This window comes from Macrobrachium nipponense, chromosome 8 (genome assembly GCF_015104395.2).
Source record: "Macrobrachium nipponense isolate FS-2020 chromosome 8, ASM1510439v2, whole genome shotgun sequence".
Taxonomy (NCBI): domain Eukaryota; kingdom Metazoa; phylum Arthropoda; class Malacostraca; order Decapoda; family Palaemonidae; genus Macrobrachium; species Macrobrachium nipponense.
Window position 1 is genome coordinate 12,724,128 of NC_087203.1, and position 124,358 is coordinate 12,848,485.

A 124,358-nucleotide genomic window follows, 5' to 3' on the forward strand; every position below is an offset into this window, starting at 1 on the left:
TATCAGTAGAAGGGCAAAAATAACAAGTAAACTGTGCAACTTGTGGGTTATCGATTTCCAAGGGTAAATGCGAAAAAAGGTGTCCTGACGGTCATTCTAAGGTCGCCTGATAGGAAGGGGAAATTCCCGCTTGAGATAAATGAACAGTGCATTCAGAAAATGCATGGGAACTGCCCTGCAGCATTGGAGAAGTAAAATATGAATTGAGGTACCAATGAATATGGACTCAAGCTTTGGCTCTTCACTTCTACCTAATTTAAAAACCTATGAACTGACTTAGATTCAGTGTTACCGAGCCAGGACACAAAAGACGAAATCACCCGAAATATGACAGTTATAATATACGGGAGAATTAGTTTAATTCAATTTCTACAAAAATACTGGCTGAATTGTGCTTCGAAGGCTTACTCTTATTCGGATAAAAGAAATAGATGAAAAATGATAGAGAAGGCTAATGTAATTAGTTTCTGATACAATCAGTAAAAGATGGAAAAAACATAGGAGGGCTGAATCGTCGCTAAAAGCCTGAATTGAAGAAAAAGAAGACTAAAGGAGGTCATGATATCGCAGGACTAAAGTATGAGAGAATCGAAGACTACGGAACACCACTTGAGATGGGAATGGAGGGAGTTATGTAGCAGTACGCTAGCAGGGTCAGGTGGCAGACTCTGCGAAATGCTATAATAATATCCTATTAATACAGAACGATTCTCCGAAGTACTACAATGAAAAGCAATACAGGGAAGATCATCATAAATCTTGCTTTACGTAAATCTCACTGGCGATCCAGAGGACGAAATTTGGACGCAGTTTTTAAGAAAATGGCGGGTAAATCAGGATGATGGCAGTTAAAAGGATTCAAATGATCACTCGGGGAAGGGTTTGCAATTGGGTGAAAACGGCGGTTGAGCACAGCCGCCGCTCCAATGCAAAATACGTACGTACTAAGAAATGTTGTGCCAATACGAGGGCAAGATGGACTGGATACAGAGTAAGAAGTCTGATTACGAAGGTGTCAAGATATAGGAGCATATGAGTGTTTTCTTTAAATATATTAGGAAAAGTCTAATAAGAAAACTATAAAATCGTTTACGGCGAGTTTATCAGGATTTGGCTCGATGATGGCCAGGCTTAGGATACGTAGAATAAATTCTGATAGAAGTTAGCACGGTACCCAAAAACTAGTATGACTGAGCAGAATCAACTGTAGCAGAATAGGAAATATATTACAAAACCAAGGTTAAGTAATAGGTACCTCTGAGGCGTGCTTTGGTAAACTGAAGAGACTGGAGAAGCAGCATACAAAGACTCAAACAAGAAAGATGAGAATCCCCGGCTCTGAACATTGATATTGGTGGGAACTGATGGACGAACCCTCTTAATGATACTACACAGATTGCAAGCGACATCTCATAACGACTATGAATGAAATAGTTTGTTACCTAGGATTTGAACAAACAGAAACCACAAGAAAAACACTACTTTCATCTTCAAAGTTGCTAACATACATAAACAGTAAGTTCCAACATCAAGGTGAAGGTTTCAGTAAAAAAATTCAGAATAACCCCTAAGAAGGCCTTTATGTAAAATTGTTTGGCCGCAAACCAAATGGTTCAACGGATTTTACAGGTCTCATAACAAGTGCTGTTAGCTGTAACTTTTTATTTGTGTTAAGTCCATGAAATATCTACGTAAACTATCAAAACAAATGAAAGCTTTGTTTAGCAAAGGGACCAGCTTCCTGTCAACACTAATTTCGCTAATGCACCTTCAACACCAATAGTAATCAAGTTCTCTGAAGAAAGGCATTGCCTCCGAACTCGTCTAAATCTGCACCTGCTGATCACATCCCAACTCATTCATAACCGAATCATGACGCAGCAAACAAGGATCTGATATTTTATACTCCTCCGACATTCAGGGAGGTACTGAGCTATCGCAACTTAAAATGCCACTCCATGCAAATCAATTTTTTGCGCTGCTAACTTGCCAGACTTCAGTTTCCTACTCCATCTTCACCACCTACTTCAAGGACACTCTTATATACGTGAGAACCTGCAGTTTCGCGATACGTCTCTGGAGCAACATGATGAAATCATATAATACCCACAGGAAAGGCTGAGCCTTCAAAAGTTAAACTACTGAAGAACTTTTGTACAGGTAAACCATTTCAAATTCATTAAAAACTGTCAAAAGTACATTTTTTCTACAACATAACAGATATTTCTTAGCCACGTGTACTTGTGATATAACCGATATGGTGATGTTAATAAAATTACGGGCTGTATTTGCGTGTATTCATATTTATATAAGTAAAAAAAAAAATCTACGACATCTACCTCTGCACTTCTCTCTCCGAAAGACAGATAGGTCTGTCTTGAATAACTGAAATAATCAAAACAACATTATTTTCGTATTCGTAACGGGTTCATCACTGTAATTATTAACTGGACCAGGTGCCACTCCAGTAAAAAATCTCTTCCAAACAATTATTTTTCTCTACAGGCAAAAATCTTTAGCATATAATTTTGGTTTATTGGTAAAAAGTTCATTCACATAAAATATCCTCCTGACGACACTAGCGAGAAGTTGAAAACTAAGGCTTTCCATAGCAGAACTACTTCATAAAGGAATTTAGTACTAAAAATATAACCGAAATTCAAATGAAGAAGCTAATCAAAATCATTAAGTAATGTTTGTCTGTGAACACAAGCATCATGCTTGCAAAGTGAATGAAGCAGCCGCTGAAAACTGGAATTTTAAATTCTTGATGATTCTCTTGAGGCTCAAGCTCGTGGCCAAATATTCAACATATTCAAAACACCTCACTTTGACCTTCGACCCTCAGCAAATCAATAACATGGGGAAGGGTCTTAACGGCAATTCAATCAATGAATTTGGGTAAAGCAGGTACTACTCATAAAAACTATCACAAATATCAAAACAGCCACATGTGACCTAAATCACAGAACACATTGATAGTGACAGACGCAATTTGGCATGGCGTAGGTCAACCAGACTGTGACAGTAATAAAAGTAGGCAGCGACCTTAACTTTGAAACAGCGTAGATTAGAACCGCACAGAGGAAGATTTTGTCATTCATTAACACTACCTCTAAGGCAAGGTAAACTTAAAATATGTAGAAATGTTCAAGTGACTTATTGCAGACACTCATATTCAAGTGGCAAAGGATTAAAACTAAAATGTTGGAGACAATACGATTAGGGTCTTGAAAAGGTAGATCATTTCCTCCTGCCACCATTTCACCTTGCCCACACACGCATCCTTCTGAAAATAAACAAGGTAAATGTGGCTGTCACACTGACGGACATGCAATACAGATGGACAGACAGACAGACAAACAAACGATCCCCCTTCAGACACAACTTTGCATGAAGGTCTAGCTTTGTACAAGACCGACTGAAATCCACTCTCCCGTCTAGGAGTTTCGAAGCCACGTCATGACGACTTCACTTCACTCACAACATACGATGACCTACTCATCGAAATCCTTTAAAACCTATAGAAAGATATACAGTAACATATTAAGATGATGGACATACTGTCTGAAGAACAAACTGAAGAAGGGATGGTCTCCCTTCCCGCACTTCTGCGCTCGATGGTGTCTCCTTAGTGGTCCTGCTTGTACCGAGATCGACTGAGATCCCTTCAACTATGCGGACAATTTTCCCTCCTAAAAAGGTCTGACTGTAAGCGTGACAGGCAGACAGAGTATCGTCTTATTGGAAATTAATTTCTTAAAGTCTACCTTTGTGCCAAGTTTGAGTGCAATCACTTCAACGTATGAGAGGAGTCGCTGATGGAAGGGACAAGTGAACAAACACATTGACGATCTTCTTTCATGAGCATCTACGCATGAAGTCTACTTTTGTACTATAAAGTGACCGAAGAGCTGACAAGGCAAACGCGACAAGACACTGACGGACGCACAGACAAGCGGAAAAACTAGTCAAACAGATTCCTTGTTTTAAGGGACAGGTCTTACTGACAAGCATCAAAGATACGTGACTTTTTGGAAAACCAAATCCGATACAGCTGTGGAGAAACACGGCTCCGGGGATGCGTTCATTGGCATCAGTACCAATCTATCTCACAAAATACAATTATTTCTATACCTCTTATTTTGTTTTAATAGCAGAATCTGACGTGGTTACCGAAGCCGGCTTATTTTTCAGGGAAACTCCAAGCACTTAGGCAATCCGCCTCACTTCGTTTCTTTTGCTTGGCGTCTCCCGACTAAAAAGAAGCGCCCACGAAGAGACAGCAACCCGGGGATTTACCAACTGGGGTATCTAACCCCATGATTGAACATCGAGCAAGAAATGCTTACGACAACAACCGGTTCGTTTTTGGCCCTCCCCGAAAATTCTCTATTGCTTCTTGTCACAGGGTGGTAAATGGGCAGGAAAAATCTCCCTCAGGCTAATTTCCCGAGATTAAAAATATCCTTTGACCTTTATATGAGACTGGAGATGACTTTTGGTATTTGACATCAACGCCACTGCTGCTCTCCTACGCCCTTGTGTGCTTGTGTGTTTTCAGCGCTTATATCCCAAATCACTGGCATCATTGCCAACTTAAATTTGCTCCTTGATTTATGACAGACTGAATTTTTATATTTCATAAATACATTATTACGGCCTAATCAAAATATGTGAAACTGCAGCCAGCAAGATAGCGGTCCTGATAAACATCTCACAAACACCCTGTGTTGATAACAAACTTTCTACTTTCAGAAACTGGCTTCCTCACAACTTACTCCTATGTCTCCACTAATCATCTTGGAAGTAAATCATTTATAAACACTTACAATCGATAAACTACGATCACCTGGTGTTTCTCATCTGCACTACAATGACAGTTTCATTAGCAATTAAACAAAGAGACGTAATAAGATTAAAATTAGTTAAGAATGGTGACTGGGTAGTATTCCGAGATTTTCAGAAGAAATAAATTTCCTTTTTGGGAAAAAAAATTACATCCTAATTTATCTTCGGGCTCCAATTATACATATAATGTGTATGTATGTATATATTTGTACATGTGCTTCATACATGTAGGTATGTATGTATGTATGTGTGTATATATATAGATATGAATAACTTGACCACGAAATATATAAAACGTGATACTATGTATAGATTGATTAATTGATTAGTTCTTACTGGCGTCGCATGACTATGTGTAAACAAAGGCAATGCCACGGAGGAAAAGGAAAAGCTTTTCATTTTCCTCCATGGCATTACCTGTATATATAATATATATATATATATATATATATATATTATATATATATATATATATATATATATATATATATATATAGATTATATATATATGACATAAATGTTAAGGTTTCTTTACAAATCAAGCAGTCGATTATCAATATGCAAACACTTATCATTAAAGAGACCATTACCTTATGAGACAAATGAATTTTCATTTATCATCAATTACATTATCAAAATATTGAGCTGAAAAGTCTCTGTCAGTAAAATTAGTAGCATGTGACACTCGTCACAAATTAGGACAGCATTCATCATACGAATATGCTCCAATATTTGACATCCACAAAGACGACTTTAATGCTGTGACCTGCAAGACGATACTCTTGGACCCTTACAAATGAGTTAAGAAGGGACGCTGTTTTATGCATGGATGGAAGAAAAAAATAAGGAGAAAGTGAATGAAACTCACTAAAAAAAACTCCCGGCAAAACAAAGACTAACGCACAATACTGCATTCGCGACTACGTACCAGAATACTTTAGAATAATACTCGTATTTACAGTGATGTTCATGGTGGGCGCACTATAGCTACTATGTGCAAAGACGCTTCTCTCTGCACTGTAAAAAAAAAAAAAAAAAAAAATCCATAACTGTAGAGTCGGAGTAATATTTGCGGTATTTAAATATGTACCGTATTTATCATCGCTAGCTTTAACATACATACCAGTTTGACCGAGTTCTGTATAAACAAGCTCTTATTATGGTCGATGAAAATTCAATGTCTCTTCGCAGTAACTGACGAATTCGAGAGTCCATTCCAGACAATCTTTAAGGGAACGGTTCAAGGGAGATTTGTAACCCTGACAAGTCAAGAATGTCCTCCGCCTTTTGGGGATTTCGTCACTGAGTAAAGTTGTTCTGGTGAGAACTAGATTCCAATCTTTCATATCACAAAGTAGATAACAAAAAATACTTTACTTTGTTTCCATACCACTCAATGACGAATTGAAAATTCAGTCCAAAGTCCTCATTTTCATGAAGTTCCATTTCTTTCATTTTTGGTTCGTAAACTAGTATCGATTCTGGTAGTTAAGTTCAAACAGGGTTCAGACTTTCTATTTAATCATTGGACAATTCTCATTTCTTTCAATCTGCGCCGCAGAGCCTTTCATTCTTCAATTGCCGACTTTTCACTTTAACCGCTTCAACCAAATACCAAGACTAGGGTCGTGACACTTTAAATATGAAGAACAGTTTTCTTTCAACATCTTAAAATGTTAAATGAGAGAGAGAGAGAGAGAGAGAGAGAGAGAGAGAGAGAGAGAGAGAGAGAGAGAGAGACTGTGCAGTGGATGGTTTCGAATTGAATTAAATAAGGAAATTAGGCTTGGATTAGCAAAGGCCTACTGGCAGTTTGGGGAAACCTTGTTGAGAGAGAGAGAGAGAGGTTCTCTAAAAATGTATTTAACTAAATGTGAAAAACAATTGCTATAACCAACAAATGTATGCAATTGTCTTACTGATTTTTGAGTGGCTATATTTCATTTCCCGTCTTTGTGTTGTATTAAATGGCCTCGTGCTAAGGCTGATTCTTGCCTTCCTTTAGAAGCATGACAAACTCATTAAGAAATACCAGGGTTCCAAATGTTAATCCGTAACGCCAGGTAATCTTAATCAGTTAATCTTCTGAAAGCTGAAGTGTGGATTAGTTACCGATTCCACCACTGAATCCATCAGATTTCTACTTCCCTTTATCAAACAAGGTTATCGCTTAGTCCTTGATGAAGGGATTTAAATGAGATTTACCTTTTAAGTGGATAATCTATGCTAACAATATACTCTTCATGGACACACAACATAATGCTGCTTAAGCAACCTGACGGGCTGATGAGCCAACAAAACTCCAAAAATAATAATAATAATAATAATAATAATAATAATAATAATAATAATAATAATAATAATAATAATAATAATAATAATAATTTGATGAGTGAACCATAATGAAAATTTTCGTGTCCACTACGATAATCAACAGCGAGTCAGACATTAAAAAAATATGCATTTGCGGACGCAAATTATGTAACAAAACATAATTAAAATAAATTCCATCTGATTAGTAAACTAGACATAAGTTTTACGAGGCCATCGCGGGAATGCAAGCACAAACGGGAAAATGAAGAGCTAGTTTTTTTGCAATTCAGGATGAAACTCCATTTGCGATGGTGCAACGTCTTACTGGTCGTGCGAGTTAGTCCGGTTTCCATAGAAGACATCATCCCTGTCATAGTATATTCCACCTCAAAATATATATAGTAAGATCTAAGCAACAACTATCACCCGAGTTGCATCATCCACTTGCTTGGTACTTGCTTCCGATTACATGTGGAAACGAGAGAGAGAGAGAGAGAGAGAGAGAGAGAGAATTCTTTAGGAAAAAGTTCATAATACTGAGGTCAATAAGAAAAACTACAAGGGACTAGATTTGAAATGCAGCTGTCGAAAGCAAGATTTCGTTCTAGTTACCACCTTGGATAATAATGTCAAAGATAATATCACTTACGGTCATACGAAGAATTTTAGGATGAAAAATTATCTATAATTAAATGTTGTAAATTTTACCCTCTCATCATCAGAAAAATGAAAGGCCCAGTTATGAGCGTAGACCTTACAGTGTGACTACGAACTACTAGTAAAGGGAGGTCAGTTTAAACCTCAGATCAGAATGACGTCCAATGTATGACCTACTATCCAGTATAAAAGCATACTACCAGAAAGGCCGTGGAGCGGTCTTATCACCTTTATATAACTGCACATATTAATGATAATAAACCTGTTCCATCGAAAAAATAAAATTCATCTCACTCACACCGAAATTATCACAATCATCGGTGTTTCGATGAAATTCCACTATGCCCGTTTCTCCTGTGCTTTTACTTCCACAAATATCCACTCATCTCCAGCCTCCTGTCTCATTGGTCTCATACAACAGGTCTGGGTCTTTCAACTTTCGCTGCCCAAGTACTAAACCCCCGTGTGTGAGCCATGTTCAACCATCTCCATCTACTGACAGTATTCTCTCAACATCTAGGACATACCCATCTTCTCTTATGGCATCATTTCTCAATCTATCCTACTACGTATCTGAATCCTTATGTTCTTCTTACACCTATATTCTTAATGTTGTCACTGGAACGCGCGAGTCTTCTGTTTGCATAAATGTTCAGTCACAAATATCACATAAATTGATATGTGTATGTATATATATATATATATATATATGTATATATATATATATATATATATATATATATATATATATATATATATGGAACACGCGAGACTTCGCCTCTATATATATATATATATATATTATATATATATATATATATATATATATATATATATATAATATATATATAGATAGAGAGAGAGAGCGAGAGAGAGAGAGAGAGAGAGAGAGAGAGATAAACAGTACATATACTTGTCACTCTTTGACTTCTAATCTTGATTTCCTCACACGTTTTGCATGCACTGGTCACTACAAAGCTTTGAACCATATTGGGGAAAACAAATGAAGAAAACTTGACGACCCAGGTGGACTTCGAAGCCATACACGCTACATAACGACTGAGTTTCCTTTAACCAATCAACCTCGACATGTTAAGATGAAGAGGATGTGACTATTCAGGAGCCATTAAAAAGAAAAGAAAAAAACGACAAAGTTAAGAAGATACTCTACTCAAGGCGTCGATTTCAGTCAGTGCGCTGATGCCATCCGCATCATTATCCAATATCAGGTATTCATCATTATCTATGTTGCATCACTATGTCGTAAACAGAGATGATGAGTTAAAAGCCACAATGATGTACATGATTTTTCCAGAATGCAAAAAGGTTAAAAAATAGGAATCTTTCGACCGTTTGCTGAGCAGAACCATCGTGCAAACGGTCGAAAGCTACCTGTCTTTTAACCTTTTTGTATTTTGGAAAAATATACAGTATCATATACATCATTGTGGAGGTTTTAACTTATCATTCATCATTACTGCAAGACCATTCAAGAAATGGGTAGTGGCGGCCATATACATTCTTAGTTGAAATTGCTTTCGTTTTTAAATCACCACGATTAGCATTCCCCATTTACATTCAAATGGTCAACCTAAAAACATGGCATTTGTTTTTACAAACGCCGCCATTTTTTTCTATCAACATGCGGCAGGTCATTAGATATATAGATATATAGATATATATATATATATATATATATATATATATATATATATATATATATATATATATATATATATATATATATATAGTGTCTGAGCTTCTATAATTCTTATAGCTTTTTTTATGGATATGCTTGTTGCCACAAAGCCTAAAGATTCAAGTGCAAGAAATATGAAGAAATTATGATGGCTGGTAACGGGAACGTGTGATACTATAATCTCGCCTGACCAAGTATCATGAAACTGAAAGCCACAGACCTAGGTCTTGGACTAAGAGGGATCGCCCTAATGAGCCTAAAGGAATGTTTTTCATTATGAAGTCTGGCGGCATCATTGTATTAATCTGTTTTAGTAATTAAGAAAAGGAAGTGAGACTTCCCAACTTGGCTCCGGAATTTTGCAGGTGTTTAAGGTCATATATATATATATATATATATATATATATAGTCATATATATATATATATATATATATATATATATATATATATATATATAGTTATAATATATTATATATCTATATATATATATATATATATATATATATGATATATATATATAATATATATTATATATATATATATATATATTAAGATTCTATATAATATATATATAACTATTTATACAATTACGTATATATATATTATATTATATATATATATGGCTATATATATATTAATATATGGATGTATATATATACTATATATATATATAGATAATAGATATATATAGATATCTATATATATATATATGATATATATATAGATATTTATATTTAGATATATATATATATATATATATATATATTATATATATATATATATATATATATATATAGATATATATAAGCTTTTTTGCCACGAAGGAAAAAATGAAAAAGCGAGATAGCCGAGTACTTTCAGTCCTGTACTCGGCTATCTCGCTTTTTCATTTTTTCCTTCGTGGCAAAAAACCTTTATTTATACATAGCATCACGTTTTATATACTTCGTGATCAAGTTCTTCATTATATATATATATATATATATATATAATATATATATATATATATATATGTATGTATGTATGTATGTATGTATGTATGTATGTATGTATGTCACTCACTCCTGTTGCAGCAGCAGTTACATTGACCATCAATCTTGATATATCAAAGGTCCACCATTTCTTTATACCTGCTAAAAATATTTGAAAACATGATAGACGACAGCTGTCCAAAGCTTGAAAGTGCCAAACTGCTGGGGTGGGCCAAAGAAAGGATTCTCCTCTGTCTTGTGGGTTGGGCCAAACTTGCTTGAAAGGGATTCTCCTCTGTCTTGTGGGGTTGGGCCAAACTTGCTTGAAAGGGATTCTCCTCTGTCTTGTGGGGTTGGGCCAAACTTGCTTGCAAAGGGATTCCCTGTCTTGTGGGGTTGGGCAAACTTGCTTGAAAGGGATTTCTCCTCTGTCTTGTGGGTTGCCACTTGCTTAAAGGGTTCTCCTCTGTCTTGTGGGGTTGGGCCAAACTTGCTTGAGGGATTCTCCTCTGTCTTTGGGGGGGTGGCAAATTGCTTGAAAGAGGGATTCTTCCTCCTCTTGTGTGGGTTGGGCCAAACTTGCTTGAAAGGGATTCTCCTCTGTCTTGTGGGGTTGGGCCAAACTTGCTTGAAAGGGATTCTCCTCTGTTATTGTGGGGTTTGGGCCAAAACTTGCGTGAGAGGGATTCTCTCTTGTCTTGTGGGGGTTGGGCAAACTGCTTGAAGCGGATTTCCTCTGTCTTGTGGGGTTGGGCCAAACTTGCTTTGAAAGGATTTCCTCTGTCTTGTGGGGTTGGACCAAAACTTGCTTGAGAGGGATCTCCTCCTGTCTTGTGGGGTTGGGCCAAACTTGCTTGAAAGGGATTCTCCTCTGTTTGTGGGGTTGGACCAACTGCTTGAAAAGGGGATTCTCCTCTGCTTGTGGGGTTGGGAAACTTGTTGAAAGGGACTCCTCTGCTTGAAAAGGGATTCCTCTCTTGTCCTCTCTTGTGGGGTTGGGCCAAACTTGCTTGAAAGGGATTCTCCTCTGTCTTGTGGGGTTGGACCAAACTTGCTTGAGAGGGATTCTCCTCTGTCTTGTGGGGTTGGGCCAAACTTGCTTGAAAGGGATTCTCCTCTGTCTTATGGGGTTGGGCCAAACTTGCTTGAAAAGAATCTCCTTTCTTGTGGGGTTGGGTTAAAGTTAAACATACTTCTTTATTATACAGAAAATTTTGCAACGCTCTTAAAAACTATACCACATGCACTATGGGTACAAATCTGTCTGTTTTCTTCTGGTACTGAAAATGGAATAGACAACTTTTTAGTTGAAAATAACAAATTCTGGGTCAAATCTATATTGGAATTCTTTCCAAAACCTAATTCAGTACAATTCATATACCACGAACTTTCCAGATTTGACCTAGTCTTGCCATTCGAGTATGGTTTTACGATAGTAGTTTTCAACCATTCGTGATTAGGCTACAGCAGAAAAGACGAAACAAAATCCCTATTACCCTTCTTGATTTCAAAAGAAATGGGGCCTTTAAACACCTGAAGGTTCTAGGGTAAGCATAGGCTAGTAGCATAACAACACCAGACTTTGTAGATTCTTCACAATAATTTTTATCAAAACAAAAAAACCTTTGTTGTGTAGTAAAGGCGTCCATGTCCTCAACGAAGCTAAAGTTCTAAGCCTCTCTTTCAGAAATTTAAATACAGTATTTACAACACAGCTGAAATTCACTAGTCATATTCAATCAGCCTTGTTGGAAGCCTTGTATACCTTTATATAAGTAAGAACTCTTTCCGTTTCGCGTCAGAAATACGTCTTCAGGAAATGGCAAAAATATGTAAATGTTCTAACATTTTAATATATAAAACTTTTTATGAATATAAAACATCCACAAACACATCGTTAAAATATCCACCATAGAACGTGGACAACATGCACTTAAGAACCAGACAATAATTGCTCCGAGAGACTGAGTAAATGGAAGAAAACTTTTTGAAATATTAACAAAAGAAACAAGAATATTTTAATAACTGCAATCATGAGATTCGCATCAGACACTAATAACTGGCAATAAGATGTGGATATGCACGACAAGCTCTTTAAAAATCTATATAAATGAGTGACGGTGAGGATAGAAAATAAACACACCTTTTTTAGATACATCGATTAACCGCACTTAAAAACGAAATATAAACTATTTGAAGAGGAGGTTAAATGAAAGTCAGCTGGGAAAAGCATGAAAGACAGTCCTGAATCTAGCATAAATGAAGTAAGCATTCAGAAAAAAATTTTTGCTTTACTATGGAATTCAACAGCCATCACATTCACATTTTACAGACCAATATTTTCTTTTAAACCAAAGATCTACAAAAGTTTTCTTATGGGAGTGGTTTTCTTCCTCAAAGACACAGCTGCCTATTATCCTTCCCATGCCTGTCAGTTACGAACTTACTAAGCAACTCCACGTGCTTAAATAACAACAATAAGAATAACAATGAAATAAAAACAATCACGCAAATCGCTATACTTAACTATTTGGCATTGAACCATAGTAAATTACAAATTCATCATTTAATTTCTACCTGCTTTTAGAGTTTTTTTTTAATATTTTTCAATATTAATTATAAATGCTTTCAACATTTGAGAAGTATTTCCAAGGGATGTAACAACTGTACTACAGGCAACTAAATCATCAAACGAATTTCATTTTATAAAGCACAATCATAAACTTATTTCAAATTATATAAATAATAAGTTCATAAAAAACTCAAAAGAGGCATAAAACTGACAACCCAAATGTTAAAAATATTCAAAAGAAAGAGAATCACCGCACTTTAACTGAACTGAAAGTTCAGTTACATTACCAGTCTGCTCAATAATAGTATAACCATAAATGGCTTCAGGCAATAAATATCAGAGGATTGTAAAGGTCACCAGATGTCAATGAAAGATAAGGCATTAACCCTAACTCCTTCCTTGAGAATCTGCGGCCTCCTTCCCAAAAACACAACAACACTTCAAACTCTTCGCGATTTCAAGGCCATCCAAATATCATCAACTTGTTTCTAGGCTTTTGGCATTTGGGATCGGTGATGCAATGCTCACTGAGCCAACCATGTACATATACTCTTCATCCAGCTGTAACTGCTTTTATATAGTGGCATAGTTTTACAGTTTATTTTTAGCCTTTAACAAAAAACCACAAGCAAAAATCGTATTCTTATATCTTTCCCATGAAAATCTGAAAGTAGAGGAGCAAAAATCGTATTCTTATATCTTTCCCATGAAAATCTGAAAGTAGAGTAACAAAAATCGTATTCTTATATCTTTCCCATGAAAATATGAAAGTAGCAAAAAAGCAATTTTTTTACTGCCATATTGACCTGATTTTTATTACCTAATAACTCTAGTATTTTGTAATTTTTGAAAGGGAAAATTCTTTTTATAACATATCGTTTGGACTGTAAATTAGTGATTTTTAAAAAATACAGCTTTTAACAGGAAAATTTAGAACAATCGCGGGATTAATATGACTTGAATAAGCCACTACGTATAAAACATTTCAATACCATATCGTGAAAAATCGCACTCACAATTGAGGAATTGGAGCAGCGAAGTCACTACACAAAACAGTCCTAGTATAATGGCACAATATACACGGGAAAAGGCTCATGCTATAGATTATACGGACGCAAAGACAATATAAAGATCATTATATATTGCCATTAAACATTAGTTTTTATGTGACCAGTTGGTACTCAAAAAAATGAATAGTAAGAAACCCCTATTCATGAATCAGTACTGCACACTACCTTTTGAAACAACCAGGTGAATTTAATCAGGACACGCCATTGGATCCTCTAAAATCCCCGAAGGTGCGCGTGTAAAGTCGCCACGGAAGCTCCAATGGCCCGTGTACAAAAATATCCAAGTAACGATTAATAGACTAGAGAGGACCAAAGCTACCCAGAGTTTTCGTTTCCACTTCGCACTCTACACAAGTAATCCTTTCAACATCATTCCAAAGTAATATTTTTTCTACTTTAGAGGAATGCCTTATACACCAGATCATGGATGTAACAACTTAGCCACTTTTCTATCAGTACTACTACAGCCAGGCTAAGTATCTTTGACATCTAGCTACAAACTAATGATTAAAAACTAAAAATGAGAACAACATATAAGCCCAGTGAGGAAATAAATGAACCGTAACGAACAATTTTTAAAAGAATGAATTATTCCAAGGATAATATGCATATGGAAAGTAATATACATATGAAAAATAAAGCGCTGCTATAATTTTTTCGAACGTGGTAGGTTAAGCTTCTTGTTCCTATTTCCATATATTTTCTTGTCGTTATTTCCTGCGTTCTTTTTACTTAACAACTGCTCGATCGTTCAAAACTCAACGGACTTTTCTGAAAATGTGGATATTACATGGCGCTTCCAACACCATTTAGACCACCATTTCATCATCTTCTGCAGTACATGGCCATTACCTCCGGCGTATTCCGATTGAACTGCATAATATAACAGAAAGAGTTATGTGAATTGTTGCTGGCGATATGAATGCAAAAGCTGATATGAACCATGAAGTCATGGAGAATGTTATGGGCAATGAAGGTTTAAAGACCCGTCCACATGGTCGAGCTTTGCCCGACGAACTTTGTTCGATGTGACGTCAGAATCGAGAAAGTTAGAAACTAATCCACTTCTCTTCGGCTTCTGAAGTCACATCGAACAGAGTTCGTCGAGCTTTGTGGACGGGCCTTTCGAGTGTATGAAAACGGAAGTGTGATGTAATTCATTTTTGGGCTGAAAGAAATCTCATAACAAGGATATCCATAAATACACATGGACTCTTGTTCATCACAAGGATATCCATAAATACCCGTTGACATCTCCAGAAGGCAGTCATAGAAACCGAACAGACAACACAGCCATTATAGCAGAGAAAGAAAGAATGGACTCAGGAATGTCACGAACTAGAGGAGCAGATGTCAGCAGCTTTTCTCTACCACACGAAAGAGGGAATTAAAATCACTGAACAAAAAAAAGCTGACAGAACATCTAGATTAACCACAGCACATCAAAGGGTTTTTGTAAAAGAATGTCCAAAACGGTTTGCAGCTCAAGAAACCATATCTGAGGAGATGCAGAAAACAAGAGTGCTAGAGTAACATCAGGGATGCAAGTCAATCTGATAGAAAAGCAGCACTGGGATATGGGGCTCACAAACTAACCTTGCATAGCGGAAGAGGTCTGGGATACAATAACGATTAGACAAACGCTAAAGGATACTTTTAACGGGAATTCATAAAGGAGATGAAGGACGCAAAGTAATATGTGCTAAGTACTCTTGTCTAAAGAATTAAATTAAAGGAAAAGTAAGAAGTGATGAGAAAAAATCTGAAAAATACAGGCTGACGATGCTGACTAAGTCATGTATTGTAGTTAGTGAGTGGCAATGATGGTAAGCTGGCCCATACTATTATTAATGATACATATCCATGGCAGAAAATCAAGAGAAAAATGAATTTAAATGGAGGGATGGGTCGATAACACCAGAGGAGAGGAAACACACAACATGATCGTGTGGTCATAAATTAGAGTTAAAATGGTGGAATATTTGACCCATACACCAGAAGCTGAAGAAGACCCGACTGAATTCACACATGCCCTTTGCGTTGTTACAAAGCATTGGCCTGCAAGCATGTGTTGCGGAACCGAGGAATCTTAGAGGCCTTGCCGGTATCAATCTGAGCCCGGTACTACAACTACTAAAACTCATAGTGGGAGTATTGGAACGAATTGGAATATAAGATTTGGCCACAGGTCAAGCGCTGGGAACCTAAGGTCATTCAACGCTCAAAGGAAATTTGAGAGTAAAGGTTTTAAAAGTGTAACAGGAGGAAAACTTCAAAGCAGTTGCGCAATGAAACTATTGCTAGGAGAGGGGGAAAAGTCAGATGGAAGAAAGAGCATACGAAAGGAGGTATAGTAAAAGGAACGAAAGGGGTTACAGCTAGATGCCAAGGGACGCTGCAAAGAACTTGAAGTAGTGCCGACAGTGCACCGCGTAAGATGCAATGATGGCCACCCCCTTCGGGATTATTCAAGTAAGTTTCTCTCTAAATCTTGACTTTGCTTCCAATACTTTGAAGACAGATAAACAGAGGGATTTTTATCTGCGACAGAGACTGACAGTTTCTGACGCTTTTATTTTATTTTTTTTTTCTCGGACAAAGAATCATACAGTATCCTGTCACGTGGTACGAAGCTTGATTTTCAATAAAAACGAAATCAAATGAAATCCTTACCTCTGACTATGAAGTTTAGTGAGTGAACGTGTTTATGTTAGTATGAGATAAAGTATGAACAAATTTTGAAGAATCTGGGTGGCACGTATATTTAATGAAGAACATGACAAAAAAAATCGCTTTTTCACTACACTCAATTATGCTGACAGTTAATAAAAAAAAAATAAGTATTTATTCCAAGGAGTGCCTAGACTATCAATCCTTCCACCTAGTAGAATATTAAACATCAATACCTCGCAGAAAAGGAAACAGACATTCCTGACTCCTTTGGCTGACAATTTTTGAGTGGTAACAGATACGGCATTATCGCTTATCTAATTTGAATATCCCTTGGAAGGTCGTCTTTTTAATTATGACAATGCCTATATGCGCAATCGAACTTTAAATACAGCGTATAATGATGTATGAAACTCTCGGCCGCTGCCCATGAAACTTTCAGCCACGGCCAGGTGGTGGCATGTGTTGTTGTGTTGGCATCTACAGTGGTGCCAGACGCACGATCATGGCTACATTTAACCTTATGTAAATATAAAGATTACTGAGGCTAGAGGGCTGTAATTTGTTATGTTTGATGATTGGAGGGTGGATGATCAACATACCAATTTTGAGCTCTCTAGCCTCAGTAGTTTTTAAGAAGTGAGGGCGGACAGAAAAAGTGCCGACGGACCTGTTACAATGAGGGTTGTTTTCATAACATAATAACTGGATAAACATTTATAAATTTCTGGACGAATTTTTTCGAAACGAAATGGCTCCGGATAATCATGATCCTCGCCTCTCAAAAAACTTGACCATGTGTTTGAAGAGTTCTCAGCTTTCAATTATGATTGATTTAATTTAGTCATTTTGGTGGTGATTGCTTCAGGTTTAAATGGGATAGAAAAAAGGAATCGTTGAAATGAATTCAATACCAAACCTGAATGTTTAACAGGATACATTAAGTATAAAGGTTATATAACATGCCGACGAGCTTCCGAAGTTACAATGATCTGACAGCAAAAAGTCAACAGGTTGGCAGATAAATATAGAAATCTGGTTCCTGACATAAAAAACACAAGGCGCACAGGGAGATCAGAGTTTTTAACGCAGGGAGAGCTAACACATACATATATACATACATACATACATACACATGCACACAAAGTTACCCCGACACCTAAAGTTCATCAGATTCTCCAGTAAAATAGGCGGACCAAACCCCCCCCCCCCTCTCCTCTCCTCTCTCTCTCTCTCTCTCTCTCTCTCTCTCTCTCTCTCTCAGAGTTGTTATACTCTATGCTCCCTGGTACTTTCAAAACTTGTGCGTTCATCATGCCGAGTATTGGTCGGAGAAACGACTACTAAATACAAAAATGAAGATTGCTGACAGATTAAAAAGTACTAAGAATTTAAGACCAGGGTGCAGTTGAGATCAGAAGTTTTGCCTTTAAAACGGCACCTCCCAAGTATTCGTTTCTTAGTCTTTCATTTTCTTTTTCATTTTTCTCGGTATTTCTTAGACTTTCTTTTCTTGTAATTTGTCTCTCTACTAAAATTATATTTCCTAATTACTGATAAGGTTTCGGTAGCTCTACAAAAGTATGTTCTTCCTACATTCCTTCTATTCGCTGCAGGTACGCAGTTTCGAATCTTCCATTTCTCGTCCGCATATTTCGCACGCTTTCTCCGTTAAGCGTCGTCTCCAATCAGATATGAATAAGCTTGTTGCCCTCACTCTAGCCATCTAGCACTATCGAGGCTGTCACTCTATTCTCTATTCTTACCACGGTAGATATTTCCTTCCAGTAATTGTTACCCAGTTACAATAGAGAGCATATCTGATCTTCTTTTTCTGGGTCTTGAATAAGTTTCCCGTGTTAACTATTATTTACCTGATACTTCATATTACTTAATATTTCTATCGCCTCTGTTTCTTTTCTATAACAGCGCTTGAACTTGTTATACTGATCTTGCGTTTTGCCGTTTCCACTTTTCTGTAAGCTATTAATCGGAAAGGTACCTACCTATTGCTGGTCCCGCAAGTCCCTCCCGCCCTTCTTCCCCTCGTTCCCTCAACCTCCTTTGCTGTTTCAAGCTGTACGTGAAGCTGGCCGTTCTTATGAGCTCTGGATGCATTCAGCAATTTTTTTTTTATTCTTATTAGTTTTCCTTTTTTTACTGAATGAAGGTAACACATGCGACATGAAATTGAGGCTATAAACCCAAGCGCTGGGGCACTTTCGGCCATTCGGCGCTCAAAGCAGCGATAAGAGCTCCAGAAAATAAATGAGAAGACGTACAAGGATCTGAAGGTGAAACTGGAATAGAACCACACAGTTGCACTAAGAAGTAATAGTTAGAGAGGTTGGACAGCATTATAGAAGACAGGAAGAGGGAATGGAGGTATGTGCTTTCTCAAAATCGACTTCAATGACAGTATTCCTTTCTTTTCTTGAGGGATGTTGAAATATGGTTGAGTAAATATATGAAATAAATATATCATTCGTCACCCTTCCTCCTTCACTGAATCCGGCCAGTGTTTCTCTCTCTCTCTCTCGTATCTTCCTTCACTAAGGACATGAATCTTTCTTTTTACGTTTTTAATCCCGTCTCGCCTCGCCAGCATTTAAAATTTGACTTTAGCTAAAAGCAGCAGCCATTTATAAACCGCCCCCCCCCCCCCCCCCCCCCCCCACATCGTAAGACCTGGGCATTTCCGTTCTTCCCCAAAGGTAGGGTGGGGGGGGGGGGCATAAGCCATTAAACACTAAAGACCTATCCCAGGGTAAAAAGGGCAGGTCACAGGGGTTACAAGGGCTGCTGGTTGGGTTTTAGGTAGTCTTAGCTTAAGATCTATTCTCCCACAACCCTGTGCTGGCTGTTTTGCACCTTTTCAGACGATGCCATGCCCTATGCTAGAATTGACATGACCCATTCCGGCCCTAAGTCGGCCTCAGACCCCTCCTAGTCCTTATAGCGGCCAGACGTGACTGCTGCTGGCTCGTTCAGCCCTTTGTCCCTCGTCGCTGGTTGGAGTCCGCATCATATATCAAGCTACATATCACACACAATCTAAGGTACGTCTAGAAGTTGCAAATTCAACCAGCCCCTATCTCTCCAAGACAAAAAAAAAAAAAAAAAAAAAAACTATTTTCATTATTCAAATTTCCCTTTTCTCTCTACGAACGCTATTTGTCTCATTCCTAGCATTACGTGTTTTCCTTGTGACTTGCTCAAAGCTATTAATTGAGCTATTCAACATAACATTAGATTTTTTCCCATATTACCAGCAATGTGTTTAAGGATAAATTCCCTCCATAGTACAATAGTCATAAAAGTTTTGTGAGAGAAGTCTTTGTTTTATGTTTGATGGTAACCTGGAATGCCTTTCCAGATTCCGACTGCCTTGAATTCCGTGCACCTGCCTCCTTGCCAGCGCCCACTTACCATAGAAGATATAATCAATAATCGGCAACCAACCTTGCATAGATCGTAAATTCGGCCCATCTCTCATGTTATTGTGAATAATAGAATAATTTAACACAGTATTTTGTGCCCTCTCCACGAGCTTATCTGCCGTTCAGTTTGCCTTAAGGCTGTATACTTTTGTGTAAATAAACTTAATTTAAATCTAAATGGCTGGTTTCCTGGCGACCTTACCTAATTAACCAGTTTTCTAACGCAAGGTAAGTCAAAAATGCTCCATTCTTACCCCATAACCTTACGTGTGTGAGTCGTGGTGGACCTTTACAGCAAATTATAAGATTTTATTAATATACCTTCATCCAAAACTAACCCGCACACACACACACACACACACATATATATATATATATATATATATATATATATATATATATATATATATATATATATATATATATATATATATATATATATATATATATATATATATATATATATATATATATATATATATGTATAACTGAATCACGAAAGTTAGGAACGTGATAAATCCATAAATAAAGATAAATGCCACGAAGGAAAAATAAACGAAGGAGTCTGCAAGATCTTTCGATTTTAAAAGTCCTTTACTGCTCAGTAAAGGACTTTTAAAGTCGAAAGATCTTGCAGACTCCTTCGTTTATTTTTCCTTCGTGGCATTTATCTTTATATATATATATATATATATATATATATATATATATATATATATATATATATATATATATGATAAAAGGAGCCCATCAAAACAACAACATATACAGAGAAAAATACTATATTTCAGAGACTGTCACCCTCTTCAGGTAGATCAATGAGAAAAGTTACAGAAAAGGTGGTATTTATACCAACAGGTCCATCCACAGGTAAAGCAATTTAGGTCACTCCCGCTGATAATATTCTTTTTAATCCTCTTAAGCGTTGGTTGAATGAAAACTTTGTCGATGACATCTGAATCCCATGCGCCCTTTGAGAAGTTCATTACCTGCCTCTGTTTAATCAAGACCGATTCCATCATTTGACTCTTGTACTGGCAGTTGCTGCTATAGGATTCAGATGTCTACGACAAAGTTTTCTTTCAACCAACGCTTAAGAGGATTAAAGGAAGATTATCAGCGGGAGAGGACTAAGGGAAAACCACTGATAGGGAGAGAATGAAGGGGGAAACCACTGAAAGGGAGAGAATGAAGGGGGAAACCACTGAAAGAAAGAAGACTAAGGGGAAACCATTGAAAGGGATAGGACTAAGGGGAAACCACTGAAAGGAAGAAGACTAAGGGGAAACCACTGAAAGGGAGAGGACTAAGGGGAAACCACTGAAGAAGGGACTAAGGGGAAAACACTGAAAGGGAGAAGGACTAAGGGAAACCACTGGAAGAGAAAAGTAAAGGGACTACTGAAAGGAAGAGGACTAAGGGGAAACCACTGAAAGAAAGAAGGGGACTAGGTGGGACTACTGAGAAAGAGGACTAAGGGGAAACCACTGAAAGAAAGAGGACTAAGGGGAAACCACTGAAAGGAGAGGACTAAGGGGAAACCACTGAAAGAAAGAAGACTAAGAAACCACTGAAGGGAGAAGGACTAAGAGGGAAACCACTGAAAAGGAAGAGGACTAAGAAGAAACCACTGAAAGAAGAGACTAGGGGACTGAAAGAAAGAAGGGCAACTGGGAAACTACTGAAAGGAAAGAGGACCTAAGGGAAACCACTGAAAGAAAGAGGACTAAGGGGAAACTACTGAAAGGGAGAGGACTAAGGGGAAACCACTGAAAGAAAGAGGACTAAGGGGAAACCACTGAAAGGGAGAGGACTAAGGGGAAACCACTGAAAGGAAGAAGACTAAGGGGAAACCACTGAAAGGGAGAGGACTAAGGGGAAACCACTGAAAGGAAGAGGACTAAGGGGAAACCACTGAAAGGAAGAGGGACTAAGTGGAAAATACTGAAAGAAAGAGGATTAAGGGGAAATACTGAAAGGAAAGAGGATAAGGGGGAAACCACTGAAAGAAAGAGGACTAAGGGGAAACTACTGAAAGAAAGAGGACTAAGGGGAAACTACTGAAAGAAAGAGGACTAAGGGGAAACCACTGAAAGAAAGAGGACTAAGGGGAAACTACTGAAAGGAAGAGGACTAAGGGGAAACCACTGAAAGAAAGAGGACTAAGGGGAGGAGAAACCACTCTGAAAGGGAGGAGGACAAGGGGAAACCACTGAAAGGTAATGAAGCTAAGGGAACCACTGAAAGGGAGAGGGACTAAGGGAGGAAAAACCACTGAAAGGAAGAGGACTAGGGGGAAACCACTGAAAGAAAAGAAAACTAAGGGGAAAACCACTGAAGAAAGAGGTACTAAGGGGAAAAACTACTGAAAGGAAAGAGGGATAAGGGGGAAACCACTGAAAGAAAGAGGACTAAGGGGAAACTACTGAAAGGAAGAGGACTAAGGGGAAACCACTGAAAGGAGAGGACTAAGGGGAAACCACTGAAAGGAAGAGGACTAAGGGGAAACCACTGAAAGAAAGAGGACTAAGGGGAAACTACTGAAAGGGAGAGGACTAAGGGGAAACCACTGAAAGGAAGAGGACTAAGGGGAAAACCATCTGAAAGAAAGAGGACTAAGGGGAAGGAAACCATGAAAGGAAGAGGATGCTAAGGGAAACCACTGAAAGGAAGAAGACTAAGGGGAAACCACTGAAAGGAAGAAGACTAAGGGGAAACCACTGAAAGAAAGAGGACTAAGGGGAAACCACTGAAAGGAAGAAGACTAAGGGGAAACCACTGAAAGAAAGAGGACTAAGGGGAAACCACTGAAAGAAAGAAGACTAAGGGGAACCACTGAAAGAAAGAGGACTAAGGGGAAAAACCACTGAAAGGAAGAAGACTAAGGGGAAACCACTGAAAGAAAGAGGACTAAGGAGAAACCACTGAAAGGAAGAGACTAAGGGGAAACCACGAAAGGAAAAAGGACTAAGGGGAAACACTGAAAGGGAAGAAGTAAGGGGAACACTGAAAAGAACGAACACTAAAGGAGAAACCACTGAAAGGGAAGAAGGACTAAGGGGAAAACCAAACTGAAAGGAGAGGACTAAGGGGAAACCAAACCGAAAAGAAAGGAGGCTAAGGGGAAACTAAACCTGAAAGGGAAGAGGACTAAGGGGGAAACCACGAAAGGGAAAAGGGAGGCCTAAGGGGAAACCACTGAAAGAAAGAACCCAAGGTGGGGACAACAAAACCTGAAAGGAAGAAGAACTAAGGGGAAACCAACGAAAGGAAGAAGGACTAACGGGGAAACCAACTGAAAGGGAGAGGGGACTAGGAAGGGGAAAACCACTGAAAGAAAAGGACACACTAAGGAGAAACCACTGAAAGGAAGAAGAATAAGGGGGAAACCAAACCTGAAATGAAAGAAGACTAAGGGGAAAACACTGAAAAGGGAAGCAGGGACATAAGGGGAAACCACTGAAAAAGAAAGAGGAACCTAAGGGCGGGAAAACTACTCGAAAGAAGAGGAACTAAAGGTGGAAACCAAACCTGAAAGGAAGCGGATTAAGGGAAAAAAACCACTGAAAGGAAGAGGACTAAGGGGAAACCACTGAAAGGAAGAGGACTAAGGGGAAACCACTGAAAGGAAGAAGACTAAGGGGAAACCACTGAAAGGAAGAAGACTAAGGGGAAACCACTGAAAGGAAGAAGACTAAGGGGAAACCAATGAAAAGGAAAGAAAACAACTGGAGAAACCATGGAAAGGAAAGGACTAAGGGGAAACCACTTGCAAGGAAGGAAACTAAAGGGGTCAAACCAACCCCTGAAAGGAAAGGAGGACCAAGGGGAAACCACTGAAAAGGAAAAGGAATAAGGGGACCACCTGGAAAAGGGGAGGACTAAGGGGAAACCACTGAAAGAAAGAACACTAAGGGGAAACCACTGAAAGAAAGAAGACTAAGGGGAAACCACTGAAAGGAAGAGGACTAAGGGGAAACCACTGGAAAGGGAAAGAGGACTAAGGGGAAACCACTGAAAGAAAAGAACTAAGGGAGGAACCACTGAAAGGAAGAAGACTAAGGGGAAACCACTGAAAGGAAGAAGACTAAGGGGAAACCACTGAAAGGGAAAGAGGACTAAGGGGAAACCACTGAAAGAAAGAGGACTAAGGGGAAACCCACTGAAGAGGGACTAGGGGAAACCACTGAAAGAAGAAGGGACTAAGGAATGGGAAACCACTGAAAAGGAAGAAAGACTAAGGGGAAACCACTGAAAGAAAGAAGACTAAGGGGAAACCACTGAAAGAAAGAAGACTAAGGGGAAACCACTGAAAGAAAGAGGACTAAGGAGAAACCACTGAAAGGAAGAAGACTAAGGGGAAACCACTGAAAGGAAAAGGACTAAGGGGAAACCACTGAAAGGAAGAAGACTAAGGGGAAACCACTGAAAGAAAGAGGACTAAGGGGAAACCACTGAAAGGAAGAAGGACTAAGGGGAAACCACTGAAAGAAAGAAGACTAAGGAGAAACCACGAAATGAAGAAGACTAAACGACTGAAGGAAGGGAATAGAGCGTGAAGAGGGAAGACAACACACTGAAAGGAAGAGAAATGACCCAAGAAGTGGAAACCATCTGGACACAGGAGAGGGTGCCTAATAACCGTTAGAAAAGCCACTTGAAAGAAAAGAGGGACTAAGGGAACCACTGAAAGAAAGAGGCGACTAAGGGCGTAAGACAAACATGAAAGAAAGCGTAGGGGACTTTAAGGAGGAGAGAACAACATTGAAAAATGGGACTAGGACTAGATCGGCTAAACCACTGAAAGGAAAGAAACTAAGGTAACAGCCCACTGTACATATGGAAGTAAGGACTAGAGAGGGTAGAATCCATCTGAAAGAAAGAGGGGACTAAGGGTGGAAACCAACTGAAAGAAAGAGGACTAAAGGGGTAAACCACTGAAAGAAAGAGGACTTAAGGGAAAACCACTGAAAGAAGAGGACTAAGGTGGAAGACCACTTGAAAAGAAAGAGACTAAGGGGAAACCCTTAAGAAAGTAAGAGGACATAGGGGAAAACCACTGAAAGGAGAGGACTAAGGGAAACCACTGAAAGGGAAGACTAAGGGAAAACCACTGAAAGGGAAGAGTGATCTAAGGGGAACCCTAACTTGAAAGAAAGAGGACTAAGGGTGAATACTCACTGAAACCACGAGAAAGTTGATTCCTCCAAGGGGAACAACTTAAGTAAAACGTAAGGAAAATCTGAGAGCGGTGGCGACCTTCACTCCATGCCAAATGCTCTTTAACCGAAGGAGTGAGAGAGTTCCTAGTCACCCTCCACATGCTTGCCCTGGCGAGAGAGCGCGAACATTGATAAGGGAGCTGAAGCCGAAGCTAAGAGGACGGAGAACGACCGAGCTGAAACGTAAATACACGGAATCAATACATGAGGAAAACACGCTGCCATATATATATATAGCGTATTACCGTGGAAAACCGACTGTGAAAAGTGGAGAGAGGAACTGATATCAGGGAGAAACCGACTGACTAGACTGCGCAGATATGTCTAAGAGGAGAAGGAGCCACTGACCAGTCGACAAGAAGACTATAAACCGAAGTGAGGAGAACCACGTGAAAGCGGTAATGACAGCAAAGTGAGGAATACCTCTCGATGGAAGTCAATATGATGTAGGAAAGACTAAAAGTGGGAAGAAACCAATCTTTTATAAGGAAGAGGACTAAGGGGAAACCACTGAAAAGAAGAAGACTAAGGGGAAAACCACTGAAAGGAAGAAGACTAAGGGAAAAACCACTGAAAGAAAGAAGACTATAGGGGAAACCACTGAAAGGAAGAAGACTAAGGCGGAAACCACTGAAAGGAAGAAGGACTAAGGGGAAACCACTGAAAGAAAAAGGGGAACTAAGGGGAAACCACTGAAAAAAAGAAGACTAAGGGGGGAAACCCACTGAAAGGAAAGAGGATAAGGGGAAAAAAAACCAAAGGAAAGGAAAGAAGACTAAGGGGAAAACGGAAAACCACTGGGGAAAACAAAGGAAGAGGACTAAGGGGAAACCACTGAAAGGAAGAAGACTTAAGGGGAAACCACTTGAAAGAAGAGGACTAAGGGAAAACCACTTGAAAAAGAAAGGAAACTAAGGGGCCCACTGGAAAGAAAGAGGAAAGGGGGGGGGAAACCACTGAAAGGAAAAGGAACTAAGGGGAAAACCACTGAAAGGAAGAAGGGACTAAAGGGGAAGAAACCCACGGAAAGGAAAGAAGACCCCTTGGGGAAAACCACTGGAAAGGAAAAGGACTAAGGGGAAACCACTGAAAGGAAGAAGGACTAAGGGGAAAAACCACTGAAAGGAAAGAAACTAAGGGAAACCACTGAACGAAAGAAAAGATAAAGGGGAAAACCACTGAAAGGAAAGAAGGGACTAAGGGAAAACCACCGAAAGAAAAGAAGGACTAAAAGGGGAAACCAAACTAAAAGGAAGAGGGGACTAAGGGGAAACCACTGAAAGGGAAAGAAGACTAAGAAACCACTGAAAGGAAAGAAATAAGGGAGAAACGGAAAACCACTGAAAGGAAAGAAGAACCTAAGGGGGAAAACCCACTGAAAGGAAAGAGGGATAAGGGGAAAAAAACCACTAAGGGGAAACCACTGAAAGGGAAGAGATAAGGGGAAAAACCACTGAAAAGAAAGACGACTAAGGGGGGAAACCACTGAAAAGGAAGAAGACTAAGGGGAAAACACTGAAATGAAGAAGACGAATAGGGGAAACCACTGAAAGGGAAGAGACTAAGGGGAAAAACCACTGAAAGAAGAGGACCTAAGGGGCAGGGGAAAACCACTGAAAGGAAGAGACTAGGGGAAACCACTGAAAGAAGAGGACTAAGGGGAAAAACACTGAAAGACAGAAGACTAAGGGGAACCACTGAAAAGGAAGAGGACTAAGGGGAAACCATCTGAAAAGAAGAAAGACTAAGGTGAAACCACTGAAAGTAAGAAGACAGGGGAAACCACTGAAAGGAAGAGACTAGGGAAACCACTGGAAGAAGAGACTACGTGGAAACCACTGAAAGGAAGAGGACTAAGGGGAAACCACTGAAAGAAAGAAGACTAAGGGGAAACCACTGAAAGAAAGAGGACTAAGGGGAAACCACTGAAAGGAAGAGGACTAAGGGGAAACCACTGAAAGGAAGAAGACTAAGGGGAAACCACTGAAAGAAAGAGGACTAAGGGGAAAACCACTGACGGAAGAAGACTAAGGGAAACCACTGAAGAAGAGGACTAAGGGGAAAACCCTGAAAGGAAGAAGACTACGGGAAACCACTGAAAGAAAGAAGCCTAAGGGAAACCACTGAATGAAGAAACTAAGTGGAAACCACTGAACGGAAGAAAACTAAGGGAAACCACTGAAAGGAAGAAGACTAAGGGGAAACCATCCAGCCTACACTTATTCAGGTCCCTTCAAACATCACTTTTATTTTAAGTTTGGCATCATTTTCATCGTTTTAACCAATACTGAAACGCAAACTTATACTTTAATTCAGAGTCCAAGCAATGAAGGACCGCAATAGTAAAACGTTAAAACTGTGGTCAGACTTTTACTGCAACGATTTTTCTCATTTTCAGATCGCTATGACTGATTAAGATATATATATATATATATATATAATATATATATATATATATATATATATATATATAGAGAGAGAGAGAGAGAGAGAGAGAGAGAGAGACGAGAGAGAGAGAGAGAGAGAGAGAGAGAGAGAGAGAGAGAGAAATTGATTTTCCTCTTTTACAATCATTTATTATTTTTATCACCAGTATTATTATTACTAATTATAATCATTCAGGGAAAGAAACCTATCCATATGAAATAATCCCACAGGGGCCACTAAATGGAAATTTAAGCTTCCAACATCCAAAGTATATGGTGATCATTTGAAAGAAGTAACAAAAGTTAATAGGAAATATAGAAGAACAGATCAGTTATTAGAAAAGTAAAAATAAATTAACAAATAATAAAATACGCAAAAATGTAGGTCAATTACAAAATAGGAGAACTGATTTAGGCTAGCAATGCATTGTTTTCGCTTTTACTTTTGAAGTTCTAGCTCATTAAATGAAACTGATTAACCTTAACCTCTTTTTTGAGAAAAGTTACAGTATACTATTCTCCTGCGAGAATATACTCTGCTGAAAGATGAAGCGGTTATCACGTTGTTCAAGCCCTCCCGCTTTTAATTATATGACAGTACACACTTTAAAGAAGCACTGATCTCTCTCTCTCTCTCTCTCTCTCTCTCTCTCTCTCTCTCTCTCTCTCTCCATTTATATATCTTATATATATATATATATATATATATAATATATATATATATATATAATATATATATCTATATATATATAGATATATATATATTTATCATCATACACAAAGGACTGTTTTCGGTTAATGCCTTTTTAAATTTTCTTCGTTATTTTCTCTCACCTTCTGCCTTGTTTCCTTTTCTGCAAGTTCGACAGACCTAGAAAATTACAACAACAAAAATCTCCCTCTACTGCAAATCTTCTCTGAGTAAGCATCTTCAGAATCGGAGCAGAGTAGCTTGATAAGATTATCCAATTAGAAAATAGAGGCCAAAGAAACGACACGAAATTCTCGAGAACCAGTTTTGCATAGCGTTCATTGCCTCCCATGACTAAATATGGAGATGATGACGTCAGCAGTTGGGACGCTTAACAAGAGGTAAATCTGAATCAGTCATTTACATAAAACCTTTGTCAAAGTTTTGGCACACCTCAGGTCTCACTGAACGACATGGAGGGTTAACGCCACTTTCTAAACTAAACTAATGTACTTATTACAAACTTGAATAATAGTACCACATACCAGCGATACTTAAATCTTCTGCATCAGTAGTTGGATAAAAGGAGAGGGGAGGGGAGGGGAGGGGCACGACAAAAATCTAGAGTAAGCCAGAATGAAACAGGGAAAAGTTGACAGCCAACTAAATGACGATAGGGTCTTGGCACCCAAAAGTAAATTATACCCTAACTTAAAAATCAACCATTCCAGCATAGGAAATATTGATGACTGTAATATGGAATATGAATATCATCTGAGAGCAGCAGCTGACATGTGATTTTACTAGCATACAGATTTTTGACATCGAAGTCAAAGGAAACATGCCTAAATATTCTAGTATTTTGAGGAAGCTCGCAAAGCAAGTTTAATTCTGCCGGCTCGTTCCACGAAAATAATAATAATAATAATTTTGCCAGAAATTTCTCCTGTCGATGTACATGGCACTTTTCGTTATGGCGAACCTCTCTAAGGACACAAAAACACAATACCCAGATTCCATATATGAAAGCATTTGTCATTCTGGACAAAAAGAAAAGGCTCCCAACTTTCTCTCTCTAGAAGTAGCTTCGGACACAGAAAGCGACAGAATTCGAATGTGGGCGGGGGGGGGGGGGGGGGGGGGGGGGGGGGGGGGGGGGGGGGCGCAACCTGACAAAAACGCCAACCTTGAAGTATAATTACTGAGCAGACATGACCGGTCCATGTTTATCCATAACTATCTGTCACCTGACAGGCATGTCACTCATATCACTCAACACCAAAGTTCACTTTACAACAGGAAGGGAGGTCTAGGTACAAGCCCGAAAGCATCCAAAAATAAGAAGGCAACAACAATGGCACCCCCCTATAGAGAGAGAGAGAGAGAGAGAGAGAGAGAGAGAGAGAGCTAGGAATAAAAACTACTGTTCTGGAAATGCTGCAACGAAAACATCAGTCCGTCAGGGCCTGACCACGTGGTGGTTCTCTGCATACCCGCTGCTGTGCACCATTCAGGCCACGTGATACGCCCATCTCACGTACGCTACACCAGACTCTGAGCTACACAACTCCACCGCAGAGCTGCTGAGCTGGTCGCGTCGAGGCATGTCTCCTCGAAGATCATCTTCGATTTGCTTCGACTTTGGTGTTGATGAATGTGGAAATCAAGGTATCTTATCGAAGTCTAGCTCTTGACAATTTAGTTGTGGCTTATTGCTCTTTTTTTTTTTTTTTTTTTTTTTTTTTTTTTTACTATAGCTGACGGAACAAAGCATGATCGAGATAAGAAAAAAATTTCCACAGCAAATGATTTCTCAATTAAAAACGGTCACAAACAGTGAGGAGCAAGAAACTAAACCCACTTGCAATTCTGCATAGAACGAATAAATGTATGGTATTTTAAGAGGGCAGACACTCAGGTTCTGATACCATGAAGCAATTTAGATCAGTAATGACGTAAGGAAACTCAAACAAGAAAAAATGATCGCACATTTTTCGTTAAGAGAAATTTAATTTAGACATCAAATATCAAACAGATGGCTCAAAAGTATTGCTGCGTTCAAATTCATGCGTAATTCCTCTACTACATTTATGCATATTAACCAGCATATATAACCAATACTGACTACTCAGTCTATACGGAATAAGACACGAGCATATTAAACTGACGTAGGCTCCCCAAGGTATAAGGAGTAATTTCATAAAACAGTAGTCATACAGATGGCTGGGACCCCCAAAAAAGGTAAACAAAATCCACTGAAATAGAAATAGTCTCATTTACTATCATAATATGTACTCAAGTCGCGCATCCTGGTAAAAACCACAGTGACAATGCACAGCAGTACTTATTACTAAAAACAATGGAAATGAATTAGAAATATAGGTATGACTTGTCGAATGTGAAAAGAAGTTCTGTACCCTGACAAATCACAATACTTTCTATTCAAACGAATCCACAACACGGGTAGAGCAACTACCTGATGGGCAAATTCAAACATTCTAAGTGTTAACCACGCCCTCAGTCAAGGTCATATCATTGCTGGCTCAAGTCGAAGTTACGCCATCACAGCTTCCTAACACTCGGTAAAACTGATAACCATTTTTCCCCCTCTGGGTTTGCGTCCTGACATAACTAGAATATTGCGGTTTCTTTATCTCGTTGATAGTTTACTGCTGATGTAAGAAACAAGGTTCAAAATCTAAAAGGCCTCATTCGGCCTGTAATATGTAACGTTATTATTAATACTCCCGAAGGAAATTCCCAACCCCTTGGACGTTTTCCATGCCGTCCGAAGCTTGGGCCTAGGTACAACCATTGTCAGCATATGTACTTTTTACAATAAAAAATCGTTGCTTACACAAATTATATTTAAATCCTACTGTTATTATTTTATTATTTCTTATTAAGTGTAGACATTGCACGGAATATGAATAAAAGTCCAATGACTTGCAAATGAACCTCCAAGGAACGTAACGTAGATAGTACATGAAAGAGAAATAGGGAGAATAAATCATGAAACGTTAACAATCAAACCAAGAAAAACAAGAGGTCAAAGGTGCTTTCAAAGTAGTACGACCGCATCTTTCTGCCGGTATATAATTATGCAGCATTGAATGGTTAATGAAATGCAGGTAGCATTTCCTACATTTTCCTTTCACTAGTATAACCTTTATAAAGCTGCATTCTCTTGGCAAGATTAATAGTCATCCAGGCCCGACTGGGATGGTAAAGTACCCGTACATATTATTATCTTTAAATGGCACCTACCCCCAGCCATACAACAAGCAAAAAATCTTCATTTATCGAATCACCTCTCGCCATATAACCTATCGTCGTGAAAATAAGACTGTCTTATAAACTAGAATTTAGGTTTCTATAGGAAATCAAGTGACGCGCCAACAAAATCAGAAAAATTCTGAAATCCTGTCACTGGATCCAAAAAAGAATCATGTTCAAATAGATTATGGCCAAACCATTTAAGAAGAAGCAAAGAGAACTTCTAACTATTGAGAGACTGTCATTTTCAATCCCAATCCTATTCACATTTAACACACTGACCAGCATCTCATAAGGAAAGCCAATAGATTTATTATTTTTGTGTTACAGCCTAGAAAAAAGGATGAACATAATTTGGTTAAGTTTCTACTGCGAAAGCATTAATGAACCACCAAACTTATTCGACCCATTTGGCTAGCACAACTTGAGGGATGAGTTCCGCTGACAGTTTCAACCAGGTTTTCTTATTATTTGCCTTTGTTTTTTATCATCACCAGAATTAAACCGGTCTAATGACAAGAAACAACTGTTTGCTCATCTCGAATCAACACTGAGGCTGTCCCGCAACAAGAGGGACCCAATTCCTCTTCGTCATAAAGCCGTCTTCACGTGACTCCGTATATACCTCAACAAAGAACCCCGGTAAGAGATCCTAATTACAGATAGTAGAGGAGGAAAATATATGGTCTGTGTAATTAAACCATAAACAAAGGATGATAAACGGGGTTTTTATGTCGAACCCGTCTGTATCTTAATCTTTTTAACAGCAAGCTGTTTGTTATACCAATACACACATACACGAGCGCGCGCACAGACAGACCCACCACGGGTCGCATTACTACAACTTTAAAATAATGGATGTTTGTATAACTGTAATATAAAAAATCTCTCGTCCCCTACAATCCAGCTAGACCATCACCTGCTGATAAATACGTACAAAAGAAGTTTATGTTAAAGCCGAAAAATTAGAATGTTGGACGTTAGAGTAACTAGAATAACGGTGCGAATGCACTAAAACGGGAAAAAGGAAATGTGCAGTTCCGTGAACATGGAAAATACTGCAATACTGTTACAGTTTTTCCCCCCAAGTTTTTTGCCTTCAACCCGAACTGCCTTGAACAATTACCAACTTTTTTCCTTCAAAGCCGACTGGCCTTGACCATTACCAAGTTTTTCCTTCAACTCGATCGGGCCTGGACATACCAAGTTTTTCCTTCAAACCGACTGCCTGACATACACCAAGTTTTTCCTTCAAACCTGACGGCCTGACATTAACCAAGTTTTTCCTTTCAACCCGACTGCTGACATGCCAAGTTTTTTCCTTCAAACCGACTGCCTGACATACCAAGTTTTTCCTTCAAAACCGACTGCCTGACATTACCCAAGTTTTTTTCCTCCAAAACCGACCGGCCTGACATACCAAGTTTTTTTCCGTTCAAACCCGACGGCCTGGACAGAACCAAAGTTTTTCCTTCAACCCGACGCCTGACAGACCAAGTTTTCCTTCAAACCGACGGCCTTGACATTAACCAAGTTTTTTCCTTTCAACCCCAACGCGGCCCTGACATACAAGTTTTTAGCCTTTCAACCCGACGGACCTGACATACCAAGTTTTTCCTTCAACCCGACTGGCCTGACAATACCAAGGTTTTTCCTTCAACCCGAAAGGCCCTGAACAAACCAAAGTTTTTCCTTCAAACACGACCTGCCTGACCATTACCCCCCAAGGGGGTTTTTTTCCTTCAAACCGACTTTCGCCTGACAATTACCAAGTTTTTCCTTCAAACGACTTGCCTGGAACAATACCAAGTTTTTATTCATTAAAACCGACTGCCTGGAACATACCAAGTTTTTTCCTCCAAACCGACGGGCGCCTGACATACCAAGTTTTTTCCTTCAAACCCTGACTGGCCTGACATACCAAGTTTTTCCTTCAAACCCGACTGCACCTGGACAATTTACCAAGTTTTTCCTTCAAAAACCGACGGCACCTGACATACCAAAGTTTTTTCCGTTCAAACCCGACTGCCATTGACATACCAAGTTTTATTTTTCCTTTCAAACCGACTGCCTGGACCAATTACCAAGTTTTTCCTTCAACTCCCGACTGCCTGACATACAAGTTTTTCCCTCAAACCGGACTACCTGGAACACACCCCAAAAAAAAAGTTTTTTTCCGGTTCAACCGACTGCCATGACAATACCAAGTTTTTTCCTTCAAAACCGACTGCCTGACATACCAAGTTTTTCCTTCAACCGACTGCCTGACAATACCAAGTTTTTTCCATTCAAACTGACATGCCTGGACATCCAAGTTTTTCCTCCAAACCGACTGCCACCTGAACATACCGAAGTTTTTCCTTTTCAAACCGAATATGCCTGACATTACCAAGCTTTTTCCTTTTTCAAACCGACTGCCTGACAATACCAAGGTTTTTCCTTCCAAAGCCGACTACCTGGACATACCAAGTTTTTCCTCCAAAACCGACTGCCTTGACATACCAAGTTTTTCCTTCAAGCCGGACTACCTTTGACATAACCAAGTTTTTCCTTCAAAAAACCGGACTGCATTGACATTACCAAGCTTTTTTCCTCCAAACCGACGGCCTGACATACACCAAGTTTTTTCCACCCAAACCCGAACTTGCCATGAACATATCAAGTTTTTTCCTTCAAAACCGACTTGCCTTTGACATTACCAACTTTTTTCCTTGTTCAGAAACCGACATGCCTTGACATACCAAGTTTTTCCTATTTCAACCCGACGGCCTGACTTCACCAAGTTTTACCAAGTTTTTCCTTCAACCTGACGGACCCTGGGACATTACCAAGGTTTTTTCCTTCCGAACCCGACCTTGCCACGACATACCAAGTTTTTTCCTTCAACCGACTGCCTGAGCATACCAAGTTTTTCCATTCAAACCGACTGCCCTGACATATCAAGTTTTTCCTTTCAAACCGACTTGCCTGGACATACCAAGTTTTTCCCTTTTCAAACCGACTGCTTTGAAACCAATACCAAGTTTTTTCCATTCCAAAACCGACTGCCTGACAATACCAAGTTTTTCCTTCCCAAACCGACAGCCATGACATACCAAGTTTTTGCCTTCAACCGAACCCTGCTTTACCTGACCAATACCAAGTTTTTTCCTCCAAACCGACTTGCCTGACATACCAAGTTTTTCCTTTCAACCGACTGCCTGACATAACCAAGTTTTTACCCTCAAACCGAGCTACCCTGACACAACCAAGTTTTTCCTTCAACCCGACTGCTCGGACAATACCAAGTTTTTCCTTCAAACCGACTGACCTGACATTACCAAGGTTTTTTCCTTCAAAACCGACTGCCTGAACATTATCAAGGTTTTTCCTTTTTTTGAAACCAAACTTGCCTGACATTACCAAGTTTTTCCTTTTTCCCCAAAACCGACTTTGCCTGACATACCAAGTTTTTTCCTTCAAACCGACTGCCTTGACATTACCAAGTTTTTCCTTTCAAAACAGACTCTGGCCTGACAATACAAGTTTTTCCTCCAATCCGACTGCCTTGACATACCAAGTTTTTCCTTCAAACGACTGCCTGGCATACCAAGTTTTTCCTTCAAACCAACTACCTGGACAATACCAAGTTTTTCCTGTTCAAAAACCGAAGCTTGCCTGGACATACCAAGTTTTCCTCCAAACCGACTGTCTGACATTTTACCAAGTTTTTTCCCTTCAAACGACTACCTGATTTTACCAAGTTTTTCCTTCAAAACCGCCGACTGCCTGACATACCAAGTTTTTCCTTCAACCCACAGGCCTTGACATACCAAGTTTTTTCCTTCCAAAACCCGGACTGCCGTTGACGATTACCAAGGTTTATTTCCTCCAAACTGACTGCCTGACAATACCAAGTTTTTCCATTTCAAACCGACGGCCTGACAATTACCAAGTTTTTCCTTCAAACCGGGACTGCCTGATCATAACCAAGTTTTTCCATCCAAACCGGAACTGCCTGAGATACCCAAAGTTTTTCCTTCAAACCGACTTGCCTGACCTGAATACCAAGTTTTTCCTTCAAACCAGAATACACCTGACATTTACCAAGTTTTTTCCTTCAAACCGGGACTGGGCCTGACATACCAAGTTTTTCCTTCAACGCCCGACTGCCCTGACATACCAAGTTTTTTCCTTCAAACCGAACTACCTTGACATTACAAGTTTTTCCTTCAAACGGACTGCCTGAGCATACAAGTTTTTTTCCGTTCCAACCCGACTGCCTCCTGATCAATTATACAAGTTTTTCCTTTCAAACCGAACTACCTGACAATACCAAGTGTTTCCTTCAACCCGAACTGCCTGACAATTACCAAGGTTTTTCCTTCAAAACCGGACTGCCTGACATACCCAAGTTTTTTCCTTCAAACCGACTGCCTGACAATTACCAAGTTTTTCCTCCAAACCGACTGCCTTGACAATACCAAGTTTTTTCCTTCAAACCGACTGCCCTGACATGTACCAAGTTTTTCCTCCAAAACCGACTGCCTTCATCGATACCAAAGTTTTTCTTCAAACTGGAACTTGCCTGGACAATACCAAGTTTTTCCTTCACAAACCGACTTGCCGCGAAACATTACCCAAGTTTTTTCCTCCAAACAGGACTGCCTGACATTACCAAGTTTTTCCTCCAAACCGGACCTGCCTCCAACATACCAAGTTTTTTCCTTCCAAACTGACTTGCCTGGACATACCAAGTTTTTCCTTTCAAAACCGACTGCCTGACAATACCACGTTTTCCTTTTTTCAAAACCGACTACCTTGACATTACCAAGTTTTTCCTTCAAACCGACTTGAGCCTCCACCTAACCAAGTTTTTTCCGTTTCAAACCGACTGCCTGACATACCAAGTTTTTCCTTAAAACTGACTGCCTGACATACCACGTTTTTTCCTTCAAAAACGAACCCTACCTGAACATACCAAGTTTTTCCTTTCCAAACCGACCTTGCCTCACTTACCAAGTTTTTCCTTCAAACCGAACTGCCTCCTGAAGCATACCACGGTTTTTTTCCTTTCACCACCCGACTACCTGACAATACCAAGTTTTTCTTTCCTTTCAAACCGAACTGCCTCACATACCAAGTTTTCCTTTCAAACTGACTGGCCGCAACATACCAAAGTTTTTCCTTCAAACCGACTGCCCTTACAATACCAAGGTTTTTCCTTTCAACCGATCGCCTGACTAATACCAAGTTTTTCAATCCAAACGACTGCCTTGGACATATCAAGTTTTACCCTTCAAAACCGACTGCCTGACATTACCCAAGTTTTTCCTCTTTTTCCAAACCGACTGCCTGACATATCAAGTTTTCCTTCAAAACCGACTGCCTGACAGACCAAGTTTTTCCTCCAAACCGACTTGCTCCTGACATACACCAAGTTTTTCCCTCCAAACCGGACTGCCTTGACATTACAAGTTTTTTCCTCCAAAACCGACTGACCTGACAATTTACCAAGTTTTTCCTTCAAACTGACTACCTGACATACCAAGTTTTTTTCCTTCAAACCGACTGCCTGACATACCAAGTTTTTTCCTCCAAAACCGACTGCCTGACATACCAAGTTTTTCCTTCAAACCGACTACGTTGATATACCAGTTTTTCCTTCAAACCGACTGGCCTGACATACCAAAAGTTTTTTCCTTTCAAACCGACTGTCCTGACATACCAAGTTTTTTCCGCCTTCAAAACCGACTGCCTGACATACCAATTTTTTTCCTCCAAACTTGACTGCCCTGACATAACCAAGTTTTTTTCTTCAAACCGAAACTGCTGACCATAACCAAGTTTTTCTCAAACCGAACTGCCTTTTTTGACCAATTTACCGCAAGTTTTTTCCCTTCCCAAACCCGACTGCCTTGATCATACACAGTTTTTCCTTCAAACACCGACCTGCCTGCCACATACCAAGTTTTTCCTTCCAACCGACTACCTGACCTACCAAGTTTTCCTTCAAACCGACTACCTGACATACCCAAGTTTTTCCTTCAAAAAACCGACCTACCTGACATACCAAGTTTTTCCTTCAAACCGACTGCCTGACATACCAAGTTTTTCCTTCAACCCGACTGCCTGACATACCAAGTTTTTCCTTCAAACCGACTACCTGACATACCAAGTTTTTCCTTTCAAAACCGACTGCCCTGACATACCAAGTTTTTTCCTTCAAAACCGACTCCTGACATTACCATTTTTCTCCAAACCGATGCCTCACATACCCAAGTTTTTCCTTCAAACGACTGCCTGACATACCCAAGTCCAAAACCAAAAACGATGCCTCACATACCAAGTTTTTCCTTCAAACCGACTGTCCCTGACATACCAAGTTTTTTCACCTCCAAACCGACTGCCTGACATAACCAAGTTTTTTCCTTCAAATCGACTGCCTGACATACCAATTTTCCTCCAAACCGACTGCCTGACATACCAAGTTTTTCCTCCAAACCGACTGCCTGACATACCAAGTTTTTCCTTCAAACCGACTGCCTGACATACCAAGTTTTTCCTTCAAACCGACTGCCTGACATACCAAGTTTTTTTCCTTCAAACCGACTGCCTGACATACCAACTTTTTCCTTCAAACCGACTGCCTGACATACCAGGTTTTTCCTTCAAACCGACTGCCTGACATACCAGGTTTTTCCTTCAAACCGACTGCCTGACATACCAAGTTTTTCCTTCAAACCGACTGCCTCACATACTAAGTTTTTCCTTCAAACCGACTGCCTGACATACCAAGTTTTTCCTTCAACCCGACTACCTTACATACCAAGTTTTTCCTTCAAACCCACTGCCTGACATACCAAGTTTTTCCTTCAAACCGACTGCCTGAACATACCAAGTTTTTTCCTTCAACCCGACTGCCTGACATACAAGTTTTTCTTCAAACCGACTACCTGACATACCAAGTTTTTTCCTTCAAACCGACTGCCTGACATACCAAGTTTTTCCTTCAAACCGACTGCCTGACATACCAAGTTTTTCCTTCAAACCGACTGCCTGACATACCAAGTTTTTCCTTCAAACCGACTGCCTGACATACCAAGTTTTTCCTTCAAACCGACTGCCTGACATACCAAGTTTTTCAGTCTTATTGGTTAATGAAATTAAAGAGATATTTTAGGCTAATATGTTAAAAAGCTTCCTACCATTCACTTCATTTCTACTTCTGGAAGATTTGTCTGTCTGCTTGCTAAGGAAAGATCTAGAAGTGATCTTAGGAAATATCCGAGTCTTTAGATTAGTCGTGACATTTGACAGCTCGAGTGACAGAACCATTAATTGCAAAAGGCACCGCAAAAACATTCCATGTGTTTATACTTGAACATCATCTCAATGTCACTAACAAAATATTCTTTCTGATTTGACTAAGTCACAATATTTGCTAACTGAAGACCAGAAAGGCCAGACATTTATTTGTTTCGATATTTATTTCCATTTGCATTTTAGTACGATTCCCTCATTTATCTATTTCCATGATTCGATTATTTTTACGTATATCTTATTTTATACTCGGCTGGGTTTTTCTGCTCTTTCGCCTATTGGCATTCAAATCTTGGACTACTTCTGTATGAAAATACGGAAAATGAACAAGGTTTACTTACCACTAAATTCCGGTAAAATATTTGTCTAGCACAGATTGTGACAGAGTATCGTGGAAAGTTTTACTTTACAAGGATACTCAAAAATACAAGTAAGCGAATTACGAGGTATCTCAGCTTTTGCAAATCCAAATCCTTTCCGTTCGTGTAGGTTGCTGAACACTAAATAATTATGAGGCATAAAAAAGCCTTTCGTTAATACAGATCCCTTACGGGATGACGCTGCAAAGAAATAAGATCCTAGCTGACCAAACTATTAGCCACTTAAGTCAAAGCAAGAGCATTCATACATAAACTTTTTTCTTTTTTTTTTTCATCTGTCCACTCGCCTGTGGTGTTTGCGTATGGTAACACTGCGTCCCGGCCTTTAGATAGTTACGCTGTGTAAGTTTTAGGTAAATAAAAGGATATCTGGGTGTACATTTGCAACTGAAAAGTATTTTAATAATTTACTGTATGCGAATTACACCATTAATATTCGAAATAGGATTTTGTTATTATGGTTAATGTAAGCTAAATGTAACTATCTAAAGCCCGGGACGCAGTGTTACCATATGCGAACACCACAGGCGGGTGGACAGATGAAAAAAAAAAAAAAAAAAAAGTATAGTTGACTGTGTTGCTGCGGCAATTCTGATTGTTGAACGATTTCTTCTCCGAATTCAGCTTAGCAATTGAAGGCGCAAGATCAAAATTGTCTCAGCGGTTTTCCCCACCCCAAAGGGTCACTTGACTTTCCCCGAGCAAACACTATTTTTGCTGTCATTTTCCCAAATGTGAAAACCTATGCTCATTCTAGGATCGCAGTAGTATAAAGGAGAATTCCGCTCACATCCGAACTTATCCAAAACTTACAAGGAAATACGAAGAGCACACGGGTCACGTAGAAAATGACAGCAGCCAAAGGGTATCGGTGAATTTTCAGTCAATATCGGTGGGAAGACATTAAATGCATTGCAGAGGAAATGCCCAAGACACCGAGATCCCTGAAGACCAATTTTTTTACAGCCACTGTCTTCACATAAGACAATAGGTTGGACTTTCTCATCTCCCCGGTCTCGTAATGATTTAAATATCTATTTTTCCAGTGACAAACTATGGACTGTTTGTTATGACTATCGGAGCTAAAACCTATGCCCAACGGTATTTATAATTAAACCGAGGTCGCTTCCGCAAAGGAAAGACTAATTTTGTTTTGTTTAATAATAACAATTGCAGAACACCTCCAATCAAAAGAAAAGACTAATTTTGTTTTGCTTAATAATACAATTGCAGAACAGCTCCAATCAAAAGAAAAGATACTAATTTTGTTTTGCTTAATAATACCAATAACAGAACACCTCCCTATACAAGAAAAACACTAGTTTTGTTTTGTTTAATAAAAACAACTAGAAAACAGTTACCAACAAAAGAGAAAACACAAATTTTGTTTTACTTCATAACAACAGTTATAAAATAGCTTCCTACACAAGAGAAACACTATTTTTGTTTTGCTTAATATCAACTGCAAAATAACTCCAACACAAGAGAAAAAAAAATGTAAAAAATGTAAAGTGAGGCATTCCATGACTCAATACAAATTAAAGCACTAAGAAAGAGGCTTCGAGATCTATGTTGATTAAAGAGACGTACTAAAAGAGAACAAGTGAATCAACCCATATATTTAATGCATCAAACCTTATAACCCTGTCCTTGACAGAGAGAGAGAGAGAGAGAGAGAAGGGGTTGGGGGTACAACCCGAGAGCGATCACCTCTCCCTATCTCAACATGGAAAGTCATTTCGAGTTCCAAGGTCTTAGGTGGGTACAGAGTACGCCAACACCGGCACGTGGCCAACTGTGAATGACTTCGAAGACACCAGTTCGTCATGCAAACTGCTATTAGTTTTATTCGTTACCTGGCTATCTACTTTACTCCTAGTATGAGGAATATGAGGTTAATCATAAGAATAATGGCGCATAAACTAATTCATGCATATACTAGTACACTTAAAAATGAGCGAAACTCCACCTTCAGCAGCCACTATACTGCGTATCAAGCAATCAGGTGTTGACTGCAAGACATCAACTCAATAACAATCAACAGCAACACTGGGTGGTAGGTTTTAAAAATTAGCATCATAACTGAAGTGTTGTTTTCATGTACAACTTCCGCTATTGCGGACTGTTCGTACAAGCTAGATAATTTAATGATGAAAACATCCTTCTGTAGTTTTTATCATCAGATCCCACCACAAATACTGCTGAAATAGTAAAACTAATAATAATAATAATAATAATAATGCCACTTAACGCTCCTTCCTCCACTCCATTCAGCCTTCCTCATTTCTCCACTTTTAATTCAAAACATGAATCCTCTTTCAATCTACCTTTTACTCCTCACTCCAGTGATGATCTACTAACGACACCATTCCACAATTTGTTTTTCTGCTGAGAGACAACTAGGCAACCTGACTCTTCCCTTGGGCAAATTTTCATCTAAAATTAGAACCCGCCACCTGGTGGCTAACAACAGCTTAAACCCGAAACGTCATCATACGGAATTTGGGAACCTCCATCGGTTTTACCTCTGGTTTTAAAACAATTTTCCGAGCTTCCCCGACTCTCTTATCATATATATATATATATATATATATATATATATATATATATATATATATATATATATATATATATAAAGAAATGGACACCTCCAAAGATTCCGAAGAAAAGCCCCTTCAAACATCTCATCGTGATTTGACTCTTAATTATAAGCATTTTGAGGAATTACATTGATATGTGAAACGCTTGATTAAAACGGGAATGCTTACTTGAGTGGTTCTTCCCAACACACACACAAAAACATTATATATATATATATATATATATATATATATATATATATATATATATATATATATATATATATATATATATATATATATATATATATATATATATATATATATACATATAATATAAAAAAACAAATATATAAAACAAACATTATATATATATATATATATATATATATATATATATATATATATATATATATATTTGTTTTTGTGTGTGTGTTAGAAAGCACTCAAGTAAGCATTCCCGTTTTAATCAAGCGTTCTCATATCAATGTATTCCTCAAAATGCTTATAATGAAGAGTCAAATCACGATGAGATGTTTGAAGGGGCTTTTCTTCGGAATCTTTGGTAGTGTCCATTTCTTGACTACTGCAGTACGTCAAGCAAGTCTTCTTGATGACTCAGACTGCGATCGCACTCAACAGTTTTTTTTTCTTTTTCTTTTTAAGTCCTTCAACAAAACTTCAACCGAGATATCTAACGATATAAAACCCACATTCGCCACACACGTCATTTTCTTCATTTTCTTCACGAAGAACATAGCGTTCCGAAAATATTAGCTGCAATTTACGCAGCTCGCAAAGACCTCTTAACACTGCAGCAGAGGGATCAAACGTTAGGAATTTCTCCATTGCCTCGTCAAGAGAGCTGTTGGGAGCAAATGAAGGGCGTCGTAGGTGTCTATGCACGAATGAAATTGCTTCCAGTTCAGTGCGCATCTTATTGGGGGAATTCAAATGAGGTGGTATACCGGTTCTGACCAAATGACAATACACGAAAGATGGGAAGCTCAAGCCACAGCCGCATCGGCCGCATACAATTTAGTTCCTGGCATGAAATGAAGATGGCGGTAGCATTTCACCTGCCTACATCGTCTGTTTGTTTACTTTTTCACAAAGCGGGCATTCAATTTCAATCATGAGTGGGCGTAGCCATCATCACCCGTGTGTGGTTTGCAATAGGACGAAAATGATTTTCCCCATCTGATTTTTCATGCTTTTCCTCAGAATAAAGAAAGGTAATAAAATCATTACATCTGTTACAAAGTACATGATGACTTTTAGAGAAAATGAAGAAATAAAATAGACCAAAGCAAAATTGAATGTCGGTGCAGTGTTATTCCGAAATAAATATTGGAAAATATTTATAATACGGTGGACGCCTCTAAGCGGAAAGAAAATATATTTACATGTGATTTTCGACTAGAAAAAAAAATATTTGCCATTTGAAACCCCAACAACCAACCTAACCTTCCTGGTAATGTACATCAGTAGCCTAATCATGTCAACAGTAAACCTAACCATATCAGCGGTACCATAACCATGCCAACAGTTACCTAACCATGTCAACAGTAATTTGCAATGGAAATGAAGCTATCTTGCAAAACATATCAAAATCAACTAGAAAAACATATTTTCTTGTCATTCTTGTCAATTGTATTTCAAATAAATACCTTAAAGTTATATTTGCATATCTTGAAAATCTCTAGAAATATGAAATAAACATACCAATTCCTATCACTGTCATACAATTCGTGAATATTGGGTCTCCATGCCTTTTCCAGATAGGCTTCTCACAGCAACTTGATATACTGTATATATACTGTAGTTATGTTATATTCTCAGCAGCTTACCATTGGGTTGTAGTTATAAATGTTTACCTTAATTTTTTCATTAATAAGCAACTATTTAGCGAACCAAAGTTGTTCCATCAGGAAGGATGTATCTTGTGGGAGCATTCATATGGGAGAGCATAAGTAGGTTAGTTAAGTTAGAGTGACTTACTTTAATTTCAAGTTCACTAACCTTTAAATCTATGATTGAATTTTTTCTATATGTATGGATAAAAGCATTCAAAATAAAAGAAAATTACATGCAAACCAGCATATCTGCTCCCACAAGATCCATTCTTACCGTTTCATCTAAGTTTCTGCATTATATGCTCATAATTGTTCAATTTTTTTAATGAAATCTTGTAATTGGTACCAACACCCCACATAGTATTCCAAAGTAAATTTACCATTTGGCAGCAAATGTACGCAGTAATACAGTAGTAATAAATTGGCAAAACAAGTTGTGAAAACCTATGATATTTGCTTGTACTGTACATGATGCAAAAAGAAACATGGTTCAAGTCAATTAGAATAATTGTTTCAAATTTTTTTTAGGAATGTGCATGCTTCTTGCAGAAATGGCATTTTACTAGAAAATACCAGGCAGAAGTGTTGTTTACATTACCTTCATAAAAGGGTGCCAATTGAATATGCATTTTTGAGAACTCCCACAATTGGGCTATGAGATTTTAATAAATTGTTATAAATAGGTTTGTTTCCTATTTGATTTGTGATTTCAATTTTTATTTGCTTTTTATGGAAATTAAGTTAAACCTAGATTTTTGCTTATACAGTATTCTGAAAATACAGCATTGCATTTGTTATAAAAGGGTACCTTACTTTTACTACTTTGTTGTTGTACTTTTTTAGTTTTATTAACAAATATTGCTTAACTTTTGCTAATCAGCATGCAAGTTAAGTCTGCTTTTTCATTTTGATTTCATATTATTGGTTTTGATCATCCCCATGCTTTGTTTGCTATTTAAATTCTGATATATGCATGTTTTGTTTGCATGACTTGTATGACTATTGCATGCAAATGAAGCATGTGCCATTTCTTTTACTTTGTTTATGTTCTTTGCAAGAACATTTGTGTACAGTTTTGCTTAGGTATGTACAGTATACAATCATAAGCACAAGCCCAAAAAAAGGAAAGTAATTACTGTATACTATATTGGTGAAATAATAAGATATGAGAATAAGTTTGTTTCATTCTAACTGCCCTCTCAATTTTAGATAAAGATACTTAGCAATTAATGTTACATTAACTGAAGGATTTTATTTAATGATTCAGAAATGCCTAATATATAAGTCATAAGCTATGATAGAGCCCTATAATCATGTTAACAAGCAATATTAATCGATTTAGTATTCAATAATTTATAAAGAAAAGTTTATTGGAGCATAAGAATAAATTTTAACATTTAAAAAAGCCGCGCTACGCCACAGCCGAGTTTTAGTTGAGGGCATAATCAATAGATGGCGCGCATCCTGACGGGTTGGATGACGTTTTTTTTAATGGTATAAATAGTCAGTTTCCCATCTTTCGTTTATTGTCTTTGGGTTCTGACCAACAGAGGCAAACTAAGGGAGCAGCTGTGTTAAAAATAACCAGTCGTTGAAAACTTGAATGGAACTTCATTAAACAGAAAGGTTAACTTCATAAAAAAAGCAGCAAAATAATTGAATGATGAAACCAGTCATTCTGTGAAATGTACAATGCACTATCTCCAAAATCATCAACTCCCTTGCAATGATTTTTAAATATTTTTATGCAATAACCGCCACCTTGTAGGATATATCAAGAAACATTCAATATACCTAATGTCTCTTGTATAAGACATGAGTCTTTTACAATTACCATACTCGTTTAATTTCAACTAAGAGTGTTTGTTTTGTTTGTATGGTGTTTTTACGTTGCATGGAACCATTGGTTAGTCAGCAACGGGACCAACGGCTTTACATGACTTCCGAACCACGTCGAGAGTGAACTTCTATCACCAGAAATACACATCTCTCACGCCTCAATGGAATATCCGAGAATCGAACTTAGCTGCTTTATATTATTTTTAAAGAAGACTCCAAGTTCTCTCTGACAAATAACACAACAGGTCACATCGAATATCAAAAGAGTCCACCAAGTTCAAGTAATACTTGTTTTTCATACCGAAAGCTGGAATGACTCGTACTTCGCCGTTCTCTAAAATCCCACAAATTCCTAAGAAAGGATTAGTCAAAGTCATCTCGTCTAGATCATACATTATGGAGATGATATGGGTATAAAAATGCTCTCTGACATCCCTCGAAGATCAGGCAAATACAACATAATGTAGACTCTGTTGAGCATTTTGAAATCCTCATAACTGTTAAACTCCCAAGTCTATCTCAAGTATTTTGCACAGAGCTCATGGAGACGGAAATTGACGGCAGTCTTCGTAGGTAAATTGCTCCACTACTTTACTCAAGCACTTTAACTTCACTTACAGTCTGCAAATAAAACTCAGAGTGAGAGAGAGAGAGAGAGAGAGAGAGAGAGAGATTATTTCACCAGCATCCATCTACCTTTTAGACCTTTGACAAAACTGCTCGAAGTGCCGATTCTGAGGCTCTTTTTCACAACGGTAATTGCAATGTCGACCGAAACCACCACCGGATACCATCACGTCGGTCGCCTTCCATAAACTTATGTCAGCGTAGAACTTCTGCCACGTAAGCACTACTTTAACTTTGCTTTCGCTTCTGTCGGAAGCCACACCCACTTGCCACACAGCAATTCAATCAAAGTCCTACAATTTTTTTAGGAATAATTTGAGTGACTCTAACCTGTTCTCTCAATCATTCCAGTTACGGGCTTCTCTGTGAGCTAAGAGCCCATGCAAGCGTAACACTAACTTAATCTAAAACAACAATTTCATCAACATTTTACATTAAAACTGCAGTCACCGGTCATATAATTGGTTTAATTATTATTGTTCCTTTCAAAACCAAATTGTTCAGCGTCGTTCTGACCATAACGATATCCTACACAGAGAAACGTGAAAAGCGTAAACACAATTAAGATCGGTGCAAAATATTTTGTCCTACTCCAAGAGGGAGTCAGCACACAATTCAGGATCCCAAAAACTATACTTTACCATAAAGAGGGATTCCATCGTGACCGCAGTCATTATCGCTCTTAATAACCATCAAGTCTTATCGAACAATCCTCAAGGCCCTGACCCAAAACAGGAACGCGTTCACTCACTAAAATGCTTAAAAGAATAAACCTATAATACTATAAGTATGCTGAAGTAGCAATGAAATATAGTCTCATCACTATATAGAAGTGTTCTGGAGTATATACTACGTAGATGCGTGCATCTAATATCAAAGTGTTACCACTGAGAATCTTAACACCGATGTGCGTCGGTAATAAGGTTTAATGTCGTCGAGACCATCCGGCGACCGATAAGGGAAATTCGGCAATAAATTCCCATATTCTAGCTACCCACAAGTGTATGATAACATTAAAGACTGTGTGGATGAAATGAGGCCTTCTGACACACCAGTTGCTGAAGTTTACAAAACAATGAACAAATGTGACACGCAGCATTAAGATTGAAAGTTTAACGGTTTTGAATTAGCTTTGTTACCGCGTCATCACGTCATTATTACCACCATGGCTGTGTTTAAATACTTTGGTGTCAATTAAGAAATAAGCCTAAACACTCAATGACATTGCACTCTGACAGCTTAATATTTCTCCTGATATCAGGAAGGTGACGTCAACACACATGTTGAGCAGACACTTGTGCGTAGCCTGTTCCAGCTATAAAAAATGCTCGTTTGCTTGTTTGCTTGTTTGTTTGTTTCTGAGGAAATTGGTATTTGTTGTGCACTCAACTAACAGGGGATAGAAAAACATCTACGATGTCAACATCTGAATAGTGTCCGGATGTCAATGACTAAAGGGTAGAGTTCGAGTCACCTTGACAAGACCTCCGGTAATTGATTGATCGATAGATGCAAGCAGGACCCATTAAGTAGGTGCTGGGTACAAGGAGATTGGCGCTGCAATAGCTAAGGTCCTCGATGCCGTACCTCTTGGCGCAAAACTCCCCTCGGAACAGTTAACACCAAATTCGAATAAATAATATTTCCTCTTACCTGTAGAGTCGATTCAAGGTACATAGCTCTCTCTCTCTCTCTCTCTCTCTCTCTCTCTCTCTCTCTCTCTCTCTCGTTCTGGTATATTTGAAGAAGCACGTCAAGAAGTCTAGTTTAAATATCAAGTTTAAAATTACTCGTATTACGAGTCTCAGAAAATGTCATAATACTAGAAAGAGAAGAATGGGGTCTCTGTTCCTGCGCTCCACAAGGGCCCACACCAGGAAACCAAGACAATACTGGGTTGACGGTGTTGCAAAAGTGCCAGGAAAAAAAGGCATTGATATTCAAAGCAAAAGAACGTGCAAGATAAAGGTGAATGATGAAATGTAAGGCGGACCGATGTGCGGGTATGAACCCGCTGTAACTGGATATATATATATATATATATATATATATATATATATATATATATATATATGTGTGTGTGTGTATGTGTGTGTGTGTGTGTGTGTGTGTGTGTATGTATGTATATATGTATATATAAATTAAATAAAGTCTTATCCTTGATGCAAAGGGAGAGGATAAATGAGGCAACGGAGGCTTCCTGGTTCTCGCTCTGACGAGCAAGCACTAGAAAAACTATCAGCGTTACTATGCTCTCACCGTCTCACCATTTCCCAAAATGACAACAGGTACCGAAAGTCAAGGAATAAAAGCCACAAGTGACACGTGTTAATGAGTGTGAGCCACGCTTTTGAAAGCAGGTGTAACTGGGTCACAACAATATTTGCAAATAGGAGGTATTTCATCCACCTTTTAAATAAAGGAAAAGTATACAACACTCAATACCCAGAGGTCTAACTATTAACCTACTTCCATGAAACACAGAAATGAACCAACTCAAGGGTTTTCGTGTTAAAACTAAGCCAATAAGTAATGTAAACACTGGAGAAAAAAAAAATGATTCCATTTGCCATATGACTCGATACCAACATTTGAATGCTAAAAAATGAACGATGATAATCTATAAAAAAAAATAATCTTCTGAAGAAACGGGATTCATTTGCAAGAGTGAGACCGGATTTCGGACGAGGCCAGATCAGACATTCAATCACCTCCAATAAGGAAATTCAAAACAACTTAGAGAAGAGTACCCTATGTTCCAGCTGCAACTGAGAGAGAGAGAGAGAGAGAGAGAGAGAGAGAGAGAGAGAGAGAATTTTATAAGCCTGTTATCAATTTCAAGTAATAACAATTATATTATATTAAGGGATTAAATTAGCAATAAACAGAAATTAAAAAAGCAAACTGCCAACAATATCAGTAACAAGACTTCAAAAAACATTAGCATACATTAGTAATAAGCAAAACAAGTCTAAGCAACAACCACACATCCAATCATCAGAAGAGTATCAAAGGCTATTAATATCATCGCATGAAATGATGGAAATGATGGGAGTTCATCAGTGAACACCCTCACAATTTAAAAATTACTAGTTCCGAGAACGTGTACTTGCCCACCACCGAACACACACACACACACACACACACACACACACCTGCTAGTGGAAGTGAGCAAAGGTGTGGAAGCGGTACGACGGCGAGGCAAGGTCTTCAGGGGGAGGACGGAGGGCCTTGGTGGGGGAGGGCGGGGGGGGAGGGAAAGGTGCCAGTGCGTGGTGAGTAATACCAGAGATTTCATCACGGAAGAGTGCCACGCAACATTCTTCATTAGGTCATGCATCCCTGGCATAACTGAAGCAATCAGACCTTCCTATTAACTGTTCTTGAGACATTTTAGATAGGTCTCTCTGATGCTTTTCATGGTGTTCTTGTCATAGAGTTGGTTTGCTTAATTTTATATATATATATATATATATACATATATATATATATATATATATATATATATATAGATATAGAGAGAGAGAGAGAGAGAGAGAGAGAGAGAGAGAGAGACGAGAGAGAGAGAGAGAGAGAATCTTCCACGAGATGGCTATCAGTGACTCTCCCATCTGGGGCAAGGTTGGGAGGCTTGGAGAGTCTAGCATTAATTGGTCGCAGTTAAATCAGTGGTTATGATTCATTTCTTGTGGCTGTTAAGGATTCAGGAATTTCGTTGACGATTTCCCATGAAAATGACCTGTATTTTACTGCTACCTCATTCTCATTACGAATAAAATATGAAAAGTTCAACTGCTGTTAAATATAATACACCTTGTTATTATTCTATTCCTTCGCAACGGCGTTTTCACTTGAAAAATGAATCATTTCCCAGCACCTATACCGGCTTCCCCAAACGCTTCTTCATTGTCAGTGGGAGAGACTCCTATGTAAGTCTTAGAGTCACTGTTTGTCAAATACTTTGCTGACTTTCAGACTGCAATTCAACTCATCGCTGGTGGCACCAGACTGACCGGGGCTGTTGAAGGTTATATTAAATACTAATGTTAGCTTTAATAAGACAGGTGCTACACCTGCTGTCATCTACCCTATTTCCACAAGCCCTGATAACACGGTCAACAACAAACAAGGACCTACACAATCATCTTCTTGTAAACAACAATGCCAAAACCTCATTACTATCTAAGAAACACATGACAAGATGAGGACAGGGAGCAGAGAACCTGTTGAACTCATAAAAACGAAATCAAGGTCGCGTTTCAATTTCATAAAACTTTCTCCTAAAGCATTTATGACGGCAACATTCAGTCGAGAAAGGATTTTGTACTTTCTATGGCAAATATTTTGGGGTAAATACATATATATACATTAACACATATATATATCTATTATGTATATATATAATATGTATGTATATATACATATATAATGTATATATATATGCATTATGTATGTATGTAAGAATATATATATATATATATATATATATATATATATATATATATATATATATATATACTTTCTTTTCTCCCTGGAGCGTGTGTAGAATAGTAGCAAACCATTTGACAGAAGCATTCGGAAACCAACGTCGACCTACAAACGATAACAAAGTCAGTATCCGTCAGAAGACTGATAACTCCCCTGAGCCGCGTGAAGGAATTCCCGCCATTTTAACAAATTTCCAAATAAGACGCTAGTTAACCTCTGGGACCATAAAATACATCTCTTGAAACATCCTCTAGCGATGAGACCGTGCTACGACCACGTCCGTTTGTACGTGGTCTCATGTGGATATATCTGGTTTTGTTTACGGTTTAATCAAGACGTTGAACGTAATGAGAATTTTTTCGTCACTGAAAATTATGATTTTGATAGTGTTTGTTCATCATTTTGATTTAACAGTAAACAAACCAGACATATCCACATGAGCCCACATACAAACTAACGTATATATATATATATATATATATATATATATATATATATATATATATATATATATATATATATATAGGTAATGCCACGACCCCTATAAGATGTCCAGCAGTTCTCGGTTTTTTTATTTTCCTCCGTGGCATTACCTTTATTTACACATAGCATCACGTCTTATATATTTCGTGATCAAGTTATTCATATATATATATATATGATATATATATAATATATATATATATCTGGGGAAGTATATTTATGACTATGTGTATGTATATATATATATATATATAATATATATATATATATATATATATATATATATCTGAAGTATATCTATGACTATGTGGTATGCATGGATAGATGGATGGGTAGATCGACAGACAATATGCGGGAATACGTCTGCAACACTGGTGTCCAAGGACGCACTGAACCATAATCTTCTTAGTTTGTAATGAAAAAAGAATTGCATAACTACCATCCGTATAGTTATATTCTCAAAAGAAACAATGCGGCACGTTTGCAAAACCTGTAGTATGCTTTCCGGTACGTCGAAATCTCGATGCTGAATTCAGGGTCGTTCATAGCGCATGCTGCCCTGAACTTCCTTTCTCAGGGCCAAGGAAGCTGTCTGCCTCCCTCACTCTGTCTCCTCCCTTCTCTCTTTCCTCTCGCTTGCACCAGTCCTGGGGCGCAGCACATGATCAAGGTGTCCCCCAGTGAACAAGAAATGCTATGCTAAGAGAACAGTATTTCCTCAGTAATCAAATCGATATCTTTTAGTTGTGAAGAAAATGAAAAATGGAGTCGACGTGCATTTCCGTTTAAATCGATCGCTGTCATTCACTTCGCCTGTACTATTCAAGAAGTCTTTTGTTTTTCTCTATACACAGCGAGAGGCTCCGTCGACATGTCTTATTCCAGCCGATGACTGTCGTAAAGTGAGGGCCACTTACAAAAGGCCGGTCAGCTGAGTTACCAGGTGAGATATCCCAAGAGAGGGATCATAGGATGTTAAGCCACCAACCACAGTGCTTTGGTGGTCTCCCATTGGTTGACATTCTGTGACGATTGCAGTGACGTCAAACTGATATATCCGATATCTATCAAACGCACTACAGCTTATTTACTTTTTTTCAAATTCTATCAGTCTCTGGGTCATCGACTATCATTATAAAATCAACTTGTGACAATTCCTTTCTTGCATGGATTAGGCCGATGTAAAACCGGAGGCGGAGCCACGTCTGGAGGGGAGGAGCGCCAAGAGGTCGTCCGGATAAAAATCGTCTGAAGGTGAGCCAGCGCTGCAGTTCTCGCAGAACTTTGGATAAGTGTGTAACTGTGTAACGTGATTCTTGGCAGAGGAGAGGGTCCACATAGGAACTCTTGTTCCAGGCACAACAGAAGTAACTTAGGTGCTAAGTTGAATGGGAGATATCAACGACATGGTGGCCCATGATAAGAGTCCTCCACCCTACACCATTGCTCAGGTAGTTAATGCAGAATTATTTTAGTGCAAGTGCGTGTGAGGAGTCTTTTTCATTCAAGTGTGTGTATTAGTGTACGCCTTTGTTATAATGCTGATTGAGGAAATGGATTTACTATTGTTTACAGAAAAATGTGAGCGCGTACAAAGCTTACAAATGCATTCTATGAAAACACCTTACCAGGCCTACTAAGAAAAGCCAAAAAACCACATAATCAAAACGAGTGTGTAAAAGAAAGCCGATTTCATGCGTTAAGTTCTCTGCAAAGCATAGGTTCTTAACACTGCGTGTGTCGAATATAGGTCCATTCTCCGTCTATACAATATCAACGTCACAATAAATCTAATGAGTGCGATCAAATGAACGGATTCCATTGTTTATTGATAGAGGAAATAACCTAGATTAAGCTGAGAACGTTCAGTCAATGGGAAAAGTAAAATCGTGTTTGATGGCCATATAAAAGTGACTTTTTTTTTATCATTAAATAGCGTGCTGTACGGAATGATAGAGACATCAGGGAATAATAGGTACAGGAGACTTAAGCACACGTTGCTCTGTTATGCACGATGTCGCGTTGGGGTGACTTGAATTTACCTTTTTCAGTACGAGTGAAGGAGCGACACCACTAAAATAATAGATATTAGGTTCTGAGGGGAAAATCAGGCAGCGTGAATAGATGAATATGACCATTGTTTGTAGCTAATCTCAACAAGCAACAAATTATTATGAATTACAATCTTAATAAATAAATTAAACTATTCTCAAATAATTTATATACATATGTACGCAGACCAATGTAATCACAGCACACCTGTTCCTAACGTGCCTGGTAAACAAACATATACGTTGAGCACCTGGCAGAACACGCGTTTGAATGATTCAGTCGTCTAATCAAGTTTAAGACGACACATAGATCCGGCACTACAATCAAATCCGGCGGCGTTCAGAAAATCATTTTGCTTAATTTACCGAAATAGATCTCTCTCTCTCTCTCTCTCTCTCTCTCTCTCTCTCTCTCTCTCTCTCTCTCTCTCTTAAAATAAGTATCTCTTAATTGCATTTTATTGTCATGCTTCCCAAATATGCCATTTCTGAACTAGTCTGATGTAACACTTGATATCAGGTAATTTAATTAAGTAAATCTTTCGAGGTCATCACTTGTCAACGATTTCACTAGTTTATTTATAAATAAAAGGTCACCAGTTGTGGCTAGTCACCGAATTCAAGCCGAGGAAAGAAGCTGATGCCGTGTGTCGTATTTAGTCTAGTGTCCCTTTGGTTGAATCAAAGAATTCAAAAGTAAATCATTTAAAATTACATCCGCTGGTGATCATTCAATAAAACACGAAATTAAATAAGTACTTATACATTCTGTAGAATATCATGATGTATAGCAACACAACTGCATCCTTTCCAGCTTTGGAAGCAATGCACGAATCATCTTCTTTTGGTGTAACGAGTGATGCCCGTCAAAAGAGACGAGCATCGTCATGGCTTAATGACGTATTGTTCAGACAAAATCGAAACTAATATGCTTCCTGGTCCACGTCGATCGACAAAATTTCCAAGTCCTGCGCTCTAGTTTCCGGAAGTGGAAAGAAAGAAAAGAATGGGTGTAGGTGTTGTCAAGGATAAAGAGGAGGGCGGGAGGAAAGATAGCTCGCGGAAGGAGGGGGGAAAGTAATGGGATTTTTACGAGGCAAGTAGACGCATAAGAGGCTCTTCAGTAACGCATACCTGGAAGGATTACCTGGATCCAGTTCATGTTATGCCTAGTGATAATGGCAAGGACTAAATGAGAGGCGAACATGTGCTCAAATCTGTTCGGAAGTGAGTGAGGGGGAGTGGCTACTATATTTCCGACCTTCCGCTTATTCACTTCCGGCGACCTCAATTTTATTGTCCATGGTGTCATGTTTCGTATAGTTTGTATTATTTACGTGTATAAGAACTTACGATCTTGAATACTTGATGTTATGGGGGTACACATTACAAAGTTTACGTGTGCGCACTCAATTATAAGTAAATAACATTGATAAAAATCAAATAAAAAAAAAGCCCAAAATACAAATAAATACGTTTTGCTTTGTTTCTCCTTCCGTTACAAAACACACGCAAGCAAGCAAGCAAACGCGCACACGCGCCACACACACACACACACACACAACTACTACAATGCACGTGAACCAAAGTGTCGGTATCAGCCTAACGTTTGAAGAAAGAATTGACGTGAGAAGCCCATCAACCATGTTGTACATCAACTCGTATCACGTCAGCACAGGCTCTTCCTACTAATACAGTCCTTAACGTCATTCGTTACCCAAGGAGACAACTTGATGTGGGATTTGGGAAGCTGCAGTTGGTTTTAAATTTCTACTCCTTTCCCCACACCTTGAACTCCAATCCTTCCTTCCTCCCTCTTTATAACAGTCATTTTATATTTGCTTCAATTTTCTTGCCGTGTGAGTAAATTAAATCAGTCTGGATTCCAAAATTTGAAGGATTTAACTCGTACTTTCGTGAAGCAAAGAACCTGTCCCTTCCAATCTGCTATATTACATTGCATTCCTTATCACGCATAGCTACAACAGCAACTTCCAATAAATTGTTCTTATGCCAAGGCAGTGACTCCTTTGTTCTCCCTCCATGTGTACACAGGGCCATTCACTGGTGTTTCATAAATAGATCGTGTCGTAACAAACGTTTAGGGAATCTGAGTAATCGTAAGCGAGCGATATACGTACCTCTCTTCCAGAGCGTTCACTCGGCGCAACAATAGGCCTAGCATTTTCATTACACTCATAACCCCAAAATTAATTATACTCTGTTTTTTTCTATCTGTCCATCCGCCTGTGGTGTTTGCGTATGGTAACACTGAGTCCCAGGCTTTAGATAGTTACATTCAGCTTACATTCAACAATGATAATAATATCCTATTTCGAATATTAACGGTGTAATTAGCATACAGTAATTTATTAAAACACTTTTCAGTTGCAAATGTACACCCAGATATCCTTTTATTTACCTAAAACTTACACATAGCGTATTAAAGCCCGGGACGCAGTGTTACCATGCGAAAACACAACAGGCGGATGGACAGATGGAAAAAACAAGAGTATAGTAATGAAGATTGCGTCTTAAACACGAACGACCCCAATTTATCTATCTATCTAAAGTTAAATTTACCAATATTAAATTTACCAATAATTTAAGAACAGGAAAATGGGAAACGAAAATGTACTTCACAGCCGAATACCCATTAGATAAAGTTTTTTTATAACAGGCATGAAAAGCAAGAGAGGTGTTTCTTCAAGTATATCATAATGATTTTGACAATAGTGCCCAGTTTACCAAGGTTCTCTTGCGTATTATTATTCATTGATTACCGAGGCACACGAGTTCTGTTCTATGACAGTGACACCGCGCGTTTGGATCTACCTAGACCGGGGCCTACACGATATGTTATAAAGTTTCTGTCTCGACAGCGTCGAGCGCACCTGTGCTCAACCGGAATGATCCGGTTTGCCCTCCTGTCCCCATTCCTTTGATATTAATGGCAACAAGCACTTTATTTTAAATATCTGCATGAACTGATCGTATTTTGCTGAGCAACCTCCATGTTTCTTCATTTTCTGCCTTAAAATTCTTGCTTCATTTCGTAACCTTCCATTCTTTTCCTCAATTTCTACTAGAAATTAATTTTTCTAGTAGAAATTGAGGAAAAGAATGGGAAGGTTACGAAATGAAGCAAGAACATTAAGGCAGAAAATGAAGAAACATGAAGGTTGCGCAGCAAAATACGATCAGTTCATGCAGATATTTAAAATAAAGTGCTTGTTGCCATTAATATAGTATATATACATATAAAATATGTATAAGTATATATACATAATGTAGAGAGAGAGAGAGAGAGAGAGAGAGAGAGAGAGAGAGAGAGAGAATCCTTGATTACGAGGTAGGCCTATAAGCATCCAGCTGGCCTTAAATAAGCAGTTTTCTCCGATACTCCCACACTCCCCTCCCCCTCCCCCACACCGCTGCCTCATTTTACTGAATGTCAGGGTCAGAGAATCCAGATGTCAAGGCCAAGACAGCCCACCACCTAACCACATAGAGCAGCCTGAGCGTTCCTGTTCCATTCCTCCCCTCCTTCCTCGGCATTTCATGCCTAAACTTAGCATTTCATGATCTATTTGATAATCTCTGGGTGGGACGGGGGGCGACATAGAGAAAAGTGTTCTTGGAAAGACCCCTTCCTTTAAATGAGGTGAGTTGCGCAAGTGGTCAGTCGTGAAGATGGTGTTCAAATTCAACGTCTCTGCGCCAAAAGCGAAAATTTAAATATTCCAGATTTTTTTTAAACGCACAAGATTGTCTTATTTTCTCCTTACTGTCTTTCACTAGCCTCCTATAGAAGGTACGCCTATCAAATTAGCTCCCAATTAATTCTTCTTTAAGTAGTTCATGAACCATTATTCTGTGATAATGACAATATGCTACCCTGGACCAAACACTAGAGAGAGAGAGAGAGAGAGAGAGAAGAGAGAGAGAGAGAGAGAGAGGCCATGATGGCCATACAGAATCTCCATGAAGTCTTTCCCAGGAGCTAGTTTTTGCGAACAGCTCAGAACCGGGTTGTTGGGAGTTAAGTGGTGGAAGAATACATTCCACTAGCATGAAGAAGGGAGGAACCGGGTAAGAGTATAAATATGCAGTTATCGTGGCAACTGTCTCGAATAAGGGAAGAGTGATGAGAAAAATTCAAGTAAAAACAAAAAATCCTACTAACAAAAGAAATGAGCAAGGGCTCTTCCAAAAGAACACACACAAATAACGGATAAATGAATGAAAGTCAAGAGTAAAATTATGAAATTTTCTGAGAGAAGCTGCCCTGCTGACGTGAACTGCTGCAAATGATTTGGATTTCAAAAAAGTTCGCACATCCGTTTTAAGCCGAGTACCTCCGGATAATGTCGGCAACAGATGTTCTTATCCTTTGGGTACATTCAGGAAAAACCAGACGGAAAATAAGTGGGTTCTGTGGTCTATAGAAAAGGGCGCAATGCATAATTTTATTAACCAGTAAGTCTGATTAGCTTTCTGTGTTGGTATTCAAGCTGCTGATGCTGCGTTAGCCACTTACAAAGAAATTTACCTCTGCTTGCGCAGTTAAGAGGTTAAACGTGATTGTTGTCATGCTTTTCTCGCACACCGTCTATTTGGGGAAACTGCTTTATGGTGAAAACTGTCAGCAATAAAGTATACTATAACAGCTCTTGCACAATGCATCTACGGAAGGAGCGAACACTGGGCGACCGATGAATTCTGTTGCTAAGGAGAGGAATCAATTTACGCATCCGCATTTCTTGGGCGTTAAAACACACGCACACGAATGATATATATATATATATATATATATATATATATATATATATATATATATATATATATATATATATGTGTGTGTGTGTGTATGTGTATATATATATATATAATATATATAATAATATATATATATATGTGTGTGTGTGTGTGTGTGTGTGTGTGTGTGTGTGAGGTGAAGTTAACTAAAGGTTTTATGCAGTTTCCAACCTGGCCGTGACCAACCACATCAAACCAACTACAAACTGTAATTTGCTCCTTAGGTTAATAGGAAAAAATGGAATTATGAAAAAAGCCTCACCTGAATCGTTTCCCTTATGGAAACTCCTGTATCAGAGATAAAGATGCGACATACTTATCTCAATCACCCATTGAGAGAGAGAGAGAGAGAGATGAGACGAGAGAGAGAGAGAGAGAGAGAGAAGAGAGAGAGAGAGAGAAATATATCCTTCGGTAGAATCAAATGAGAGAACACTAACCGCATGACGAACTTTTCAACTAGCTGATAAGGTTTTTATTCCTGAAAGATATTGTCTATATATATATATATATATATATATATATATATATATATATATATATATATATATATATATGCATGCAAGGAATGCATGCAAGGAATGAAGGATGGAACGCGAAAGAATTTATCTTCCATCGGCGATTTATCACGTACTTATACCGATTAGTGAGTTCAAATGATATTCGACAAATATATATGAAGCGCGAGATGAGTTAAACGTGACACGAACATAGTCGTAATGTACAATAGCTTATGCATACAAGACACGAGGACATATTTACCATAATTTGACACGAAGTGAAGATACTAATTATAACTTGAACTGAGGAATGTTTATTCTCTGAGAAATGTTTATCACTAACAATCACAATAATCTTTACAACCCTGAAACCGGAGACCGTAGCATAACAATACATTCTTTGCTCTCCGTCACGGGCGCAAGGCTTCCAGGAAATGGCGCAAGAGCCGATAACAATGGCTCCACTTGGCATGAATCAGAGCGACCCCATGCAATGACCGACTCCCTGTCACAAACCTCATTTACACTAGCTTTCATATCGTATGACGAGGTTTTCAAAGGGAATTTTGCGAGCCTATATTTATTAAGGGAAATCTCGTATGAATAAAACTATGAAATTGGGGCCCAACTACAATACCTCACACTTGAGAGCCATGTTTCATTGTGTACTCTCTCTCTCTCTCTCTCTCTCTCTCTCTCTCTCTCTCTCTCTCTGGCGAGTGTGTATGTATGCGTGTAAGCAAGTGGTCATCAAGAGAAAAAAAAATGTAATGATGCCGCGTTTGAAAGCTGCATGCCTAAGAAAAATGAAAAAAATTGCATTCAAAAACAGACCGGAAAAAATCGATTGCCTTCTTTGGGAGAACCGTTTATCTACAGCACTACGGCCGAACTTTAGTGACGATAAATTCCTTGACAAATTACACGCTCAGTATATATACGCAAAGTAAATTCCGTTCTTTTTCGAGGATCAGATTTGACAGGATTTTTTTTCTATTGTTGAATTTTACCCTTAGATGGGTGGCTACATGGAGAACTTGGACCGGAACCCCCATCCCCCCCACCCCCACCCCTAAATCGAGGCGCGGAATAAAACCATCACGGTAAAAGAACACTCGGTTAAACAGCAAATTACGATACATGTGCTAAATAACCCTTTGCCCCCCTGTACCATAATTTAGGATACTTCTTTGTTAATACTTCTGCTACATTCTCATGCATATATATTTTTTCTTGGAGATGTTACACAAGAACCGCACACTGCTTTTTCAGTTACTTCTCTTGCGTTGAAAACTTATTACATTTGTGCAATGTTTTACAACTTAAAAGGCGCTCTCAACCACAGATAATAAGAAGATTTAAGAAATTTTGTAAGTATGATTTGGTCTATATGGTTTTGTCTTACACTACCAGTGGAGATACCCTTTAGAAGGAAATTAAGTATATATATATATATATATATAATATATATATATATATATATATATATATATATATAATAATATATATCACATTAGAACCCACATGTAATACACCTACAATTATGATCCTCGCCATTAAAAAGAGGAACCCATTCGTCTCCAACTATCCTCTCTTTGAGATGAGGTACTTGAACACTCCTGACTTCATGATCATTTCCCCTGTGAACAATCGCTGACATAACTCGAAGGGAAACCCATCCTGAGGCGCGAGAGGCAAATGGAATGGCACGCCCCTCTTATATAAACCTCCCTTCCCTTCCATTTGGCCTTGGTAGCCCTCGTAAAGGGAGATGGTCCTCACAAAACCCTTCCATTCCAACCTCGGACCCCCTCCCCCCAAAAAAAATAAAGAGCCCATTCCAATCTTAGGACTCCATCCTTCTGAGCCTCGCCCACCTCCAGATAAACCCATCTTCCGTTCCCTTTCCTTCATTGGGGCGTGCCCCTCACACCGTCCTTCCCAGGCAACTAAGCCATCTCGGGCACACTGGGGCTTTCCTTTGTCTCCTCAGCAACTGGTAAGAACGCCAAGCAATTGGGTGCTCGTTCATGAAACAATGACGGCTGTGCATGTAAGCAGTGTTCATTTATCACCACGAAAAATAACAACTCGCCTACCTCAACAGAATCTATTTAGTTGAAGCACTAAAATCTTCATTTCTATCCCTCTCTAAACACACACGTGTGTGTGTATGTATGTATATATATATATATATATATCATATATATATATATAATATATATTAAATATATATATATATATATATAATATATATATATATATATATATATATATATATATATATATATTTATACACACACGCATACACACGTGTGTGTTTAGAGAGAGACAGAAATGAAGATTTTTGCGCTTCAACTAAATAGATTCTGTTGATGTAGGCGAGTTGTTATTTATCGTGCTGATAAAAAATGAACACTGCTTACACGCACAGCCGTCATTCACAGATGCACTGACTAAAGTATATAAGCGCATAACCTGTGGTATTCGCTCATGTACACACACACACACACACACACACGCACACAAAATATATATATATATAATAATATAATATATATATATATATATATATATATATATATATATATATTATATATTATTAGATATATATATATATAATATAGATACTATATATATATTAATATATATATATATATATATATATATATATATATATATATATATATATATATATATATATATATATATATATATATATATATATATATATTTATATATACCTCACATCAGCATCTTTCTTTGGAGACCACTAATGTGAGCTAGAATTTTATTTCTGTTCCACACGAGATTGTGTGTTATATATATCTATAAATATATAATATATATACATATATATATAGTATATTATATATATATATATATATATATATATATATATATATATATATATATATATATATATATATATATATATATATATATATATAATGTGCAGCGATGTACTGCACGCATGCGCGTTCTTAGAAAATAAGGATAGTATGAAATTGAATGGTAATTAACGCACAAAAAAACTTCTAACATAATACCACACAAAATGACGTATGCGAAAAAAAATTTAAGGATCCATAACGCCATTAAATAAGTGACCATGACCCTTGGAGTCCGGATCAACAGCTGTCTTGGCCTATGACCTCAAGGCGCCGATTGAAGTGTAAAGTCATTCCACTATTCACGCTAAAACTAAAGACTGAATTTAACGTGAATTCAATTTGGAAGCTTCACATGGATTTTTTTTTTTCCAGCTGCCCTTGATGGTTCTACCTTGTCATTTTAAAGCTTTGTGACGATGAAATCACGGTTAATACTAGAAAAAACATGCGATCACTTGCAGCCATATTATTAGATGTGAACACCTGAAGATACATTTCCACTTGAAGTTATCTCTACACATTCTTCCTCCCAAGAGAAGATATTCAAAATATGAACAATCTGAAATAACACGAAGAGCTTTGCTTTTTTCCTCCATACCTTTCCGGCAGATCATTGGCGCTTCGGATCCGTGTTTTACTTCCGGCGAGTCACGATATGGCCACAAAAAATATGAATGAATATGACTCACAGTCCTGCGAGACAAAAACCAAATTGAAAGAAAGAAAGAAACGCAAGACTTGGTAACAATGCAAAATGATTTTTTAATAATTTGATTCATCAAGGCAACATTCGTATCACTAATTTCACATAGGAGGAGAAACTAATGGAACAGATACGCAATTGTAAGTGTCATGTAACTTAGGCAATCTAGGTATTGCTATTAAAATCAGAAAAAGTTAAGGTGTACTTTCAAGGCAATAGTGTAATAATCGAAAAACTCTAAAACAGAATGAAAATGAGATAACTCAAAGCGTTAATGCTGATAAAAAAATGTAACACACTCATTCTTAGTTCTCTGCATTTTCCTTGCTTGCTTATTTTCATTTGATGTTTTCTGACTGTACGTCAGCCTCTCCAAGAAAGGAGTAAAAACCAGACTTGACCGGCACCAGCCTATGGGATGATCTCGCACCGTCACTCTGGCGAGAAGCAATCATTTCTCAGCGCATAGCTACCCAAACAGAACAGCATTCCTGCGTCACAAGACTAACATCGAATCGAATGCTAAAGACAGTTACATCAGCATAACTCCACGGACGGTCAGAAAATTGACCAATGCGGTCGTCGAATGCGTAGGATATGTTATGTCACTAATACGTAATTATAAATATCAACTAAAACGTGTTCCTAAAGATGAAAAAAATGGAGCTTTGGAAGAAACGAAATGGTAAAATAATAAAAAATAGCACATTTGAATTACTAGTCAGTTTTAAACCTTCTACGTAGGAACATAAAGCATACTTTGTCAGGAAAAATAAGAGCGACATCAAAACGTCGCGTCGAAGAGGAAGGTGATTCATCACCCGAGCGATGGTTCCGAATCCATCTGGAGGAGAAGATTGAGGAAAGATGCCTCGCGGAGCAGAGCAAGAGCATCGAACCAATCTGTTCGAGTCAACTCAAATCTACGGAACTGAGATCCGAGCATATTGTCAATGCTGTTATCGTGTGGAGAAAGAGAAGAGGGGGGAGGGGGTGGGGAAGCTGGTTCGGTGCGAGAGAACGGTCCTCAGGTGAGTGCGTGGCGTGCACATACATACATGCCCACGACCATAATATACTCAGCCCATAACAGGATGCACAAGTTAATAAACCACAAATCCTGACCATCAGTTTCAGGTAAACTGAGGCAGCTACACATTTTTACACATCACCCGGTTCCGTCGTGCAATGACTTTTCTTAATATTTTGAAATTAAAAGGCAGATTAAAACTTCCATAGCGAATTGTAACAACCGGGGAAACATAACTATGAATTACATTAATTTAAGGTTCCACAGTAACTCGGTGGACAAGTAGCGCGATAAATCCGGGAAGCAAATATGACACAAATCATTAGGAAGCCTGTAAAACATGTCGCCAGAGGTTTTCCATCACCATGTCTCAACAGCCTGCGGACGTTCCTCATTACGCTAACCTTGAAGAGCAAGCGCATAAAATAACAATTCATTGTCAGACTCTCAAGCGCGTTTAGAAACAAATGTCATTGCCAGCGCAACTGACTATGTAATGTTATGTAATGTAATGCATTACCTAAATGCTTCGCCTTGCCTGCGGAAAAGGTTATCCGACCCATGGCTTCAATATGCACTGGAGTGCCCTTCCAATATGCACTGCCCTTCCTAACTTGAAAGTTCTTCAATCTCGTAATTAACTAATCATATCGTCATCAATAGAGTGCTACTACGTGTATATGATTTTGGGAACGAATTTTTTTTACCCTAAAACTTATTGATTCTTTTCAATAGTCTTATGCTGAACAAGGTCGTATCACGCAGAGGAACACTAGACTGTCTTATCAATTGTAACTTCGTCTTATTTCTCGCAACTCCGTTGGTTAGGTAATAACCTTAACGTACGCTGCCCAGTGATATGAATTTACGAGGCCGTATCGATGACGTCAGAATAGGGCAGGATGAAGAAAGGGGGATGGGCGTTTGAAGCCTTTGAATTACAGTGGTCACTGGGTGGGTGTTACAACCATCCGATTTGCTTTTAACAACCTTCCAAAGCATTTCTATAATATGATTGTGGCACTCCTAACGTGCTGGAGTTGAATGGCCATTAACCGTTAACAAGCACCGTTGGTTGAAATACTCAACTACGTATCCGTAAACGATGTTCGTTGGAAATTTTGTGGTTAGTAAGTTGTAGGGTATAGCTAACAAGTGTCTATCGGATTTCATCACAAGTCTCCGTAAGCCTAAACAGAACATTGGTAACATATTTTGTACAGAAAATTTTAAAAACATGGTAGGTGGATTGTATGTTCTAAATTAACATTATCCTGCTATCAAAAGATGCTATACTGTATACAGACAAAAAAAAATTCTTATTTCACTCTAGCAGTATCAAAGCAATGAGTTAACCATTGAAAAACATCGCTCAACAATGGTATCTCATTCCTGTGTGTGTGTGTGTATGTATATATATATATATATATACCTTATATAGATATAGATATATATATATAATATATATATATATATATATATATATATATATACATATTTTTGTACTTCATTTATTCATCAAACAGGGCCCGTTTACCTGGCGGCTAAGTTTGTAGTTTTTCTTGACTTCGTTCATACTTTTCAAACAGATATCTTAAATATTTTGAAATGTCATAGGATTTCACATTTTTGGGGGAGGGGGTCAGCGAAAAATCTGGATACATTGTACTCAAAAGCCCGTTTTCTAATACTCTGCATCTGGGTTCTATCATTATATCCTTATTCTTGGGAACCGTCGGTGGAACGTTACTTTAGATCAGGATCCAACCTTTTAATTTAATGCCACATTGCAAACTTAAATATTTAACTGGGCCGCAAAAAAAACCCCAGAATATCTGAATACATTTTAATGAAATTACAATATAAAACAAAACCATGTGAATACACTTTATTACAACATTGTAAATATTGTAATTTTTATATGTAGCTATACATAGAAATTAACCCATTAAATTTAATTATCAATATTAATTCAATGAGACTTTTTGACTTTGTCTTCCAGAATTTAATGAAAAATTACAATATAAACAAAACCATGTGAACACTTTATTACAACATTGTAAATGTTGTAATTTTTATATGTAGCTATACAATATAAAATAACCCATTAAATTTAATTAAACCAATATTAATTCAATAAGACTTTTGAATTTGTACTTCCAGCCATAATATTTTCAATATTTGCATCGAAGGATGAATTCTTAATTCTAAGAATGTTTGCTAAATGTCTGTCAGTCAACCTATTTCTTTCTTGCAGCTTTTAATGTTTTTCATGCTGGAAAAAAACTGCTCGCAAGAGTATGTACTTCCCCACATACATAATAATTTTCTAGATAATTTTATAATTTGATTGATTCATTGAGAGAATGCAATTTCTTATAAAATAAAGGAAGTGTGTGCTCTCTATGGAAAGTTTTTTTAAACCTTCCCGACTTTGCACTCGATCAGTTCAAGTTGGTACTCACTACATGATAAATTTGCTAAAAACTTTTTTTTTTTAATGAGTCGATAGTGGGCCGCATTCAAACAACTGAGTGGGGCCGCAGGTTGGACATCCCTGCTTTAGATCCTCTCTTTTATGTATTTTGTTTTCTTATGATGATTAGCCGTCCTTGTATACACGCTAGACTTCACAGATTAACTTCGCACAAAGAAGTAAACTCATTTTCCAGTGTCTTGACAATTTTATTCTCATTCGCAGGAATCCAATGGACAGATTAACCCGGCCTACCTAGCGGATGGTCCCACCAAGGAACAAGTGGCTGCCAAAGAAAAGGAAAGTCAGGCGAGACAGGCACCTGAAGATGATCCCTGGGCTGTGGCGGAGATCGGCGCAGATCCCAATGAGAAGAAATGGGCCGGTAAGGATAGATACCATTTCATGTATTTGTTTATCTAAGAAAGGAAATAACTGATTTAGGGAGGTACTTATTCTGAAGGTATCCATGCTTAACAGTATTGTACATGATCAGTAAGAAATGTCTTACAAACAATACCAACGTATATATGATTAGCCTTACCTTGAAGGGACTGTCAACATGTTTTCCCGGAAGTATGTGTAAGGTGGCTGTTGGCAACTCAGGCTTCCACTCAGGTTATCTTGATATTTATTTTCTGGCAAGTAATCTTGCAAACGCAGATACACCGTGTACGTCTAGCCGATGATGTGTCTAGCCGATGATGTAAAAAAAAAGTTTTAATTAATATCACTAGTATCCTTATTTGTCCATATATTATGAGCAATGTTTCCGTCGAAACGGGGGCCAAAATCGCTTTCTATTTGCCAACCTGCGTTTCTTGCTATTCTTTTTGTTGTTCGCTCGCACGAAATTTCTACAGACTATTACCTAAGAACTCTTTCTACTTGAGGCACATCCATCCCCGTGGCTCTTAAAAATACCCAAGTGCCAGAACAATCGGGGATGCTTAGCAGATTGTCCGACTGATTTCAGATATCTACATATACCCTTCTGCAGGAGCGCATAACCGTAATCACCTGCAACCTCACTTTTCAACAAAAACAAAAGCGCAAGGGAAACGCGTTCATGTTTAAAAGACTAAATTGTTTTGATGATTCAATACAAACCTTATTGGAAAGTGAGTTAACGTTTATTCACATCAGAATACTAAGAGTTCATTGTGTTGTCTTCTATATTCATCTATGCCATGGTGTTAACTCGATAATGCTACAAAAATCTTGCAGAATTAGGCCGGGAATAAAATGACAGACTTACAAACCCTTGAGTATACGCCGATATCAACGCCCTTATTAGTATCTCCCTACATTTGTTAGAATTCCCGTTATCAGTAATTTCATCACATCCTCCACCTCTTCACTTCCCTAACTTACAATCCCCCCCCCCCCCCCCCCCCCCCCCACCCTCTCCCCCAAGTTTGTTACCTCAACGTGCCTTCACAGGGAACAAATGAATGTGCGGAATACCACGCTAATTTTTTCTGTTACTTGTACTTGTTTTCCCTCCCTACATTTACTCATCTTTTCGGCGATAGCACTGCTATTACCTTCCCTTTTATTAATTTGTTCTTCACCAAATAACATTTTTGGGCGTCTTACGTTGATCGAAGCAAAACAATTTAGCCATGACCTAGCATAAGGGAGGGGCTCGATGAAGGGCAGGCAGCCCAATCTTTTTTACGATGAATTGGTTAAATGCTTCAGTATTCGAGTGCTGTCAAGTACATATGGCCATATAAGAGATAATTGCTGTTTGTGTGCTATAAATGCTTATTTAGAGATCTACATGCATGGAGTTACAGAGTAAAAGTGAATATATATAATATAAAATGAGTGAATCTTATAAATGAAGTTAGAATTGTTTGGAGTTTCCTAACTTCAGTACACGCAATGACGTCTTGCCAACATCATTCTCTAACTCTGGAAGGACGCCACCTTTCTCTCAACGAAGTTCCATATAACTCCTGTAAATTCAATCACAATATAACCACTGAAAACTTGTTGTTATTCACTATTAAGAAATTAAGAAAATGACAATAGACATGTGATTATAAAAAGCCAGCAACAGCACGTCTAACCCATTTATGAAGAGGCAAACCTGGATGGCAATCTCACTCCAGCCACAGGCAGTTGGCGTCCCGTGGCTGAGCCTCTTGACCCAAGTCAGAAATAACCTGACAAAGCTTTCGTCCAGTGACATGGAACTCTGAGACATCTGAGTCAAGATTCATGAATAAGTTACCTTAGATGGGCATCACGTTCACAAAGTCAATGAAACGGAGGGTGTGGTCGGTATCTGGTGCGCTTGCGTCCGTAATGCACGCGCTTCAGTTTCTCTGCGCTTGGCCAATACAATTTTACCCAATCGAGGCCGCATTGTTACCTCCATTTTTTCTTCATACGGAAGCATACTTGACCAGCTCCAGTTTCCCTCTTGCACAATTTCAGGTCTTGATATTTAACACATCGGCCATGGCCCTTGTGATTAAGATTTTCCTAAATAGCAGATGGTATTTAAAAGTAAGATAAGAGCATGAACCCATGTCAGTATATGGCCACATTAATCACACCACAACGAAAAACAACAGCAATAATTTGCTTAAGGTCATGCAGCCACTGGAAGGGTAGTTTTAATTAATAATAAGCATCTTCTGCAATCACTGCCATAAAATTACTCCAAGATTGCAAGTCAATGAATGAGTGAATATTGCTATTTCCCTTTAAATGTGTCACGATTTGAGGCGTATTGCTTCTCTCTCTCTCTCTCTCTCTCTCTCTCTCTCTCTCTCTCTCTCTCTCTCTCTCTCTCTCTCTCTCTCTCTCTCTCTCTCTCTCTCTCTCTCTCTCTGGTTCTTTGGTTCTTTTTATTCTCCAGAGCTCCTTCATTGTGACTGCCGCCTTTGTCTGTTCCATATTTATCTATCTATCTATCCAGTAATCTACGTATTTGCGTTCCGACTTTTCGCATCTTTACTGGACAGGGCTATTAAAATAACTCAAACTGGTTTCTGATGCCTAACATTACTGAGAATAATGATGGAAGAATTGGGAAAAGTGTTTGCATCCCTTGTGACGCTTTTTGTTTGTTGCCCTGGAATTCTCCGGTTTCTGTCGTTTGCTGCCTAATATTTATTTACATTTATAAATATTTATATTTACATAAATGTAGGGTAACACGGCAACTCGATAAGTTGCCCATGAACCTAAAACATGAGAAAACTTTGAGATATTCAAGAGGGAGCTATCCAAATGGACAGCTAACAGCACCTATTGCACTGGGGAAACTTATTCAAGAAAACTATAAATTTTAATTTACAAAGATGCCCATCCGATGAACCGTATAGTGGGCCTAAAAACGCTACCGTTGTCCACTTATAGGATAGCAAATACTGAAAGTTTTGAACGCCGCTACCTTCAGTTCAGGAGCTAAGCACGGTATTAAGTAGATAGGTTTCGTGACACAGGTTCATATTTAATTGGTTTGTTTCAATACCGTATACCAGTTGCCTCTTCAAAAGATATTTATGTCCCCACCGCCCGAATTATAAAAACAATATCGAAAGTGACTGAGTCCGAATACGGCGAACCAAACATTAATTGTGATTTTTAATGCAATTATTAATGGAATGGGGAACCAAATCTCGCAAAGTAAACCACAGCCCAAGGAAAAATAAATGAGAGGAAGAAAAGAAAGAATAAAAGCTGAGAACCGGCCTTAGAAAATGAAGGTCGGCAAAGACCAAGGTTTACCCTAGGTTACAAACTTACTGCAACACATCGAGTCGTGACCGGGTGGCAAACATATACTATATCGGCCAACTGGAGTAGAAGGCAAATATTCTTTTTGAGGGCGTTTTAAGGATACCTAAGCCTACGGCAATGTCGCTTTATATGCAGTTGATGCGACAGAGTCGGTTCAACTCAGCACTTCTTGCGTAACGTAGGTAGCAGCGTCCAGTCTCTAAGGGACCAGCCCCTTTTTCCCACTAGTTTTCTTCCGTTGTCTTTTTTTTCTTTTTTTTATACTCTGACCGACTTGCTTATACTACAAGATTCGGACTGGCCGTAGGTGCTAACCGTACTCTACCCTCCTCTCTTTCACTCTCCTCCCTATCCCTTGGACGGTCCCCTTCCTCTCTCTCTCTCTCTCTCTCTCTCTCTCTCTCTCTCTCTCTCTCTCTCTCTCTCTGACAGTGCAGTGTACTAGCTACTTTTAGACCAGACGTATAATTTCGATATCAACAGAAACATGAAAATATGTAGTGCAAGTTTCCATGAATTAGTAAAAATACTGACGCGCACACGTAGGCATTTTAAAGTGCAAGTGTGTGAGTGTTTTTTTTACACCTAATGTTAGCAACCTACTAGAGCTGTCGGGTAACTTTCATTTCTACGCCCTCTCAGTCACTCCCTTTGAGGACATGGCAGCTGACAGTAGCCAATAAGAATAATGAGGCATGATGAACGGGCGATCTTTTGGCGTTTTCATTGGCGATACCACCACCAGTGTTTTATCAGACTTGCCTCATCATTCCTTGAAACTATCCAAGTACGAGGCATGAAAAAATAGACAGATCTAACTATGTAAATTTTCATGTAAAGAAAAAAAATAATTTTCTGGTGAATTTGCCACGAAAGGGTTTCTTAAAATTGCAGATTTATTGCGAAAGCTTGGTTGTGCCTTCTCTCCTCTCGTCTCTCTCTCTCCTTCTCTTCTCTCTCTCTCTCTCTCTCTTCTGAAGGGACTTTCGTAGCTACTTAGAGTTACAGTCAGGTTCTTTATATCTAGCAAATCGACCCCAAAAGATGGAAGCCTTCATTTCCAAAGGAGATCTTCCTAGTGCCTGCCTCCGTCCGAGAGCATGCAAGGAACGGGTATATGTCCAAACGCTACGAGTGTTTCATCACAGGGTTTTTGTTTGGCAATGAGGTAAACCAGACTTGCCTCGCCCTCCGCCCTTGACACTCAATTGTCTGGTCTTACTGGAACAGTTCAGTTCGCTACTTTTAGACCTCGAAATTTGTTACGTTCATCCCGATGCCTTGAAGAGAACGCGTGATAAAATCTCCGACACAGGCTTTCAGTGTGAAAAATCACTCTTCAAAAATAGAGTTATGCCTTAAGAGTAGATGGCCATAGAGATAAAGAATAAGCAACTAAGAAAAATGTACGAAGTATACATATTTCATAATTCTCTTCCATACGCTTATCTATATTATTATTATGTACGGTATGGATGCTCCCTACTGCAAACTGAAATATGATTTTAAGAGACCCTCAAAGAAGTCAGATCTGAGCTTATAAAGTTCCATAAATAAATATAGATAATAAAATGTTTTTAATATGGTCACGATAAAATACCCAAATCACCTCCCAATCTAACATTTCTTGGCAGAAGACATGTATCTTTATTTCCTTTTGATATATTGCAAACCTCGCTCTCAATATGAACATCCACGCTGCTTTCATATGTCTTATTCAACTCGCACTTACGAGTTTGTGTGTGCTTTTAAAAATTTGTGGAACATGAAATTGGGCAACTACACATTGGCCGAACTAAAATTTAATGAAAACATATTTTCTCTCAACATCAAAACTCTTGCTTTCGGTGTACAATTAAAGTCTTGATTTACAGATTTCACTATATATCACAGATAGCAATATACACTGTAAAGTCCTACAACTATATGAAAATATAAGAGAAATTAGGCATAGCAATAGGCAGACAAAGTTTCACATTGAGAGAGATCTTTTCGTCATTCGCCTCTTACATTGACAGATATGACAACGGAGGAGAAGGCGAAGCGGTTGGCCCTCAACATCGTCAAGATTATCGTCGTCTTCGGATTTCTGTATCTTTTCATCTGCTCCCTCGACTTCTTGTCTTCGGCCTTCAGACTCATCGCTGGCAAAACTACAGGTAAGGGAAATTTAAAATGGTTGACCTATACACTAGTATGAACCAGCATTAACCTCTTCTTTTATATATATATATATATATATATATATATATATATATATATATATATATATATATATATATATAAATATTTTTCTGTCAAAACAGTAACTTTCTACATTTTGGTGTTTTTGTGGGCTTCTTTTTATTATTATTATTATTATTATTATTATTATTATTATTATTATTATTATTATTATTATAGACATATATATATATATATACATATATACATGCTATATATATATATATATATATATATATATATATATATATATATAATATATATATATATATATATATAAGACAAATATTTTCTGTTAATACATTAACTTTCTACATTTTGGTTTTAATGAGCTCCTTTTTGTTATATTTATATATATATATATACTATATATATATAGTATATATAATATATATATATATATATATATATATATATATATATAATATTATATAAAACGTAGTTACACGAGACACGACATCGATTCCGTTTCATACTGATCTACTGCGCTTCTCTTGATTTAAGCAGTGAATTTGTACACTTTAGTAAGTCGACTGTGTCGGGTCACACCCAGTGGGGCCACAGAAAGGCTTAGGGCGAGTAGTCTCTCGAAAAAACTTTCCGAGGAACAAAAAGTCAAAAGTAAACATCACCTGAATATTGTATTTTACATACATACAATACGTGTGTGTGTATATATATATAATATATATATATATATAATATATATATATATATATATATATATATATATATATATTACACACGCAGACATCAGGAACTGGTCTATTTTTCAGTTTTTTGTGGCATTTCATTACTAAACAAGTCAACGTTACTCACGACCTGTCTCGTGGTCTCCTGTAAGGTTAGCAACATTCCTCATCGCAAAAGGTTGCCTACCGATTCATTTTGTGTTCATTACTCTCTCTCTCTCTCTCTCTCTCTCTCTCTCTCTCTCTCTCTCTCCAGGAGGGGAGCCTTGCCGCTCATATAAAATTAATTAAATTAACAGAACGTTTCCCTCACCCCGATTTGTTTTCATGACGAAAGACCAAAACCTTTCGTGTATTGCGGGCGGCTCTTCAATCTGAATCAGCCCTTCAAATTCTATTAAAGCTCTCTTCTACCAACGAGTTTTCGATAAATGTGAAATTTTCCCTGCTTTGACTGCAGAAATCTCTGAAGTTGATGAGGGGATAGCGCCTAAATCCGGATTAGTTCTAGTTGACGAGTTAGTGAAAGGGAAGTGACAGGGCGTACGTAGGTAAGGCTCTCTCGAAGGGGAGCGCCATGTTCTCAGTGGATCCCAGAGGGGAGCAGTACGTTTGTTTACATCGGGTGAAAGGCTGGGTTGAGAGAAACTGTGCAAGGGTGTCGATTCGACATTTGCAACTATCGTACTTTATGACCCCACTGAACTGGTCAAATGGAAAACGAGATAACGTTTAGAGGGGAATTTGAAGGTGTGTATTTTACGTAAAGTAATTTTGTTCCAGCATAGATTAACAGCACCGCGGCATCTAATTTCTGTTCACCGACAAATATTACAGTCTAAGAGATTTCTGCATACTAAATCAGCCGCCCAATTCACTTTTAAAGAACGTTACCCCCGCCAGTTTTACGCAATCCTGTTTGCCAGTGAATATCATTCGGTTTCAACTAGTCAGCAATAATCCTTCTATTATGCTAAAGTTCACAGAGTCGTTTCTCTTCTACTTCTAGATTTGAGTACCTTTGTATGTAGTTTAAAAATGTGTTCCGCAGCCTCAACATACCTCTGTTCAGTAGTGTGCATTCCTTGGCGACAAATATCTCTACTGAAAGTGATTATATACTTTTAGAATGTTACATACCAGTGTACATTAAACTAAGCCTTTGCTACGAGCCTAAAAAAAATTGGCTGATATTTTCAAAGGAGAGAGAGAGAGAGAGAGAGAGAGAGAGAGAGAGAGAGAGAGAGAGAGAGAGAGAGAGAGAGAGAGAGAGAGTGCAGCAACTACCCTTTAAGCTGGGGCACCTGGCTAGATGCCCAAGATTCCACTATTTACATGCGAGTGTTTTTAAGGCTTGAAATTTTCCAAGTGCGACCTTCGGAAAGCATGGACTGTGAGGGGCTTCGTTTACGATTCGGAAGGGGATGGGGGCCGGTTGTTTAAGAACTGGAAACATTCAACATTTTTTGTCTGTAACTGAATTATATATCCGAGCATGCAAGTGTAAGCCCGTTTTGTTATTTTGAAGGACGCCTTAAGAAATAAATGCACTTCTTAGTATAACGGCTTAAATTAAAAAACATTTGTCCACTCCCTGCATTATAACTTGATACATCCCATTTCTTCATGGTCTAGAGTACAAATCTAAGAAAATTCACTTGACCAAACAACCCACTTCCTTATGGCGTCGCCTTTTGGAATCATAAAAATCAGCAACTATCAAAAGACTCGCCTTATATGTTTTGAACTCGGTAAGCCATGAGTGAGATCCGGCTCCCCAAAAAGCAACTCATGGAAAATAACTTTCGTGAAGCTGCTGGTCATTTGCAGAAGTGAAAAACAGTCCTGGAAACGCGTCAACACCAGTTGCGTCCAGGAGTAATGGCAGAAGAACAATAGGATAATGAATTGTGACTAAGGTCACAGGAGCTTTGTATGGAAGATCACTTGAGCCTGCAAACACCTGAATTCCTCTGAATTACAGCCTCACTCTTTCCTTCTCATTTTTCATTCCCTCTGGGCCTGGACTACCAGTGAGAATGAGGTTACCACCACTTATCGCCATTTCTGTTGTAAAATATCACTTTAATATCTGCATGTGTACTGAAATTCATTCAGAGGTTGACAGCGTTGTTCATGTTTGATGAGACTCCTTTTGTCTGGCGTCAGATTTCGTTTTTATTTACACTTAGTACGGAAGCAGTCACTGACGTCGTGAGGCTTCTGATAAACTAAGGTGTTTTTTTTTTAAGATAATTGGGACCCTTCGGATTTCTCCATCATTAGCACTAAAAAGAACGAGCAATGCCAATATTTTTTTTGTTAATTTCAGTCTTCAAAATGTCTCCCCTTGTTCATTGCCTTGGTTAACGTTTGTTATCTATAAGGTATCTTTCTCGGAACTTTCAGTTTTCAAAAGTATTTTCCTTAGTTACCTCCCCACTTCAACTGAATCTACTCAACAGGCAGTCCCTCCCTCACTGATTTTCAATGACCTCGAAGTGATGTGTCAAGTTTCAACAAAGGACTCTTCATTAGAATCCATTACGATGCTTCTGCTTCATAATGATGATGAAGTGGAAACGCTGGGCTTCATCTCCTCTTAGTGCGATGCCTGATTTTTGGACGATGCCTTTTCGTCAATCTATCCTTCCTACTTAGGACTCTTGGCCGTTTTGCAAGGTTTATTTTCCGAAGCTCTTCGCTGCACATGAATCGATAATCCTACCATCTTCCTCGTACATCTTGCTTGGTCATGGGGATGAAAAATAAATGACATCACTCGACCAGTGACAAGGAAATACCGATAAAACATTTTTACGTTCGGAATCTCAAATTATTTTCTTTAACACGGGCAACCTTTAGCTTTAAGCTGAAGCTTGAACCAATCTTATTCATTTAATTCAAAATGAAAGTCAGGGCGCACTTTTGCGTTTGCGGTCACGACATGTCATTATTTTTCCTATTGTCACGCAATCGATTTTCATTCATTAACGAATTCAAAATGTTCCGAATTTCTAGGTCATTCATTCAGCCCACATTTAGACCAGTTTTCGCAAGTTGCCAGGTGCCGCCGACTTACCAAGCATGTTTGCATAATTCATTATTGGTCTACTTTAACGTATGGTACGTCTTCCTTTGCTAATGTTCTGTGCATTTCTCAAATGCCCCAGAACCAATTAACTTTATAACGATATACAAGTATGATTTTGTTAATTTAAATACATTTAAACACAGAAAATTTTTTGACATAGCACGTAAAATTATAAATATATATACATATGAGAAATGTTACCGTAGCATGTAAAAAATATATATACAAATTATGTTATTTTTCGTTTTTTTGCTTGCTTGCTGGCGTGGGTGGGTGGGTGTTTTGAAAGTAATAAAAAAATTTTGGAAAAAAATTCAAATAACGGAAACGTCTAAAATGACAGCTGAATACTAGATATTCACCGACAGACAGACAGATTGTTTCTCTGGAAAATACAGGAGGAATTACGGTCTACGATTTTACCAAGGTCAACAAAAGTAATGACTCCCTCGGTGGCGATGCGAACGACGGAGAGAAAGAGACGTACAAGGTTGGGGGTGAAAATGATATAAATTAGTTTAGGAGAGAGAGAGAGAGAGAGAGAGAGAGAGAGAGAGAGAGAGAGAGAGAGAGAGCACTAAATCTTAGGAGTATTAAGCTACTCTACCTTGGGGATACGTATGTATGATGAGTGCATTATCCTGAGGATTTCCCCACTAGAATAACGATCACAGGGGAGTTCTACTGAAAGATACCGCAAGTAGGGAGAGGGGAGGGGGGGCGGGGTGTGAGCTAGAATACGTGAGTCAGAGGGTAATAATTACGTGGCGGAATGACAGAGACAAAGCTGAATGTCAAGACATGAAAAACAAAACGAAGCAAGGTTGTGGAAAGCAAGCGCATAACAATAGCCATTCAATGCCGTTTTTCCATGAAAGGAGCATAAATGAAACGACACAGACATGAAGCACATAGGAGGGCAAATCCTGCGGCATGTCTCTGCAGTCCTTTTTCTCCTGTGAGCTGATGAACTTTGCTAGGTGGACAGGTGGCAGTTATGGCCAAACTACCACTGAAACACGAATTCATTTTATTAATATTTTAAATCGGGTAAGAACTTCACTGCTGGCTGAATTCACGACTGTTGCGATAAAAATCTGAACGTTCATGTCTGCAGTACGTGTACTCTGAAGGCCATATAGTGTACGGCCAATTAATAAAGAGAAAGCTACAAAACTATGAAACAATAACACTAACCTTTTTTGTTTCTCGTTCCGCTTGTTATGAACAAAAGACAGTTACGAGATATTATTCTTTAGATTTTGAATCGTTCTTTTGCCTTGTTTTCATATCTTCTTTTGATACAATATCTTCAGGTAAAGGCATTCCAGGATCTGCCCGTGGCTGTTGTTCGATCACAACTGCCAGTAAATACTCTGATGTTTAGTTCCCATTTGCCGAAAAGACTATAATCGTTTCTAATCTTTTAAATTCAAATTTTATAGCATATTCTCTCTCTCTCTCTCTCTCTCTCTCTCTCTCTCTCTCTCTCTCTCTCTCTCTCTCTCTCTCTCTATAATCACAAATAGTTTCGACCTTGATAGTGCCAAAAGTTGTGAAGAGTGAGAAGAAAACATACATACAAAATAACTATATATATAATATATATATATATATATATATATGTATATATATATATATATAGATATATATATATATATAGATTCTATATATATATATATTGTGTATGTATGAATATATAGTATCTATCAAAGACTAGAGCTGCAAGATCGGTGACCGTTTCACTACCTGATTTTTTTTCTGACACGACTTTAGATTCACGACGTCTGTATCCGTTATATGCATCTCCCCCTCCTGCCACCCCCCTTTCTCTCTCTCTCTCTCTCTCTCTCTCTCTCCCTCTCTCTCTCTCTCTCTCTCTCTCTGTATGTGTGACAAAAAATAGAAGCATACAGGAGAATGCATTTTAACAGACCATTTCTTGGTAAGTCTCAATTCGGGTTTCTTTGTTAGTGAAGAAAATGCGAGTTATTTTGGCAGAATCTTGCTTCAAATACTGACCGGAATATGAAACAAATATTCTCATGTCTTGAATTCAGTTATGGCTTAAGAGGGTCTTGATTCAAATCAAACTTTTTAACTGTAAAATGTATCAACAACATAAAAGGATTTCAACACAACTTATGCCCCCGTAACTGTCCATGTGCCATGATTATCCGAGATGTTGAGGTGGAAATTACAGGGTCATCAAGTGGTGAAAATGCTGGCTGTTATTTCACCCGACTTTTTGGGGGGATGGTGATGCCCTGAGGCCCCGTGTTTACGAAATTCTCTCTCTCTCTCTCTCTCTCTCTCTCTCTCTCTCTCTCTCTCTCTCTCTCTCTCTTCTTCTTCTTCTTCTTCTTCTTCTTCGGGATGGTGATGTACTGCGTTTACAAAATCTCTCTCTCTCTCTCTCTCTCTTTGGGGATGATGATGTACTACGTTTACGAAAAAAAATTCTCTCTCTCTCTCTCGGTGATGATGACGTACTGTGTTTACGAAAATCTCAATCTCTCTCTCTCTCTCTCTCTCTCTCTCTCTCTCTCTCTCTTGGTGATGATGACGTACTGTGTTTACGAAAATCTCAATCTCTCTCTCTCTCTCTCTCTCTCTCTCTCTCTCTCTCTCTCTCTTCTTGGGGATGGTGATGCGCGCGCTCTCTTTTCTCTCCTGTGTGAAAGAACAACAAGCAAATACATGCAACGCGACAGACAATAAACAAATGATTACAACGACACCGCTCGCCCATTATTGGTATTGATCTCCTCTCTGGCACTGCTTATCAAATGAACGCGTCTCAGGTCTAGAATGCGGTTCAATATTAAGATGACGTTGAGTTCAAACTGATTATGCTGTAAGAGTACATTTGTATGTGTCATCATTATTGGGCAGATCAACAGACTGGAAGCGCCTCCTTTTTAAAGTGTCTCTCACTCTTTGTCTTTGCCGTTCCTGTATCATTTCAACCTCATAATCGTATTTGTTCTTATTTATCTTATTTGAAGTCTTTCAATTAGCGATGAGTTCTCTAAGGTGGCTCACAAAAACATAAAATACTTTTTACCTTGATAATAATAACATACTCCTACCGAGTCGGATGTTCCAAAGGTTCGATAAGCTGTACAACTACAAATGAGTTTCCCACGCACCCACGTGGCTGCTTTATCACACAAGGATCCTCTCACAAACGCGAAATGCAACTTGGCAAAAAATGAGACAAAAAATCGTCTTCGCTCCCGGATCCTCGGAAGAGGTACTCGGACCTCTGACGTCACAAGAGTAGAACTAAACGTAGGCGGAAGAGAACTAGAGGTCATAGGTGAGTTCCCATACCCCCAAAGAAATGTTTAGCCCTCGTCACTTTAAGATAAAGAGGGAAACTGAGTTTTCTTTATGAAGATAACAATTATAATATTCATCCACTGGAATAAGTGTGAGAATTTTGCAAGCAGCAATGTCCACCAAGGCCACTCAGTTGACGATAGTTTTTCAAAAACTTGATTTTTTTTTTATAATACCTTTCCAACGCCGCCTGCCATTGTACCGTTGCTTTGGGCTTCGGTTTCATTTTCATATCCCACGACTTCCAATGATACTAGAACGTTTTGTCAGAGAAAAGTTGCTTATATTTTACAAATTCGTATGCTTAAAAGCGAAACTCTCACAATAGATAAATGACAAAACTAAATCAAATATACACCGATATAACTCTTTCATCCGATTTCCTGTTTATATGCATTCTTGACTTAAGGTGCTTACTATATGACAGGCCCTGCCAAATAGATAAAAGCCCTACGCTAATCAAATCTCAGTTCCGGGTACGCGTACTATATTACATAAATCTACATCCGGGAAGGCTTGTTTTTTTTTTGCAATTATAATTCATGCCAATGTATTACATCTATTCATATCCAGCAAATCATCTGCCGTACTCTTCTTGGTAAACAAGATATTATATCACAAGCGGCTGAAAAGAGGCATCCGGATCTTCCTTTTCATTTTATTATTATTATTATTATTATTATTATTATTATTATTATTATTATTATTATTATTAAATGAATCCTGCAGAGTCAACAGGATGCATCATTCTTCCTGTGAAGATTATCACTTTCCTTCTCATATGAGACGACTGGGAGGAGGACCCGTCGTGGCTGCATCACTTATTAGTTACCAGGATCCAGTTCCTTCAAAGGAAATGACTTAGGTCAAAGAGTTACGCATGGAATGGAGGGGAGACGGGGATTTCCTTCGGGATGTCGTCGGGGGTACATCGGGATCTCGGGTATTCATTCAGATGCGATTATGGCGAAGGTGGAACTTGTTACCCTCCAGAGTTCCGTCTGGAACATGGGTCCTTTCGAAAAGCAAGACAGAAACTTCATCCGACGTGAAAATGTCGTTTGAATGTTGTCAATTTTGAAGAATTAATGTCATTTGCGCTCGTCAGTTGTCCGCATTGCTTTTTAATACTGAAAGCATTTCAAACTACAAATTTTCAACAATAAGTATGAAATTGTCAAGATTCCAGATATAATAATAATAATAAAGTACATATTCTCTAAAATCTACAATGACGTCCAAGACGAAGCAAGAGAGACCAGTTACCAAGGAACCACAAATCTCAAAAGACCTCGCATTTATATGGGATAGCCCTCCGTAGCGACTATAACAGCTATATACTGCCGGCGACACTGCAGGGCTGATATGAGAAGCCTCTCTCAGGGGGGGTTTAACTGTAGTTGATGACACGCCAAGGTTGTGTTACCGTATGTGGCACAGCAACCGCCAATCTCACCCACATCAGTCGTGGTGCCAACCGCCATTTTAGACCTAGACAGGGAGCTTGCAATTTTTCCCAAAACGATTTCCTGGGTACGTCCACTCGGCACATTCAGTTTTGTTCAATATACCCATTTTCTATTTTTGCTTTTATAAATATAAAACTGATACATATATCAGAGAGATGTCATATGAATGAAACGCCTGTGATTCAGTCTCCATGATCTAGCCATCTTCCTTATCTATACAATGTCATAAAAAAAAATTTGGTTCATTATTTTGTGCTGTGCAAAGTAGACGAAAGAATGGAAAATGCACATTACCATGTTTTCCTCAATCCTTGACTTTAATATGTCGACTAATCTGGTGTTTCACTAGGTAGTTTATCTTAATTTACTAATATTCATTTGTTGGGCATTTCCTTATTCCAAACACTTACATATTAGCTACAGGCGCCTTTATACATACATGCATGCACACCCATACACACACATACGTATATATATATATATATATATATATATATATATAATATATATATATATAGATATATATATCTATATATATGGACATCTGTGAGCGCATGCATAATTGTACACCTACCCAAATGTGCGCACTTTTTGTGCGTGCTTTTGCAGGTATGAATGACACTCATGCCATTGTCGACAACTACAAGCTTCAAAAAACCCGCCAATAAGCTCATTACCACCATATTGGGTCTTCACATTTTTTTTTTAATGAACTGGATGATACTTGTAGTTTTTGCTTCATTTTTTATCATAACTTTATTTGCATATCCTTTATCCAAGTACGTTTGTAAAGGCACTGGCGCGGTTATTACTTTGATAAACGGCCGTCGTACCGTTTCGCCTAAATGAAGGTCGGGAGTAATTACTGAAGCGCAGGTGGTTTTTGACTTCCTTGAAGTATTAGCTCCGTAAAAGCATACGTCGAAGCTTTTTTTATATTCACGTTGTCAACTGACCTAACTAGTAAGAATCCTCCAGCACATTAATAAAACTGGTTAGAACTTTGAAGTCTGTCAAACAGTTCAGTGCAACTTGCTTCATCTCTAAACATTTCCTCCTCCTCCGATCGAGGTGAAGATGAGGCTACAGACATCCAGGTGGTCGTCACTCATCTTCCAATAAACGCGCACCTTCTTCATTCCTCCAAGGTCGTGGCTCTGTCGAGAACCATCCTTCGGTCTTCTCGCCTTCGTGCGAGCGCGCCTCCAGGATTTTTTGCTCTCTCGCATCCCGATAGGAAGTCTTGGGAATGCCGACGATTATAAGCAGACCCTCTTGGGGGAGGGGAGGGGAGGGGAGGGGAGGGAAGGGGAGGATGGTTAGCAACGTGGACAGGGTGCTTGCATAAAAAAGATGGCCTTTGTATTTCTTGAAGCAGCATTCTTACTGTTGTTTTCATGTCGGTAAAGTTAGGTGGAAACCTAGATAAAGGGCTAATGAAAGTGTAAGTCGTCAGAGTTTGTGAGAAAAAGATTCTAAAAGGTTAAGTTAATTCAGAATGGGAAGAGTAAGCACAATTTGGTATGTGAATACTAGTTACGAAAGAAACTTGTTTAGAAGCTTTAATGCCTTTTGAATCATGTCTTTTAAGACACATACTAAAGCGAAAGAAAAATGCGTTCGACTTTAGACAACTGAAGTATTAATAACCCTAAACTAGGGACCCACCTGAAAAGATGATAACTACTTCAGGATGTTGTTGAAATTGGAAGAACCAGACCCACTAATGTGCGACCAGCAAAAATATCTGCCTTTTTACATGAAAACACTCACTTGTTTTCAGACAAGACCACAGACTGTCAATTTAATGACAGAGATTTGCCAAACTGAAATAAGAATCCCGAAGGTCAAAGTCTGTTTCAACTGTGTCAGTTCCACGCTATAAAAGGAAAGAAAAAAACGTACAACTAAAAATGCTCACGATTCGATAACCAAGGCCGTTGCGACGTCGGCCAGCCTATTTCCAAAACGTCCATTACGTAATTTGAAGTCGCCTTTCTGCTCACGCACACGGCAGAAAGCGGAAAGTACTCTTCAAAACGTGTTATGTACATTTACTCACACAAACAGTCTCTCTCCTCTCTTACATATACCGAGAGTAGTGATCACTCTCAAGGCAGTACACTGGAAAATAATGATATATATATATATATATATATATATATATATATATATATATATATATATATATATATATATATAATTATTCCATATATTTAAAACTTTGTGTTCCCTAGAGCTGTTTGAGTACGTAAACCTGTATATGGCGATGGCAGAAGATATTTCCTTCAAACACATGTCTAAAGATGGACTTCACTGATAATGAGTGTCTGTAGACCTTGGATTTAGGAGGGTCTGATCGTGAGGATCTGATCGTAGGACATTTCTACACCAGACAGGCTCTTACTAAGCTGTAAACGCCCTATAATTTCTGCATGTTTGATCAGTGTCCTTTAAATCTGATTTTAGCCTTTCAAAGTACTACATATATATATATATAAATATATATATATATATTATATATATATATATATATATATATATATATATATATATATATATGATATATATATATCGAGCTACAATGTCCTTTAATATCTAATTCGCTCTACCTCGGAATTAATATATTTTCATATATGCTTAACCGAAGGGGAATTTTTTCTCGATAATAGACTTGCCTGGACCAGGGCGCGAACCTATGATCCTTACAAATCCAGGAACGTCAGTGAAGCTTTATCCTACTACACCACTCGCGGTGGTGTAGTAGGATAAAGCTTCACTGACGTTACCTGGATTTGTAAGGATCATAGGTTCGCGCCCTGGTCCAGGCAAGTCTATTATCGAGAAAAAATTCCCCTTCGGTTAAGCATATATGAAAATATATTAATTCCGAGGTAGAGCGAATTAGATATTAAAGGACATTGTAGCTCGATATATGTATATGAATCACGGAAATGTGATATGACTTATATATATATATATATATATATATATATATATATATATATATATATATATATATATATATATAGATATATACATATATATATAACTATATATATACACACACACACACACACACACATATATATATATATATATATATGATATATTATATATATATTATATATATATATATATATATATATATATATATATATATATATATATACGTATAAACTTTTTTTCTAAAGTTAAGGTTTTATCTTATCATTTTCTTTTTTCTTGTGAAGTTGATATTTTATCTTCTGGGCATTTTCTCGACCCACTTTAGCTCTTTTGAACATTAGTCACAATTCTCATATTCTTCTGGCGCCTAGGTTATTTCCAGGTGACCGTCTGATATTACGTCCATTGCCTCTAGCACCAGACCCCTCCATGTCCGTTGAGACGTCGCAATCCGGTCAGGTGGATCTTTCGCGTCTAGAGCATGTACCCTCTCCGGGGGTTCTCTTTTCATTGTTGTTGGGTCTTCCCGATGTTCCACTTCCTTCCACTTTATATGCACTTCATTTATAAGTCTTTTTCATAACTCCACAAGCTTTGTTGTATTTTGGTTATGACGCTATACAGTGGAATGTTTTCAAGGGGCTTTTTATAACCAGTGAATTTTTTCTTGAGTGTACCATGCGTTTGGTTTCCTTGACGTTTTCTTTGATAATTTTGCTATTTTCTTTTACTCGAATGGCGCAATGAGTGAGGAACTTTTTTTTATCTCCAATTCCTCGCTGCCTAGCAATCCAAGTGTAGGCAAAACCTTCTTATAAATAAAACGTTCCATACAAAATAACTTACGCATAAACACCAAGTAAAAATTTATGCTATTTCAACTAAATTTGTATATTCATTCAAAATATAATATTGTACTAACTAGTCTTCTTCTGTAAATAACGCCAAGTTCTACAAGTCCGGTTTTTTCTTATTATTCACGCTAAACAATTCCTTAATAAATGTCTGGTTTTTATACTCCTCATTTCCAATAAACTCAAGATTTTTGCTGACGATACCTTTATCAAACTATTTTTATGTAAAACATTTATCAGGTACCTACACTTCCATTGCTTCATAAAAAAACAGATTTAATTACTACTTTCAATATCTCCCGAGGAATCAACTGGTTGAATTTGGCCCTTTTCCTCCATTTGAATGCATTAGAGAGAGAGAGAGAGAGAGAGAGAGAGAGAGAGCGTTAACCAATGTCCTTACTAAAACTTTCGACAGCACCTTGCACCTTACACTTCCCCGACCTTGAAGTATACTAGCGCCGTGGTGGGCTACACTCGTCGCTCGACTCGATCGTAACCTTTTCGAATTCCCACTGTCTCTGGAGATATCCTCTTACATAAAGCGTTCACTACTACCGGTTTGCAAACTATGAATGCACGTGGCTTAGTTTATGTGCCATGTACAAATCTTTCACGAAATTTTTTCCACAATTAACTAACATACTTCTAGACTGACTTTACTTGTATTTTAAATTAGGCTTTCTATTTGTGCAAAATCTTAATTAGCATGCGATGCGCAGTTGTCACGTGTGAATGGCAGATGTGTGGGTCTCACAAGAAGCTACATACTGTACATGCTGAAGGGGTTTCATCAAGTCTGATTTACTATGAATTGTAGACTAACTGTTACTCACCAAAATAGCCAATGATGTGAAAATGAATTCTGAGGAAATATTGTTTTATCAGTAAGTCTACGATGTTACCATGTTACTTATTTGTAATAACGTGGCCAGTAAGTTGAATCCCTGCCTAGCACATCAAAGCCCCAACAGATCGTCAGCCTCGCAACACCTCAACTCCCCCCCGTCCCCCACCAAAGTTATTAAAATTCAAATTGATAAGTTTTTATTTTGTTTTTCTTGTCACGCGGCAAACAAACCGCAGTCTTAATCCTTTCAACTCTTGAAGGTGCAGCGTGGCCCCAAACATTAAAAGAAAATCGTCAAAACTTTAAAGATCGTAGGATGTTTCTGCATGAGTGCGTGTGTAAGATACGTACTACATATACAGAAGGAAATTAATATTAATTCTTCCGTCTCTAAACTGCAATAATGAACCTCATGAACGCAAAACTGACCTGCAAGTCATTTAACACCATTTTTCACCTTGAAAAGGACATGACCTACCATGCATTTTTTACATTTGCTGCGTTCCAGGCAACGACTTACGCAATCTCTCAATTTAATGATACCAGTTCAGATGTATTTTTCCTCTGTTAGCAATCATGCGTTGCCCCGACTTTGTTTTGTGTGTGTGTGTGTGTGTGTGTGTGTGTGTGTGTGTTTGTGGGTGTGTTGTGTGTGTGTATGTGTGTGTGTGTGCGTGTGTTTAATATGAAACCTAGTTACACAATATCACACGAATTTCATCAACATTTTATAATGGCTAGGCAAGAATAAGAGAGACTACCGAGGGAATCTTCCTTGAGTTCTTCCCTCCAAAAAGTTTTTTTACCGATATATATAATATATATCTATATGATATATATATATATATATAGATATATATATATATCTATATATATTATATATATAACTACGACAATTGTAAACAGCACAACCAAATTCACCATACATTAATAGCCCTCTTCCTCCTCAAGTCGATTACCCAAACTGTAATGAAATTCGACACCAATACAAATCGCGCACTCTTATTATTTACCCTCATACAAGTGAAGTCACGACAATAAAAGACAACACCTGTGATAAAAGTAAATTTCAGTACTCACTCTTTCGGTTTCTTTGCAGGTGACGTCATGAACAACGAATATGTGCGGAATCCAATCGTCGGTTTGATGATTGGCATCCTGGTGACGGTCCTCGTTCAGTCCTCTTCTACCTCCACGTCTATCATCGTTTCCATGGTTTCCGCTGGAAGTAAGTAAAACTGTTAAGGACATTAAGTAGAGAGGATATTGGAAGTTGAAGGAACGAGATCTAGATGATAGGGGAGGTATGTCGTGCAAGGAAATTAATGACTACATGAGGATGGCTAAGGAAGTAACAATGAAGAAAGAAGTCAAGGAGATAGGGGAATTAAGTAAGATAAGGGAACTGAACATGAAGCTATCATGTCTATATAATTTGAGCAGATACATGTGTTAAAGGAAATATGCACAAGGTAATGAAATGGGAGTTCTGAAAAACACTGAAATAAGTCACTAAAATGGCGACTGAAAATCTGAAAATATTATTCTATCAGTATAAACCTGGTGACATTCTTAAAAAAGAAAACTCCAAATTTTCAGTTATACAAGAGGTTCGCTTGATGGACCACATTTGGGTCTTCAAGAATACACATGGATACCTGAAAGTGAAATATGAAAACTTGTGCAGATTATATATACAGAGTACTAAGGTTGGATCAGTAATAGCATATATTAGTATAAAACTGACACCCGTTCCTTCATCCTTCAAAACCATATTTCAAATTCTTTGTTTTATTGTCTGATAAAATAAATTCATTTGGAGTAGACACTGGATACCCAGTATGGCAAGGATATATAATTCACTTTTTCGTAAATCGCTCAAGTACGACATTCAGGCATCATAAAATATAATACATACTGACATGCTTAACCTTTTTATTTTCTTTCAGTCCTTAGTGTTCATACTGCAGTTCCAATGATTCTGGGTTCCAACATAGGCACTTCTGTTACCAATACCATCGTTTCACTAACTCAGGTAGGAAAAAGTTATTTCGGATTCTGCCAGGTCTAAGTTCATATAGTAATTCTACATAAGATCAATGAAACTCCTGGTCATATTTAGTTTATGACTCGGTATGAGATACTCTGATTAAGATATAAATTTGTCAATTTTCAATTATAACTCTCCAAGCAATACTTTGAAGCAGTATGTCACTCCTTGATATTAGAACATTTCTCCTGAAGGACCCTGCTTGAAGAGAGTATTAAAAGCAAACAACTTGCATAATGTTCCCAAGTCATCTTCCTCTGTTTTTACAGGTGGGAGATCGCAATGAATTTCGACGTGCCTTTGCCGGTGCCACTGTACACGACATGTTCAACTGGCTCTCTGTCATTGTCATGCTCATCATTGAAATTACCACAGGTTGGACCTTGGAAACCATAGTTTTGTCATTACTCCTTTTAAATTTAACCTAATTCCAGTATTTTGCTTGCAATTTGCAAATGATGCACTCCTGGTCAATCACAGCCAGAGGAGTTAATTTTGCAATTCATCATATACTATAGTAGATTCACATCAGCAGTGCATTTGATGTCTTGGCCAGTCCTTTACGACGCTTGTGATTGGCTGTTGATAAGCCAATGATAGGGCTGGAAACTCTGTCTCTCCTCGAGAGTTCATATAGGTAGGATAAATGTTCCACCTCTCCTGAGGGATACTTTTGAAAGGCGTATCCCTCAGGAGAGGTGGAACATACATCTTGCCTGTGACTTCTTGAGAGATTGAGAGTTCCCAGCCCCGTGACTGGCTGGCTTGGACAGCTCTTTGATCTATACAGTTGCTAAATATTATTTCATGTCTTTTTTTTTTTCACTCTAAGAAATTACCTTTTTTCCACACTCCACAATAGTCTCTCTCCCTAACGAACATTTCTTTCCAGGGATGTTAGAAGCAATAACTACCTCTATGGTTCAGAACATAGACATGACCAACAAGGGCGGAGAAATCAACACACTTAAAGTTATTACTGAACCATTCACAAAGCTTGTTGTTCAGGTGGGTTTGAAGAAAATTCAGTTGTGAAAAATTCTTAATTTCAACTGTGGATTATGCTCTGCTCTGCACCCAAGCATACACTATCGAAGAAATGAAACATCGCTCCTTAATTTTCATATTTCTTTTATTCACAGTTGGATAAGAATGTTTTGAAGGCTTGGAGTACTGGAATTGGAGAACTTGCCAATGCAACTACCTTGATAAAAAAATACTGCAAATATGAGTGTGCAACTTCCTCCACCATCGCACCTGTTACAAGGAGTTCATTATTGACAACTTCATTGAGAGCAACTCCAAAATCATGTGGGAAAGTCGGCGTAGAAAACTCCTGCTTCTTCATATTTTATAACACAAGCCTCAGTGATGTCCAGATTGGTGTAATCTTATTGATAGCCTCCCTCATCATTCTCTGCTCTGCTCTGGTTGTTATTGTCAAGATTTTAAACTCGATGATGAAAGGTGAGACCGTAATTAATATTCTTGGGAATGACTTAATACATACTATACATAGTAGTGTGGAAAATATTTTAAGCGTAATATTAAAGAGAAAGTGTCGATAATTTGTTGTTCACAAATCCATTCAAAATAATCCTCTTACTTTTCAGGTAAAATGGCAAATATCATCAGGACAACCTTAAATGCGAATATTCCATATATGCCTTGGCTCACTGGATATATTGCCATTTTAGTTGGCGCTTTTATGACATTCCTGGTCCAGTCTTCCTCGATCTTCACTTCAACACTCACACCGCTCATTGGTAAGCTGAAAGTGAAACTGAAGAAACGAAAAATTTGAGATGGTTAAAACTCCTGGCATAATATCAATTAAGTCAAATTGAAAGCCACCTTCCTGTTTTAATTTTTAAGATTTTTAATAGAATATGTCAAAGAACTAAATGACTTCATCTTTACTACAGGTATTGGTGTTATTACTGTAGAAAGATCTTACCCACTGACTCTTGGAAGTAATCTTGGGACAACCACTACAGCTCTTTTAGCTTCTATGGCTGGTGATGGTGCTGGGGTCACTGATGCCATTCAGGTCTGTATATGTTCCGTGTTGTTAGTCATTCTTTCCTAAGTGGTGTAATACTACTCAAAATGCACAATTTCAAGTCTATCATAGTCCAATTTCCTTTATACTCCTGGAAGAGTTTTTGTGTACAACCAAACTATTACCCTGGAAATTTATAAGACTACAACCTTAAATTTGTAAAATCACTTGAACCATTCATTGATCATACGAAAAAAAATACTGCCTAAATGAAATGGTTACCACTATTAAAGCGACTTTTCATCAACCAGGTAGCTCTCTTTTCAAAGAGGCTACTGTACTTTCCAAATTTAGTATAATGGCACCTCAACCTGATGAACAGCTCATGGGTCTGGCCTCCCTTGAGTAATGAAATCCATTGAGTAAAGAATATTTACATATAGCATATGATACCCTGGAGCCAACTCAAATAGCCTACAGTATAGTATAGCAATTCCACAAGTAATTAACAGGCTCTCCCAACCTGTATTTTATAATTATCATTCACTTTAAAACAATTTACATATCATTCCACTTCAGAGATACACCTGAAAATACATGACTTTTAAGAATTTTATTCTTCAATACTTTTGGAGATATCAGCTTTTGAATAGCGTTAGGGCCGGGCAATGCTGAGCAGCCAGAAATGCAATAATTAAAAACATTTAAATATGAATTTATGATATTTAAAAAAAATCTTATATGGGTTCAAATTTCAAGATGCAAGGTTTTCTTTGCCAAAAGAATTTTTCTTTTATCTCCAATACTTTTGGAGATACTAGCATTTGAACAGTGTTAAGACTGGGCCGTGCTAGGCCACCAGAAATGAGCCCGTTTCCAGTAAGAACTCGCTTTGCTCGTAATGATTGATTTTGCATAATCTAACCTGAAGACGACAAAATATAAATTACTTAAATGAAGCCCTACCTGTCCATCAAAATACGCCATTTCAGATAGTAATGTGCAATCTTACCTTGAAGATGACTATGTGAAATTTTTATTTATATTTTTACCTGACTCAGAGGCACCTAATAAGCAACAATTAGTTAGGCTGAGGTGTCACTTAATATTCATGGTACAGTGGACCCCGCGTATTCGCAGGATATGTGTTCCAGACCCCACAGCCAATAGCTAGAATCCACAAATACGTAGAACCCCTGTAAAAACACTTAAAACTGGCAACAAAGAAAAATCCACAATAAATGCTTGAACCTGTTTTTCTTTAAAATAGCTTTTCCACAAACAGTGCATTTAATCATGAAACTGATGAAAGTACAGTAATTTGTGGATATTTCTCATACAAAAATACTGTGAATAGCCGAATCTCCTGCGAATAATGGGCAGATATGGTCCACAGAGAAATCCGCGAATGCGTGAGTCCGAGAACGCAAATATGGGGGGTCAACTGTAATTAGACATGAGAGTACATTAAACTGAAACCTGCAATACATATATCTTATTTTGCATGATCTTTGATTTCCTACAGATTGCCCTGGTTCACTTGTTCTTCAACATCTTTGGAATTCTTCTCTTTTACCCCATCCCATTCATGAGGTTCCCTATTCCACTTGCAAAAAAACTTGGGGACACAACTGCCAAATACCGTTGGTTTGCCATCTTGTATCTTGTACTCATGTTCTTTGTTGTACCTGGATTTGTCTTCATTCTATCCTTAGGTAAGTAAATGTCCAAAGGAATATTTTCTTATTCCAATTTATTTACGAATTTGGAAAATTTTTATCAGTGAATGCAATCACTGAAATAATTATTGAAAATATTATCTTGCCAACACTTTATCTATACTACATTTGTCTTCCAAGCTGTTTTATAAAACTAACCTTTTTTTTTTTTAATCACTACAACAGGTGGACCAATAGTCCTTGGAGTAATTGGGGTTCCTATTCTAGTTGTTATGTTCTTAGCTATCATCATCAACATAATTCAGAACAAGAAGCCTGACATTCTCCCACAAAAATTCAGAACTTGGGACTGGCTTCCCAAACCACTACATTCTCTTGAGCCTTATGATGCAACGTGCCTGGCCCTCCCCTGCTGCAGATCATGCAGAGCAGAACAAGGTACAAATGAACTCCAGAGCGTAGAGGTCGTCAAAGAAAATGCACATGAAAATCAAGCTTATGAAGAAAATATTGACACAAAAGTATAAATCAACATATTTTACAATGTACTTAACTTACAATATATTACACTGTGCTGTATTGTTTGTGATATATAGGTTATAATCTTCATCACTACTTACAACTTTGTGTACTTTTTATATACAACTTTCAGTAATTACAAAGTGAAATCGATTGTAATGCTTCCATTGCATTAACTTTCATATGACCTTTTTTTAAATTGTGCACCAAATTGTCGGACACATAATGTTATTACTTCTGTGCACCACTAGATGTTAACTTTGTGTTGATAGGATCCGTTTTAGTGTCCTCATTGTTTTTGTGTCTTTTTAACAATATTCTCTTTATGCCTAAGAGTAATACATTTTTTTAGTATCTCATGCTGTTCCTGTACATAGTTTTACATTCTTTTTACAATATACTCCACTTTTAAGCTGTAATTTTGTCCCAGTTTTACTGTTGTTCTTGTTACTTGGTACTTCAAGGCAGGCAATTGTAAAGCTTGATAACCCCCACCCCTCCTCACATCATAGTGTTATCAAAGAAGAAAAAAGATATCTAGTACATAATAATTTATTTAGCTAAGGTCGTGCTCCACTACATTCCAAGATTTTTCTCTTTTGTATTCACCTTCACGTATCATTTTGATTTCAACTCATCCTTCATAAATACCATGAATATCATTACTATTATCACCAAGATCACTGTCATCATCTCAATTTTAAACTAGAAGATATAGAAAAATGGAAAATAGTTGCTTTTATACCTTTTACATGAATTGAGATTAAATTCCAGGCTACTTTTATAAAAATTTTACCATATTCTGCTTCTTGAGAAGAATCCTAAAGATTTTTTTTCACCTGAAGTGATACAGGCTAAAAAACCACTCTTTTAAAAAGTCAGAACACTGCAAGTACCTGAATTTAAAGCATTCTATTTCCAAATTTGATCATTTTTTTTCTCTTACTAACAGTAGCATTATTCTGCGAGGAATAAAAAAAATTGATGCTCCTCAAAGAGTGAACAGTATTTCAAATGTTTCATATAAAAAGAAAGATATTACTGGAAATGGTCATCCCTTCTTGAACCAATGAAATGTATATATTTTAAAATGTATGTATGTATTGTAACCATTACTGGAAATTTCGGCTGTGCATAGGCTTACTAGCTCAGATATAATTTAATGGCAACTCTTTGAAGCCGTTATCTTTGCTGACCACAACCTAATCTTATTATGGCTGTGCTATGTAACTGTGCCTTTATAGCCTTCTGAGTGTAAAGACAAGCCAACATTCAACATTCTGTTGTTCATTTATGTTTATATTTCGAGAATATACTACAGATATTGGTCAGATGAACTTTTATCAAAACTTTTGTTTTGCTATTAAAGAACAAATAGACTAGAGAATTAAGCATTCAGTAAATATCTAACGTTTTCAAGTCCTATGTCTTTAAAGAGTATCTCATTTTCTGTATCCAATGCAACTTTGAAGCAATTAATACTTACTAAAGAAAAACGTAGTATCTTATATACAAAACAGCTGTGATCCCAGCTAGTTCTAGTTACTGTTGCTGTATCTTAAGCCAGTTTTATGTTTGTGCAGTCTGTCCTTTCCTTTAGATTATGCTTCAAGTACCGTCCCTTTCAAGTGCCTTATGTAAGATTGCATACTACTAAGATAAAAAAATAAATTTTTGACTTTCCACAGCATTCTGTTTATATAAAAAAATTTACTGTTTCCACAGAATTTTTTTTATAAGAAAACTTATAGGGTAAATTATCTCCCAAGGTTACAAAGACTAGCGCTTTTAAAGTATAATTAAACGTTTGTAGTGGTACTACTATTTACGTCCTTCGAATAATCTTTCCTCTCTAGAGGTGGAAAATACGTCCACTTGACCAAAAGTTCAGTCTGACTTTTGCTTCCATTTAAAAAGAAGATTCAAAGACTTTTCTTGATTATAGATTTGGCTATTTTTATATATCCTGAGGCATTTCAATATCATGCTGCTGTATACTTTGATTTAATATCAAAGTATTGTATTTTTGTATATTTTGTAGATAGGTTCCCTTGTAAAAATATATATATAGTTATATATAAAATATTAGAACTATACAGTATGGATTTAGCATCCAATAAAATCTTATTATGGTAATATTATGTTTTAGTTCTAACCTGCAAAAACATTTGTTAGAAATACTATGGTAATGCAACCTATCTAAAAACATTTTCTAGTCGCGGAATAGATCTGTGAATTTTTGTCCTCCCAGCCCAACCCCTTGTAATACTGGAATTATTACAAAGGTCTACACATGGCACATTTTTTTTATTCAGTGTAGTGCGAATGTGTGACGAGTGAAGTTATGGAAGATTGAATAAAATTTAGTGGATGGATGTATGAGTTTTAAGGCAAAAGCCCAGGCACTGGGGCCAAAGAAGCCATTCAGTGCCGTAATGGAAAGTAAATAGGTAAATTACATTATAAATAGAGTTAATAAGTGTATGAAGAAAATGGTTCATATATAAATTACCATATGAGAAATGAATGAATTAATGAAGAAATGAATGAAGAAAATGCTTAATAAATAAATATATATATATCTATGATGTGATAGATAAAAAATAATTAAATGTTATTAAAAATGTTTATAGACTTTAAAAAGGAGATGAGAGCAGAAATATCTGCTTCATCTCCCAAAATACCACAAAGGGATTTACCCCTAAGATATCTCTCTCTCTCTGGTTAAAATATCTGGGGCAAGCAACCAGAATGTGCTACACTGTTAGCATCTCGCCACCGCAAGCACACTCTGGGAGGCTGCCCCCTTCTAAAATAAACTGATGGGTCAAATAAGTGTGCCCAATCCTCAGTCTGCTTAAAACTATATCTGTTCGCCTATCAGACTGGAAAGACGAAGACCACGGCAATATATTATTTCTAATATTTCTGTACTTTCTATTATTGGCATGATGAGGAGAAGTCCATCTTTCTTGCCATTTGCTTAAAATATAAGACCTAAAAGGACCTTTTAGATCTGTATGAGGCACTTTACTAAAGGCTGTTTCTGATGAAACACTAGCAGCTTTCGCTTCCCTATCTGACATCTCGTTTCCCCAAATCCCCACATGTGAAGGGATCCAACAGAAAGAGACAGATTTACGCAAATAATACAAATGGAGGAGTGATTCCTGAACCTTTTGAACTAACAGATGGAAGCTATTGAATTTTTTAATAGCTTCTAAAGTGCTTTTGGAATCCGAGTAAATGACAAAATTATTGTCGCTACTTTGAACAACTATATCCAGGGCAGAGACTATGGCTGTTGATTCTGCTGTGAATATGGATGCAAAGTCAGGTATTTTAGATGTATATGCTGTATCACCAAGGATAACTGCACAGCCAACACCACTACTTGACTTTGATCCATCCGTATATATTTTTTGTCACATTAGTATGGACAGTTTCGTGCTCCAAGAATTTTCCCCTAATCTCTTCCTCAGGACAGTCTTTTTTGTTACATGCTTTTTTGCACACGGATGCTTCTGGAAGAAGCCATGGAGGATACACAGGATGTTTTACTTCCATGACTTTCTGGGATTTAAGATGATTACCCTTAACATCTTCATTTAGTCTAATTTGGAATGGTCTAGAGGCTCTTATACCAGAAAAGACCCGTGAGTCTGCTTCCCTCAGCACCTGGAAGGAGGGATTTTTGGGAGCACTTTTAATTCTAGCCATGTACCTTAATCCTAGTTCTTGCCTTCTCAGATCAAGGGGAAGTTGGTTAGTATCAACATATATGCTTTCAACAGGCGAAGTTCTAAAAGCCCGAGCATATTCTCAGCCCCATATTGTGTACAATGTCCAGTTCCTTCAGCCTGGTTTGACAAGCTGAGGAATAAATCTTACAGCCATAGTCTAGCTTGGATCTACACAACGAGTCATATAGTCTCAGCAGGGATTTTTTATCAGCTCCCCAACTAAATCCAGAAACACCTTCAAAATATTCAGAGATTGTTTAACCTTAATCTTTAAGGCATTTATGTGGCTGGCCCATGTCAATTTCTGGTCAATGGTCATTCCCAAAAATTTCACTTCATTTTCATAAGGAATGATAGATCCTTTTAAACTAAGTGTGGGAACCTCTTCCACACGCTGGCACCTAGTAAATCTTACAGAAACTGTTTTAGAGGATGTGAATTTAAAACCATTCTCATCAGCCCACTTTGTAATAGCATTAACACACCTTTGCAGATTTTTACATACTGACAAGGCATCATATCCTGTGCAGTATATTGCAAGGTCATCAACAAAAAGAGAGCATTTAACAGGTGATTATATTTGTTGGACTATACTGTTTATTTCCACTGAAAAAAGTGTTACACTTAAAACGCTTCCTTGTGGAACACCCTCCTCCTGCACAAAAGGTTGGGAGTGTGTGTTGCCCACTCTAACCTTAAAAAAATCTCTGTTAAAAAGGAATAAAAAATTTAATCATTCTTCCACATATTCCCATCTTGTGCAATTGTTTTATGATGCCAATTCTCCAAGTAGTGTCATATGCTTTCTCAAGGTCGAAAAATACGCATCATTTGGCAAATCCTTGCTGGATTTGATTGGTCAGCCTCAACAAGGGATCAAGGGTCAAACGATTTTTCCTGAAACCAAATTGAAATGGAGATATTAGTCTTTTGTTTCCAGGAGCCAAACTAATCGAGATATTAGTCCTTTTGTTTCCAGGTGCCAAACTAATCTGGTGTTTATCATTTTTTCCATCAGCTTACACACACAGCTGGTAAGAGCTATTGGTCTATAGCTGGTGGCTTGGGAAGCATCTTTATCAGGCTTTTTTATTTTCCAGTCCTTGGGTAAAATTCCAGTTTCCCATATTTTGTTTATAATCTTGAGAATCTTGAGAAGATACTTTTTGGCATCATCTGGGAGGTGTTTAAGCATTTCATATAAAACTGAATCACCCCCCGGAGCTGTTGATTCAGTTGAAGAGAGTGCCTCCCGAAATTCTCTCAAGGAAAATTTGTGATTGTATGGTTCAGATTTTCCAGATTCAAATTTCAGAGTCATTTCGGCATTCCGAATTCTTTGAAATTCTAGAGAATAATTGTCAGGGCTGGAAACTTGAGAAAAGTGTTTTCCCAGCTCATTGGCAACTTCAGTGGGCTATGTGATCAGAGTGTTATTGACTTTTAATGAGGGTAATGGTGACGCAACAAATTTTCCACTTAGTTTCCTGATTTTGCGCCACACCACTCTCAATGGAGTTTTGGAATTGATTCCATTGATATAGTAAAGCCAACTTTCTCTTTTAGATTTCTTGTAAAAGCGCCGCTGCTTGGCTAACGCACGATTATAGATTAATTTAGACTGAGGGAAGCCACTAGTTTTGTATCGTCAGTAGCACTTCCTAGTGACTTTCCTCAGAATACCACGTCTTATTCCACCAGGGAACTGCAGGTCTACGAGGTTTACCTTTTGTCTTGGGAATCGAGCCCTCAGCACTCTTCAGAGTGGATTCAATGAAGTAGTCATAGGCATCCAGGTGAGAATGAAATGACTCAAACTCCCCCTTTATAGATTGACTCCTTTACTGAACTTGTCACAGTCAGCATCCTCTACCTTCCACTTAGGTAATGTTTCAGATGGAGCATTTACAACATATTTCAGATGGATCGGGTAATGATCACTTCCATTCAAATCTTCATTAACAGACCAGTTAAAGTCAAGGTGGATATTTGTTGAGGAAATCCTAAGGTCCAGTGCAGAGAGATTATTATTATGAATGCTGTGGAAGGTCATTGACCAATTATTATATAGGGCGACATCATTCGTGTCAATAAGGTCCTCGATTATTTTCCCTATGCTGTCTAAACACTGACTTCCCCAAAGGGGGTTGTGGGTATTAAAATCTCCTAATAAGAGAAAAGGAGTGGGAAGTTGGTTAATCAAGGACTGAATATCTCCAATGTTAAAAGAAAGGTCTGGTGGGAGGTATAATGAACAAACCGTTATCCTTTTGTCTAATATGACTGAGATAGCAACAGCTTGTAGAGTTGTATTTAATTGTATTGTGGAGTGTTGCAGAGATTTATTAACAATAATTGCAGCACCTCCATGGGCACGATCACCAATTTGGGGAAGAGAGTTAAAAATAGCATAATCAAGTCCAGGATTATAAGGAGAGTTACCTAACATAGTCTCCTGCAGGCATACAATCCCTGGATTGAATTCATGCATTAAAACTTTAAAGTCTTCTGTCCGGGCTCTGAGACCCTTACAGTTCCACTGAAGGACATCGAACTTGAATGTTAAGGTGGTAATGTACTACTTCCTACTCAATGGAGGGGAAGTACTGATCCTAGGGTGGAGAGGATAATTCTCCTTAATAAGAGATTGTTTTCTTATCCCTTTTCATCTTTATCAGAGATCAGGGTTCTTGGCTGACAAACAGCTTTCTGAATTCGAGGCTGATGCTCAAGATTTTTACTGTGATTCTGTGCATCACTACTGCTATTAGTCTTGGGGCGGCAAGACTGATGAGAATTTGCATGTCTTTGAACTGGATCTGCTTTCAGAACTATCTTCCTTGGCGGAGAGATCTCTTACAGAACACTGTACCCATGTGAAGTATTTATGATAAAACTTTCATTATTCGGGGATGTGTTTCTTATACGTTTCCTCGTAGGCGCAGCTTTAGTTTTATCTTGTTTCTTAGCGACTATGATAATTCATGGATCCGAGCTAGATCTCACTAGTTTGGACCACTCCTTTGGTTGCTTCTTGGTGATATTATTATTTGTGGACGTTTGCAAACTTTGCTTAGGGGCTGAATTTGCAACCGTTACATTTGTATCAGCTTGAGAGGATAAATTGTCCATGCTTTTGAAAGAATAATTTTTAGTATTTGGCTTCAAAGCACTTGCTGACATAAGTTTCTGATTATTATTTCCTGTGCAAGGAGAAACAGGTTTCCGATGCTTACTGTTAGATTCTAGTACTGGTGGCCTCTCATTGCTAGAACTCATCAACTTTATTACAGAAGCATTACCACACACTTTGCTGCACTGATGCTGAGATGTTCATTATCAGCCACTGCCAACACATCTTGCTCAAACCTGTATCTGAGGCAAGTCCTACTGTTTGGAGAGTGATCACCCTTGCACAGGAAACAATAACAGGCTGCTTCACACTTGTCGAAATTGTCATGCTCGGCTGAGCACACAGAACATCTCTTATTGTTTCCACACGAGTCTTGAATGTGGCCATATTCGAAACATTTGCAACATTGTTTAGGGTTTCTTTTATATTTTTTGACTTGCATCCTCTCATGGCCAACAGTGATGGTATCAGGCAAGTAATTGGAGGAGAAAGTTAAAAGCATAGCTGCATCCCCTCCCAATTTTTTTACATGAGATACACAAGGAGGGCACCTTAGGAGAATCTCCTCCTCATTAAAAACATGCAAGTTTCTGGAATAAACTACCCCTTTCAGCGTGTTAAAAGAATCTGTGCGATGTTATAGCCTCAATATTTCCCCTTTTTGGGGGTTTGAACTTTGATAATAAAATCACTTGGGTCTCATTGCCTGCTTTTATGAGTAAGTTCTTTCCATATCGTTTCAGATTACCGATAGGAATAGAACCCTCCTTGTTCTCAATACATTCTGGTACATGTTGCTGGTCCACATTCTTTGTTCTTAGGAACAAAATCGAATGCCCATCGTTCAAATTCCTCACTGAAAACACCTTGGTGGTTAGAACAGAGTCATTTAGAATTTGGCCATTTAATTTCATTTGTGCCTCACTAGCTTCTTGGGGAGAGGAAAATCTGATGTATGCAGAACTAGAAGCATTTTAATCCTCTCCACCTTACCAAACTGTTTTGCGACACTATGCAAGCACTCGTAGTCCAACGAAAGGCTTGCATTGTGCAATGAAGCACTCTATTATTCACGTCAAACCCACCAGTTTTAATAGCACCCTGGTGTCTCGGTGCATTGTTCTGTGTGATAGCCGAGCTCATATCCGTGTTCATGCCTGAAGTTGTCGCCAGTGCCGTTAAGTCGTCAGATCCAGGGGAATATCCATAAATTCAAATATATTTCTAGACTGCTTGGTTATATTAAGAAGGTATCGTGGGTCAGTCAGGTATTCAAATTCTACACCAATGGTACAAGAGAGAGTCGACTCCCAATGGTCCACCCCATACCCTACCCTTATGGGATAGCACCAATACGTTTGCAGTGGCCCAGGTATAAGCCTATCCGCCTGCTGGGAGTTCTGCCCCTACTAATGAGGACCGACTCCCCACTCCAAACGTATTGGTGGGCTTCCGGACAAAAGCCAGGAGTCCCATCGCAACCACCAGCCCTCCCTGGATTCAGATGGGCTGATGTTTGGAGATGGTTCCGCCCTCAAGGTAGCAATGGGAGGGTCCCATCACTACCTCTTGGGTCCAAACCATATCAGGTGGCGACTCAACCACCACAACTCCCACAATTAGCTTCGAATGCAAACCCCTTCCAAAACACGATCCCTTCTCAGGCTCACCTAAGCAGTAAAATTTAACAAAAGTGGAAAACTCCACATAATTAAACCGAAATGTTAGTAAAAAATATTACATGAAGGAGAAGGATGTAGTAAGAATGAAAAAATTGCAGAAAGAAGGAAAAGTTCTGACTAATTTAGTTGGATCAGCAGCTGGGCCCCAAGGATCAGTGAGAGAGCAATCCCACCAGGCATCAGAGCCCAGCAGCTGGTCCCTAAGCCCCCTACCCACGCCAAGGGCTCAGCATCTAGGGGGTAAAATTTAGTGGGTATTTCATTAAAAGAGCATTGTAATTCAATAAAAACTGCACTTACCATAAAACAAAAATTCAATTAAAACTGAAAAATTGCAATGCACACAGACTGGTGCTGGCGCCCTCTCTAAAAGGAACCCGTGGGTCAAGCAAGTATGACTGATTCTGAAGTCAGAGTAGGATAACTTTTGTTTTAAGATCAGGGTGATAACTTGAATGGCCAATGACCAATATTTTGCCTTATTTTTACATGCTTTTATTTAACTTGACTTCTGCCTCTGAGTCAAAATGATATTATGATACAATAAAGTTTCATACATACTTACCTGGCAGATATATACTTAGCTAAGACTCCGTCGTCCCCGACAAAAATTCAAATTTCGCGCCACTCGCTACAGGTAGGTCAGGTGATCTACCGGCCTACCCTGGGTGGCAGGACTAGGAACCATTCCCGTTTTCTATCATGTTTTCTCTCTTCCACCTGTCTCCTGCGGGGAGGCTGGGAGGGCCATTAATCGTATATATCTGCCAGGTAAGTATGTATGAAACTTTATTGAATCATAACAATATCATTTTCATACAATCAACTTACCTGTCAGATATATACTTAGCTAATTGGCACCCTTTGGTGGAGGGTAAGAGACAGCTACTTATGGAATAGACAGGTAAACAACATATGTTGTAGGTATAAATAAACCTTGGTTCCTACCTGATAGGTGGTAGACTTCGTGGCTGTTGCCCAGGAGTCTGCATCACCTCAAGAAACTTTAGCGAGATATATGATCTATGGCCAAGAGTTCTTGTGGGTCTGCCGATGGGGTCTTATCCGCTTACTCGGCAGAGCCTGAAAGGACTTTGTCAATGGGTGCTGATCCACTTATATGACAATACACCTTATGAAGGAGCACACAACCAATCCCAACCACCTGATCCTAACCACCATGTTAGTATTAAAGATTGTTCCGAGTTATCCCCAAACTCTTCACAACAACCATAACTCAAAAACACATTACGCACACACATAAATTTAAAAAAAAAAATAATAATACTCATCTAATAAGATATCACATGAGTTCCTTACTGAACAATAGTGACTGGCCGCCAGTGCGACATCTAGCACTTTTGTCAGCAGAAAGTCTAGAACATATCTAATAGAAGGTATGTACAATTTTAAGGATCGGTGTTAGCTCCTATACCCAGGATCGTATCCGCAGACACGAAAGGACCTAGAGAAAAACAATTCTCGTAGGTCACACGAACATCTCTCAAGTAGTGAGATGCAAAAACTGAGTTGCATCTCCAAAATGTTGCTTCCAAGATGTTCTTTAGCGACATATTCTTATGAAACGAGAGAGACGTGGCTACTGCTCTTACTTCATGAGCTTTCACTCTTAAAAGTCGAAACGCGTCGTCAGGACAGATCTTATGCGCATCTGTAATGACGCTTCTCACAAAGAACGCTAGAGCATTCTTAGACATCAGTCTTGTGGGGTCTTTTACCGTGCACCAAAGACCTTGTCTAGAGCCCCCCATCTGGTGTTTTCTCTGAAGATAGAATTTCAGAGCTCTTACAGGACAAAGAGATCTTTCTGCCTCTCTCCCTACGAGACTCGATAAGCCTTTAACCTCGAAGGTCCTAGGCCAGGGATTCGAGGGATTCTCGTTTTTAGCTAGAAATAAAGCTTTAAACGAGCAAATGGCTGAGCCCCCCTTGAATCCTACTTTATCCTCTAGAGCATGCAGTTCACTAACTCTTTTTGCTGTGGCAAAGTAATAAAGGAAAAACTTTTCTGTTAAATCTCAAAAGACGCCAATTGGGGGTTCGAATTTTCAGTATGACAGGATTTTAGAACTACATTATCTTTGCTGTGGCTAGATTAAATAGGGAACAAAACTCTAGTTAAATCTCGAAAAGACGCCAGATTAGGGGGTTCGAACTTTTCAGATGACAGGAATTTTAGAACTACATCTAGGTTCCAGCTAGGAGGAGCTGGTTCCGTAGACCTTGTAGTTTCAAAGGATCTTATGAGATCGTGGAGATCCTTATTATCTGTCAGATCTAGTCCTCTATTCCTGAAGACTGCCGAAAGCATGCTTCTGTAGCCCTTTATTGTGGGTACAGATAGATGCGATTCTTCCCTCAAGAAAAGCAAGAAATCAGCGATTTCAGTCACAGAGATAGTGGAGGAGGACAACTTCTTAGACTTGCACCAGCTTCTAAAAACTTCCCACTTGGACTGATATACTCGTCTAGTGGAAGCTCTGCGGGCTCTCGCAATCTCGCTTGCAACTCTGCGAGAAAACCCTCTCGCTCTGACAAGTCATTCGATAGTCGAAAGGCAGTCAGAGCGAGAGCGGGGAGGTTTTGATGATACCTCTGGAAGTGTGGTTGTTTGAGAAGATCCGTCCTTCTTGGGAGGGATCTGGGAAAGTCTACTGTCCACTCCACCACCTCTGTGAACCAATCTTGTGCTGGCCAAAAGGGGGCTATCAGGGTCATCCGTGTCCCCTTTGAAGCCACAAATTTCTTTAGAACTAGTCCCAGGATCTTGAACGGAGGAAAGGTGTAGACGTCTACGTGAGACCAGTCTAGTAGGAAAGCGTCGACAATCAGAGCTCTGGGGTCTTCTACCACCGAGCAAAAGACTTCCAGTCTTTTGGATAGGAATGTGGCGAAGAGATCCACATGAGGAGTCCCCCAAAGAGACCAAAGACTCTGACACACTTCTGAGTGGAGGGTCCACTCTGTGTGAAGGACCTGAGGTTCCATCCTGCTGAGCCTGTCCGCCTTACGTTCCTTTCTCCCTGAATAAATCTCGTAAGCAGGGAGATATTTCTCTGGGAAGTCCAAAGCAGTAGGTCTCTTGCCAGTTCGTAAAGGAACAAGGAGTGAGTCCCTCCTTGTTTTTGAATGTAGGCCAACGCTGTGGTGTTGTCTATATTCACTTGAACTACTTTGTTCGATATCAAAGGTTCTAGGTTCTTTAGAGCCAGATGTACAGCAAATAGTTCTTTGCAGTTTATGTGCCAGGACACCTGAGCTGCTTCCCAGATGCCTGACACCTCTCTCGAGCCTAAAGTCGCTCCCCAACCCTTCTCCGACGCGTCGGAGTATAACACTAGGTTTGGGTTCTGAACCTTCAGGGAGATTCCCTTGTTCTCCTTCAATGGGGGCAACCACCATTCCAAGTGAGGTTTCATCTCCACTGGAATGGGAAAGGCGTCTGATAGATGTCCGGTCTTCCAACTCCAAGACCTCTTGAGGAAGAACTGAAGTGGACGTAAATGCAGTCTTCCTAGAGGAAAGAACTGTTCGAGCGAGGAAAGGGTTCCTAGAGGGCTTAACCATTCCCTCGCTGACGTCCATTCTTTCCTTAAGAAGAGAGAGACTTTCTCCAAGCCTTTCACGAGTCTCTCTTGCGAAGGAAATACTCGAAAACCCCGAGAATCCATCTGAATCCCCAGATAGACTAAGTTCTGTCTGGGGGTCAGCTGCGACTTCTCGAGGTTCACGAGTAATCCCAACGACTTGATCAAGTTCATGGTCAGAATAAGGTCCTCCAAACACTGCCTCTCTGATCTGGCCCTGATGAGCCAGTCGTCCAGATACAGAGAGATATTTACACCTTTGAGGTGAAGAAACCTCGCCACATTCTTCATCAGGCTTGTGAAGACCTGAGGAGCTGTGGACAGGCCGAAACACAAGGCCCTGAACTGAAAGATCCTTCCCTTCATCATGAAACGGAGGTACTTCTTCGATGAAGGGTGAATCGGGACATGAAAATAGGCGTCCTGGAGATCCAGAGACACCATCCAATCTCCTTGGCGCAAAGCCGAAAGAACTGAGGCCGAAGTCTCCATGGAGAACTTCTCTTTCTGAACAAATTTGTTCAGAGAGCTGACGTCTAGTACTGGTCTCCAGCCCCCCCGAGGCCTTCGCAACCAGAAAAAGGCGATTGTAAAACCCCAGGGAGTTTTGATCCAGCACTAGTTCTATCGCTCTCTTGTCCCACATCTGATCCACCATCAGTCGAAGAGTATCCCTCAGCACAGGGTCCCTGTATCTGGCTGACAGTTCCCGCGGAGTTGAAGTCAGGGGAGGACTGTCCTGGAAAGGGATAAGGTATCCCTTCCTTATCACAGACATTGATGAGGCGTCTGTGTCTATACGTGCCCAGGCCTCCGCAAATCCTAGGAGCCTGGCACCTACTGGTGTTTGGAGGTGTGTAGCATTATTTACCCTTCTTAAAGGGACGGAAGGCAGACCTACCTCTCCTCTCCGGAGCCTTCCTTTTTGAGGGTGCTCTGGAGGGAGGGCCTCCTCAAAAGGGCTGAAGAGACGTACTCGGTCCTCTCTTTTCAACCGTAGCAGCAGGTCTCTTCTTTCTCGATGACTGAATAAGAAGGTCTTGAGTCGCCTTCTCAGTTAGTGATCGGGAAATGTCCTTCACCAACTGAGAAGGAAACAAAAAGTCAGATAAAGGAGAGTACAAAAGTGCTGCTCTCTGAGAGTGAGAGACCGCCTTGGTCAAAAAAGCACTGAAAACTGTCCTCTTCTTAAGAAGTCCCGCTCCAAATAAAGAGGAGATTTCTAAAGAGCCATCTTGTACTGCCTTGTCGATACACGACAGTATACAAAGGAGTACTTCCGGATCGAGACCTTCTGCGTCACGCGCCTTTTTGGACATCACCCCAAGGGACCAATCTAAGAAATTGAATACTTCCAATACATGGAAGAGTCCCTTGAGGAGATGATCCAGTTATGAAATGCCCCAAGTCACATGGGCAGAGTTCAAACTGTGTCTTCTCGACGCATCCACCAACGTCGAAAAGTCTGCTTCAGCCGAAGACGGGAGAGAAAGTCCCATATTCTCTCCCGTTTGGTACCAAATGCCCCTTCTGCCAGCGAGTCTCGCTGGGGGCATGCAGAAGACCGTCCTGACCAGCTCCCTCTTCGAATCCATCCAAGAATTCAGAGACTGAAGAGCCCTCTTCATAGAGATGGTGGGTCTCATTCTAAGGAAAGACGAAGATCTTGGCGCCTTTGTGCTTGAAAACAAAGAGCGCGGAGAGGGAGGAGTGGCAGGGGTTAAAGCGTCCCCATATTCCTCAAGAAGAAGGGCTGTCAAGACTTTGTAGCTTGACAGTCCGTCTCTTCCACGAGTCTCGTATTCTGAGTTCTCATCCAACTCGGGGTCTAAAGGAGAATCCGTAGCTAAATCAGGAAGTCTTCTATCTGGGGGAGACAAACTCCTGATAGGAGAGGGACTAAGAGCGTGTACATAGCTCCTCTTGACAAAAGTTGGCGCCCCACGTCTGGAAGGGGCATGTTGTCTGAAAGATTGTTCAGCCTTGTAAGACGCTTTGCGCTTAGATGACGCCTCGCGCCCGCCTGGCGTCCTGGCTGGCGTCTCGCGCTTGGCTGGCTCCTGACATCTGGAAGACACCTCGCGCCTGGCAGACGTCTCGCGCCTGGCAGACGTCTCGCGCTCGGCTGGCGTCCTGGCTGGCGCCATACGCTTGGCTGGAGCCTCGCGCTTGGATGACGCTTCGCGTCCGGAAGGCGTCTTGGCTGTAGTCTCGCGCCTGGCTGGTTCCACGCATCTGGAGGACGCCTCACGTCTGGATGACGCATCGCGTCTGGATGACGCCTCGCGCCTGGCTGGCGTCCTGGCTTGCGCCTCGCGCCTGGCATATGCCTCTCTAGCTCTTGCTCTAGACTGCATTTCCTCTTCTACATGTTTGGAAGAGGAAGCTTCATGCCTAGAAGACGCCTCGCGCCTGGCAGGGGAAAGAGGACGAGACTTTTTGATAGGAAGAGAAACGTCCTTCTTGCGAGGAGGATCTCCAGCCAAAACTCCTACCAATGAGGCTAGCTGCTCTTGGACAGCTAGAAGAATTCTCTTGGAAGCTTCTCCCGCGTCCTCTTCAATGGGAGGAGAAGGGGACCTCGAAGGAGAACGATCCACTACGTCCATGTAGGGAGACGTCGACACAACCTTCGCCTTCTTGATCGAGGAGGGAGCTTCATCCAAGAAGCGCTCCGGGCTCGAATTCAAAAAAGGTTCTCTCCAACGCCTTTTCAGGGGCCTGGAAAGGTCCGAGTCCTTCACCCTCTTTATGAAGGGAAAGGGAGAGGAAGAGAAACACTCTCGCAGGACGTTTTTTCTAAAGCGGTCCTGAGCAGTCTGATGCGAAACAGAGCCTGCTGAAGGGACGTCTGACCGTTGGGGATTCTCCACGACCTCCTTAAGGCTTTCGACTTTCCTTCTCCTCTGGGCATGGGAGCTTGGAAGCGGTCTAGGCCTGGGAGCACTCACTTCACTGAACACTTCACTATCACTATCCTTACCTTGTAAGGCCACCATTTTGGACCTCATCTTGGAGATAGTAGCCTTCAGGTCGGCGATTCAGAGGCCGATTCTGAATGCAAAGCCCGTGAATGATTCGACACAGAGGGAGAATCAAAAACATTAACATTAGATGAGATAGAATCAATAAAAGGCTCAATAGGCCTTGTACACACACCCTTTGATGCACGTCTAACTCTATCCCTCTCTAACTTCCTCAAATAAGAAGTTAGAGTCTTCCATTCTTCAGCATTCAACCCCTCACATTCATGACAGGTATTAGTAGAAGAACATTCAAACCCCCTACATTTATGACATACAGTGTGAGGATCAACCGAAGCCTTCGGTATCCTCACCTTGCAGCCTACATTCACACACATTCTCACACTAACACTTGAATCAGACATACTGAGAAAAATCAAAAAGCAATTCCAAATTCAGTCCACAGTAGCGAATGCCAAAAACCACGATCCAGGTACATCACCAAAAAGTCCGATGAAACGATGATCAAAAGCTTTGAAATAAGATTTCAGGTCAGGAGGTAGTAACAACAATGTTGATACCACCGGCGACAGAGAAAATATGATAGAAAACGGGAATGGTTCCTAGTCCTGCCACCCAGGGCAGGCCGGTAGATCACCTGACCTACCTGTAGCGAGTGGCGCGAAATTTGAATTTCTGTCGGGGACGACGGAGTCTTAGCTAAGTATATATCTGACAGGTAAGTTGATTGTATGAAAACTTGTAACTCAATTTTGTACCTGTTCCCTATGTTCGATGGACTTGAAATTTTGCATGGCTACTCAATCCCTGTGACAATACTACTTTACGTGATCAGTAAGTCAGCAGTGACCTCTAGTGAACTCTCCCAGTATCTCAATGTTTGTATGAGAATCTTCAGATTTTTCATGCCTTCTTTGGATCAGCAGAATCAGTTAATAACTCTACGGATTTTTCAAGCTTTTAGCTCAACAGGATATCACGTTCCATTTTGTTAGCTACAATATAGATCGTTTAAAATTTCTGTCATAGGTAATAAGTATAAAATAAGAAATATAAACTTAAAAAAAAAACATGCTTTCATTAAAATGCACTAAAAAAAAAAATTTTCTTTTTTGACACGCTAGGATTTTTTTACAATTAATCATGTCTACAAAAATAAAAGTGTGGGCATCAAACATAGAAGGAAATGCTACAAGAAATAAAGAAATACATTTCTTTTTGAAGCATTTCCTTCCATGTTTGGCGCCCACACTTTATTTTTGTAGACATGATTACCCGTGGTAGTAATTGTAAGAAAATCCTGGTGTCTCAAAAAATTTTTGTTTTTACTTACCACCATATTCTACTGAAAGCGTTTAAATTTTCTTTTTTTTTTGGGGGGGGGTGCACCCAGCTTTTATTTTTTAATACAAGATTACCCGTGGTAATTCTAAGAAAATCCTGGGGTCTCAAAAAATTTTTTTTTTACTTTCTACCACATTTTAATGTGTTTTAAAAAAATCTTTTTTATCTTGTAAATTTTATTGTTGCTTAACACTGAAGGAGACCAAAGAGATTGCTATTTCCTTAATATAAATTGAAATGGCACATTTTAAAGTAGTAATTTGTACTTTTCCCAATTATTCAAACCCGTGGTCCTTTACAAAAGGAACTACATTCAGCAAGGCTGGAAATGGCCGTTAAACTTTCGAACAAGGTGGTGAGGCAGCTAACTACAGTCCAGTAAGCAGGAGTCCTGCTTGCCTGGATGTAAACAACCCAATTTTCCTTTCAGCCCAGGTATCAGATTGAGGGTTGGCACAGGGTGGGCATAAAATCTAAAGGACCTCAGGTTTGTATAGTTAGGAAAAAATACAAATTCCTTTAAAAATTTGACATTTGGTTTTTTTCTATATAAACACCTTTACATTTGGAAGACTCACTCACTGGAGGAAGGAATCTGAGTGATCTGAACTGACTGGAGTTCGCCACACCGGGCTTTCTCTTCCTAGAGCAAGGAAGAGTACCATGCCTCTGACACAATGATTGGAATGTAAAGACTGCATGATAAATTGTCAGACTGGGGCTTTTCGAATCAGAAAGGGAATCATAATCTCATACAAAAATACTCTAGGATAAATTTAAGTCTGTGACAGAGAGGCAAAAATGAGTATCGGGTTGGACTTATTGTCAGGGTCCCCTTCCCCACCCTTGTTAGCAAATGAGCAGGATTGCTTCTAAAAATCTTATGATAGAAAAACAGAAACAATGATTGATTTGCAAACTTCCCTGCATCAGCCACCAGTTCCAGCATGTGACAGCTCAAATACCACTCTGCATGAAGGAGGAGAACGAAGGATGGTGAGGAAGGAGGAGGAAGAGAGGCCAGTCATTCATACAATCACTCTCACTTCCATAACCGTACCTTAGGCGAGATGCTACATATCCTCTTAGAGGAGCTGGGTAAGCTACATAACTTGTTGAGCAGCCACCACAGGTCCCAAGGAAAAAGTGTCCAGGGACTTGTGGGCAATGTCCCAAAGGTAGAAAGATGTAAATATGGTCTGCTGCAACCATATCCCCGCCTTCAGTACCTGAGGAACCAACATATTCTTCCAGGATGCGAGGGATGGACCAATGCCCCTGACTTTGTGAGCTCCCAGACAAAAAGTACCAGTGAGGTCGCCGCCAGCTACAAAGTACACTCTCCAGATCGTGTCACAAAAAGCCAGAAAGAAATCATGTTCATTGGACACTTTTTTTTTTTTTTTTTTTTTTTTTTGGCCATGCACTGGCATGGCAAAACCGATGAAGAGTTGAGGGCCCCAGAACCAGAAAGTCGTATATGCCACTTCCACGGATTTGGAGTTATGCATACTGGTAGATTTGAACAACCTTTCTCTGTGTATTTGAGGCATTTCTAGCCATTCCACCATTTACATACGGTCGAAATTCCTACTGGGACAGTCGGAATTATCGATTTTAGCTACAGGAAAGAACATGACTTCGAGCGGTGCTGGCAGCCGCTCGGACGCTTCATGAGGACCAGATAGACGCATATCACTAGCGCTGATTAAGCCAATGAAGAGCGCGCGTCACTTTGCGGGTAGCGAATTCTAGGGCCAATGAGCGTTTTTTTCCCCATAAGGCGCGTGTAAGCATCGACCAATCACCGTGCACGCTTACAATCTCCCGCCAATGTTTACATCTCACTTCAGTGATCATAGCGGGAGATTTAATTTACGATTATCCGTTGTGTTGTGCTGTTATTTTGTCTAAATTACTCTTTATTTGAGTACATTATGTCTTCCTCTGGCAGTGATAGTGAGCATAGTGATGTCGTGCAACATTTTTTTCATTATTAGAATAGTAATAATAGTCGTAGTACTAGTAGTAGTAGTAGTAGTAGTAGTAGTAGTGGATGAGGGTCACAGCTGGTAGCGATGTTTGGAGCTAACAGACTGCAATCTGATGAGTTAAGTCCCCCTTCACATTGCAGCTTTCTATTAAAGGATGGGGGCCCAGTAGTAGTAGTAGTAGTAAAAAAACAAAAAAATTATTATGATATATTATTATTGTGTATTATTGATGGTTAAACATCATAGTGATTCAAGCTTATCATCATCAACATCATTAAATAAACCATTCATTAATATTATTATTTCTATCATTATTATTATTATCATTATTATTATTATGATCATTATATTATGACAATAGTATTACTATTCTATTATAGTATTTTCTTGTGATTGATTATAAGTATCGATGTATTATGATGATGAAAGGTTATCATCATCAGTGTCTTATTAGTACTAATATTATTGTACTATCATCATTATTATTATTACTATTATTATCATCATTATCATTATTATTATTATTATTATTATTATTATTAATTATTATTATTATTATATTCCCATTATTATTATTATTACTATTATTATTATCATTATTATCATTAGCAATACTCGGTTCTTATCACAAAAATGTATCGTCTTTTCAGCACACTATTATCTTATCAATATTATTATTAATAGGATTATTATCATTATTATTATTACTATTACTCTTATTAATATCATCATCATTATTACAACAATATGATAACACTTTATTATCGTTTAACACATTCAATTATGGTTTAAGTGCTTGTTATTACTCAAATATAAAAAAAAATGTGAGTTTGGCAGACATTTTGAATGCTAGCGCGCAAGCGCACCCAACAATTTTTTTCAAATTTTCACAAAAACTTATAAAGAGTATAGCTTTCATATGAAAACTAAGTTTAAATCGATATTCATTCTTAGAAGCAGAGTAATGAATGATAAACTTTGAGGCCAATTTACTCATTTTTTAAAAAAGTGGCATATACGACTCTCTGGTTCTGAGGCCCTCAGTTGTCGTCACTCAGGCTGGAAATGCTGAGTCCTCTTCAAATAGTACTGAAGGACTCCAAGCTGGCATCAGAGACTGACAGGTTCTGAGTTTTCGCCACAAAATCCAGGAAGATGTCAAGCGTAACTGATCCCCATTTCCTTCGAGTGTTTAACATTAAAGGAAAGTCCCTGAAGTTTGCCAATTCTCTTCACCAATGCCAGGGCTATTAGAAAAAGGGTCAGATCCTTGCCTGCCAATTCTTGTAAAGGTTCATACAGTGTACAAATGAGGCTCTCTAACAAGTCATGTCCTACTCAGGAAGCCCGAGGTCCCTGGAAGGGCAAGACCATTAAAAGCTTCTTATCAGTAGCGAAATCTCCAATGAGGAGGAGATGTCTGCTCATTTCAGGCATAAGACTAGGCCAACAGCAGCCCTATATCCTCTCAGCAAATGAAGACAAGGATATCCATGACCTGATGAACAGTGGTTCCCAACCAGACAGAGACCCCGTCTACAACACCAACCACAGAAGAAGGCCCATTTACCCTAGTACTGTACTATACCGCTACAGAGGACTGTTCAAAGTATCTAACCATCTCTGTTGCTGTGCAGCAAGAAAAGCCTCTCGCTCGCAAGAGATGCTGGATGGTAGGGATGTGCCCAAGTATCAGTATCAGTGGTATCTGCTAGTTTTGTGGTAACGGTGAATTTCTAGCTGATACCAGCGATACTTTGTCATTAAAGCCCTTCTAGGCTTCCTAAAATGTACAGGCAGTCCCAGGTTTACAACGAGGGTTCCGTTTTTGAGACGTGTCGTTAAGCTGAAACATCATCGAAAATCGCCAAAAATCTTAAGAAAACCTCACTTTTAATGCTTTGGTTGTATCAAAAACTATGTAAACTGCATTTTCATTGTTTTTAATCAAATAAAACCTCAAATATTGATTATTTTGCCTTTTTGGAGTCATATTTCTTCCGTTGGATAGACATCATAAGCGTTGTAACTCTGGAACATGCGTTATAAACGTTGAAATAATTTCTGATAAATATTATTGAAAAGCATTGTAACCTTGGAACGTTGTAAGCTGAAACAGTCATAAACCAGGGACTGCCTATATTAACAAAGCCCACCAAACAAACTATAATTAGGCATATCATTGTATATGGGTTCATTGTTTATCTTTTAAAAAGATAGTATCTTTTTTTTTGTAATTCTAATCAAAATTAACAATGGTTGTGTTCTATCTCTATCTGCAATGAGTTATTACCATTCTGTTGGAGTTGGGCACTATTTTAACATGTGCAGTACAGGTATGGTATAAGTGAATGATGCAACGAGTTACTGTACTGCTACTGCTGCAGCTTGGAATTAGACATGTGCAGTTTATATAACTATTAATATGACCTTTCAACTTTTAAACCTTTAATATATAATAACCAGAGAACAAGAATGATTTTAGTAACAGTATATATCCTCCTAAATAACAGTAATATGGAGGTAACAGGTATCAGCCAAAAATTTGGTATCGGTGCATCCCTACTGGATAGTCTCCAGCTGTGAAGACACAAGGACTGCACTGCCAAATGGTATGCTCTATGTGTGGTTGACACAGGAAGTTGTACCAGGGAGGAATCTCTCTCGGTGCCTTGGACATCAAGACTAACAGGTCGGGATACCAGGAGCCACCAGAATCATCCTAAGACTTTGGGGTGATCACCTTACAAATCCAACCAAATGGAGAAAAGGCGTAAACATCAAGGTTGTCCCACTCGCAGTGAAATGCATCCTCTGCAGCAGCCCATGGATCTGGCATGACGGAGCATAAGACGTGAAGTTTCCTATGGTACCGGGTGGCGAACTGATTGCTGGCTGGAAGACTTCACAGTTCAAATGACCTCTTCATAATGTCTGACTGAAGGGGCCACTCTATCACTATCACTTTATTCTGGCAGTTGAGCTTGTCTGCCAATATACATTCCCCTTGCCTGGAATATATCTGGCTGACAGATTTATCGAATGAGCTACTGCCCACTCATGCAGTGGAACACAAGACCCCTGCTTGTTGACATATGGCACTACAGTCAACCCCCTTAATTGTGTTTTCGAGATTCGCTGACTCACCTATTCGTGGATTTTTCTTTGGACCATACTACCATTAAATGTGGGCAATTTGCCTATTCGCAGTTTTTTCCGACAATAAATATACACTAATTAGCATACTATTTTTATGTTATTTTCAAGACTAAATAAATTTTCACAAAAATGATTTACTAATTTTCAAATATCAATATTGACTAATATTGTATTAATAAGTTTAATGATACTGTAAGGACAATGCTTTTTCTGTATTTCTATTGTATTTCATTATCAAGCCACGTTGTTCCTTTAACCATTCTATAGAGCATTCCACAGCCTTTCCGCCGATGTATAACATACGTAATTTCATTATTTGCATATCTTATCATCTTTAAATGTATGTCTCAGAGAAAACACAAATCCTTCCAGCAACACCCAGTTTCTCTCTGCTCACATAGGATACTACATATCAGTCTGCAGCCTCCTTTATAGCCTGTTTTTACCTGTCTTACTCTCTGGTCCTCACAACTGGTGAAATGCCGTAGTCGGAGACACAGCAGTTTAGGCCACTCACCTTCATTAAACGTTTAGCAGACTCAATACGGCACCACAGTTTAGTTCTCCGAAAAGCTCCATTCCAAGGACGACACCAACACCATTAACAGGACCATCATGGCACAGCTTTCAAGTGTGTTTTGGCGTTTTACGAGGACAGGTAGCTGGGTGCTGGTCAGCCAACAAAATCAGGCGGCAGTCCAAAAACGTCCATCTGACGTCGCGGCCTCCTCGGTTCTTCCCCCGGCGCAATTGCCAAACCTGCAAGTCCCCAGGCAACCACCCGACGCCGCTGCTGCACCCAGGGTCCTGTTGTACCCCCGATGTCGCTGCCATGGGCCTCCTCAAACCCTCCGATGCTGCTGTCGCCTGAAGTCCTCCTTGGCCCACCGACACTGCTGCCACACCTGTGGGCCTCCTCTGCCTGCCGACGCCACTACCTGTGGGCTTCCTTGACCCGCCAATGCTGCTGCCTCACCTGTGGTTCTGAGCTGCCTGTCATTCGCCCCTGTCGTGCTGGGGACTTCCTCAGCCCACCGTATGCCACTGCAACACCTGGGCGTCACCATGGCCCGTCCCATGCCGCCACCACACACAATGCAGTTCTCTCTGCAGTCTTGGTCACCCTCAGTCGACAGTAGAACCCCCCAGGCAACCGCCAGGGGAGGCATCCTGACAACCAGCAACACTGAAGGACTCAACATTCAATGACGCCCCACAACAAGCGTCACAAGGACACGGGGTTGCCTCCTGTCTCCAAGATATTTTTCATCCAATCATTATTCCATAATCATTATCTTGGGGGGGGGGGGGGGAGAGTATTTGTAAGGACAACACCTTTTTCTATATTTTTATTGCGTTTCATTATCAAGCCACGTTGTTCCTTTAACCATTCTATAGAGCATTCTGCGGCCTTTCCACCAATGTATAACATATCTAATTTCATTATTTGTATATCTTATTAGCTTTAAATGTATGCCTCCGAGAAAACACAAATCCTTCCGGCCCACACCCAGTTTCTCTATTCAGGCAGGATACTGCATATCTGTCCGCAGCTTCCTAAATTTATAGCCTGTTTTTACCTGTCTTACTCTCTGGTCCTCAAAATGCAAATGATTTTCTAATTTTCAAATATTAATATTGATTAATGCTGTATTAGTAAGTTTGATAAGAAATTATATCAAATAATAAAAATAATTTTCTCTCTTACAGAGATACATATCATGTTTTTTGTATGATAAATGATTTGTACTCATTTTTAAATATCAATATTAATGTGAACTACAATATTGTCAATTCACTAAAAAAAATACAGTGGTACCTTGACCTACTAGTGAATTAATGTATGAGTTTTCAGAGGTACGAGTTGTCTCTCAATCGATTTTTCGCTTTGTTACACAAGCAAAAACTTCAGGTACGAGCTCGAGATGCTGCTGATACAAAAATGGCGTAGTCACAAAAATTAAGATAAGCAAAGAAGAAAATGCATCTTTTCCATGAATCTTTTAAAAAGTTATATATTACTACACTGTATCCAATAATACTTAGTAGTCAATGTTTTTGGTTTGGAAATCAGCTGATGGCAAATACGAGTTTGTTTCGCCATATTTAACTCAATTCTGGGGGAATTTCCTTGCTTCTAGTTAGCATAAACAAATATCTAGATATACTGGACTTATATAGGACAAGGTAATTTTTCATTATACAACGTGTTTTTAAGTCAAAATATGACTTGAATACATCTCGTTGTGATTGAGTTGACTGAGTAAAAAATATTACATGATTCCTAACAGTAAAATGTGATCTTTCAGGCCCAGTAGTTTTAATTAAAATTATTTTCTCTCAATTTTATCTATATAGCAAATAAAGTTTTTACATAAAAATATCTCAGTCCTGTCATACATAACGTCATTTATAACTTAATTACAGTAATTGTTTACTAAATAAGAGCCAAAAGGATGTTGTTGTTATCTAATTCGGCTGTACTTAGCATAAAGAAAAAAATTGTTGTTTCTCGTTCGGTTGTTCATGGCTGTACACATTTACACAACGAGTATAAAGTTAAAACAATAATTTCATTGTTCTCTTTTGCTGGTTTTGAACTTACTTGACCAGAAGATGGGATAAAGTTAGGCTATTGTAATTTGGTCTCTCTCTCTCTCTCATAAAATCGGATTATCGTCAGATGAATTGCCCTTACTTGAACATTACCTGTACACTATATAACCTTACTATATTTTTGCCTACTCTTTATAGAATATTTGTTATTTATAAATGTATTTTCCTTATTTAATATGAAACAAAAATATGGGGTGGCATTTTGAGGGTTGGAACAAATTAAGGACATTTAATTATTTTCAACGGAGAAAATTGATTTGATGTGTGAGTAAATTGAGCTATGAGCTCAGCCATGGAACAAATTAAACTCGTAGGTCAAGGTACCACTGTACCATAGTGAATTAGTAAGATTTTGGTTTATAAATTATAAAATTATGTAAGCATGAGGTTAATTCCATTTTACCCCACATGTTTCTTTTTAGGTTGAGAGCTGTCAAATATGTCAAGTATATAATGTGACAGGAGGGGGAGCTTGTTGCCAACTAATATTCATGTAATTTTCTCTCTCTCTCTCTCTCTCTCTCTCTCTCTCTCTCTCTCTCTCTCTCTCTCTCTCTCTCTCTCTCTCATTTTTTTTACAGAGATGAGAGAATTTTCATGGTACATGCATGTATAATATGCTTATTAATATTCTCAAATAATAATAATAACTATAATTACAAAATTCATCTGATAGTATTTTAAAGAAATACAATAACCTTTCCATTTCCCTCTTTTAAATAAGGATCACTCTCTCTCTCTATCTCTCTTACCCCACAAGATAGTGGTAACTCTCTCCATCTGTTTCAGCTGGAAGTGTTAGAAGTGTATGTATATATCATTATGAGTACTACTATGTTTTATGATAAAATAATGATTTACAGTACTAATTTTCATATAATATTAAGTTTGAGATTAAATAATAACAGTAAAATATCTTTCTCTCCCTCTCTCGCTAATTTTCTAATATTTTTATCCACTTCCAGAAACGTGAATGTAAATGATAAATGACAGTTTGATATAGTACTACTATGCATTTCTTGGCCGTGTCCAATTGATTTTTGCTGATAAAATCCTACCAAAACATCGGATATGGGTCACATTTTGGAAATAGGTATTTGAAGCCACAGCCTAATTGGCAAAAATATGCAATAATGTCTAATGTGAGTAATAAAGGCACTTACCAGAGTAAATCTAAGAAATTGAAAGGGTAACTTAGCTAAATTTAGACGCACCCAGAGAGAGACTATGTAGACATCATTACTGAAGGCCCTCCCACTTCATTGATACTCTACTGTAGTATATATATATATATATATATATATATAATATATATAATATCTATTATAAATACATATATATATATATATATATATATATATATATATATATATATATATATATACATAAGGAGATCAGTAGAATAGGTAAATTGTTAAATATGGTTGATGAAGCTAGTCAGTGAGATAGTTTGCAGTCAAGAAAAAATCTGTCATCTCTTATTCTTATTGTGAACATTTAAAAATACACTAATATAAACAATATATATTTATATCTAATTTTTTTTTCCAAACTCGTCATTCAAGTATGACCCCTATAAAATTTAATTTAGGCTTCCTGTCTGAATCATTTGGTGTTTGTGCATGATCTGTTATCCACTTACCTGTTAATATTAATCATATGACGCATGCGGTTCTCTTCTTTATTGCATACTGCAAAAACATGCAGCACGAAAGCAGTCTTGCAGCCACGAGGACAATCTGCCAGGCCTGCAATAAGTGAAGCACCAGACAGCAGTCACATTGAACAGATTGGCTTTGACGTATGAATGCTCTGCTGTCCTCCTCCTGTTATCGGCGTGTTTACTATTGTGAATGGAAAGTTTACTGGGTATTACGTCTGATGTCATAGTTCACGTCACAAGTAGCCTCTCTGGGTGCGTCTAAATTTAGCTAAGTTACCCTTTCAATTTCTTATATTTACTCTGGTAAGTGCCTTTATAATTCACATTAGACATTACTGCATATTTTTGCCGATTAGGCTGTGGCTTCAAATACCTATTTCCAAAATGTGACCCATATCCGATGTTTTGGTAGGATTTTATCAACGAAAATCAATTGAACACTGCCCTGAAATGCATAGTAGTGGAGGGAAAGGAGTGCTGCCCATTGAAGTTCATTTTAATCTTTTGATACATAAGGAGTCTCTCTCTCTCTCTCTCTCTCTCTGTTATTGGCTGTACATATATACTTTTAATGGAAAAATGTTTAAGATGACTTTGAAATGATATTAATAATATAATCTTTAAGATTAATTACAGTAATACGATAGTAATTTAAAGTATACATATTTGAAGTAGGATGTTATTTAAGGTATACATTTGTTACTCGAACTTTCAAGATATGCAATTATAAGCGTTTTTGGAGGGGTCCTAAGTACTATTTATGGTAATTGCTTCATAGCAAAGAAAGATAAAGGAAAGGAGAACGCATTTTCGAGAAATTCTGCAATAAGGAGGCTTTTGCGCCCGTGTTGGAGGCGCCTGTTCTCGCAGCTGTTCTGGAATCGTCGGGCGTGTTGTGGACCGCTACCCGCGCCAATGTGTCGGGAGAAACGCAGCGAAATATGATGCAATATTCCGTCGAGAGTCTTCTAAGAATTTCTGGTAATCTTGGGAGCCTGTGACGTTCGCCGTAAGCTCCACCCCCTGAGTGCCGTATAAATACGACGGACGAAGCAGAGATCATCGGAGGAGAGATCGTAGAAGAGAGACACCAGTTAGTCACAGAGAGATATCCTCAGTAAGAGCCACTGGTCAGAATATCAGTGAGAGATCAGCAGCAGAGATCGTCAGAGAGAGACTAGAGAAAAAAGGGACCGACGAAGGATCAGGGAAAAAGTTACTCGAGGGTTGGTTCGATACTGGTCTAGTCGTCTTCAGGAGTGGACGAATTATTTTGTGTTATCTCGACGTCGAGCAGACTTCGTAGAAGAAAAGGTCCTGCTAGAGGTTTTGGAGTTCCTGCCTTACAAGTAGACTAGTTTTTGCAATACGGAGTCAAGAGGACGTCTGCAATCACCATTTTCCTTTTGAGAAGCCATCGCTTCGAATTGCCGAATTGACTAGCAAGTATTTGAATTGCCTCACTGTTCCCCCACTACATGCAGTGTAAGATTCTATCTTTTTATGTAAATAGGAGATACCATTCTGCATTTACCTATGTTAGTAAGCTTGTAAATAAACCTTTGTTGTGTCAGTGTTTCTTTCTATATTCATATCCCCAGTTTCAACTGTTGGTGTTGAAATTTTTTTTTTTTTTATTTATTTCATATCGAACCTGAAGCGGACCTCTCTAACAGAGGCCGTAACATTGTGGCGACCTTGCTTAGGCTATCAACACTTTTAACGGTTTGAAACAGGGAAAATATAGAAAGAATCAGAATGAGTGAGATGGTGAAAGAGTTTATTGAGTCAGGTAAGCTACTAGGTCTAGAGGGGAATGATCTCCGTGAGTATGTTGAGAAGAAAGAAAGAGAAAAGTATGAGAGAGATGAGAGAGCAGCTGAGAAAGAAGTGAGGAAAATGCAGCTAGAGGTAGAAATGATGGTAATGCAGCAGGAAGAGAGAGAGAAAGTGCATATGCATGAGCAGGAAGAGAGAGAGAGAAAGAGCGTATACATGAGTTGGAAATTGCTCGGTTAAGGGAAAGTACTCGTAACAGTCGGTCAGGCGAGAACGAAAACGGAGCTGATACATTAGGTATGAGTGCAGTGCTAAAATTAGTACCAAAGTTTGATAAGGAAGATGTTACAACATATTTCATGTGTTTTGAGAAGTTAATGGAAAGAGTAGGTTCTCCTAAAGAAACGTGGACTTTATATTTGCAGTCAGTTTTGAGTGGTAGGGCACTTGCTGTGTATAGTTGCATGTCTAAGGAGGAATGTGATAATTACGATATCGTGAAAGATACTGTTCTTAGCGCGTACAGGCTAGTACCGGAAGCGTACCGTAAGAAATTTAGAAATCTGAGAAAGGATGAAAATATTACGTATGTAGAATACAGTAAGAAGTTAGATAGGCTGTTTTTTGATTGGTTAACTTCTGCTAAGGTTGAGGATTTTGATAGTTTGAAGAACTTAGTGTTGTTAGAAAACTTCAAAGATAACGTATCCCCTGAGATTAAGCTTTATATAGAGGATAGGCGAGAAGTATCTTTTGCAGGAGCAAATAGGTTAGCTGACGAATATAGTCTAACTCATAATTTGAGTGTTAGTAAGAAACGAAATGATCCTTCGTATAGTAGAGTACAAAACAGTAAAGCTTTCACTCCTAGTAATAGCAATGCGAGTAAAAGTGACTATTCCTGTTATACATGCTGAAAACCTGGTCATACATCTAAGGTTTGTAAGAGTAAGGTGGCATCTAGTGGCTCAGAATTAACTTGTTTCCGATGTAATGGGAAAGGGCATTTAGCGAGAAATTGTGCAGTAGAAAGGAAGGACAGTAAGAAACCAGTATCTCTAGTTAACCTTTCGTCAAGTAGAAATGATGTGATGAGAGAAACTAGGAAAGTTTTTGGCAAATTTCTCTCGGAAGGCGTAGTTTCCTCTCTTGGAGGAGTAGATTCGAGAGAAGTGGTCTTGCTTCGAGACACAGGAGCCGCTGTCTCACTGATTAGAAGAGTGTGTGTGCTGAACAGAGCAGAAATCAATATGGAAGAGAAAGTTATGTTAGGTGGATTTTCTAACACTTGTGTTCTTTGTCCTTTGTTGAAGTTGAATTTAGAAAGTCAGGTAGTGTCAGAAGTAAAACTTGCAGTTGTGGACAGTTTGCCCATTGAAGGCATTGACATTATTGTTGGTAATTACTTAGCTTTATCCAAGAATGTGAATCCTGTTGTGAAGAATATTCCAGTGCCTGAAATGGTAGTAACTAGGTCGGGTTTAGATACAGACGTAGACTGCCGTCATAATTTGTTCGTGGATTCGAACTAGAGTAAGTTCGTGGATTCGAACGTGAGTGAGTTCGTGGATTCGAACGAGTGTGATAGAGGTAGCGAGGTTGATCTTGGCATGAGTGGGGCTGAGAGACCGGTCTCTATCGATGTTGACAATGATAGCCAAGGGGAAGGCGTAGCTGTCGAGAGTAACGTAGTAGATGTACCTGTATCTAGTTCTAGTTACGGAGATGAATTAGGCTCTAACATTTTGGATAAGGATGAGCTAGTCAAGTTGCAGAGAGAGGATGAGACACTAACCCGAATTTTTTAATGTGAGCTGGATGATGATCTCGATGATGTGTGTAAGGAAACTTTTTGTTTAAAGGACGAAGTTTTTTGTCATGTTCGTCCTAAGTCAGGTAGTGAAGGGGGAATCACAGAAAAATTAGTAGTTCCTAGGAAGTTTCATGAATTAATTTTGAAGTTAGCACACGATGAGCAAGGACATTTAGGAGTAAATAAGACTTTCAAGTGTATTAGTAGGGCGTACTTTTGGCCTAAAATGAAAAATAATGTAAAGAGGTATGTTTTAAGCTGTCATGAATATCAAATTGCCGGGAAACCGATTCAAGTAATTACCAGAGTTCCGTTGTGGAATATTCCTTCAGTAGGCGAATCTTTTGAGAATGTATTTATAAATATGTTCGGACCTTTGCCTAGAAGTAAGGGTAGAGATGATTGCACAACTAATTTTGAATATTATAAAGACAATTTAAGAGATGGTTGGCAACTAGCGGAGGAGAACGGAAGCGCTTGGCACTTAGCGAAAGAAAACGCGAGAGGAAGTCAAGGGGAAATTAAAGGAAAGCATGATCTTAGAGCAAAAGAGAGAAGTTTGTGTGTAAAAGAAAAAGTTTTAGTACTAGTCTCGAGAGAAAGTCCCTTTTTATCTTATAAGTTCGAAGGTCCTTTTTCAGTGTTAGAGGAGAGGGGAAATATATATCATAGAATTAATGTGGGTAAGAGTAGAGCAAAGGCAATAAATGTAAATTTGCTTCAGAATTATAAAGAACGCCCCGTACCTTGGCCGCCGCCCGTGCCCTTGGTAATTGTGTCCCAGAAAGAGAAATTGGTTTTGAGAAAGACGCAAGAGGTGTCTTAGTCTTTCAAAGTTTTGAGCAGAGTTCAGAAAACGGTAAAAGTAAGAGAGAAGGATAATGTATTAGCTGATAGCCTCTCTAGAGATTTCTCAGAATGAGTAGCCTAATAACCGTTTTCTGTTATCGCACGAGTGATTGTGTGAGTGGAGAAGTGTGCATGTTTGACTGTGAGGAATTAAAGCTTTATGCCAGAAATTGATTTCCCTGCTGTTTAATTCTTGCTTCTCTTTAAAAAAAAATAAAATCAGTTGATTTCATTTTTTTTCTCTTTTGGGGGGGCGTGTGATGGTAATTGCTTCATAGCAAAGAAAGATAAAGGAAAGGAGAACGCATTTTTGAGAAATTCTGCAATAAGGAGGCTTTCGCGCCCGTGTTGGAGGCGCCTGTTCTCGCGGCTGTTCTGGAATCGTCGGGCGTGTTGTGGAGCGTTACCCGCGCCAATGTGTCGGGAGAAACGCAGCGAAATATGATACAATATTCCGTCGAGAGTCTTCTAAGAATTTCTGGTAATCTTGGGAGCCTGTGATGTTCGCCGTAAGCTCCACCCCCTGAGTGCCGTATAAATACGACGGACGAAGCAGAGATCGGAGATCGTAGAAGAGAGACACCAGTTAGTCACAGAGAGATATCCTCAGTAAGAGCCACTGGTCAGAATATCAGTGAGAGATCAGCAGCAGAGATCGTCAGAGAGAGACTAAAGGAAAAAGGGACCGACGAAGGATCAGGGAAAAAGTTGCTCGAGGGTTGGTTGGATACTGGTCTAGTCGTCTTCAGGAGTGGACGAATTATTTCGTGTTATCTCGACGTCGAGCAGACTTCAGAGAAGAAAAGGTCCTGCTAGAGGTTTTGGGGAGTTCCTGCCTTACAAGTAGACTAGTTTCTGCAATACGAAGTCAAGAGGACGTCTGCAATCACCGTTTTCCTTTTGAGAAGCCATAGCTCTGAATTGCCAAATTGACTAGCAAGTATTTGAATTGCCTCACTGTTCCCCCACTACATGCAGTGTAAGATTCTATCTTTTTATGTAAATAGGAGATACCATTCTGCATTTACCTATGTTAGTAAGCTTGTAAATAAACCTTTGGTGTGTTAGTGTTTCTTACTATATTCATTATCCCAAGTTTCAAGTGTTGGCGTTGAAAATTTTTTTATTTATTTATTTCATATCGAACCTGAAGCGGACCTCTCTAACAGAGGCTGTAACACTCATGAATACGAGGGTTCACTGTAATGCAGTGTTGTTGCTCATCAACATTACCATGTGTCCCATCACTCGATCCTGAAACTCTTGGAGGGCCAGAAAGGCAGCCTTGGGAGCTACTACAGACCCGGGGACGATCGATTTTCGCAGGAAAAAATAGCTGAGAATAACGTTTTTGGCCCTTTTTTGTAATTGACCCAGTAAAAATAAAGCCTGAAAAACATCAAACGGTAAAGGGGGGACCCATTGGGAAACCGGGGTTTTTGGGTGGGGGGAACCGGCGTAGGACTTTCACGGCGCACGTAACTCTCAATTCCCGGTTTTGAGACCCAGACCTTTAACCCTTAATGCAAAAGTTTGACCCCTTACTCTGCATTCAAGGTTGACGTAGGCTAGGCTAGCCTAGGACCCCTTACATTGCAGAACTTTAGAACGACTAGCCTACATGTAAAACATCTATACTAGGCTACCACTAACCGACATAGGCTCCGGCCCCTTACTTTGCATTCAAGGTTGATGTAGGCTAGGCTAGCCTAGGACCCCTTACATTGCCGAACTTTTGAAAGACTAGCCTACATGTAAAACGTCTAGCCTAGGCTACCACTAACCAACATTAAATTAGAAGCTTAGACCACACAGTAAGGCCATGGCAGAACGGCGCTTCGCGCCTTATCTGCATTTTTAAAGATTCTTGGCAGGCTCGACATGTTCTGGCAAGAGGTAATGTTGCGCTGCGCGCGCTAGCCACAGAGGTCACAGTAAGCTTAGCCGCAGCGGAATGGCGCTTCGCGCCTTATCCGCATATTTAATGATTCTTGGCAGGCTCGACATATTCAGGCAAGAGGTAATGTTGCGCTGCGCGCGCTAGCCACAGAGGTTACAGTGAATTAGCCACAGTACATACAAAAAAACACGACTAGCCTAGGCTATAAATCCCCCCATAACTGTAACATTAAACACCTTCCTCGTTCGCCACAGTCTTACTGTTCGAACACGTGTTTCGGTACTGGCTTCCAACTAACCGAAACAGTACTGTTCCAACACGTGCTTCGGTACTGGCTTTGAACTAACCGAAACAGTACTGTTCGAACACGTGCTTCGGTACTGGCTTCGAACTAACCGAAACACCAGTTTTAAGGCTAACAAAAATTAATATACAACTTACCTTATTCAAATTTCAAAGTCGCTGCTGTCCGACGACCATGAAGGGGTAGATGAAGGCATCAGTCTCGGCCCCTTTGGAACGGGTGAGGGATCCCGTGGCTCGCTGGTAGAAGGTCCTGGTCTTATTGTTTCGGGCCGGGAAATCCAATTTGAGATGGGGGATGTCGGGCGGCTTTTGAGCGGATAGATACGTTTGACCAATTTCAGGAACGCCTGGAATGGACACGGAACATCTTGTAGATACCGCTTCTGGATACAGTACGCAGAAAAATAGCTTT

General features: G+C 38.7%; 2 protein-coding genes across 2 annotated transcripts; one reads left to right on the plus strand and one right to left on the minus strand.

Annotated features, from left to right (window-relative positions):
• Positions 1-10,626: 10,626 nt before the first annotated feature.
• Positions 10,627-30,189, minus strand: LOC135223008 (uncharacterized). Its single transcript, XM_064261515.1, has 2 exons — positions 30,121-30,189; positions 10,627-11,655 (listed from the first exon to the last, which is right to left on the minus strand). The coding sequence occupies exons 1-2, from the start codon at positions 30,187-30,189 to the stop codon at positions 10,627-10,629; spliced, it is 1,098 nt and encodes a 365-aa protein (XP_064117585.1).
• A 22,468-nt stretch (positions 30,190-52,657) lies between these two features.
• Positions 52,658-93,509, plus strand: LOC135222615 (sodium-dependent phosphate transport protein 2B-like). Its single transcript, XM_064260711.1, has 12 exons — positions 52,658-52,864; positions 66,111-66,270; positions 71,666-71,806; positions 86,223-86,351; positions 87,073-87,158; positions 87,443-87,548; positions 88,066-88,181; positions 88,316-88,640; positions 88,787-88,939; positions 89,099-89,223; positions 90,701-90,890; positions 91,080-93,509. Exons 1-12 carry the CDS (start codon positions 52,802-52,804, stop codon positions 91,379-91,381), a joined length of 1,896 nt encoding a protein of 631 aa, XP_064116781.1. The 5' UTR covers positions 52,658-52,801; the 3' UTR covers positions 91,382-93,509.
• Positions 93,510-124,358: the final 30,849 nt, after the last annotated feature.

Coding starts and splice junctions, on each gene's coding strand:
- LOC135223008 (XM_064261515.1), bottom strand. CDS start 30,189: ATGCCTCGACGCGACCAGCTCAGCAGCTCTGCGGTGGAGTTGTGTAGC. Junction 11,656..30,120: donor CAGAGTCTGGTGTAGCGTAC/GTGAGATGGGCG, acceptor CAACCCCACAAG/AAAGGAGATTCTTTTCAAGC.
- LOC135222615 (XM_064260711.1), top strand. CDS start 52,802: ATGGGAGATATCAACGACATGGTGGCCCATGATAAGAGTCCTCCACCC. Junction 88,182..88,315: donor TCACAAAGCTTGTTGTTCAG/GTGGGTTTGAAG, acceptor TTTTATTCACAG/TTGGATAAGAATGTTTTGAA. Junction 88,940..89,098: donor AACACTCACACCGCTCATTG/GTAAGCTGAAAG, acceptor TCTTTACTACAG/GTATTGGTGTTATTACTGTA.